We start from the raw sequence: 131,503 nt of genomic DNA on the forward strand, positions 1-131,503 counted from the left end.
TTATTGCTCCCACCTTGTGGAATGTCTTGCCCAAGGAGCTCAGGAAAGCTCCCGCTCGCCTCAATTTCTGCAAACTGCAAAACTGAACTCTTCAAGAGGGCTTTTCTACATAGATAAGAGGGTTGCGCTCGGGGCCAGATTAGGGCTAGCTGATAGCCTAACACAGTCCAATAGTGGTGCCCCTCAGCCTTTCCAGTGCTTAATTGACAAGTGCTGAAGGCGACATGAGAGGTCTGCACGACTGCCAAAGCCTGCCCATATTCTATTAGCCGTTTCCTATACTTTTACATGGCAAGAGAAATCCTGAGGGCCTCTCGTGGGTGTTTACCAGGTTATGAATATTGGGTGGAGCTGACTGCATCCATGTTGAACCATTCACTCCCTAGATCAGAGGCGGCCAAACTGTGGCTCTTTCACACATATTGTTTTGGGTTTTTTTTAAAAAACAATTTTATTAATAACATACGGTTACAATATTTAATTATATCCTTGCTATCTCTAACCCATATGATATTTTCAACCCCCCCTCCCTCCATTTCTAGACTTCTGCCGAGGTTATATACTTAAGTTCAATTATAAAGGTACCCCTAACCAATCAAAGATCAATGTCTTTCTTTTCTTCCATTCATATTAAAAAATTGTCCAATGTCTTTTTACATTCCACTCTTGCTCTATGTATTCTCTAAATTTCTTCCACTCCTTTTTAAACAGATCCAAATCATAGTCTCTTAAAGTTCTTGTTAGCTTGTCCATCTCACTCCACGATAAAACTTTCACAATCCAGTCCCATTTCTCTGGTATTTTTTCTTGCTTCCACAACTGCGCATACAATGTCCTAGAAGCTGAGAGCAAATACCAAATTAAAGTCCTGTCTTCTTTTGGAAATTTTTCTATTTGTAATCCTAGCAGAAAAGTCTCTGCAACTTTCTTAAAGTCATATCCCAAAATTTTAGAGATTTCTTGTTGTATCATCTGCCAAAACTTTTTCGCTTTTTCACATGTCCACCACGTATGAAAAAAAGAACCCTCGTGATTTTTACATTTCCAACATCTATCCAACTCTTTCACACATATTGTGTGGCTCTTGAAGCCCCACCCCTTGGCTGGCTTGAAGAGGGTATGTGTCTCTTTAAATCACTTTCCCATGCCAAGCCAGCTAGAGGCTTGGAGAATGCATTTAAAGTTGCTTTCTTTCCACTTCTCCCTGCCCTCCCTTCTATTTTTCTACCTGCCTGCCTTCCTGTCTTGCAGCTCTCAAGCGTATGACATTTATTCTATGTAGCTCTGACGTTAAGCAAGTTTGGCCACCCCTGCCCTAGAGCAAAATTTTGTGCTTGTAGGATTTGTGCAGATCTTATTTCTGGGTATCAAGATCTTAGTCTGGATAGGCCCGTGTCAGCCATGTCTTTGTGGATGGGCAACTTTTTGTTTTCAGTGATCTTTCCATATTCACACCTCCTTGCGCACCCTGGATAATGCTAGAGAGCTAGAACTTCTGGCAGCCAGACCATTGTTGGCTCTCCTGGCTACACTACATACCCCTGTGGCAGGGGTGCCAGACATGTGTCCCAGGGGCCGAATCAGGCCCTCGGAGGGCTCCTCTCAGGCCCCTGAGCAACTGGCTTTTGTCTGCTCCCTTCTCTCTCTCCCTTGCTTCCTTCTGCATCTCAGTGTGCTTTGCAAGGCTTGCTGAATTGCACAGGAGCTACAGAGCAAAACCACGATTTTCTCCATTGGTTGAGGCTCCTCCCCCTCTTGGTACTCTGGGGAGGGAGGGAAAGAGCCAGAGCTTCCTTTGCCCAGTTCCCTGGATCCCATGGCAGGTATACAAAGAAAGCACCTTTAAGACCAAGAGGTGCTAATGTTTTCAGCATGTTTTATTTTAAGTTTTTTTTTTAAAAAAATCTTTAGTAGTGTTTGTCTGTGTCCTTTAAAAAGTTTATATCTCTGGTACCTAACCTTAAGTAGGTACACACATGACCCGGCCCGACAAGGTCTCATTTATGTCAGATTCAGCCCTTGTAAGAAATGAGTTCCACACCTCTGATCTGTGCCTGCAGAAAATGCATTATGGGTTCAATGTTGCTGGTAATTCAGTGACAATCCATAGCCCAAGAGCCAGCTGTGATTCCCCAATGTGTTCCCTTTATTACATCAGATTTAATTTTGGTTTGGGTTGCGGATTGACTTCCTCCCCATCATTTTGCAAATCGACAAAACATACGTATACTCTCTCACATAATTCCTAGGCATAATAACCTGTTAAGACATTACAACGCTAGCTGCTAAGCTTCAAAAATGGCCATTGTGGCCGTTGCCTCATGGAACGGTTTGCCTGAGGAGGTGGAGAGAGCTCCCACTGCCTTGGCTTTTCACGATGCAAAACTCAACTGTTCTAGCGGGCTTTTCTGCACAGGTGAAAGGGCTGCTCTGTACAAAATGGCTTTATAAACTTGCTTAGATAAACGATTCAGGATTTTACTCTGTACTGCAGGGGTGTGGAACTCATGAGGGCCAGATCAGACATAAATGAGACCTTGTTGGGCCGTGCCATGCTGGGTTGGGCCGGGCAATGTGTTACCTATTTAAGATTAGGTCGCAGAGATATAAATTTTATAAAGAACACAGACAAACACAAATGCTTTCTTTATATTTCTCCTGTGGGTTCCAGGGAACTGGGTAAAGGAAGCTCTGGCTCTTTCCCGCCTTCCCCAGGGCACTAGGAGGGGGAGGAGCCTCAGCCAATAGAAGGAAGAGAGGCTCAGCTCAGTAGCTCGGCTGTGCAATTGAGAGAGCCTGGCAAAGCAAGCTATTCCTCCCCCCCCCCTTCCTCCCCAAGGGAGGAGCCTCAGCCAAAGAAGAAAACAGAGGTTTTGCTCTGTAGCTCCTGTGCAATTGAGCAAGCCTTGCAAAGCAAGCTGTGATGCAGAAGGAAGCAAGAGAGAGAGAGAAGGAAGCAGATGACAGCCAGTTGCTCAGGGGCCTGATAGGAGCCCTCCAGGGGTCTGATTCGGCCCCCGAATTGCATCTTCAACACTTCTGGTCTAATTCTTATTGGAAGCAGAATCCTATTTATGTAATTTCTGTACCGCTTAATGGGTCATCGTGTGAATATTTACACCATGCTTCATTTCTTTCTGGAGGTTCCAGGCTTCTGAAATCCTAATGCACCGATTATTGAACATCCTGTTTTGTGGATTCTACTGACTTATTATGGGTAATTTTCCTTGAGCGGGAAAGGCAGACCATAAAGAAAGTTAGTGAATTTAAAAAATAAAAATAAATCCGTTTGTTAATTGTATGAAACAATCTTTAGATGCAGGGAGAAAGCAGGGGGGATTTTTCCACAAACATTTTTTTGGCCCCACGTCTGAATCGGTTAAAGGTCTGTGCTCCTGAAAAGCAGTTCTGTGGATAGGTGTGCCTGAGAGAGAGCCTTTCCGCTGTAATTGAGCCAATGTCGTGCTGCCTGGCTGTCAAACACAATTTGGGGAAGAGGCAATAGAAACGGTCACCTTATCCATCAGGAGTGCTGGGCTGAAGAATGGGATTTGGACTCGGCTCTCTCACATTTTTACCGTGTCAGGTGTTGTTCCTGGGAGGGGGCAGCTTGCTGTTAATGTGGCAGATTGCAAGGGATGGAGAGGTGGGTTTAATGAAGCAGCCCTTGACACTGTCAGTTTGAAAATCCTTTAAATGACACATTCCACTGGGCAAGGGCCTTTGGCCGTTTTCCTGAAACATAAGGGCTGGTGCCAAATTGGGGAACAGCGCTCTGGAGATCCGCAGGTGGCCCCTGAGTTATTGATTGTCACTGAGTTAGCAGTAGTATTGAATAAACATTGAATAACGCATTTTCTGCAGGCACAGATGATCTTGGGATGGACAGGGAAACCTTTGCTAGTTTTCTACACCTCAGAAAAACGAACATTTATAGTAGTATATAAATGGTTTATATATATATAGCACACATATATATAGCGCATGAGCCCTGTGGCGCACAGCGGTAAAGCTGCAGTCGTAAGCTCTGCTCACGACCTGAGTTTGATCCCAGCGGAAGCTGGGTTCAGGTAGCTGGCTCCAGGTTGACTCATCCTTCCATCCTTCTGAGGTCGGTAAAATGAGTCCCCAGCTTGCTGGGGGGGAAGTGTAGATGACTGGGGAAGGCAACGGCAAACCACCCTGTAAAAAGTCTGCCGTGAAAACGTTGTGAAAGCAATATCACCCCAGAGTCGGAAATGACTGGTGCTTGCACCTTTACCTTTATATATAAAGCAGGGGCCCTTTGGTGCAGAGTGGTAAAGCTGCAGTACTGCAGTCCAAGCTGTGCTCATGACCTGAGTTCGATCCCAGTGGAAGCTGGGTTCAGGTAGCCAGCTAAAGATTCACTCAGCCTTCCATCCTTCCGAGGTCCGTAAAATGAGTACAAAGCTTGCTGGGGCTAAAGCGTAGGTGACTGTGGAAGACAATGGCAAACCACCCCGTAAAAAAGTCTGCCGTGAAAACGTTGTGATGCGACGTCACCCCAGAGTCAGAAACGACTAGTGCTTGCACAGGGAACTACCTTTACCTTTATAAATGGTAAATGAATTCATATAAATTAATCTTTTACCTTCCTAGTTGCAATCCTTAATTTAAAATTTTTTTTGGGGGGGGGCATCGGGTCACAGTTCACTTATGATGACTTTGTTGGGGTTTTCAAGGCAAGAGATGTTCAGAGGCGGTTTGCCATTGCCGGGCTCTGCGTAGCAACCCTGGTATTCCTGGGAGGTCTCCCATCCAAACACTGACTAGGGCCAACCCTGCTTAGCTTTTGAAATCTGATGAGATCAGGCCAGGGGTGGAATTCTAGCAGGAGCTCCTTTGCATATTAGGCCACACACCCCTGATGTAGCCAATCCTCCTGGAGCTTGCAGTAGGCCCTGTACTGAGAGCCCTGTAAGGAATTCTAGCAGGACCTCCTTTGCATATTAGGCCACACACCCCTGATGTAGCCATTTCTCCTAGAGCTTACAGCAGGCCCTGTACTGAGAGCCCTGTAAGGAATTCTAGCAGGACCTCCTTTGCCTATTAGGCCACACCCCCTGATGTAGCCAATCCTCCTGGAGCTCTCAGTAGGCCCTGTACAAAGAGCCCTGTAAGGAATTCTAGCAGGACCTCCTTTGCATATTAGGCCACACCCCCTGATGCAGCCAATCCTCTCGGAGCTTACAGCAGGCCCTGTACGAAGAGCCCTGTAAGGAATTCTAGCAGGGGCTCCTTTGCATATTAGGCCACACACCCCTGATGTAGCCAATCCTCCTGGAGCTCTCAGTAGGCCCTGTACTGAGAGCCCTGTAAGGAATTCTAGCAGGACCTCCTTTGCCTATTAGGCCACACACCCCTGATGTAGCCAATCCTCCTGGAGCTTACAAAAAAGAGCCTTGTAAGCTCTTGGAGGATTGGCTACATCGAGGTGTGTGGCCTAATATGCAAAGGAGTTCCTGCTAGAATTCCACCCTGGATTAGGCTACCCTTGGCCATCTAGGGCAGGAGTTGTAATCCTTGGGTAGCTGTGAAACACGTGGGTGGAGCAGAGAAAGTGCTCCGTCTACCAGTGTGGTGTAGTCATTAGAATGCTGGACTAGAACAGAGGTGGCCAAACTCTGGTTTGGGAGCCACATGTGCCCCTTTCGCACAGATTGTGTGGCTCTTGGAGGTTGAGGAAGAACTTCATGCAGTCAATGTGCTTAGCAGGGCCTCAGTCAGCCTCCGAGCACTGATCCATAGGTAGGCAACTATTTGCAAACTTTTCTCCTCCACCACAGAGGTTACCTGGAGACCTAGAGCAGGGAAAAAGAGCACAAGAGCCAAGGAAGTTAGTGTAAGGAGGGGCAGAATTAAAGAGGGCGGTGCAGGGTTCCCCCTTAGTTTCAGAGCTCTTGAGGGAGCTGTATTTATTAAACTTTACATCAAGGGAAAGAGAGAAGCATAATGATACAAATGGTTGTCAGTGAATTTATATGGTACATGTCTGTTTCCTTCTCCCACTGGGGCCAAAAATAATTCCCTAACCTTTCCCTATGCTGGTCTTATGGGGACTGTTATTCCCAGCTTTTGTTTTTAATAAAGTCTCCTTCTAGCATGGTCGTGTTGTAAAGGGCATACATATGTTTTTTTATCTTTTTATGCAAAAAAAAGTATGAAGAGTTTTAATAAAGGCGTGTGTAATATTTGTTCACGTCTTGCGGCTCTCAACCATCTGAAGTTTACTTTATGCGGTTGTTATGTTAAACAAGTTTGGCCTCTCCTGGACTAGAATCTGGCAAACCCAGGTGTGAATCCTCCCTCTGCCACTGAAGCTTAGTGGGTGACCATGGGCCAGCTCTTAGCCTCACCCACCTCGCAGGAAGAAATGGAGAAGGGGGGAATGTTGTAAGCCACTTTGGGTTCTCAGTGGGGAGAAAAGCAGGGTACAAATGTATTTCATTCATAAATAAATCTTCACTGAAAGAAGACAGGGATTCTGAAGCCCATGCCTGCTGAAAAAGTGTTACCTGTTCGTTAAACGCTAAATCTGTGAAGCTTGACTGGGACGCTTGCAGGTGTTGCACTGTCACGTTTTCTTTCTCTGCCTTCCAGGAAAGAAAAATGATGAAAGTGGTCAATCTCAAGCAGGCCATCCTCCAGGCATGGAAGGAGCGGTGGAGCGATTACCAGTGGGCCATAAACATCAAGAAATTCTTCCCCAAGGGGACTACGTGGGACATCCTGAATTTAGCAGGTCTGGTTCTTGGGTTGTGCTGCAGATAGGGGTTTGCTGGCATTTTTGTTCTCCAGCTGGTTAACCTGTTGAAACAGGGCATGCTGTTCTTGGCAGAATGGGTCTGTGAACCTGGGTCTGCGATCCTAGTCCAAAGCTCTTTTGCTACACTGCAGAATAAGTGGTCTATCTTTATTAGACATTTGTTCATAAGAATCCAGATAATAACGAATAGGAGACGGTACAATTGTACTGTAGTGCAGGGATTCCGAACCTGGTGCACATGGGCACCACAGCGCCTGCCAACATATTTGCTTGTGCCTTCCAAATATTTTTAGAAATCGGCTGGGGTTTTTGCTCATCGTGGCTTCTGATTGGCCGTTGGAGCTTTGATTGGCATTGCTGATTTTTTTTTTTAAAAATGTTACTTTGGCTCCACAGTAGAAGGATCTTCACAGCGTGACTGATGGTAAGCTGGGGCATTCAGTTTGTAGCTGGCTCCACCTCCTCCAGCAGCCATTTTTGGCAGCCATTTTGTCGCCACACCCACCGTTGCCGTGTCAAAATTCCAAAGGTGCTTCAATTGCAAAAGCCTGGGGACCCTACATTATGGCTTGATTATAGTCTGTGGTTTCCATCTCCTTAGGGATCCTCATTTAATCAAGCATAGCTTTTGCTGGGAGCTCCATCAGTTTTTGGAAGCATTTTATATAAGACAAAATGCAAATGACAGAAAGGAGGCAGAGTAAGTAATATTTCACCCCACCTCCCGAAAATCACTCTATATTTAGTATATTTTAAATTATATAATTAGTATATTTTAAGTCCTGCTTTTTGTGCAAGGAGGGAAGTTAGAAGAAGAAGATATTGGATTTATATCCTGCCCTCCACTCCGAAGAGTCTCAGAGCGGCTCACAATCTCCTTTCCCTTCCTCCCCCACAACAGACACCCTGTGAGGTAGATGAAGATATTGGATTTATATCCCGCCCTCCACTCCGAAGAGTCTCAGAGCGGCTCACAATCTCCTTCACCTTCCTCCCCCACAACAGACACCCTGTGAGGTAGATGAAGATATTGGATTTATATCCCGCCCTCCACTCCGAAAGTCTCAGAGCGGCTCACAATCTCCTTCACCTTCCTCCCCCACAACAGACACCCTGTGAGGTAGATGAAGATACTGGATTTATATCCCGCCCTCCACTCCGAAGAGTCTCAGAGCAGCTCACAATCTCCTTTACCTTCCCCCCCCACAGCAGACACCCTGTGAGGTAGATTAAGATATTGGATTTATATCCCGCCCTCCACTCCGAAGAGTCTCAGAGGGGCTCACAATCTCCTTTACCTTCCTCCCCCACAACAGACACCCTGTGAGGTAGATGAAGATATTGGGTCTATATCCCGCCCTCCACTCCGAAGAGTCTCAGAGCAGCTCACAATCTCCTTTACCTTCCCCCCCCCCACAACAGACACCCTGTGAGGTAGATGAAGATATTGGATTTATATGTAATGTAATGTAATGTAATGTAAAATTTTATTTATACCCCGCCCTCCCCCGCCAGAGCAGGCTCAGGGCGGCTTACAACATTTAAAATGAACAATACAATAATAAAACATTAAAAACACATTAAAACCAATCAGCGATTAAAACATTCCTAGACTAACAGTGGCGGTAATCATTATTAATTTAGCAGTAAACATTGGTACCATCATTAATGAACGCCTGTTTGAAGAGGGCGGTCTTGCAGGCCCTGCGGAACTGATCTAAGTTCCGCAGGGCCCGCACCTCCTCTGGGAGCTGGTTCCAGAGTTGTGGGGCTGCGGCGGAAAAGGCCCGAGTGCGGGTGCTTTGCAGTTTTACTTCTTTCGGCCCAGGGATATTCAGTTTATTTTTGCCTACTGACCTCAGTGCTCTCTGGGGCTCATATGGGGAGAGACGGTCCCTCAGGTAGGTCGGTCCTTGGCCATATAGGGCTTTAAAGGTTATGACCAGCACTTTGTACCGGATCCGGTATACAATCGGCAGCCAGTGCAGTCCGCGCAGCCCAGGCCGTATATGCCTCCATCTTGGAAGACCAAGTAGTAGCCTGGCTGCTGCATTCTGCACTAGCTGCAGTTCCCGGGTCCGGTATAGAGGCAGCCCCATGTAGAGAGCGTTACAGTAGTCCAGTCTTGAGGTGACCGTCGCATGGATCGCCATCGCTAGGTCCTGCCGCTCTAGGAAAGGGGCCAACTGCCTCGCCCGCCTCAGATGAAAGAATGCTGACTTGGCAGTGGCTGTTATCTGGGCCTCCATTGATAATGAAGGCTCCAGTAAAACACCCAGGCTCTTCACCCGTTGCGCCGTCTTCAGTGGCGCCCCGTCAAAGGCCGGGAGAGATATTTCCTTCCCCAGAGTGCCACGACCCACCTGGAGAACCTCTGTCTTCGCTGGGTTCAACTTCAGCCCGCTCAGTCTGAGCCACGTTGCAACAGCCTGCAAAGCCCGGTCCAGGTTCCCCGGGGCGGAGGCGGGCCGGCCGTCCATTAGCAGATAGAGCTGGGTGTCATCTGCATATTGATGGCAACCCAGCCCAAATCTCTGGGCAATCTGGGCGAGGGGGCGCATATAGATGTTGAATAACATCGGGGAGAGAACTGCTCCCTGGGGCACCCCACAATCTAGTGTGCGCCTCTGGGATCGCTCACCCCCAATTGCCACCCTCTGTCCCCGACCCATGAGGAAGGAGGAAAGCCATTGTAAGGCCAGCCCCTCTACCCCTATGTCGGCGAGGCGGTGAATCAGCAGCTGATGGTCGACTGTATCAAATGCAGCCGACAGGTCTAGTAACATCAGTATTGCCACACCGCCTCGATCCAGTTGCCGCTGGAGATCATCCACCAAGGCGACCAGGACCGTCTCCGTCCCATGGCCCGGCCGGAAGCCAGACTGGCATGGGTCTAAGACAGAAGCGTCATCTAGAAATCTCTGTAGCTGCAACGCCACTGCCCTCTCGATGATTTTACCTAAAAATGGTAAATTAGACACCGGTCGGTAGTTTGCCAATTCGGCCGGGTCTGCTGTAGATTTTTTCAAGAGGGGGCGGACCAAGGCCTCTTTCAGAGGCGTTGGAAAATGCCCCTCTAGGAGGGATCTATTTATGATGTCCCGTAAAGGGCATCTAAGCTCCCTCTGGCAAGATTTAATCAGCCAAGAGGGGCACGGGTCCAGATCACATGTTGTCGGGCGAGCAGCAGAGAGAATTCCATCAACTTCTTCCAGGCTGAGCGGGTCGAAGTGATCCAGTGTCAAATCTGAAGACAGGCGCGGAGCCTCAGATTCACTTACTGTATCTAATGTGATAGGCAGGTCCTGGCGGAGCGACGAGATTTTATCTGCAAAATATTTCGCAAATGCCTCACAGCCTATCTCTAATTCTCTAATATTTGGTTTGCCTTGTGGCAATGCTATAAGATCTCCAATTACCCTAAATAATTGTGCCGGGCGCGATTTTGCAGATGCAATCTTGGCTGCAAAGTATTCTTTCTTTGCAGCCTTGACTGCCATCTCATAAGACCTCATAAGCGTTCTATAGGATGTTCTCGTCGCTTCGTCTCGAGTATGCCTCCACCGTCTCTCTAGTCGTCTGAGCCCTTGTTTCAGCTGGCGTAACTCCATGGTATACCATGGAGCCAGCCTCTTACGAGGGCGCAGAGGGCGCCGAGGTGCAATTTCATCGATGGCCCTGGATAGCTGGCCCTGCCAGACTTCCACCAGGTCATCGAGGGAATTGCCAGTGGGCCAGGGATCCCTCAGGGCTGTTTGGAACCGTTCCGGGTCCATCAAGCCCCGGGGGCGAGCCAAAATAGGCTCTCCGCCCATACAGGGTTGGGGCAACGTCTCCATACGGGCCTTAAGGGCTAGGTGATCCGACCATGGAACCGCTTCAGCCGCGATATTGTTCACCAGAATCCCGGATGCAAAGATCAGGTCTAATGTGTGCCCGGCCTGATGCGTGGGAGTTGTGACAAATTGAGAGAGTCCCAGTGTCGCCATGGAAGACACTAGGTCCATCGCCTGAGTGGAGGCCGTGTCATCGGCATGGACATTGAAGTCACCCAGGACCATAAGCCCCGGGAACTCCAATGCCCAGCCCGCCACTGCCTCCAATAGTGATGGTAAGGCGCCGGCTGGTGCGTTGGGCGGACGGTACACCAGCCAGATCGCCAACCCCTCTCCAACATCCCACATCAGGCCGGCACATTCAATGCCATCGATCTTTGGTGCCGGGAGAGCCCGAAAGGTGTAACCCTCCCGTATGAACAACGCTACCCCTCCCCCCCGCCCGTTATTCCGTGACTGGTGAAAGACCGAGTAACCTGGGGGGGGGTCATCTGGGAGAGAGCTACTGTCTCTCCGTCCCGCACCCAGGTCTCGGTCACGCAAGCCAGGTCCGCATCCTGTTGGAGTAAGAACTCCTTAAGGGTCGAGGTCTTGTTGTTGATGGACCTGGCGTTGCATAACACCAGTGACGGAGACGAGCATTTCCTCTTAGTCCCACTACCTACCACTGTTGGGATGGGAAGTAGACTGGAAGGTGGCCGAGCACCATTTTGTCTCTGTCTCCTTCTCTTATATATCTGTCTATTCCCACCGTCATATCTTCCCCTCCCCAGGAGCACTGGAATCCCTTGGGCAGACATCCGCACTTGTCTGGATAGCTCTCAGTATAACCTCTCACAGTTGCCGCCCTCCACTCCGAAGAGTCTCAGAGCGGCTCACAATCTCCTTTCCCTTCCTCCCCAGCAACAGACACCCTGTGAGGTAGATGAAGATATTGGATTTATATCCCGCCCTCCACTCCAAAGAGTCTCAGAGCGGCTCACAATCTCCTTTCCCTTCCTCCCCAGCAACAGACACCCTGTGAGGTAGATGAAGATATTGGATTTATATCCTGCCCTCCACTCCGAAGAGTCTCAGAGCGGCTCACAATCTCCTTTCCCTTCCTCCCCAGCAACAGACACCCTGTGAGGTAGATGAAGATATTGGATTTATATCCTGCCCTCCACTCCGAAGAGTCTCAGAGCGGCTCACAATCTCCTTTACCTTCCTCCCCCACAACAGACACCCTGTGAGGTGGGTGGGGCTGGAGAGGGCTCTCACAGCAGCTGCCCTTTCAAGGACAACCTCTGCCAGAGCTATGGCTGACCCAAGGCCATTTCAGCAGGTGCAAGTGGAGGAGTGGGGAATCAAACCCGGTTCTCCCAGATAAGAGTCCGCACACTTAACCACTACACCAAACTGGCTAGGCTGAGGGATACCGGTTGGGTCTAGGATAAGTAGCTGTGGCTCAGTGGTAGAGCAGCTGCTTGGCATGGAGGAGCAAAATTCCAAAGGTGCTTCAGATGCAAAAAGGCTGGGGACCCTCCGTTACTGCGTGGCAGTGGTCTGTGGTCTCCATCTCCTTATCAAAAGAAGAGAGTGCTCTGGCAAACTGTTCCAGATCCACTTCTGGGTACATTTTTAGGAATGAAAGAAAACTGAAACAAAGCTCAGGGAGAAATTCCAAAATCATAATAGAATGCAACTGATGAAAAACAATTCACTCCTTTCTGATGCATCTCCTTTCCAAGGAAGCTACCGTTCTTCAATAGATGTGAATTCCCCCCTGTATAATTATTGTAGGCTTTGGCTGCTGGTGAGTGTTTGTGGTGATTTCCATATAAACACAGGTTCTTGCAAATAACACTGTAAGTTTCTTGGAGTTGGGTTTGGCCCCATTCCAAAAGTGATTATTAAGATTGTAAGCTCTATTGAGCCGGGTTTAGTGATAGCAACAAACAGGTCTATACGTTTTTTGGATTCAACTTATTCATCCTTGGACCTGAGGAAGATTTGAAATGGTGTACAGGAGGATTGACTCACTAGTCCATACAATATATTTGGGATTTGTATGTTGTATATTTGTAAACAAATGACTGACTGGCTATTACTAATTGTTGTACCTGGAGCAGTGCATTTTTGATTTGTAATCCCCAACTGGGGGCAGGCTAGGGTGGCCATAATGTCTGAAGGCCAGCCAGGGACACCTTTGGGGGGGGGAAGGTAGGGGTGCCCGCCGGAAACAGGAAGTGACGTCACTTCCGGCGACATCACTTCCGGTGACGTCATGCCACTGCCAGAAACAGGAAGTGACGTCACTTCCGGTGACGTCATTCCCCCCCCCCCCGCGCCACCTGCCGGAAACAGGAAGTGACATCACTTCCTGTGACATCATTTTCCCCGCGCCACCTGCCGGAAGCAGGAAGTGACACGCGCAGGGATGCTCCCTCCCTCACTCGCCGCCTTCCCCGCCCGCCCGCGCGGCCCACCGGCTCTCTGGCTGGCTAAACCGGGACCTCTAATGGTCCCGGTATAGCCAGCCCGGGAGGCGGGAATAGGGGGCCAGAACCGGGACTTTCCCGGGTGCCCGGGACGGTCTGGCCACCCTAGGGCAGGCAATCCCCTGGTTTGGAGCCCCCTCCCCCTTCAGGGTTATCAGAAAGCAGGAGGGGGGAGGGAAATGTCTGCTGGGCACTCCGTTATACCCTATGGAGATTGGTTCCCATAGGATATAATAGAAAATTGATTCATGAGTATCTGGGGTTTTGGAGGGGCTGTTTATTGAGGTAGAGGCACCAGATTTTCCGCATAGCATCTGGTGCCTCTCCTCAAACCTCCCCCCCAAGTTTCAAAAAGATTGGACCAGGGGGCCCAATGCTATGAGCTCCCAAAAGAAGTGCCCCTATCCTCCACTATTTCCAAATGGAGGGAAGGCATTTAAAAGGAGCGTGGTCCCTTTAAATGTGATGGCCAGAACCTCCGTTGGAGTTCAGCCATGCTTGTCACACCCTTGCTCCTGGCTCCACCCCCAACGTCTCCTGGCTCCACCCCTAAAGTCCCCAGATATTTCTTGATTTGTTCCTGGCAACCCTAGTTGGTAATACCACCTTGGGCTTTATGCTACAAAAGGGAATTAGCTGAAGTAGACTCTGCAGAGGAGTATCATGCAGTGGCATATCTGGGAAGCATGGAATTGTTTTTATAGTCTGTGTTCTGAACATTCTAAGTCGGGACGCTTTTCAGAAAGATGGATTGGGAATCTAGGAACGAATACTCTGCACCTGGGTTTCCCTTTTTGTGATATCTAGTCTAGATGCTGGTCATATTTCATTTGCATACCTGTGTTCTGAAAACGCGCGTAGGGAATTTGCTGGAAAAATGGCGAGAGAAGCACGTCTGTGTGATTTGCAGCTGATTGGCTGCAAGTGTGAAGTGGAGCGATGGTCGAAAAACTTCATGCAGCGTGTTAACCTAGCTTGCCTCTGACCAGTCACACACCTTGGAACGACAGTGCTTGCTGGCTTGGCCCTCCCTGTTTTCAGGCTGCAGGGAGAGATAGCTCAAGCAATGGAAACAGCCCTGCCATGATGGGTCATTAGGAAGGCTGTCAACAGGTTTAAAGAGCCCTGGGTGAAAAACATGCCTAGTCTGCTAATAGTTCCTGTTCAAAATCAGCCTGTCTTTTTAGAAGCACTTGCAAATTAACAAAAGCAATCACTTCAAAGGCATCTTTGTAATATTCTAGTTTCTTATAGGGCTGCCACAGCAGATCCAAAATGATTGAGAAAAAAGAAGATGCCCTTTTTGTTTTAGAGCTCCACTGGTTAGAACTGGCCCTTGCTGATTAAAATAGCTTTTCACTTAAAACCATAGTTTGCTTGCCCCCAGAGTGCAGATTGTAGGTTGGAAAATTCCTGGAGATTGTGGGTGGAGTTTAGGGAGAAGAGAATTCAGCCAGGGATGTGAAACTCTAGCTCAGGAGTGTCAAACATGCGGCCCGGGGGCTGCTCAGGCCCTCAGAGGGCTCCTATCAGGCCCCCAAGCAACCCCAATCTACTTCCTTCTCCCTCTCTCTTGCTTCCTTCTGCATCACAGCTTGCTTTGCCAGGTTTGCTCAGTTGCACAGGGGCTGCAGAGCAAAGCCTTTATTTTCTTTATTGGCTGAGGCTCCTCCCTCGGAGAGGAAGGGGGCAGGGAGAGCTTGCTTTGCCAGACTCTCAATTGTACAGCAGAGCTACTAAGCCAAGCCTCTCTTCCTTCTACTGGCTGAGGCTCCTCCCCTCCTGGCCCCCTGGAGAAGGAAGGAAAGAGTCAGAGCTTCCTTTGCCCAGTTCCCTGGATCCCCTGGGAGAGATACAAAGAAAGCACCTTTAAGACCAATGAGTTCTAATGTTTTAATCTTTGTGTTTGTCTGTGTCATCTATAATGTTTATATCTCTGCTGCCTAAATAGGTACACACACAGCATGGCCCGACAAGGTTTCATTTGCTCGGGGAGGGACGGTGGCTCAGTGGTAGAGCATCTGCTTGGGAAGCAAAAGGTCCCAGTTTCAATCCCTGGCATCTCCAAAAAAGGGTCCAAGAAAATAGGTGTGAAAAACCTCAGCTTGTGACCCTGGAGAGCCGCTGCCAGTTTGAGAAGACAATACTGACTTTGATGGACCAAAGGTCTGATTCAGTATAAGGCAGCTTCATATGTTCATTTACGTCCGTTCCGGCCCTCATAACAAATGAGTTCGACACCCCTGCCCTAGCTAGAGTCCACCCTACGAAGCTGCTGTTTTCTCCAGAGATCCTGGTCTGTGTAATCTGGAGACCAGTTGCAATTGCTGGAGAACTCCAGCCCCCACCTGGAGTTTGGCAACCCTCCATGAAACCCATAACATAGGACCTGAAGCATCGGTAGCGTCACGGTTTCAAAGCTGTGCGGTTGTTTCTGCCAGGGCGGTGAAATGATTAGAGGGTACCAGAGCTAGGAACTGGGGGTACTCAGCTAATGTTCCCTCTAATCCCCCTCCCACACACACACACTGAGCGGAGCAGTTCACATCCTGAGCAAAATATAACTGCCGTCATCTCAAAATGGACAATGGACAGTGCAGGACCCTGTGTGACTCCGGAGTCCTGCTGAGCGGGGCTTCCTGTGTTAATGTTGAAGCAGGCCTTCGGCCAGTATTGTTTATTCAGACTGGCAGTGCCTCTCGAGGGTCCCAGGCTGACGTCTTCCATATCACCTACTACCTCGTCCTTTCAACTGGAGATGATGGGGATTGAACCTGGGACCTTCTGCATGCCAAGCAGATGCTTTACCACCGAGCCATGGCCTCTCCCTTGTACCGTACTGTGGGGTAGCTGTGGGAGGTAACTGTGGGGGAGGGGTGGTGGCTCAGTGGTAGAGCATCTGCTTGGGAAGCAGAAGGTCCCAGGTTCAATCCCTGGCATCTCCAAAAAAGGGTCCAGGCAAATAGGTGTGAAAAACCTCAGCTTGAGACCCTGGAGAGCCACTGCCAGTCTGAGAAGACAATACTGACTTTGATGGACCAAAGGTCTGGTTCAGTATAAGGCAGTTTCATATGTTCATATGTTCGTACATGGGGCTGCCCTTGAAAGTATGCCCAGACGTTACGTTTGGTATACATAATACTGGCTGGAATGCTGGGACTGTATCACTCCAGTCTGTTCCATGTACAGTGGCTTCCAGTTTGCTTCTAGGCTCATCTCAGTGTGCCGGTATTAACTTTTAAAGCCGTATTCTATGACTTGGGTCCTGTATACCTTAAGAACCCCCTACCCCCCATATGAATTTATCTCATTGGCATAGTCATCTTAGAGGGCACTGTTATCTGTGGCAAGACAGATGGCAACCTGAGAAAGGGCCTTTTCTGCGCACTGTGTACAGTTCTGGTCACCGTAACTCAAAAAGGACGGAGCAGAGCAGGAAAAAATACAGAGGAGGGTGACCAGATAATTAGGGGGTTGGAGCACTTTCACTATAAGGAAAGGCTGAAGAATCTGGGACTTTTCAGTTGAGAAAAGAGACAACTAAGGGGGGGGGGAGATATGATAGAGGTTTATAAAATTATGCATGGGGTGGAGAGAGTTGACAAAGAGAACTTTTTTTCTCTCTTTTCCAAAATGCTAGAACTCAGGGGCATCCAATGGGCAATAGATTTAGGACAGACGAAAGGAAATACTTTTTTTAAACACAGGTAACTGAGGCAAACCTCAACATTCAAAGACACTGCCTGAATCCCAGAGCCAGGAGGCGACATCAGGGGGCCTTGGCCTCTATTCCTTGTTGGTCTTCGAGAGGAACTGCTCGGCCACTGTATGGATGCTTGACTAGATGGACACGGACCCCTGGTCTGATCCAGCAGTGCTCTTACGTCGTGTTGTGGCATCTTCGAAATATTGCCCTTCTGCCACAGCAGAACCGAAATGATTAAAAAAAAAAAAAGGATGCCCTTTTTGGAATTCTTTCCTTGAAGAGATTTCTCTGTCCTCCTCAGTAATTGTCTTCTGCCATTAGTGAAAACATTCATCCCCTTTGGCATTCCGTTATTGACCCTTCATGTTTACTTCAATAGTTGTTGTATATTTATAGTATTGTTTTAAAGTGGATTTTACTGAATGTTTTACTGTTTACAGCCTAGAAGGCTCTAATAGGAAGAACAGGTGGATAGTCTGTTTTCCCTGCATAAATAAGCCAATTGTGCGTTAAGACAGTCCTTCAGGTTGGACTTTCCTGCTATTTTGCTAGGTATGTTCTCTTTCTCTTTTACTAGGTAATCCTATTTTAGAAACAAAACAATGCTTTTCTGGTGATTTCAGTATCGTCTATTGCACAGTGCAAGCTGCGGAGCGTTAAGTTTCCTCTGCATTTTTCTTTTTTTTTTTTAAAGACTGTAAAGTTTTAAAGTCAGGATCTGCTCTGTTTAACTCTGTAACGCACTGCGTAGATTGCTGATGTCATATAAACTATCGTTATTAATATCCCTGCATGACTGTTGGAAAACGTTCCCTCCCCTCCCCCCGCTTTTGCAGCAGAGCTTCAGAGAGAAATCTTTGTTTTCATTTAGATGTGACAACTTTAGGCCTGTGCAGGTTTTGGAAATGATTGATCCGAAAGGATCATATGAAAGGATGCGGAGAGTGATTCTTTAGGTCCGTGTAGTACGGGGTGCCACAGAGTGCTTTTAAAGCGGTGGGGCTGAGTGGGGCTTTTGCTCAGCAAGGCTTTGGTTTGGCCACTGGAGATTTGATTGTGCAGATTTTGCTTTGGCACCAGCTGCCCCCACAGTAGAAGGATCTTCACTGCATAACCAAAGGTCAGCTGCGGTGGCCATTTTGTGGCTGGCTGTGCCTCTTGTGGGAACCATTCTAAGGGAGCCATCTTGTGGCTGGCTCCACCTCCTGGGGGAGCCGTTCTATGGCAGCCATTTTGTGGCAGCGCCCACCGTGCTGTGCCAGAATTCCAAAGGTGCCCATAGGCTCCAGAAACTTTGGGGACCCTTGGTGTAGTAGGTGATAGTTTTGGAGAGCCATCAAAGTTCTCACGGGCGTGAAGAGCCAGTGTGGGCAGAATGTTGGGCTAGGAGCTGGGAGACCTGGGTTCAGATCTGTGCTCTGCCATGGAAGCTTGCTGGGTAATCGTAGGCCAGTTAGTCTCACAGCCTAGCCTACCTCACAAGACTGTTGTGAGAACAATATAGATAAAGGGAGAACTATATGTTTTATAATGTAGTATTTATTGAATTATATGATTTTGATATTGATAATGGATTTATATCCCGCCCTCCACTCCGAAGAGTCTCAGAGCGGTTCACAATCTCCTTTACCTTCCTCCCCCACAACAGACACCCTGTGAGGTGGGTGGGGCTGGAGAGGGCTCTCACAGCAGCTGCCCTTTCAAAGACAACCTCTGCCAGAGCTATGGCTGACCCAAGGCCATGCTAGCAGGCGCAAGTGGAGGAGTGGGGAATCAAACCCGGTTCTCCCTGATAAGAGTCCACACACTTAACCACTACACCAAACTGGCTCTTTTATTGTAATGTATTGTATTGAACTAATATGTTGTGAGCCGCCCTGAGCCTGCTTCAGCGGGGAGGGCGGGAGATAAATAAAAAGTATTATATTATTATTATTATTATTATTATACATCCCCCCATTTACGAGGCAACATAGAGCTGTGGTTAGAATGTTGGGTTCAGATCTCCAGTCTTCCATGGAAGCTCACTAGGTGAGAAGGTTGCCATCCTTTAGGTGGTGACTGGAGATCTCCTGGGATTACAAATGGCCGCTTCGGAAGGCAGATTCTATGGATCGATACCCCACTGAGGTCCCTCCCCTCCCCAAACTCTGCTGTCCTCAGGCTCCACCGTCCAAATTGCAAGGTATTTCCCAACCTGGAGCTGGCAACCCGACTGGGTGACCTTGGGCCAGTCACTCTCTCAGTCTAACTTGCCACGTGGAGGGGTGGGGGTGAGGATCAAATGGAGGAGGAGAGAATGACTGGGGTAAGGTAATTTTGGCTCCCATTGGGGTATAGAGATTGAAAGGAATAAATGAACCGCTTTGCTCTGAGCAGCTCGGAGGACGGGCAGGAGAAAACTGTCCCACAAAAAACAAACCCGTTGGCGATTGGAGGGCAGCCCAGAGGCTGGAAGACATAAATAGCGGAGGTCCTTTGAGGAGGGTTGCTATGGCAATCCCAGGCAGAGGCACCTAGAAAAGTTGGGTTTGATGGATGGGCCTTAGCGGTTGCTTGGCTAGCCCGAAGAGTGTGTGATGGTCGCTGTTGCTAAGGGTAACCCCAGGGTGTAGCTGATAACTGCGAAACTCCTGTAAGGAATGGAATGAGAGGTGGATTGTTGAATGCTGGGGACAGCAGGACAGGGAGTCGGAAGAGAGAAGCCAATGGTTGCTGGCAAGGGCAGCCCCTCTGAATGGTCGCTAAAGCCTCCTCCCCCCCCCCCCCGAAGGAACTGTAAAGGTGTGCGATATTTTAGATTGTTGGCAGTTGTATAGGTGGCTGTAAGAGCCCCGTGGTGCAGAGTGGTAAAAGCTGCAGTACTGCAGTCCTAAGCTCTGCTCACGACCTGAGTTCGATCCCCGCGGAAGCTGGGTTCAGGTAGCCAGCTCAAGGTTGACTCAGCCTGCCATCCTTCCGAGGTTAATAAAATGAGTCCCCAGCTTGCTGTGGGGAAAGGGTAGATGACTGGGGAAGGCAATGGCAAACCACCCTGTAAAAAAAAAAAATGTCTGCTGTGAAAACGTTGTGAAAGCAACATCACCCCATGGTCAGAAACAACTGGTGCTTGCACAGGGGACTTTTTATAGGTGGTTGTAATGATTGTTAGAGCCCCTACAGTTGCTTTTCAGCTTTGGGATGAGGTGAAATAAACACACAGACTATTTCTGAAGTGTTTTATAAATAATGAGGGTGTGTACAATCTGTCTTTGGAAGAAGCGGCTATGGAGGTTTTCTCTCTCTCTCTCTTTTTGCTCTGTATACAAGAGGCGTACGCGTATATGAAAAAGGGAGGCATAATTCAGACGAATGCGATAAACCAAGAGGCTGTCTTGAAGAATTCCCCTAGTGTCAATTAAAAGCTTGGCTGTGCAGGAAGGGGAATGCGTTGCCCTCGCCAAATCTGGTGGAGTGGCAAGCTGCCACTGGGAAGTGCACGCCAGCGGCTGGCACGTCATGCCCTTTTGGAAGATCAGCGTAGTAGTTCTCCAACAGTCTGCCCTATTCTGGTTCTCCTCTTGCCTGAACATGAGGAAGGGAGTGAGCCCGTTGCTGCTCAGCGAAGAGGATGCTGAGCAGAGCATGTGTGCACGCCCTGTTCCATCAGAGGTGGCAGAGGTCATGCAAAGGTCATGTGCATCAATTGCCGCAGATTCAGCGGTTGGGGAGGGCGCTGCAGTGTCCATTTCCTACCCAGAATTCCTGGTGGAAGGACGAGCTAGCTCTCTCCTCCCCCATCTTGAATTATTTACGTCTCGTTATGATGTCAGGGAATGCAGAATTGGAAGACTTTGGCAATTCCTGGAGTGCCCCAGATTTTGTGCGCTTCCTTGCAGATCCTATGCTCGTCTTAATTCAGCCAGTATCATAATGCCCCTGTATAAATCGATGGTGCGGTCTCATTTGGAGTACTGTGTGCAGTTCTGGTCGCCGCACCTCAAAAAGGATATTATAGCATTGGAGAAAGTCCAGAAAAGGGCAACTAGAATGATTAAAGGGCTGGAACACTTTCCCTATGAAGAAAGGTTGAAACGCTTGGGACTCTTTAGCTTGGGGAAACGTCGACTGCGGGGTGACATGATAGAGGTTTACAAGATAATGCATGGGATGGAGAAAGTAGAGAAAGAAGTACTTTTCTCCCTTTCTCACAATACAAGAACTCGTGGGCATTCGATGAAATTGCTGAGCAGCCAGGTTAAAACGGATAAAAGGAAGTACTTCTTCACCCAAAGGGTGATTGGCATGTGGAATTCACTGCCACAGGAGGTGGTGGCGGCCACAAGCATAGCCGCCTTCAAGTGGGGTTTAGATAAAAATATGGAGCAGAGGTCCATCAGTGGCTATTAGCCAGAGTGTGTGTGTATATATAAATTTTTTTGCCACTGTGTGACACAGAGTGTTGGACTGGATGGGCCATTGGCCTGATCCAACATGGCTTCTCTTATGTTCTATGTTCTTAATTCTTCACAAGAGACGCTGCTTGTTTCTCAGGCTGAATTCCCTCCCACTCTCTCTCTCTTTTAATTACAGAAGCCCTTCTAGAACAAGCCATGATTGGCCCATCGCCGAATCCACTACTTCTGTCTTACTTGAAATATGCCATCAGTTCCCAGGTAACAATTCCATCGTAGGCCCTTTATCATTGGAGGGTGAACAGTTGCTGATGGATTAAGCGAGGCCTACCAGTTAGAGGATTCGTGTGTCTCCTTTACAAAACGATGACAGAATCAAGTGTCAGACATCAAAGTCTGAGTCCAGCAGCTTTAAGACCTTTAAGACCCAACAAAGTTTTATTCCCGGTATAAGCTTTCATGTTTAAGCACTTCTTTAGACAGAACTCAGGTGTGTGCATACGGAAGGTTATACCTTGGAATTTGAAGGCTACAATTTCACTATGTAACATTGGGCTTGCTTCTGGGTAGACCTGCTTAGATGGCTCCCAAACTCTGTGATTGTTCATTAGCTGTAATACTGTTAAGCAATCTGTGGCTATGAAAGAGAATCTTGGGGGTCTCATTTTTGCCGTCTGCCAACCAGGTGGCGAGGCTGGATTTTCTTTTCCGATGTTTCCCCCGAGCAAAGAGGCCAAGTGGCATTTTTGCCCCTTCGTCTTCCAGCACAGTGAGCAGAGCTGGGCCGTATTCGTGGGAGATTCTTGCAAGATCTTGCCATCGAGAGGAGCTTTTTTGGTTGCTTTTTAAAGCTTCCTTCCCCCGCCCCCCTCTCTGCAGTTGCTTACTATAAAAGCAGATATGCCCTCACCTCAAAATGTCTGTTTAAATTTGTGCCACACCATTGCCCCAGCAACAAGCTGTGTAGCTATGAAGTGACCTTGTCGCCCCCTTGGCAGTCGAAATGGCGGGGTTTGTGTTTCTCTCTGTGTGTGTATGATCCCCCCCCCTTGTCTAAATGTTAGCTCTTGCTTAGTAACTTTCTCTCTTGTGTTTTGGGTTTTTTTACAGATGGTGTCCTATTCGACTGTTCTGATGGCCATTAGCAAGGTAGCATTTGCATGTTTCTCTGTCTTCCTTACCTAAATCTTCCTCACCCTTCTCTCCCCTGCCCCCGAATCCCATGCATGGGATGGAGAAGGTAGAGAAAGGAGTACTTTTCTCCCTTTCTTACAATACGAGAACTCGTGGGCACTCAATGAAATCGCTGAGCAGTTGGGTTAGAACAGATAAAAGGAAGTACTTCTTCAAACAAAGGGTGATTAACACATGGGATTCACTGCCCGAGGAGGTGGCGGCAGCTACAGGCATAGCCAGCTTCAAGATAAACATATGGGACAGAGGTCTATCAGTGGGTATTAACCCCAAGGTATAGATGGAACTCTGTCTGGGGCATGTGATGCTCTTTATTCTTGTTGCTTGTGTGGGCAGCAGTGGGAGGGCTTCTAGTGTCCTGGCTCCACCGGTGGACCTCCTGAAGGCACCTGTTTTTTGTTTTGGCCACTGTGTGACAGAGCGTTGGACTGGATGGGCCACTGGCCTGATCCAATATAGCTTCTCTTATGTTCTAATGAAGAGCCAAGAGGGTGGGGATTTCACACTGTAGAACGTAGTATTTTGCTTTGGTTGTAGAACCTGACAGTTTATATGAATTTGGCCAAATCGCAGGTGTTTCTAAAACAACACTAAGTGTCTAGGTTTCTTGGCTAGGCAGAAGGTAGATAGATGTGCGTGGAGGAGAGGCGATTGGATCTTACCAGCTGTCCTGTTTGTGACAGGAGAGGCTTGTCTCGGCCACCAAAATGAAGGCTGGTATCAGGGATCATGGACAAAAGCCACACTGGACAGGAACTGTGGTATGTAGGGAAACCAAGCAAAGCCATGCTGACAAGGTGGGAGAATCCAACCCATTTAACTGTTTTTCTTGTTGACTGAATAGACAAGATTTTTGCTGAAGAAGAAAAGTTTGCCAGAAAATGGGGCATTCTCCCAATTCGTGTCAGCCTTGTTTTCACCAGCTTAATTGTTTCCAGGGTGTTTCTTCACTTCTTAATCTTTCAGGAAAAGAATACAGGCCATATTGTAAGTCTTGCTGCCTGCTGGAATTGGCTTCAACAGAGAATGCCTTGCAAAATATAACCACAAATCACCAACAGCAAATGCTGCTCCAATCGTATTTTAAAGCTCCCATATTCAAACCTACAAGGATCCAGCCATCCTCCAAGGGGCCTTCCTCTAATGGAAGGAAACGCCTTAGATTGAAGAAGGGCTTCAAACACAAGCCAAAAGGAGAGGTGGGGAATTAATATGTCATTCAATGAAAACACTTTGCACAGTGATGCGGTAGAACAGGTGTAGGATCCGCCCCACAGTGCAGAACAGCTGTAATGATTCCAACCAGGGCCTTTTTTTTGTAGCAGGAACTCCTTTGCATATTAAGCCACACAGGGCTCTTTTTCTAGCAGGAGCTCTTCTGCATATTAGGCCACGTCCCCCTGATGCAGCCAATCCTCCAAGAGCTTAGAGGATTCTTAGTACAGGGCCTACTCCAGGAGGATTGGCTACACCAGGGGGGCGTGGCCTAATATGCAGATGAGTTCCTGCTAGAAAAAGAGCCCTGAAGCCACACCCCATGATGTAGCCAATCCTTCAGGAGCTTATTATAGGACCTACTGTGAGCTCTTGGAGGATTGGCTAGATTACGGGTATGTGGCCTAATATGCAAAGGAGTTCCTGCTGCAAAAAAGAAGCCGATTCCAACAGTGCCGTCCGATGCAGTTACTCAACGGCCTTAGTCTGGAGTAACTGTAGAAGACTGCACTTCTAATTTCTTAACTGTGGTTAGGAGATGACGAGCACTTCTTTGGCTGATTTAAGAACGTGAAGGTATTTAAGCGCATCCTCTGCATGTTGTGTTGGCGTTGTTTGGGGACTTCTTGTTTTGGAGGCCAGCTGTTTTCCTTCTTTGTTTTTTGGTGTTTCCCGTGCTCAGTTTGATGACTTCTCCCGAGAACTCTGCATCCAGTCCTTGCTGGAAATCATGGATATGTTCTGTGACCGGTTAAGGTAAGGAATGGGTAGAACCTCTCACTTGATGTGTGTCCATTGCAGAATACAGGCCTGGAGAAAGAGGCATCCCTGACGGACAGCGGACTCCCTCCTGCTGACTGGTCTGCTTGGATTCGTGTAGATCAGGGGTGTCAAACTCATTTTGTTATGAGGGATGGATCTGACATACATGAGACTTTGTCGGGCTGGGCCATGTTGGGCCGGTCAGTGTGTGTTTCTATTTAAGATTAGAAAGCAGAGATATAAACTTTATAAAGGACACAGACAAACACAAAGATTTTTTTTTAAAAAAAAAACCCTTAAAACATGCTTAAAACCTTAGCACTTGTTGGTCTTAAAGATGCTTTTGTATCTCTCCCATTTCTCTCATTATATGTTAAGTTTACCAGTTGTTTTTTACACAGAGTATTTCCATAGAATGTGGGAACTGCTTCTTGAAATCTCCTGAACTGAGGAGGGGGAGTTTCCACACCACACAGGAAGAGGAAGTTTTGGAAAACCTGCCTCCCTGATTGGATGGTGGGAAACACCAAAGATGTCCTCCACCTCTGAGGGAGAACGACCCTTGGCACATACTGTGAAGTGTCCTCCTTCAGAGGAAAGGAGGTCATCTTGGAAAACACCTTGGAAAAAGACATCTTGGAAAATGTCTTCCTTTCCTCTGAAGGAGAAGGAACCCTCATTGTAAGAACCAAGGGTCGTTTTATTGCATCTCTCCCATGGGAGCTGGGAAACTGAACAAAGGGAGCTCTGGCTCTTTCCCTCCCTCCCTGGGGGACCAGGGGGAGGAGCCTCCGCCAATAGAAGGAAGAGGCTCAGTAGCTCTGCTGTGCAATTGAGAGAGCCTGGGAAAGCAAGCTCTGCCTCTCCCCTTCCTCCCCAAGGGAGGAGCCTCAGCCAGTGGAGAAAATAGAGGCTTTGCTCTGTAGCTCCTGTATGATTGAGCAAGCCTTGCAAAGCAAGTCGTGATGCAGAAGGAAGCAAGAGAGAGGGAGAAGGAAGCAGATGACAGCCAGTCGCTCAGGGGGCTGATAGGAGCCCTCCAGGGGCCTGATTCAGCCCCATGGCTGCATGTTTAACACCCCTGTAGATAATGCTAGTTTAAGTGGTCCTTATCCTGACCAGGCAAGATGATACTACTTGTATTCTTGTAAACAAAAAGTATGACTTGCTCCATGCTTCTCTTTACTGCGGACTTCTTCCTGGGTGGCTTTTGTCTAGGCAGGTCCTTTGATCCCCAGCATAGCCTTTCGGGTGGTGAAGGGGGGACCCCTGCTTCCGCCTTTTTCAACACTAAAGTTGGTCGAATCCCACCCCACGGCTGCCTGTCAGAGATCTTATGGATCCTTCGTTGAGATCGTGACCGGTTTCCGGCCTGGAGATAGAGTTGCCCGAGTTCTTCTGACTCTAAACCAGTAACCTGAGTTGGTTACTCAAGCGACCGGAAACCCTAGAAAAGCTGCTCGCTTGACTTCGATGATCGGCTCTGTTTCTGTTCTGTTCATGAGCTGCGTTAGCAATAGACACAAAGTGAATGTTCGTAAGTGTGTAAAGTGCCCTCAAGTCGCAGCTGTAGAGTGACCCTGTAGCGTTTTCATGATGAGAGCTGTTCAGAGGTACGTAGTTTGGCATTTGTGTAGACTTGCGTGATCTTGGCTTACGTGCAGTAATCTTAATGCCTCTGTCATTCATTGCCTTCACAACCATGAGAGCTAGAAACCCACTTTGTTTAACGTGCAAATCGAGCAGACTGGAATGATCACCCAGAGCCTTGCCAAACCTTAGATGGGATCTCAAGAGACAGACACTCTTGCACCTAACATCCACCTCTGGCTTTGTTGTTTTGGTTTTGAACCAGCGGAAGAGACCACAGACTGAACTGTTCTTTAAAAAGCAAATAAATTTTTAAAAACAGTGTCACGACTCAGGGGGTCTTACCAATTGCTGCCACCACTCTGGGTTCCCCTTGAGAAGGCCTGGAGTCCCCTCCCAAGTAGGGTTGCCATCCGTCCCGATATATCGGGACCGTCACCATTATGGACCTTCTTGTCCCGACATCCTGACAAGACCCAATTTTGTCCCGATTTGCACCGTGCAAAGCGCTTTGAACACTGACTGAAATGCTAAACTACAGCCCCCCAGCAGCCTTTTCGCACCGCTCTTGGGCTTCTCGACACAGCCCCGCCCCCTTCACCCCGTTCAGCGGCTTTTTTGGAGGAGCAGAAAGCCCGGCAACAGCAGCCGGCGAAATGCTTGCTTCTTCTACGCATGTGCCAAAGCCAGGAGGAGGGGGAGGATGAGGACAACTAAGGAGAGTTCGGCTCATTTTCTCCCCCCGCCCCTTCCACTTCGAAACCAGCATTTGAGGTAGCAGCAGTGGCGGCGGCGGGAGCTGCGGCTGCGGTGGCGGCAGCGGCGCGCGCTCTTCAGGCAGTTTGAGAGGAGGCGCGAGACCCCCTTTAGAAGGTCGCAGGGGACCAGCCGTGGCGCGCGCCTCAAGTACACAAATTAACGGTCACCCAACTGCCTTCCCGTTACTTTCTGGGCAACGCGGCGTGGAGTTGGGGTGGGGTGTCCCGACGAGGTCCCAGCTAGATATGGCAGCCCTACTCCCAAGCCCTTTAACTTAGGCCAAATAATAGGCGTGAGGATCAGGCAGAGTGAACAACAACAACAAAATGGTTTATTTAAATGACCAGTTCCGTTCTGTGCAATATAAACTAACAAGGTGCATTAAACAGTAGAAGGAGTGAAGGAAAAATAAACAGATGCCCTAACGCATCTGAATTTACTGTCCCTAAACTGTAGGGTTGCCAATCCCCAGGTGGGGGCAGGGGATCCCCCGATTTGGAGGCCCTCCCCCCGCTTCAGGGTCGTCAGAAAGCGGGGGGAGGGGGGGAAAATGTCTGCTGGGAACTCTGTTATTCCCTATGGAGATTTATTCCCAAAGAAAATAAAGGAGAATTGATCCGCGGGTATCTGGGGCTCTGGGGGGGGGGCTGTTTTTTGAGGTAGAGGCACCAAATTTTCAGTACTTCATCTAGTGCCTCTCCCCAAACTATCCCCTAAGTTTCAAAATGATTGGACCAGGAGGTCCAATTCTATGAGCCCCAAAAGAAGGTGCCCCTAGCCTTCATTATTTCCTATGGAAGGAAGCCATTGAAAAGGTGTGCCGTCCCTTTAAATGTGATGGCCGGAACTCCCTTTGGAGTTTAATTATGCTTGTCACAGCCTTGATCTTGGCTCCACCCCAATGTCTCCTGGCTCCACCCCCAAAGTCTCCTGGCTCCACCCCCAAAGTCCCCAGATATTTCTTAAATTGGACTTGGCAACCCTACTAAACTGTCTCAGTTAGACCTAGGCCTACTCACCCTTCCTCTAAGGGCAAGGGTCTCTTCCTTGCAGCAACTCTTCCTCAGCTCTGCCTCCTAGGAAAGACACCCCCTGCCTGGCCTTGGCCCTTTTATTTTCTCCTCCCAGGCCCTACCGCTCCCTGGGCCAGTTTCCCTCCAAAACCTTGCCACCCAGTCAGAGGGACAGGAGGGATCCTGGGAAATGTAGGCTTTTCAGTATAACTCCAAGGCAGGCTTCTCTGGAGCCTGTAGGCTGCACTAAGTGCAGGATCGTGACAAGCAAATGTTCTTAAAAGGTTTAGGCCAGAGCTGACAAGTGAGCGCGTGGGGGGGGGGGGCAAAAGGGAGCGAGTGAAGAAACTCTTACTTCCTGTAAGCAGAATAGTAACAATGAATATTAACCTCTCACCAGACTGCTGATAAACAGCTGTTCTCAACCAAACACTGCTTAATCCCCTCCCCGCTTAATTTGATCTTCTGGTTTTTAATGTGATCGAAACCCTTCAGGTCCGGGATTATTTGTGCCGGCCGCAGCAGCGCTCGACCCGTCAAAAGGGGTTTCTTTCTCAAGCCTTGATGGTTTTTCCGAGCTGGCCCACCGTGACCACTGGCTTGGATACTTGTTTCTTTTCCCTCCCTCTCTTTTATTAAATTTATTTTAAAAAGACAAGCACTGTGGCGATTGTGAAGGCTCCGCCGTGCATAAGTCGTGCCACGGGGCACGAGCCGCAGCTGCTTGGTCGTCTTCCGCTTGTGTCCTTTGGCGGGCAGGAGGGAATCTCTTGCAGGCTGATCCCTTCTTTGAGTTGGTTTGAAACTCTATGGAGAGATGGATGATTCCCAGCCTCTGGAGACTGGGGTGGTCAGGACTGGAGGGCTCCTCACCCATTGAGACTTCTCAGTTGGATAGCAACCAGGGCTTTCTTGTAGCAGGAACTCCTTTGCATATTAGGCCACACCTCCCTGATGCAGCCAATCCTCCTGCAGCTTATAGTAGGCCCTGTAAGAAGACCCCTGTAATCTCTTGGCAGATCGGCTGCATCAGAGGTGTGGGTGGCCTCCGGGTGGAATTCTAGCAAGAGCTCCTTTGCATATTAGGCCACATTCCCCTGATGTAGCCAATCCTCCAAGAGCTTACAAGGCTCTTTTTTGTAAGCTCTTGGAGAATTGGCTACATCAGGGGTGTGTGGTCTAATATGCAAAGGAGCTCCAGCTAGAATTCCACCCTTGGGTAGCCTAATATGCAAAAGAGTTCCTGCTAAAAAAAAAAAAAAGCCCTGGAAGCAACCTCTTGAGCAGTTCAGGACTGCTACAGCACTAATTCCCTTACAGTTATATCCACGCTGCTGTATCTCTTTTTTGCCTTATTTACAATCTGATATATGCCAATAAAGGTGTGTGTTTGTTTGTTTGTTTTATATCAACCCTGAACATTTCTGTCCTGCACATTCAGTAAAATGTTAGCTCTGTGTGTGCTTATTGCATTCCCAAGGATAGGCACAGCTATCTGTCGTTCCTTCCTTCCTTCCTTCCTTCCTTCCTTCCTTCCTTCCTTCCTTCCTTCCTTCCTTCCTTCCTTCCTTCCTTCCTTCCTTCCTTCCTTCCTTCCTTCCTTCCTTCCTTCCTTCCTTCCTTCCTTCCTTCCTTCCTTCCTTCCTCCCTCCCTCCCTCCCTCCCTCCCTCCCTCCCTCCGCTTTCACCTTAAACAGGAGTTAAAATAAGAAGGACCTTACTTAGTCTTATTTTCCTGGTATTTAATTATTACTCCAATAATTTTAGCCACTGAGAGAGTGACAAAAATCCCCATTTATTTGCAAAAGATGGCACATAAGTGAAAAATGCAGTTGGGCTATGCCATGGTTAGCAGAGGACTGACATGAGGCTCCCCGCCCCACCATACAAGCATAACCAGCTTCAGGAGGGGATTAGAGAAACATATGGAGGAGAGGTCCATCAGTGGCTATTAGCCACAGCGTATTGTTGGAACTCTCTGTCTGGGGCAGTGATGCTCCGTATTTTTGGTGCTTGGGGAGGCAACAGCTTCTAGAGTCCTGGCCCCAGTGGTGGAGTTCCAGAGGGCAGTTGGGGTCTTTTTGGCCACTGTGTGACACAGAGTGTTGGACTGGATGGGCCATTGGCCTGATCCAACAGGGCTTCTCTTATGATCTTAAGTGACACAGAGTGTTGGACTGGATGGGCCATTGGCCTGATCCAACATGGCTTCTCTTATGTTCTTATGTGACACAGAGTGTTGGACTGGATGGGCCATTGGCCTGATCCAACAGGGCTTCTCTTATGATCTTAAGTGACACAGAGTGTTGGACTGGATGGGCCATTGGCCTGATCCAACATGGCTTCTCTTATGTTCTTCTGTGACACAGAGTGTTGGACTGGATGGGCCATTGGCCTGATCCAACAGGGCTTCTCTTATGTTCTTCTGTGACACAGAGTGTTGGACTGGATGGGCCATTGGCCTGATGCAACATGACTTCTCTTATGTTCTTATGTTCAATACGCTACAGCTTGCTCAAGGACCCTAGCATGCAGGGAAATCCTCCAGCAGATCACTGCCCTTGTGATCTGAGTGAAGGAAGGAAGTCTCGTGATTGGAGATGTCTCATTTTGGCCCTCTCCTCTGTCTTTCTGCAGTTGCCGTGGGAAGGCCGAGGAGTGCATTGGCCTCTGCCGTGCTCTGATGAGCGCCCTCAATTGGATGCTGCGCTGCGCGGCCTTCTACGCAGAGAAGATGAAGGAGCCCCTGGAGCAGGAAGCGGCCGAGAGCCAGCTTGAGATGTGCCTGGAGCGGCTGATGAAAGTCCTGGGCAGCACCAAGAACCGGGCTCTGATTCATATAGCCAAGCTCGAAGAAACACGTATGTAGCCACCGCATACACATGACGGAGAGAGAAAGTGTGCATGTGTCTGGGTGGGGAAGGAAACTGCTTCCATTCTGCAAGTGTTTTGCTCCCTCTAGTGTTTGATTCGGTATTACGCTACTTTATGTCCAACATAAAAATCTGCCTGCTGTTTAAATCTGCAGGGAGATATTCCCAATATACAGCGATGTAATATTGAATTAAGAAGAGGGCTTTTATTTTAGCAGGAGCACAGTTCCGGCTGGCTTGCCATCAGGAGGCATGGTCTGATATGCAAATGCTAGGCTTTTTCTACAAAAAAGCCCTGTGTGAAACAGTGGTGATGTCAGGGGGTGTGGCTTAATATACAAATTAGTTCCTGCGGGGCTTTTTCTACAAAAAAAAGCCCTGATGAAGAAGAAGAAGACTGCAGATTTATATCCCGCCCTTCTCTCTGAATCAGAGACTCAGAACGGCTTACAATCTCCTGTATCTTCTCCCCCCACAACAGACACCTGCGAGGTGGGTGGGGCTGAGAGGGCTCTCACGGCAACTGCCCTTTCAAGAACAACTCCTGCAAGAGCTATGGCTGACCCAAGGCCATTCCAGCAGCTGCAAGTGGAGGAGTGGGAAATCAAACCCCGGTTCTCCCAGATAAGAAACTGCTCACTTAACCACTACACCAAACTGGCTCTCTATTAGAGCTATGGCTGAGCCAAGGCCATTCCAGCAGCTGCAAGTGAAGGAGTGGGAAATCAAACCCGGTTCTCCCAGATAAGAGTCTGCACACTTAACCACTACACTAAACTGGCTCTCTATTAGAGCTATGGCTGACCCAAGGCCATTCCAGCAGGTGCAAGTGGAGGAGTGGGGAATCAAACCCGGTTCTCCCAGATAAGAGTCTGCACACTTAACCACTACACCAAACTGGCTCTCTATTAGAGCTATGGCTGACCCAACGCATTCCAGCAGGTGCAAGTGGAGGAGGAGGGAATCAAACCTGGTTCTCCCAGATAAGAATCTGCACACTTAACCACTACACCAAACTGGCTCTCTAGAGGGAGCAAAATATGCAGAAGAGCCCCCCCCCCCCCCCGCAACAACAGGACCACATGAACCCGGCTGGCTAGTGCTCCTGATTCATCTGTCTGTCATGACTGGGAATTATTCCAGGAGACAATTCTGGACACAGCTTGCTCGTGTTGTGTTGTCGATTCTTATGTGCTCATGTTGTTTTGTGGCTGCTACCTTCAGCAAGAAAACATACTCTTTCCAGATTCTCTCCAAAATGATTCATTGTTACAAATACTTCTATTCCTTTTTTATTTTTTTTGAGGGGGGAAAGAAATACTTCATGGGCATAATTCACACTTAATTTATTGTTATGAGGTTTTTCACAGCTTTTCATAAAGTCCCATAGCAGCGGGCAGGAAAAAGAGTGATTCCACTTCTAAGCGAGGCTTTAGGTGTGATCATGCCTATAAATAAGTACGGTGTGAGCCCTGACAGATACATACAGATGTTGAGAAGGGCCGTGCTGCAGAATTTAATGTTTGTGCATTGTACACAGATAACATAAGAACATCAGAAGAGCCCTGCTGGATCAGACCAGTGATCTGTCTAGTCCAACATCCTGTCTCACGCAGGAGCCAGCCAGTTCCTCTGGAGGACCAGCAGCAGGGCAGAGAGACTGAGGCCTTCCTCTGATAAGAACATCAGAAAAACCCTGCTGGATCAGACCAGTGGTCTATCGTCCAGTGTCCTGTCTCACATAGTAGCCAACCAGTTCTTCTGAGCAGCCAACAACTGGGCAGAGAAGAAGAAGAATTGCAGATTTGTACTCTGCCCTTCTCTCTGAATCAGAGACTCAGAGCAGCTCACAATCTCCTTTATCTTCTTCCCCCACAACAGACACCCTGTGAGGTGGGTGGGGCTGAGCGATCTGTCCCAGAAGCTGCCCTTTCAAGGACAACTCTGCGAGAGCTATGGCTCACCCAAGGCCATTCCAGTGGCTGCAAGTGGAGGAGTGGGGAATCAAACCCGGTTCTCCCAGATAAGAGAGCTCTGGCTGACCCAAGGCCATTCCAGCAGGTGCAAGCGGAGAAGTGGGGAATCAAACCCGGTTCTCCCAGATAAGAGAGCTCTGGCTGACCCAAGGCCATTCCAGCGGCTGCAAGTGGAGGAGTGGGGAATCAAACCCAGTTCTCCCAGATAAGAGTCCACGCGCTTAACCACTACACCAAAATTAAGTGCACAACTGGATCATCCTGAAACCATTGCCCTCTCCTACCCGGTCCATGGAAAAATTGCCTTCCACAAAACCAGGTCCCTGGTGCCAAAAAGGTCGGGGACCACTGCTCTAGAGGTTTACTGACTGTGAGTATGGAGGTTCCATATTCTCAGTATGGCTAGTAGGCTCTGATGGGCCTAAGTCCACTGACAGTGAATTCCACACTGCAGTTACTCATTAGAAAATCCCCAACTGCCCTTTGCCCGATTTCTAAAAGCATTTGGTGGGTGCGAGGAAAGGCGACGGCATCTGCCACGGCGCTCACGAGCATACGTTCAGGGTCCCCTAAGTTAAAGGGTCTCTCTCGTAGCAGGACTGGGGAAGGCGTTTTGGGGAAGTCATATCCGGCATTTACACTAGAGGGCTCAACAGTATGAATGGGAATAAATCAGCTGCTTTGGAATCTCTTCAGATACAAATCAAGCCTGGGTACGTGTGTTGTGTGTGTGTGGTTTTTTTGGAGGGAGGAGCTTGTTCCTCCCGACTTCAGATCTGGCCAATTGCTGTCGGTGGGTCCAAACGAGAATGCCGCGCGGGTCACTGATCCTTGCTTCTCTCCTAGGGTTCGTTCTGTTTATGCCTCAAAAACCGTTTTCGCAATTTCGGTGTTTGCACGCGTTAATAGCTGAAGAGTAGCAGCATTCTGATAAACACGCATTGCTGCAATGTTGGCTGTCTCTAGCTTCTGTTTAGTTAGAATATTTTTAGCCTGCCTCTCAAAAACAAACAAACAACCACACACACAACCAACGAAACAAGTCACCGGAATCTGCTAGCAATGGTAAATTCATTGTAAACAATTAACAAATTCTCAGCAGTAAAACAGCCTACCCTTACCTCAAATATAATCAGAAGTATAGAAATCTACAGAGGGCAGGCCACAGAAAGCATGTTCAAGTACCAAAGGTGGGTGAAAAGGTACACTGGAAAACTGGATGACGAGAAATGTTTTTGCCTGGTGCCTAAAAGCCAGTAACGTTTTGAAGGGAGGGCCGTCTGCAGATTGGTAGCCACTACCAAAAAGGCCCCGTTCCTATTTGTCAGTGGCCTCCCTTTGGCCTGCAAGGGCCCTGTTAGCCAGGCTTGTTTGTTTGTTTCATTCATACCCTTCCTTTCCTCCCTAGCCAAAGTGGCTTAACATCATTCTCCTCTACTTCACTTTTATCCTCACATCAAATCTGTGAGGCAGGTTAGGCCAAGACTCGCACCATCAAGCTTCTGTGCCAGAAGCTTAGTCTGATGCTCTTCCCGCTACATCACATTGGCTCTCACTGGCTCTCAGCAATGCTTTCAATTTAGGGCCTGTCTTGAGAGCCAGTTTGGTGTAGTGGTTAAGTTCGCGGACTCTTATCTGGGAGAACCGGGTGTGATTCCCCACTCCTCCACCAGCAGCTGCTGGAATGGCCTTGGGCCAGCCATAGCTCTCATAGACCTTCTTCCCCTGTAGTGGTTAAGTGTGCAGACTCTTATCTGGGAGAACCAGGTTTGATTCCCCACTCCTCCACTTGCAGCTGCTGGAATGGCCTTGGGTCAGCCAGAGCTCTCTTATCTGGGAGAACCGGGTTGGATTCCCCACTCCTCCACTTGCAGCTGCTGGAATGGCCTTGGGTCAGCCAGAGCTCTCTTATCTGAGAGAACCGGGTTGGATTCCCCACTCCTCCACTTGCAGCTGCTGGAATGGCCTTGGGTCAGCCAGAGCTCTCTTATCTGGGAGAACCGGGTTTGATTCCCCACTCCTCCACTTGCAGCTGCTAGAATGGCCTTGGGTGAGCCATAGCTCTGGCAGAGTTGTCCTTGAAAGGGCAGCTGCTGTGGGTGCCCTCTCAGCCCCACCCACCTCACAGGGTGTCTGTTGTGGGGGAAGGAGATAAAGGAGATTGTGAGCTGCTCTGAGACTCTGAGTGGAGAAAGGGATATAAATCCAATATCATCATCTTCTTCTTGGTCTAAGTGGGGTCATTTTGTTGAAAAAGAGGTGCTAGAGCTCATTAACACAACTTGTTTGCATATGCCATACACCCCTGATATTACCAGCAGGTGTCGTAAATTATATCAGCTCAGCATCTACCTTAAAATCCTTCTTGAATTATAATCGTCATAATAAAACCTTACCCTCATCAGACTTCTTAAATTGCTTTCCCTTATGTGGCCATGAAGATTTCCATATGCCTGTTTGACATGTCTTGGTTATTTTCCCATTTTTTGGTGGGGGAAAATATTAGAAAGCGTGTTAAAGAGTTCAGGAAAATCATTAGGGTTTGTAGAATCTTTCGGGCTCAAGTGCCGTGTTCTACTGCAGAAAGTTTTTCTTCCAGACGTTTCATTCTCGGCTGCGGAGAACATCCTCAGTGGCGTTGCAGCCGGAGCAGGCGCTCTGACCTTCTTGGCTGCTCCGGCTGCAATGCCACTGAGGATGTTCTCCGCAGCCGAGAACGAAACGTCTGGAAGAAAAACTTTCTCCGGTAGAACACACGGCACTTGAGCCCGAAAGATTCTACAAACCCTAATGATTAGGGTTTGTAGAGTCTTTCGGGATCAAGTGCCGTGTTCTATTGGAGAAAGTTTTCCTTCCAGACGTTTCGTTCTCAGACGTTTCATTCCAGACGTTTCGTTCCAGACATTTCGTTTTCAGCTGCGGAGAACATCCTCAGTGGCGTTGCAGCTGGAGCAGGCGCTCTGACCTTCTTGGCTGCTGTGCATTGAGTGAGGCCAGGGCTGCTGGAGAGCTGCTATTTCTAGGCTGGAGGGGGTGTGGTGAGAGGGCAATTGGTTTGTGAATGTACCCATTGGGTACATTGCCCTCTCACCACACTAGAAATAGCAGCCCTCCAGCAGCCCTGGCCTCACTCAACGCACAGCAGCTAAGAAGGTCTGAGCGCCTGCTCCGGCTGCAACGCCACTGAGGATGTTCTCCGCAGCTGAGAACGAAACGTCTGGAAGGAAAACTTTCTCCAGTAGAACACGGCACTTGAGCCCGAAAGATTCTACAAACCCTAATGATGTTGCCAGCCGTGAAAACCTGAAATCTTTGAGTTCAGGAAAATTCTCACAGGGGGGTTTGAACAGTGGAGCCCAGAAGCAAGTCTTTGGGGCACGGAGGGGAGGGATAAGAAAGAGCGCCATAAAAATTAGAGGTTCCAGAGCTCCTCTCCTGTGAGCGCCTGCCCAAATACGGCCTGAAACTTGCATCTGTGCCTTTCCTTGCTAGCTTCCTGGGGCGCTGTTGAACAGTCGCTGGCCAAACTGGGAGACTGTCTGGGGCATGTCGGCAACAGCGTGTTACGGAGCCAGGCAGAGGAGAGCGTTGGCCTGGTCAAGAGGTGAGCGAATAGCAACGGCAGGGTGCTCAGTGTCCTCCCGCCAAGGAAGCCAACAGAACGAAGCTTTCTTTTGCCTTTTCTCCCTCCTTGCCCTGCACTCTCTCTGCAGCATCCCCACCATGCTTTCGGTGCATTCGGAGCAGCTGAACAAAACGGGCTTCCCGACGGTCCACGCCGTGGTCCTGCTGGAGGGAACGATGAACTTGACCGGGGAGCCGCAACCCCTGGTCGAGCAGCTGATGATGGTGAAAAGGATGCAGGTATGGCCGGAGCAGGGGAAAGGGTGCTGTGCCTCCCTGGCGGTTTTACTTCCCCGTTTTATTTATAGTCTGCCTTTCTCCATTGAAATTCAAGGAGGATTTACGGAATGTAAATGGATGCAGTTGGTAGGATGAGACCTCTAACGAGCAGCGTGCCAGGACTCGGATTACAGAAATCCCGAAACCAGCGTAGGATTTTAGACATGATGCAGAAAAATGGACTTACACCAGTAGAAAGAAGCGCAGTGACAGTGGTGTGGTAGCTAAGCAACCAGAGAACACATCCTATACTGTCCAAAATGGCGCCCGTGGCTGTAATGGTGCCCACTGAAAGCTTTCCTGGTGCCCACCAAGTGGGAAAGTGGGAGGAGCCAGCCGGGGCTCTTGTCCTAGCAGGGCTTCTGATTGGCCTTTGGAGATTTGATTGGCTGTGCAGGTTTTTTTTTTTACTATCTTTACTATATGATTGAAGGTAAGCTGTGGCAGCCATTTTGTGGCGGGCTCTACCTTTTGAGGCAGCCATTTTGTGGCCGTGCTGACCACGCTTTGTCAGCATTTCAAAGGTGTCTGCGAGCTGGAAAAAGTTGGGCTCTGCTATGTCTTCCTGTGTCTTTTCTTTAAAAAGAAAGATGTATAGCTGATGGAAAGACAGGGCTTTTAGACAGGGCCTTCATGGCATCCTAGACCAGGGGTACCCATCAAGTGTTTTTAGAAAGTGGGTGGGGTCAGGTGGAGCTTTTGGCCATCACAGCTTCTGATTGGCCCTTGGGGATTTGATAGGCTATGCAGATTTTTAAAGACACCGCTTTGGCAGCAGCTACCTCCTTAGCACAAGGATCTTCTCTGCAACTGAAATTAGGCTGCGGCAGCGTTTTGCGGCTAACTCCACCTCTTGCGGTAGCCATGTCGTGGCAGCCATTTTGTGTTGTGCCCACCACAGCGGGTCAGAATTCCAAAGATGTCCTCGGGCTCAAAAAGGTGGATGCCGCCATTGTGGACGTATGAACATATACATATGAACATATAAAGCTGCCTTATACTGAATCAGACCCTTGGTCCATCAAAGTCAGTATTGTCTTCTCAGACTGGCAGCGGCTCTCCAGGGTCTCAAGCTGAGGTTTTTCACACCTCTTTGCCTGGACCCTATTTTGGAGATGCCAGGGATTGAACCTGGGACCTTCTGCTTCCCAAGCAGATGCTCTACCACTGAGCCACCGTCCCTCCCCTGCTCTCCAGGGTCTCAAGCTGAGGTTTTTCACACCTATTTGCCTGGACGCTTTTTTGGAGATGCCGGGGATTGAACCCTGGGACCTTCTGCTTCCCAAGCAGGTGCTCTACCACTGAGCCACCATCCCTTCGCATAAACATATGAAGCTGCCTTATACTGAATCAGACCCTTGGTTCATCAAAGTCAGTATCGTCTTCTCAGACTGGCAGCGGCTCTCCAGGGTCTCAAGCTGAGGTTTTTCACACCTATTTGCCTGGACCCTTTTTTGGAGATGCCGGGGATTGAACCTGGGACCTTCTGCTTCCCAAGCAGATGCTCTACCACTGAGCCACCGTCCCTCCCCTCCACAGGCCAATGGCAGTGCGGCAAACAGGTTTTACCTGACCAGCTGTCAAGGCCGGAGCATTGAACTGTGTTCGAGATCCTGAGGACTTGTTTCTCTGCCCCTCTTCCCCCCACCCTCCCCTGTTAGCGGATACCGTCTCCTCTTTTCATCCTGGAGATCTGGAAGGCCTGCTTCGTGGGCTTGATCGAGTCTCCCGAAGGGACAGACGAGCTGAAGTGGACAGCCTTCACTTTCCTCAAGGTGAGAGGGAGTTCTCCATCGATCCTTCGTAGCCTCTACACTGGCTGGGCTGCAGGTGCCAAAGAGGATTATGGGAAGCTGTGAGGGTTGCAGGGCCTGCCCAGACAGCGGTTGTGGTGTTTCAGGATCCGCACCTCTGGAGATGAGAATCTGTTTGGACCAGGCTGAAGTAGTTTTGGCCTTAGAAGGGAAGGGGGCTCAGCGGCCCTAGAGCCAGAAATTTGTGGGTGGGTGGGAAATACAGGAATACAGAAGTGGGTGGGCCTTATGATTTCACAGCCATCTCCTTTCCTCCCTGTTCTCCAGTGTCAGTCTTCTGTCGCTCCTCAGGCCTGACAGAGTCTCCCCAAATTATTACGAAGGGAACTGAAAACAAATCAGCCAGTATCAACACCCCTGTATAAATCGATGGTGTGGTCTCATTTGGAATACAGTGCACAATTCTGGTCGCTGCATCTCAAAAAAGATATTATAGCATTGGAAAAAAATGCAGAAAAGGGCAACTAGAATAATTAAAGGGTTGGAACACTTTCCCTATGAAGAAAAGTTAAAATGCTTGGGGCTCTTTAGTTTGGAGAAACGTCGACTGCAGGATGACATGATAGAGGATTACAAGATTATGCATGGGATAGAGAAGGTAGAGAAAGAAGTACTTTTCTCCCTTCCTCACAATACGAGAACTCGTGGGCACTCAATGAAATTGCTGATCAGTCGGGTTAGAACGGATAAAAGGAAGTCCTTCTTCACCCAAAGGGTGATTAACACATGGCATTCACTGCCACATGGAGTGGTGGCAGCTACAAGCATAGACAGCTTCAAGAGGGGAATGGATAAACATATGGAGCAAAGGTCCATCAGTGGCTATTAGCCACAGCCTGCTGTTGGAACTCTCTGTCTGTGGCAGTGATGCTCTGTATTCTTGGTGCTTGGGGGAGCACAGAGGGAGGGCTTCTAGCTCCACTGGTGGACCTCCTGATGGCCCTTGGGGTTTTTTTTGCCATTGTGTGACACAGAGTGTTGGACTGGATGGGCCACTGGCCTGATCCAACATGGCTTCTTTTATGTTCTTCTGTGACACAGAGTGTTGGACTGGATGGGCCATTGGCCTGATCCAACATGGCTTCTCTTATGTTCTTCTGTGACACAGAGTGTTGGACTGGATGGGCCACTGGCCTGATCCAACATGGCTTCTTTTATGTTCTTCTGTGACACAGAGTGTTGGACTGGATGGGCCATTGGCCTGATCCAACATGGCTTCTCTTATGTTCTTCTGTGACACAGAGTGTTGGACTGGATGGGCCATTGGCCTGATCCAACATGGCTTCTCTTATGTTCTTCTGTGACACAGAGTGTTGGACTGGAGGGGCCACTGGCCTGATCCAACATGGCTTCTCTTATGTTCTTCTGTGACACAGAGTGTTGGACTGGATGGGCCATTGGCCTGATCCAACATGGCTTCTCTTATGTTCTTCTGTGACACAGAGTGTTGGACTGGAGGGGCCACTGGCCTGATCCAACATGGCTTCTCTTATGTTCTTATGTGACACAGAGTGTTGGACTGGATGGGCCATTGGCCTGATCCAACATGGCTTCTCTTATGTTCTTCTGTGACACAGAGTGTTGGACTGGATGGGCCATTGGCCTGATCCAACATGGCTTCTCTTATGTTCTTCTGTGACACAGAGTGTTGGACTGGAGGGGCCACTGGCCTGATCCAACATGGCTTCTCTTATGTTCTTCTGTGACACAGAGTGTTGGACTGGAGGGGCCACTGGCCTGATCCAACATGGCTTCTCTTATGTTCTTCTGTGACACAGAGTGTTGGACTGGATGGGCCATTGGCCTGATCCAACATGGCTTCTCTTATGTTCTTAAACAGCTTCAAGAGGGGATTGGATAAGCAGAGGTCAGTGGCTATTAGCTGCAGCGTATTGTTGGAACTCTGTCTGGGGCAGTGATGCTCTGTATTCTTGGTGCTTGGGGGGCACAGTGGGAGGGCTTATAGTGTCCCACTGATTTGTGTGCAGTGAGGCCTTGGAGCCTGTCAAAAGGGAACAGGAGGGATCCGGTCTTCCTGCTGTGTGAATATCAGGAGAGCATTTCCTGCAGTTGACTCCGTGTAGCTGCAATGTTGAGCAATTGCTTTAAAACATTTTTTTTTTAAATCAGTGAAACCCAGGGCTTTTTTTTTTTAGCAGGAACTTCTTTGCATATTAGGTCGCACGCCCCTGATGTAGCCAGTCCTCCTGGACCTTACAGTAGGCCCTGTAAGAAAAGCCCTGTAAGCTCTTGGAGGATTGGCTACATCAAGGGTGGGTGTAGCCTAATATACAAAGGAGTTCCTGCTACCAAAAAAGCCGTGGTTAAACCCATAATTCTGCAGAAACAGAGGCCTTTCCTGTGGGTTCCATGGAGCCTACCAATACCTTTCCTGGAGCTCCAGAAGTTATTTTAGAAAGTGGGTGGGACTCCTGTCCAGCAGAGCTTCTGATTGGCTGCTGGAGATTAAAATACCATTTTTGCAGCAGCAACCACTACAGCTGTGGCTCCCAAACTTTTGGGCACCTGGGATCGGTTTCGCGGAAGACAATTTTCCCACTGACTGATGCGGGGGTGGGGGGTGGGGAGCAGGTTGCTGAGGCTTTTGCTGCCCCAGGCTGTGAGAAAGGGAGAAAAATACTTCTTTCTCTACCTTCTCTATCCTGTGCATAATCTTGTAAACCTCTATCAAGTCACCCCTCAGTCGATGTTTCTCCAAGCTAAAGAGCCCCAAGCATTTTAACCTTTCTTCATAGGGAAAGGGTTCCAACCCTTTAATCATTCTAGTTGCCCTAGTTCAGGGCGGCTAACAACAGTTAAAATACATAATGTTACAATAGAATACAATGAAATTAAAATTCCCTAAAATACATATACGGTAATACAGTTACAGTTACAATCCTGAAATCCAAGATGGCATCAGTATTATTAGTTCATATTTAGCACTGCATAAAATAATGTTGTTAAATATGGTTAGGTGCTTCATGTTTATACTGAGGTGGGTTTAGATATCCATGCTGTGGTGTAGTCGTCGCTTCCCCGTTAGTTATTTTAAACAATTCTGTTTTACAGGCCCTGAGGGATGGTGGCAAGTCCCACAGGCCCCTGATATTTTGGGGGAGAGTGTTCCACAGGGAAGGGGCTGCTACCGAAAAGGCTCTAGCTCTGGTGGTAGCCAGCCGAGTGTTTTTTTCTCCCCTCCTCCATCCTCACTTCAGTCTACTGGCCCACAGGGGCTATTCCACACAGATATTATCACACACACACACACAGACATGGAACGATCATTTACCAGTAACTCCTCCAAGTCGGTGGCTTGGAGAAGGCATTTAAATTTAAAGTTGTTTTCTTTCCACCTCTCCCTCCCCCCATTTATTTGCCTGCTTGCCTTCCTTCCTGTCTGGTGGCTCTCCAACTTCTGATGTTCATATCTTGCGGCTCTCAAACATCTGAAATCCATATCTTGCGGCTCTCAAACATCTGACATTTATTCATTGTGGCTCTTACATTAAGCAAGTTTGGCCACCCCTGGTCTAGGGCCGTTTTTCCTGAGCTGAGACAAAAATGTGTGAACTGGAGGCTAAAAAATTGTGAGCTAGTTCACACTAGCTCAGCTTAGAGGGAGCATTAACCGGAATTATCATTTTCCAGGGATTGCAAAGGGCTGCAGGAATGAAGGGGATCTTGGGAAAATCTTGCACACGCAGGTGGTTGGGCACTGCCCACTGTGCAGTAAATACTTGGCTGTGCCAGTTCCTATCTTTCCTAATTGCAGCTCCACCCCCCACCCCTCCCATGCCCAGCTCTGCCCTGTGTCTGGGCTCCCTGATGCAGTGACCCAAAGCACATGCGAATCTTCCCAAGCTGCTCTTTCATTCTTTTCCTTTCCCTGCTAGTGTCCTTCAGACAGCCTGAAGGAGTCTCTGCATTTAGCTTTCTAATTTTTGTGTGCACGCAAATGTAAACATAGGCCAGATGGCTCTTCCTTTCTTCTCCCCGGTTTTCTCGGTAAACATGCTCTGGTGCGGCTGGATTCCCCAAAAGAGACTCAACAAATTGCAACTTAGCATTCCCTGCCCGCTCAGTCAATCTCCCTTCCTTCTCGAGTACATCGTGTAACCTGCCGTCCACACAGGGAGGAATACATTAAGACAAGAAGTGTGAGAGAGGCAAATGGACAGAGCCCCTCATGGTTTGTAATGCTGAAGAACAAATTTGAAAAATAGCAGTCAGTTTGCCTGGAGGACTCGCTGCCACATGATAATTTGAAGGACTTTTGCACTGTCATGTGGCAGGGAGTTCCAAAGGTTGAATCCTTTCTTTTTGTTTTTTTTTCCCTTTCATCTTTGTGCTGAAAAGTCATTAATCATATTCAGTCTTGAAAAGCAGCTATTTTGAAGATGAATAGAAACTTGAAGCTGGGTCTTTAACATTCACATGTAACACTTCATCCCTTCCACCCACCAACCCCCAAGTTGCCTTTTTGTGTTGAGGGGAACCTTCCATTCAAGGTTGCCATGAGGAGCAGAGCAGATTTACAATTTTGTTTTGTACATAAGAACATAAGAGAAACCATGTTGGATCAGGCCAAAGGCCCATCAAGTCCAACACTCTGTGTCACACAGTGGCAAAAAATTTTATATACACACATACACTGTGGCTAATAGCCACTGATGGACAATAGTGTGAGTATCCCGTTCTGTCGCACCACATCTATGAGCCTTTCCTAAGCTATTTAAATAAAAACCGCTGAGACACCATAAACTTTAAACAACAAAACAGTGTAATATAGAGGTCAGTGGTGTTCTGACAAAGCTTGCCCATGGAACTTCAAATAGACAAGAGCGTGTAGCAAAAAGACATTCACAGAAGACAGTTCAAAAGCAGTCTTTCCAATCATAAAGGAGTAACAATATCCCAGTATCTAGTTCATAGAACTAAAAGAAGCCCTTCCAAAGATGTCTGTTCTAGGTATCAAGATGTTTCATCCGTCTTTCTTCAGTTTGGGCTTATTTATCACTGGAACCCAATCTTTACAATACATTCACAGAAGACCAACAAGCTTCAGAACATGTCTGTTAGATTTCCAGGTTCCTAAGCTATTGGCTGAGTTAGTTTGATATCCTGGAATGCTCATAAATATTCTTTCAGGATGAACAGCGCTTGTGAGGAAAGTGCACCTCAGTGGGCATGGGGAAGACCTTAATTGATGTATAAGGAGAGGACTACAAGCAGCGTTCCCTCTAAGCTGTGCACGTGAGCAGCTGCTCCTTAACCCGGGAAGCCCCGCTCTGGAACTGCACAGGGTCTCGCACTGCCTGTCTGAAGAGGACAGTGGTTATTGTCTGCTCATGATGTGAATTGCTCCAGTCAGGAGAGGGAAATATGAGAGGGAACACCGAAGTGGTTCTGTCAATGGGGAAGAGAGGCGAGGAGACTTAGCAGGGAAAAGGCTTTGGAGGCCGAGTTAAGCAGAGTGGGTACAGTAGATGGTGGCAGCAAGGCTATGAACCTAAGAGAAGCCATGTTGGATCAGGCCAATGAACCATCCAGTCCAACACTCTGTGTCACATAAGAACATAAGAGAAGCCATGTTAGATCAGGCCAGTGGCCCATCCAGTCCAACACTCTGTGTCACATAAGAATATAAGAGGAGCCATGTTGGATCATGCCAATGGCCCATGCAGTCCAATACTCTGTGTCACATAAGAACATAAGAGAAGCCATGTTGGATCAGGCCAATGGTCCATCCAGTCCAACACTCTGTGTCACAGAAGAACATAAGAGAAGCCATGTTGGATCACGCCAATGGCCCATCCAGTCCAACACTCTGTGTCACAAAAGAACATAAGAGAAGCCATGTTGGATCACGCCAATGGCCCATCCAGTCCAACACTCTGTGTCACAAAAGAACATAAGAGAAGCCCTGTTGGATCAGGCCGATGGCCCATCCAGTCCAACACTCTGTGTCACATAAGAACATAAGAGAAGCCATGTTGGATCAGGCCAATGGCCCATCCAGTCCAACACTCTGTGTCACATAAGAACATAAGAGAAGCCATGTTGGATCAGGCCAATGGTCCATCCAGTCCAACACTCTGTGTCACAGAAGAACATAAGAGAAGCCATGTTGGATCAGGCCAGTGGCCCCTCCAGTCCAACACTCTGTGTCACATAAGAACATAAGAGAAGCCATGTTGGATCAGGCCAATGGCCCATCCAGTCCAACACTCTGTGTCACATAAGAACATAAGAGAAGCCATGTTGGATCAGGCCAATGGCCCATCCAGTCCAACACTCTGTGTCACAGAAGAACATAAGAGAAGCCATGTTGGATCACGCCAATGGCCCATCCAGTCCAACACTCTGTGTCACAAAAGAACATAAGAGAAGCCCTGTTGGATCAGGCCGATGGCCCATCCAGTCCAACACTCTGTGTCACAGAAGAACATAAGAGAAGCCATGTTGGATCAGGCCGATGGCCCATCCAGTCCAACACTCTGTGTCACAGAAGAACATAAGAGAAGCCATGTTGGATCAGGCCAATGGCTCATCCAGTCCAACACTTTGTGTCACAGAAGAACATAAGAGAAGCCATGTTGGATCACGCCAATGGCCCATCCAGTCCAACTCTCTGTGTCACAGAAGAACATAAGAGAAGCCATGTTGGATCAGGCCAATGAACCATCCAGTCCAACACTCTATGTCACACAGTGGCCAAAAAACCCCAGGAGTCATCAGGAGGTCCATCAGTGGGGCCAGGACACTAGAAACCCTCCCACTGTTGCCCCCCCACAACGCACCAATAATATAGAGCATCACTTGCCCCAGACAGAGAGTTCCAACAATACACTGTGACTAATAGCCACTGATGGATCTCTGCTCCATATGCTTATCCAGTCTCCTCTTGAAACTGTCTATGCTTGCAGCCACCACCTCCTGTGGCAGTGAATTCCACATGTTAATCACCCTTTGGGTGAAGAAGGATTTCCTTTTATCCGTTCTAATCCGACTGCTCAGCAATTTCATGGAATGCCCACGCGTTCTCGTATTGCGAGAAAGGGAGAAAAGTACTTCTTTCCCTACCTTCTCTATCCCACGCATCATGTTGTAAACCTCTTGTGCAGTGCAGCCAGTGCGGGCTGAGAAGCAGGACCTGATGGGTGGACAGGTGGAGGAGGCAGGAATCTCAGGAGAGGCCAGGGTGAAATCTCACCCACCTGTAGGAAGAACGGGGGCTGCTTGGGGTGGTGGGAAGTGCCATCGAGTCACAGCTGGCTCCTTAGGGTTTCGAGGGGAAGAGGCATTCAGAGGTGGTCTGCCGTTGCCTGCCTCAGCATAGCGACCCTGGGCTTCCTCCATGGTCTCCCCTCCACGTACTAACCAGCTTAGCTTCTGCGATCTTTTAAGGAGAGCAGCGGTTGGAGTTAGCAGAATTTTTAGCCGAGCAGCAGTTGAAGAGTTTCAACGTAATCCTTGAATACATAAAAATATAAGAAGTATAGTTTTAAGAGGCTGGCTCTTTCCTTTCCCATCAGACCTCTTCCACCCCTGGCGTATGCGACCTATGTACAGGAGGCCCTTAAAGAGATGCTGTTTGGATTTACGATTTGATGCTTCTTCTTTTCGTCCTTTCAGATCCCGCAAGTACTGGTAAAACTGAAGAAATATACACAAGGAGAAAAGGTGAGAATGTGCCTGAGATATGTTTATGTATTTAAAAAAAAAAAGATATGAATTTTAAACGGTTGCAAAGAAAGAAGAAAAGCCAGAAGTCGTTCGTTATCATGAAGTGCCGAGATAAAGGGTTATCACCACGGGATCAGACCAATTCAGTTGCTCCCAGCCATGATGGTGAAAAAATAGGACCTCCGTATCTGGAGGCAGGATACCTCTCATTACTAGGCGCCGAGAACAAACAACAGGAGATGACTACCTGCACCTCACCGGAAGAGGTGAGGGCCCTGCGGGACCTTGGCCAGTTCCGCAGGGCCTGTAAGACAGCCCTCTTCCGGCTGGCTTATAACTAACTGGCATTGGCAACTGACCAAATAGACCACTGTTATAGGTTTTATTTTACTGTTTTAACTGTGTAAGATGTTTTAAATTCAATAATTTCATGTTAGATTTTATGTGCTGTGAGCTGCCCTGAGCCACTTCGGTGGGAAGGGCGGGATATAAATCGAAATAAACTTGAAACTTGAAATACTCCACCTGTGATCTTTCCAGGGAGATCTGACTGCCTTCTCTTGGAGATGCTGAGCTAAAGATGCAGAGGAGTGTAGGGCTTAGACTGTCAAACTCACCCCAGAGCTGGGTTCAAATCCCCACTGCCGTGGAAGCTTGCTCGGTGTCCTTGGGCGGTCACTGCCTCTCAGCCTAGCCTGCCTCATAGAATTGCCATGCTGAACCCCTTGGAAGAAAGATGGGATAGAAACGTGCCTAAACAATTCTTACATCATGACAAAGGCCACCCAGTGAATGTGTTGACTATTAATATTCAAATGCTGGTTTCTCTTGAAATCATTTGTGAGCTGCGTAGAGTTAGGAAGGAATTAATTGGGTCCAGTGTTCCCTCCGAGTTAATTGGGCTCAGTGTTTCCATCTTCTTTGCATGTAGAAGGCCCCAGATTCAATCCCTGGCATCCCCATTTAGAAAGGACCACGTAGGAGGTGATGGGAAAGACCTCTGCCTGAGACCCTGGAAAGCGGCTGCCGGGCAGAGTGGTCAATATTGACTCTGAGGGTCCAAGGATCTGATTCAGTGTAAGGTAGCTTCATGTGTTCATGTACATGCATTCACCGAGATGTGTGAACTGGAGAACTGGGGTGATAGGTGAAGGGAAAGGGAGCTTCCGCTGTAGAATGCATATGTTCTTTCGGTCTAGCAGTAGAAACATTCCCCCCCCCCCCCTCTGTTTCAACGGCAGGATTTTACGGAAGACGTGAATTGCGCTTTCGAGTTCCTTCTGAAGCTGACGCCGCTGCTGGACAAGGCCGATCAACGCTGCAAGTAGGTCACCTTTCCCAAACCCAGAACCTCCCTAGCAGGCGGGGATAACATTTAGCACAGCAACCAATGGAGTGAGGGATACAAAAGCAATAGGCAGGGCCGGCTCACCCACTAGGCAAATTAGGCATTTGCTTAGGGCGCCGGGAGGGGGGCACGCCAAATTAGGCTCCCCCCCCCTCCCGGTACCCCAGACAAATGCCTAATTCTCTCCCCGCCCCCGCTTGTCCGCCGGCTGTCCTCGGCAGCAGCAGGCAGGCCACCTTCCGCTCCGCCCCCCCGTCCCGGCAGCCCAAAGATGCACTCAGAGGAGCGATGCCAGCCTCCTCCTTACCTGCTGTGATGCGGCCATCGCAGTACAGCATTCTCTCTTAAGAGAGCACACAATGAGACTTTGCTCCCCCCTCCCTTCCGGAACTGGAAAAATGACAGAAGAGGAGAGGGGAAGGGAGGGGGGGGCGTGCAGACAGAGAAGAGAGGAGGGGCAGTGGGGCACGGGGCAGCAAGTCTGCCTGGGACGCTGCGCACTCTAGGGCTGCCCCTGGAAATAGCTAAAATGCAAATCTTCTGTCCTTCTCTCTGAACTCTGGCTAAAGTCCTAAGCAAGCCAAGGGAAAAAACCACCAACCCCCTCCCCCCCACGCTTATGTCACTGTGATAGAACAAAGCGTTCGAGAGCTGGGCACAAGAAAATTGGACCGGACTGATTCAAACGCTGTCTTATGCCAGAGCAACGTCGACTGCCGCATGCATTGGGGAGCTTCATTATGCGGAACAAACAGTTCCACTTGCGACGTCAGCCGCAAACCAGACCGCGACAGGCTCTGCTGGCAAGGCTTCCTGTTCTTCCCAGCCCCCTCCTGATGGGCGTAGCGGGTCTGCGATATCCCAGACCAACAGGAAAAAGAAATGTATCGAGAATCCTCGGCAAATCCCTGTTTGAGGACCAAAGGTGCTACCATCTGATTTTGCTAGCGAGAGCCAGTTTGGCGAATTGGTTAAGTGTGTGAACTCTTCTCTGGGAGAACCGTGCTTGATTCCCCACTCCTCCACTTGCAGCTGCTGGAATGACCTTGGGTCAGCCATGGCTCTTGCAAGAGTTGTCCTCGAAAGGGAGGCTGCTGTGAGAGCCCTCTCCAGCCCCACCCACCTCACAGGGTGTCTGTTGTGGGGGAGGACGGTAAACGAGATTGTGAGCCGCTCTGAGCTCTTCGAAGTGGAGGGCGGGATATAAATCCAATATCTTCATCTACCTCACAGGGTGTCTGTTGTGGGGGAGGAAGGTTAAGGAGATTGTGAGCTGCTCTGAGATTCTTCGGAGTGGAGGGCGGGATATAAACCCAATATCTTCATCTACCTCACAGGGTGTCTGTTGTGGGGGAGGAAGGTAAAGGAGACTGTGAGCCGCTCTGAGACTCTTCGGAGTGGAGGGCGGGATATAAATCCAATATCTCCATCTACCTCACAGGGTGTCTGTTGTGGGGGAGGAAGGTAAAGGAGACTGTGAGCCGCTCTGAGACTCTTCGGATTGGAGGGCGGGATATAAATCCAATATCTTCATCTACCTCACAGGGTGTCTGTTGTGGGAGAGGAAGGGAAAGGAGATTGTGAGCCGCTCTGAGACTCTTCGGAGTGGAGGGCGGGATATAAATCCAATATCTTCATCTACCTCACAGGGTGTCTGTTGTGGGGGAGGAAGGGAAAGGAGATTGTGAGCCGCTCTGAGACTCTTCGGAGTGGAGGGCGGGATATAAATCCAATATCTTCATCTACCTCACAGGGTGTCTGTTGTGGGGGAGGAAGGTAGAGGAGATTGTGAGCCGCTCTGAGACTCTTCGGAGTGGAGGGAGGGATCTAAATCCAATATCTTCATCTACCTCACAGGGTGTCTGTTGTGGGGGAGGAAGGGAAAGGAGATTGTGAGCCGCTCTGAGACTCTTCGGAGTGGAGGGCGGGATATAAATCCAATATCTTCATCTACCTCACAGGGTGTCTGTTGTGGGGGAGGAAGGTAGAGGAGATTGTGAGCCGCTCTGAGACTCTTCGGAGTGGAGGGCGGGATATAAATCCAATATCTTCATCTACCTCACAGGGTGTCTGTTGTGGGGGAGGAAGGTAGAGGAGATTGTGAGCCGCTCTGAGACTCTTCGGAGTGGAGGGAGGGATCTAAATCCAATATCTTCATCTACCTCACAGGGTGTCTGTTGTGGGGGAGGAAGGGAAAGGAGATTGTGAGCCGCTCTGAGACTCTTCGGAGTGGAGGGCGGGATATAAATCCAATATCTTCATCTACCTCACAGGGTGTCTGTTGTGGGGGAGGAAGGGAAAGGAGATTGTGAGCCACTCTGAGACTCAATAAATCTAATATCATCATCATCTTCTTCCTCCAACATGGGGTGATAATATGGAGATTTTGTAACCAGGAGATCCAACTTCAAATCCCTGCTCAGTCAGTAAAAGCTCAGCAAGTGCCTCCCCCTTCCCAAACTATGGACACCTCATTGCATTTCACAAATCTAAACGCCTCCACCCCACACAGTAAGATGTGCCAAGAGGTCCTTTCTTTAAGAAATGCATTATCAGGTTGGTAGGAGGCGCAGCAGGGCCATTTTTGTAGTGGCTCTTAGCTAGGGTTACCAGATGTCCTACTTTTAGAGGACACAGTTTGGAGTTGTGGTTAAGTGTGCGGACTCTTCTCTGGGAGAACCGGGTTTGCTTCCCCCCTCCTCCACTTGCAGCTGCTGGAATGGCCTTGGGTCAGCCATAGATCTAATAGAGAGCCAGTTTGGTGTAGTGGTTAAGTGTGCAGACTCTTATCTGGGAGAATCAGGTTTGATTCCCCACTCCTCCACTTGCAGCCGCTGGAATGGCCTTGGGTCAGCCAGAGCTCTTATCTGGGAGAACCGGGTTTGATTCCCCATCCCTCCACTTGCAGCTGCTGGAATGGCCTTGGGTCAGCCAGAGCTCTTATCTGGGAGAACCGGGTTTGATTCCCCACCCCTCCACTTGCAGCTGCTGGAATGGCCTTGGGTCAGCCATCGCTCTAATAGAGATCCAGTTTGGTGTAGTGGTTAAGTGTGCGGACTCTTATCTGGGAGAACCTGGTTTGATTACCCCTCCTCCACTTGCAGCTGCTGGAATGGCCTTGGGTCAGCCATAGATCTAATAGAGAGCCAGTTTGGTGTAGTGGTTAAGTGTGCAGACTCTTATCTGGGAGAATCAGGTTTGCTTCCCCCCTCCTCCACTTGCAGCTGCTGGAATGGCCTTGGGTCAGCCATAGATCTAATAGAGAGCCAGTTTGGTGTAGTGGTTAAGTGTGCAGACTCTTATTGGGAGAATCAGGTTTGATTCCCCACTCCTCCACTTGCAGCTGCTGGAATGGCCTTGGGTCAGCCAGAGCTCTTATCTGGGAGAACCGGGTTTGATTCCCCACCCCTCCACTTGCAGCTGCTGGAATGGCCTTGGGTCAGCCATCGCTCTAATAGAGATCCAGTTTGGTGTAGTGGTTAAGTGTGCGGACTCTTATCTGGGAGAACCTGGTTTGATTACCCCTCCTCCACTTGCAGCTGCTGGGATGGCTTTGGGACAACCATAGCTCTAATAGAGAGCTAGTTTGGTGTAGTGGTTAAGTGTGCGGACTCTTATCTGGGAGAACTGGGTTTGATTCCCCACTCCTCCACTTGCACCTGCTGGGGTGGCCTTGGGTCAGCCATCGCTCTAATAGAGATCCAGTTTGGTGTAGTGGTTAAGTGTGCGGACTCTTATCTGGGAGAACCTGGTTTGATTACCCCTCCTCCACTTGCAGCTGCTGGGATGGCTTTGGGACAACCATAGCTCTAATAGAGAGCTAGTTTGGTGTAGTGGTTAAGTGTGCGGACTCTTATCTGGGAGAACTGGGTTTGATTCCCCACTCCTCCACTTGCACCTGCTGGGGTGGCCTTGGGTCAGCCATCGCTCTAATAGAGATCTAGTTTGGTGTAGTGGTTAAGTGTGCGGACTCTTATCTGGGAGAACCTGGTTTGATTACCCCTCCTCCACTTGCAGCTGCTGGGATGGCTTTGGGACAACCGTAGTTCTAATAGAGAGCTAGTTTGGTGTAGTGGTTAAGTGTGCGGACTCTTATCTGGGAGAACCGGGTTTGATTCCCCACTCCTCCACTTGCACCTGCTGGGATGGCCTTGGGTCAGCCATAGCTCTAATAGAGAGCTAGTTTGGTGTAGTGGTTAAGTGTGCGGACTCTTATCTGGAAGAACCGGGGTTGATTCCCCTCTCCTCCACTTGCACCTGCTGGAAATGCCTGTAGACGCCCAGCCTAAAACTCCAGTTGCAGTAGGAAGGGTGAGGAAGCATATGCAAACTGGAGGGCAGAGGGTGGAAGGAGATGTGAACTAATGGAAATACAGAAAATGCATTGTGAACCTAAACACTAGAACATCTTAGAATTTTATAGAAGACTGTGCAATGCAGAATAAGTTGGCTTTTGAAAGAAGAGAGTGAAGTGGAAAGACGGTTGCTAAAAGACAGGGAGCTCCAAGCACAGAAACCCGCTATGCTGGAAGTTAGTGTTTTCTCTGTTTTTCGGGGAGCACGTGGCATGCATCCACAAGACCTTGATTGTCTTCAAGCCAGCCACTGGTGCTCTTTTGTGCATTTCTGCACAAATCTGCCTTGATCTCTGACATAAACAGTGGCTCAGAATGTGCATTGGAGCATACTGCATCTCTCCGAGGCGTAGTGCGGAAATCGCAGCCCGCTTGCCCAGACTCAAGGTGACTTCCAACAGAGAGAACTGTGGGTGAGATCCCATTGGGCGCTGTCCTCCAGCAGAAGGAGCCCCCCCAATTCACAATCCTTTGTGCAGGTGAAGGCTTTTTCAACTGGAAGAAATTACCACCATGAGAACAAAGTAGGAGTCCAGAGTTCTTTCGAACCACCACGAGTGAAATGGATCTCAGGGATCCAACCCAATGGCATCCAGTTTAAAAACATTGTCCTAAGGAATCTGAAGCAGGAACAGGGCTTCCAAGAACCTACTGAAAGAAGTCTTTCTTAAAGATGTCTCCTTTACACAGTTTGGTGTAGTGGTTAAGTGCGCGGACTCTTATCTTGGAGAACTGGGTTTGATCCCCCACTCCTCCACTTGCACCTGCTGGAATGGTCTTGGGTTAGCCACAGCTCTCGTAGGAGTTGTCCTTGAAAGGGCAGCTGCTGTGAGAGCCCTCTCAGCCCCACCCACCTCACAGGGTGTCTGCTATGGGGGAAGGAGATAAAGGAGATTGTAAGCCGCTCTGAGACTCTGATTCAGAGAGAAGAGCGGGGTATAAATCTGTGGTCTTCTTCCTCCTCCTCTTCTTCCTCCTCTTTCTCCTCCTTTTCCTCTTCTTCTTCCTCTTCTTCCTCCACCTCTTCTTCTCCTCTTCTTCCTCCTGCTTTCTCCACGTTTTCTGTCTGTACTTCCTACCCTGATTCCCCATCATCCCTTTCTCAACCTGCTACATATCATTCAGGGTTCCTTCTAGCACTCTTCTCTCTCCCGGTCCTTAACCTCATTCCTCCGGCTCTTTGTACTTATCTCCCCCCCCACCCTTTTGTTTTTGTCCCAGCTGTGACTGCACCAGCCTCCTTCTCCAGGAATGCAGCAAGCAAGGTCTGCTCTCGGAAGCCAACATGAACAACCTTGTAGAGAAGCGGTAGGCTTTGCCTTGAAGGACATGGGGAGGTTGGGGCAGGAGAAAAGCAAACACACCCAGGTGGTTTGCAATAAGCAGCGTTTGAGCCGCTGTCTTCAGGCACTGCCGAGCCCTGGCTACACGCACTGTGGCAAAAGTGGCGTTGAATTGGCCAACGCATAATTTTATTTATTTTAAAGCATTTATAGTCCCCCTTTCTCACTTGGACTCAAGGCGGATTATAGTGGGCGAGTCAAGGCAATCCACAAGAGGAGATATCAGTAACCAGCGAAATAGGATTTGGGCTGTAGGACCAACCAAAAGTCTATAAGGCAGAACTGGATCAAAGCATATGTGCTAGAACGTCACATTAAATTTTGCAAAATTACACAAGGGGAGCCCACCCATAGCACAATATACGCAGTAGTACAGACCGCAGTCCCCAGTAATTTAGCCAAGTGCCTTTGTGAAACCTTCTGTAACAGTGTCACCCTACCCTTTTGGGTAAGTCAGGTGGGGAGCCCTGTTGGTCTGAAGCAATAGAACAAAATTTTAATCCAGTGGCACGTCTGGGTCCATTGGATAATTCAGTTTTGCCTACTATGGTGAAAGTCAACACTCTCCTTATCTCCTCCTTGTAACTGTCTTTGCTCCCCAGTTTCTTAACATATTGTGAGAACAAGAAATCAGATTTCTCTCCTTGAAATTCTATGGAGGACAAAAAAATACGTGGCCCAGATTTCCAAAAGGCAGAACTGGGCCCAATATGAAGAGTCCAGATTTCACCAGAGGGGTGTGTGCGTTCTGTTAGTTGTTGTAGATTTTCCAGGCTGTATGGCCGTGGTCTTGGTGTTGTAGAACTTGATGTTTCACCAGCAGTTGTGACTGGCATCCTCAGAGGTATAACACAGAAGGCTAGAGTTCTCTCTGTGTTGAAGTGAGAAGAAGATGGTAGGCAGGTAATTTATATCTACTCAGGAAGGTGGTGTAAGGCTGAGTCATTATCTTGTAGGAGTTTCCCAAGGAGTTTTCACTGCCACAGGAGGTGGTGGCGGCTACAAGCATAGCCAGCTTTAAGAGGGGATTGGATAAAAATATGGAGCAGAGGTCCATCAGTGGCTATTAGCCACAGTATATATAGGGGTGTGTGTGTGTATATATGTGTGTGTATATGTGTGTGTGTGTATGTACACACACACATATATTGGCCACTGTGTGACACACAGTGTTGGACTGGATGGGCCATTGGCCTGATCCAACATGGCTTCTCTTATGTTCTTAAGCTGTGACATGCTAATGGAGGAGCTTTCCTTAGGAGGTTCTTTTGCATATGGATTGGCTATTGCAAAAGAACCTCCTCAGGAAAACTCCTCCATTAGCATGTCATAGCCTGGGAAACTCCTACAAGATAATGACTCAGCCCTACACCACCTCCCTGAGTAGATATAAATTACCTACCTACCATCTTCTTCTCACTTTGACACAGAGAGAACTATAACCTTCTGTGTTATATCTCTGAGGATGCCAGTCACAGCTGCTGGTGAAACATCAGGTTCCACAGTGCCAGGACCACGGCCATACAACCTGGAAAATCTACAACAGCTAATGAACTCTGGCTGTCAAAGTCTTCGACAACAGAGTGTTCTGTGTTTGTTGATGAATTATCTATTCTTTTGCTAACCGTGGCTGTTTTTCTTCCCGCTCCACCCAGGACCGCTGACAGAGAACATGCGCCCCGCTTAAAGTCTGCCGAGAATGCCAACATTCAGCCCAACCCAGGCCTCATCCTCCGAGCAGAGCCCACAGTGACCAACATCCTCAAAGTAGGTCCTCTCCCTCTGATGTTACCTTCAAGAACCTCGGCATGGCATTTCAGTCTTTGTGTGGCTCTAACAGGGGTGTCAAACTCATTTGTTATGAGGGCCGGATCTGACATAAATGAGACCTTGAGGGGCCAGGCCATGTCGGGTTGGGTCAAGCCATGTCGGGCCAGGCCATGTGTGTATCTGTTTAAGATTAACTAACAGAGATATAAATGTTATAAAGAACACAGACAAACACAAATGTATATATTTTTTAAAAACTTAAAACATGCTTAAAACTTTAGCACTCATTGGTCTTCAAGGTGCTTTGTATTTCTCCCGTGGGATCCAGGGAACTGGGCAAAAGAAGCTCTGGCACTTTCTTTCCTTTCCCAGGGGACCAGGAGGGGGGAGGAGCCTCAGCCAATAGAGGGGCTTGGCAGCTCTGCTGTGTGATTAAGTGAGCCCAGCAAAGCAAGCTATTGCTCCTCCCTTCCTCCCCAAGGGAAGAGCCTCAGCCAAAGGAAAAAAAAATAGAGGTTTTGCTCTGTAGCTCCTGTGCAATTGAGCAAGCCTTGCAAAGCAAGGTGTTATGCAGAAGGAAGCAAAAGAGAGGGAAGAAGGGAAGGACGGTGGCTCAGTGGTAGAGCATCTGCTTGGGAAGCAGAAGGTCCCAGGTTCAATCCCTGGCATCTCCAAAAAATGGGCCAGGCAAATAGGTGTGAAAAACCTCAGCTTGAGACCCTGGAGAGCCACTGCTGGTCAGGGAAGGGACGGTGGCTCAGTGGTAGAGCATCTGCTTGGGAAGCAGGAGGTCCCAGGTTCAATCCCCGGCATCTCCAAAAAAAAGGGTCCAGGCAAATAGGTGTGAAAAACCTCAGCTGGAAACCTTGGAGAGCCGCTGCCAGTCTGAGAAGACAATACTGACTTTGATGGACCAAGGGTCTGATTCAGTATAAGGCAGCTTCATATGTTCATGTTCAAGCAGATAACAGCCAGTTGCTCAGGGGCCTGATAGGAACCCTCCAGAGGCCTGATACAGCCCCCAAACTGCATGTTCGACACCCCTGCTCTAAAGCATTGTTTGGTGGCCTTTTCTCTGGGGATGATGCTTTGACCTCACACGTGCAGCGGGTTAAGTGGAAAGGCAGCGACTTTGGGCAGTCCTTGAGCTTTGCGGCTGTAGGTTTAAAATAATAAAATCCCACGTGCAAGCCCTGGTGAGCCTCTGCATGACTCCCTGTGTTTCCTCAGGGTGCAACTGCAATGAAAAAGACAAATGCTGCGCTGGGGATTATTAGGAAGGGGACTGAAAACAAATCAGCCAGTATTATAATGCCCGTATAGAAATCTGTGGTGCAGCCTCGTTTGGAAAACGATACAGTTCTGGTCACCGCACCTAAAAAAAAAAATATTATAGCATTGGAAAAGATGATTAAGGGCATGGAACACCTTTTCTATGAAGAAAGGTTAAAGAGGTTAGGGCTCTTTAGCTTGGAGAAGCAATAATGGAGGGGTGACATGATAAGAGGCTTACAGAAGTATGTGTGTGATTGAGAAAGTGGAGAAAGAACTCCTTTCTCCCTTTCTCACAATAACAAGAACTTGTGGTCATTCAGTGAAATGAATGAGCAATAGGCTTAGAACAGTTTCACCCAAAGAGTAATGAATATGTGGAATTCTCCGCCACAGGAAGTGGTGGCAGCCAGTGTTCCCTCTAAGCTGAGTTAAGTGGGACCTGGCTCATAGTCTTTTAGCCTCTGGCTCACACATTTTCGTCTTAGCTCAGAAAACATGGCCTCAGAGCAAGCTAATTCACACAGTAGTTCACAACTTTAATGCCAGTCGCTCACAAAGTAGAATTTTTGCTCACAAGACTCCACAGCTTGGAGTATTGGTGGGCAGCTACAGGCTTAGCCGGCTTCAAAAGGGGATTGGATGAACATCTGGAGCAGAGGCTCATCAGTGGCTATTAGCCACAAGGTATAGAACACTGGGTCAGTGGTGCTCTGTATTCTCGGTGCTTGGGGGTGGGGGGCAGTGGGAGGGCTTCTGGAGTTCTGCCCCCACTGGTGGCACCTGTTTTGTGGCCACTGTGTGACAGAGTGTTGGACTGGATGAGCCATTGGCCTGATCCAACATGGCTTCTCTTATGTTCTTAAGTGACACAGAGTGTTGGACTGGATGAGCCATTGGCCTGATCCAACAGGGCTTCTCTTATGTTCTTAAGTGACACAGAGTGTTGGACTGGATGAGCCATTGGCCTGATCCAACATGGCTTCTCTTATGTTCTTCTGTGACACAGAGTGTTGGACTGGAGGGGCCATTGGCCTGATCCAACATGGCTTCTCTTATGTTCTTCTGTGACACAGAGTGTTGGACTGGATGGGCCATTGGCCTGATCCAACATGGCTTCTCTTATGTTCTTCTGTGACACAGAGTGTTGGACTGGAGGGGCCATTGGCCTGATCCAACATGGCTTCTCTTATGTTCTTAAGTGACACAGAGTGTTGGACTGGATGGGCCATTGGCCTGATCCAACGGGGCTTCTCTTATGTTCTTAAGTGACACAGAGTGTTGGACTGGATGAGCCATTGGCCTAATTCAACAGGGCTTCTCTTACGCTCTTATGTTCCTTTGCACTGTCAGTTTATCCGCTCACCTTCCTGATGAGACAAGGGTAATTGGTAGGAGAACATTGTGTTGGATTGCTTTTAAACAATCACACAAAGAGAAGAGCACCGCTGCCGAGCAATTATGGACCAGCTACAAACGAGTTATGCAAATCCTAGTGTGTGTTCTCATATATAAACCTTCCAAAGGTCTGTGTTCAGTGTACTGACAAAAACGTTTACGATAACCTCAGCTCTTTTCAGACATTGACCACACTATGGGCTCGATCTGGTGAGACGCAAGCCAAAAGAAAGCATATTTAGCGCATTCCCTCTCTTGCAAAGCTGGGCTGCAGTGATAGGTATCACTTTTACCCAGGGCTTTTTTCGTAGCAGGAACTCCTTTGCATATTAGGCTGCACCCCGCTGATGTAGTCAATCCTCCAAGAGCTTACAGTAGGCCCTTTACGAAGAGCCCTGTAAACTCTTGGAGGATTGACTACATCAGGGGAGTGTAGCCTAACACGCAAAGGCGTTCCTGTTTACAAAAAAAGGCCCTGCTTTTATCAGAACAACAGTGAGGGCATGAGGCTGCAGCAGGAACAACAGGCTACTTGTGTGGTTTTGTTGAGTTTGCTTTTGAAACTGCATCAGGGGGGAAATACCTTGCTGCTATGTTTTGCGATAGTGGAAGCTTTTGTTTTCACTAAGTGTGAGCCCTTCCTCTTGCGCAAGGACTGTTGTGCGCGCTCCGATCTTCTGTGGAATCCAACCCTGCAGTTTGCAAGCCCTGATTTGGAGTCATCCTTCGGATGCTGTACTCCAGAATCGTTCTGGAGGAGAAAAGGAAAGAGGATGCGCTTTATGGACACAAAGGCCTCGCTTCCTGAGCGGCCACACGCATCACCAGGGAGCTGGGGACTCTCTTCCGCTTCTCCAAATCCCAGCGGCTTCTGCCCCTGCGGTATTCGGTGCGGCATCGCTGGCAGCCAATCCGAACTCATCTCTTCCCCCCCCCCCTCTGTTTTTACACTCCTTCTCCATCCCTCCCCGCTTTCAGACGATGGATTCGGACCACTCAAAATCACCCGAAGGGCTGCTGGGTGTTCTGGGACACATGCTGTCTGGGAAGAGCTTGGATTTATTGCTGGCGGCGGCAGCGGCTACAGGAAAGCTGAAATCCTTCGCTCAGAAGTTTATTAAGTGAGTCTGTGTGTGTTTGCGTGGACTGCGCCCCCGCTAAACTCAGGGAGGTGGAGTTCCCCCCAAGAGTAGAGAGCGAAGGACTTCCAAAGCGACAGAGGCGTGGATGTGTGTGGCTTATCACAGAGAGAAGCTGGAAGGACCAGTTTCCCGGGGCCAGGTGTGACAGAGCGAGGGTGGGCTGCTTCCTTCTGTTTCTAAATCCCCAAAGCATGATGCATGTGTGTATAAAAACAGGGTTGCTAACCTCCAGGCGGACAAAAAAAATCAAAGGTACATAACCCACCGTGCTTAACCGCGGCACCAAATTGGCTCTGTGTAGTCTGGAGATCAGTTGTGATAGCAGGAGATCTTCAGGCTCCACCTGGAGGTTATTCGACACACAGAGAGTAACACGGCAAAAGGACCAAAAAAATCAAAGGTACAAAACCCACCGTGAAAACCAGCTTCTGTTATTAAATTATACAAAGTCAACAAAATTAAACACGCTCATATACAAATCCCACCGTCATAAATTACAAAACAACCATAACTTTCAGTCCTTAATGAAAAAGGGAGCATTAGCACCAAGAGTCCTTCCTTTCATCTTGTGGTAAAACTTTCCAACTCATTCCATGAAATCCTGGCGTAGTACTCCAGACGATTAATGTCTCTCAAAAGATGCAGCCAATGATCCAAGTTTCCAAGGACAAGGTCGTACTGAACCCTCGTTTCGCGTGAGCTTCTTCAAGCTGCAGCAATCCTCTTGGCAATTTTTCTTAAGTGTCAGGCCACAGAGCCGGCTTGTTTAAACAAACACCTGCAAGGATTATTGCAGCTTGAATAAGCTCACGGGAAACGAGGGTTCGGTACGACCTTGTCCTTGGAAACTTGGATCATTGGCTGCGTCTTGTTCCTGCTACAAAAAAAGCCCCGGGCTTCTCCCTGCCATGGACCAGCTGGCCGGCCGGGGAAACCCTGCTCCTAAATAGGGAGGCAACATGCCCAGTGCGACGACATCACCCGGAAGTGACATCATCGCATCAGGGATGCTCTGTTTTTTGGGCAAAGCTCTACGGTTCAAGCCCAGTTTTACCATAGAGTTTGCCCAGAAACTAGAACATCTCCTGTGCGACATCCCTGACAAGATGACATCACTTCCTGGAGATGTCACCATGTTGGAGATGTCGCATGAGGTCCCTGCCTACCCCTGGGATGTGAGGGGACCTGGCAAACCAAAGGAGATGTGGGTCAGTTCCTTCTTGGGCTAGCTGGCTGGGCTTTCTGGGCAAGGGTGGAATTCTAGCAGGAGCTCCTTTGTATATTTGGCCGCACACCCCAATGTAGCCAATCCTCCAAGAGCTTACGGGGCTCTTTTTGTAAGCTCTCGGAGGATTGGCTACATCAGGGGTGTGTGGCCTAATATGCAAAGGAGCTCCTGCTAGAATTCCACCCATTTCTCGGGATTGCACGGTTCCAGTGCCGGAGGGCTGCAGGCGCCAAAGAAATGGCAACAGCAGCTGATTCTCTCGTTCCAGCCTGGGAGGAGAGACAGCAAACCATGCAGTCTTCTTTCTGTCCCAGGTGATGAAGGGGGGGGGGGGTTGATGTACTGTCTGTCTTCCCCCCCTCCCCTGCTAATTCCTCCTCTGTCTCCTTTAAACCCATTTGTGCCCGCGCTTCACTGAAAGGGCTATTAAGAGAGCCACTTAGGGGGCTCTTTAGCCTCTCACAAGTGGCCAGCTACAGGCCTCTCCAGCAGCCTCATTGTTCTCGAGCCCGTTAAGTAAGACACGGACTTTCCTCCACACACTCTTCAATGCAAATCTTTCTCCTCCGAGAAGGAGGCGGATCTTTGCTATTTTGAAAAAGGGCATTGCACCTAGGAGAGGGACCTGAAGAGTGCCGGAATAACTTTTCAAGCCACGTTGCTGGTATATTTCTGTCCAGGGCTTTTTTTCTCTCGCAGAAAAAGCCCAGCAGGAACTCATTTGCATATTAGGCCACACCCCTCTGACATCACCATTGTTTCACCCAGGACTGTTTTGTGGAAGAAGCCCAGCAGGAACTCATTTGCGTATTAGGCCACACCCCTGACACCACCACTGTTTCACGTTGGGCTTTTTTGTAGAAAAAGTCCAGCATGAGCTCATTTGCATATTAGACCACACCCCCGATGCCAAGCCAGCTGGAATAGCGTTTCTGTGCGTTCCTGCTCAAAAAAAGCCCCGTTTCTGTCTGTCGAAACCAGGGGTTCCCCAATTTGGCGCTCGTGGGTGGCCAAGTGCTCGCTGACAACTTTTCTGGCGCCTGCCAAGTTCTTTTAGAAAGTGGGCGGTGGGGCTTTTCTAAGCAAGGGTCCTGATTGGCCTCTGGAGATCTGATTGGCTTTCTAAAATTTTGCTTTGGTGCCATAGCACAAGGGTCTTCACTGCGTGACTGGATGGGAGGCTATGGCAGCCATTTTGTGGCTGGCTCCGCCTCCCGTGGCAGCCATTTTGTGGCTGGGCCGAACGTTCCAGTGGTGCACACAGGCTCAAAAAAGGTTGGCGTCCCCGATCCTGCTCTCACGTAAGGACTTCTGAGCCTACAGGACTTAGTCCTGTAATATAATTAGGGCTATTTGCATTCAGTGCAAAATGCCATCCAAGTACGGTCATACCATCATCAGTGCCAGGAAGAAAAACCCCATGTTATTAATATAGCATTGCTATTTCATCATTAGTCGGACTGTTTGTTACTGATAGGGGCCAGTGGGTTATGTAACGTCATAAAATATGGTATGTAAAGTGCTGATTAGATTCTGCGCTCAGTGCTGTAACTGATTTTATTAGGGTTTTAGCTGGTTTCGATTGTTTTATTTTATTTATTTATGATTTGTGTCCCGCCCTTCCCACAAGTGGCTCCGGGCGGCTCCCGACAATTAGTCAACGTAAAATTAAACAATATTCAAATATATAAACAGTTAAACATTCAAAACAGTTAAAACCTTAAAAACCAGTAAACATTCCAAAAATATATATATAAAACAGGAGTCTGGCGAGCTACATTGAGTTTCTCGTCTCAGCTAGGTGTAGGCTAGCCGGAAGAGGGTCGTCTTACAGGCCCTGCGGAACTGAACCAGGTCCCGCAGGGCCCTCGCCTCCTCCGGCAGCTGATTCCACCATGTAGGGGCCATAACGGAGAAAGCCCTATCTCTAGTGGATTTTAAACGGGCTTCTTTTTGGCCCAGGGATAGTGAGAAGATTTTGGGTTCCCGACCTCAGTACTCTCTGGGGAACATGTGGGGAGAGACGGTCCTTCAGGTAGGCAGGTCCCAGGCCATATAGGGCTTTAAAGGTAATAACCAGCACCTTGTACCGAACTCGGTATATCACTGGAAGCCAGTGCAGGGTTCGAAGACCCAGCCGAATGTGACCCGGCCGAATGTTTATTATTGTATATTTGATGTACTCCACTCTGAGCCCCCACGGGGGAATGGGTGGAATATAAAATAATAATAATACAGTGCAGAGTGCATGATTCCCTTTCCTGAGCTTGCATTTTTAAAAAAGCAAGCTTCTAGTCCTTAGCAAGGCTGAAAGTTTGAGGGCAACAGGTGGTGAATTCTCCGAAATTCACCACCAGAGAAGGTTCTACATTAGCAAAGATTTCAGGTTTTCACGGCTGGCATCATCATTAGAGTTTGTAGAATCTTTCGGGCTCAAGTGCCGTGTTCTACTGGAGAAAGCTTTTCTTCCAGACGTTTTGTTCTCAGCTGCGGAGAACATCCTCAGTGGCGTTGCAGCCGGAGCAGGCGCTCTGACCTTCTTGGCTGCTGTGCATTGAGTGGGTGGTGGTGCTTTTCTAAGCAAGGGTCCTGATTGGCCTCTGGAGATCTGATTGACTTTCTAAAATTTTGCTTTGGTGCCATAGCACAGCAGCCTTTGGTGCTTTGGTGCTCAATGCACAGCAGCCAAGAAGGTCAGAACGCCTGCTCCGGCTGCAACGCCACTGAGGATGTTCTCCGCAGCTGAGAACGAAACGTCTGGAAGAAAAACTTTCTCCAGTAGAGCACGGCACTTGAGCCCGAAAGGTTCTACAAACCCTAATGTTCTACATTAGGTTTTCAATATGGTGGGGCTTCAGTGCTTCCATAGCTCCTTTCCGTTCTCCAGAACATCAGACATGCACATTTTTAATTTCTGTGAACTGCTTTGGGGCATTTGGCATGAACCGCAAAGAGAGCGCAGCGAAACGTGCTTTACTGAAACCGCGTTCAGAGTTCTGCCCTCCTTGGGACTGAACCTGGCCTTCCTTGATGCTCTTGGCCTCCCTTCAGCTTAATTCCCATCTCCCCTAGCTGAGGGCGAGGTCCTGCATTCTGCTCTTTGCTGGCGCCACGGGCGAAGCAAAAGAGAATCACGGCAGAGAGTGACAGGAGAAAACCCAAAAGGTTCCGTGGCAACCAGCCTCAAAAGAAAAGAACTCTTAAAACAAAGAATGAAAAATATTTATGATAATTATAGACACTCTCATATACAAAATATACTCACTAAACATGCCCTGATGCACAAAACACCCATACTAAGTGCACCAGAAGGACATAAATCATTTAAAGAAACTGTCTTAACGTATATCCGATAGTCCTTCAGCTTCAGATGAATCCTCGGTCCTGCAGCTCCTGAGGAGACCACATAGTAATTCAAGTTCCAGTAGATCCAACACGTCTTGTACACTGCAGTCTTGAAACACAGTGACGAGGTAGTACTTTAGATTCCCTCGTTTCGCTGGAAGCTTTGACCAGCTTTCCAAGAGTATATCAGAACGCGACAAGATTCCAACATTTTCGCACATGATCCATTTACAATCTCCAAGGTCTTTGCTGGCACCGTGGCAGGCACGCATGGGACGAAAAGCCTTGCCCCACCTCCCCTGCGCGTGGTGCTTGGTGCGTCCACGCACAGAACTCCCCCACATTATTCACAGGGCTTTCTTTGAACAGGAACGCAGTTCTGGTTGGCTTGGTTGCCCTAATATGCAAATGAGTTCCTGTTGGGCTTTTTCTACCCGAAAGCCCAGTGCAAAACAGTGGTGACACTGGGGGTGTGGCCTAATATGTAAAATGAGTTCCGGGTGGGCGTTTTCTACCCCCCAAAAAGCCCTGATTATTCATACTGCATTCTGGAAAGTTCAGAGCAATCATAATCTCCCATCGCAGGTAGGCCAAGGCTGAGATTTGAAGTGCAGGATCTCTCTGACTCGCACTCTGTACTGGACCTGGGCGTGGCTTAGATTATGTTCAGGTCTGCTAGTTGAAGATTTGGGGGATATTGTCGCTTGGCTTGTTAGATCCCATGCTGGAAGTCCTTAAACTTGTGAGGGGAGTGAGTCACAGCTGGGTGGAAAAGGTTTTGTGGAAGGGCCTGAATTGGGGAAAAGACAGTGGAAGAACGTAGGCAGAGGTTCGGCTGCGGCGATCTGTACAAATAACAGCAGATCACGAGTTCCGGAGCAGCAACTGAGGTCCAGCGTCAGTCAAAACACTGGGTTTTGGCCTTAGTTTTTCTTCAAAATCCTCTGTAAAATGGGTATGATTAAAGCCTACCTGATGTTGCCTGTTGCCTGTTAAAAGTCCTACAGCAGTTCTTTGCGGGGAGGGGGAGACATACTTAGGAAGCGGTTCAGGATATCTAGTTTCCTTTCTTGTGTCAAAAGTAACCGCCGTTCTTTTCCTTTTCCTCCTTGTTTCAGGCTCAACGAATTTACCAAGCAGATAAACGTCGAGGGCTGTAAGTCCTTTTGGTCTTTTTTATAATAATAAGTTTTTTAAAAAATTCATAATTTATATAATAATTTTTTAAATTTATATCCCGCCCTCCCCGCCGAAGCAGGCTCAGGGCGGCTTTTTCTTTTCCTGCAGTCAAGTGGTGCTGCTGATTCCCCCTGGGACTCCAGGGGTTAACTAGCAAAACATGTGGGGCAGGGTTAGTGTATATGTGGGGGGCGGGGGGAGCACAGTTGAAAGTAAACCTCTGTGCCTGGCAGTGTAGGCGGTGCCAGCCGGGCATTCCCAAGGCAACAAGGGGGATATTGAAGTCACCACTGGGGTCTCTTTGTTTTCTTTTTTTTTGCACTGCCCATTCTCCTCCGATTAATACTTAATTTGTACTGTTGGGGCGGGGGAATTTTCAGCCCCAGGAGGGAAAGGGTTTACTAGCAGCTGTGGACTTTTCTCAGCGGTTTCCCAGCGCCCAGATCGAGCTGGCGTCCCGTGGATGGAGTGATGTTGGAATCCTCACGTCTCTCTTTTCCCCCCAAGATAAGGATTCTGAATGCATTTGCAAATGATTAGACAAAGGCCTTCTGACCTTCCACTGGACAACTGGGAGAGGGGGCTCCCAGCCAGCTGAATTTGTGTGTGTGTGTGTGTGTGTGTGTGTGTGTGTGTGGTGTCATCAGATTTTCTAGATGCATGGGGAGGGACGCTGGCTCAGTGGTAGAGCATCTGCTTGGTAAGCAGAAAGTCCCAGGTTCGATCCCCGGCATCTCCAACTAAAAAAGGTCCAGGCAAATAGGCGTGAAAAATCTCAGCTTGAGACCCTGGGGAGCCGCTGCCAGTCTGAGTAGACAAGACTGACTTTGATAGACCCAGGGTCTGATTCAGTGGAAGGCAGCTTCATATGTTCATATGTCTAAGGGGAGGGACACTGGCTCAGTGGTAGAGCATCTGCATGGTAAGCAGGAGGTCCCAGGTTCAATCCCCGGCATCTCCAACTAAAAAGGGCCCAGGCAAGTAGGTGTGAAAAACCTCAGCTTGAGACCCTGGAGAGCCGCTGCCAGTCTGAGTCGACAGTACTGACTTTGATGGACCCAGGGTCTGATTCAGTATAAGGCAGCTTCATACTTGCATATGTAAGGTTTATATCTCTGGTACCTTGTCTTACATTTAAGGGGACTGGATGGTGGCTCAGTGGTAGAGCACCTGCTTGGTAAGCAGAAGGTTCCAGGTTCAATCCCTGGCATCTCTAACTGAAAAAAAGGGTCCAGGCAAATAGGAGTGAAAAACCTCAGCTGGAGAGCCGCTGCCAGTCTGAGTTGACAAGACCGACCTCGATGGACTTCAGTAGAAGACAGCTTCATATGTTCATATGTCTAAGGGGAGGGATGGTGGCTCAGTGGTTAGAGCATCTGCTTGGTAAGCAGAAGGTCCCAGGTTCAATCCCTGGCATCTCCGCCTGAAAAGGGACCAGGCAAATAGATATGAAAAACCTCAGCTTGAGACCCTGAAGAGCCGCTGCCAGTCTGAGTCGACAAGACAGACTCTGATGGACTGAGGGTCTGATTCAGTAGAAGGCAGCTTCATATATACCTTAAAATGGTTCTCATTCATCCCTACAATCGCCACATCAGATTTCAAAAATGTAAGAATATAAGAGAAGCCACGTTGGATCAGACCAATGGCCCATCCAGTCCTACACTTTGTGTCACACAGTGGCCAACAAACCCAGGTGCCACCAGGAGGTCCATCAATGGGGCCAGGACACTAGAAGACCTCCCACTGTTGCCTTCCCCCCTAGGGCAGTTCCGCAGGGCCTGTAAGACAGCCCTCTTCCGGCAGGCCTATAATACTGACTGACAAGGAAATCTTTTGGATGGAACAAAATGCATCTGTAGACCGCCGGTTTTTATCTATCTTGCTTTTATTAATTTATGGTTTTAATTTTACTTGTAAGTGTTTTAAATTGTAGTATTTGAATTATCATGTTGTAAGCCGCCCTGAGACACTTCGGTGCGAAGGGCGGGGTATAAATCCCAATATAAATAAATAAATAAATAAATAAATAAGCACCAAGAATACAGAGCATCACTACCCCAGACAGAGAGTTCCATCTACACCCTGTGGCTAATAGCCATTGATGAACCTCTGCTCCGTATGTTTATCCAATCCCTCTTGAAGCTGTCTATGCTTGTAGCAACCCCTCCCCGGCAGTGAATTCCATGTGTTAATCACCCTTTGGGTGAAGAACCTAGTAAGTGGGGGCTGAACATCATCTCCAGCAGGTTCTTCCTGGTTTTCGGAATAGCTCTTGCCTTGTCCTTACCAATAAGTGGGGCATAGGAAGTCCAATGGGTACAGATTTGATGTATAATTTATACTAACTGGAGGTAGCAAGACCACACCAACTCTGGTATATGAACTAACTGGTTTTTCTATTCTTTTTCGGTCTGGGTTTCTGCTCCTACCCTCTAGCAAAAGCTGCTTCCGTCAGAGCCCTTCTCTTTGATATCTCCTTCCTCATGTTGTGTCACGTTGCCCAGACCTACGGCTCTGAGGTAGGATTTCTGGGGAACCTCAGCATGGTAGGGACAGATTGGAATCCAGGGAGCTGTCTCCCGTTCTTTGACCTTATGTGCTTTCTTGGCTACTGTATGGATCATGTGTCCAAGCAAACCCCTTGAAGTGAGGTTCAGTGCTGTATCAATGTAATTCTAAGCGTAACTACTAAAGGCTGTTAAGAACTTTGCAATAATAGCCTTTTGGTGTAGGGGTTAAGAGAGCCAGTTTGGTGTAGTGGTTAAGTGCGTGGACTCTTATCTGGGAGAACTGGGTTTGATTCTCCACTCCTCCACTTGCAGCTGCTGGAATGGCCTTGGGTCAGCCATAGGTCTCATAGACCTTCTTCCCCTGTAGTGGTTAAGTGTACGGACTCTTATCTGGGAGAACCAGGTTTGATTCCCCACTCCTCCACTTGCAGCTGCTGGAATGGCCTTGGGTCAGCCAGAGCTCTCTTATCTGGGAGAACCGGGTTTGATTCCCCACTCCTCCACTTGCAGCTGCTGGAATGGCCTTGGGTCAGCCAGAGCTCTCTTATCTGGGAGAACTGCGTTTGATTCTCCACTCCTCCACTTGCACCTGCTTGCATGGCCTTGGGTCAGCCAGAGCTCTCTTATCTGGGAGAACTGCATTTGATTCTCCACTCCTCCACTTGCAGCTGCTGGAATGGCCTTGGGTCAGCCAGAGCTCTCGCAAGAGCTGTCCTTGAAAGGGCAGCTTCTGTGAGAGCCCTCTCAGCCTCACCTGCCTCACAGGGTGTCTGTTGTGGGGGAAGAAGATAAAGGAGATTTTAAGCTGCTCTGAGACTTTGATTCAGAGAGAAGGGCAGGGTAAAAATCTACGGTTGTCTTCTTCTTTCAGACGAAGATACTAGCAGATAGTGTAATTATCAGATTTGTTGCACCTAAAATGTGTAAGAATATAAGAGAAGCCATGTTGGATCAGGCCAATGGCCCATCCAGTCCAACACTCTGTGTCACACAGTGGCCAAAAAAACCCAGGTGCCATCAGGAGGTCCATCAGTGGGGCCAGGACACTAGAAGCCCTCCCACTGTTGCCCCCCCCCCCAGCACCAAGAATACAGAGCGTCACTGCCCCACATAGAGAGTTCCAACAATACGCTGTGGCTAATAGCCACTGATGGACCTCTGCTCCATATACTTATCCAATCCCCTCTTGAAGCTGTGGTGCAGCCTTGGGCTGCTAGCCTCCCTCCCGAGATCTGGCTAATTATTTTCCTGTCTCGCTAGCTTTTGCCTTTGGAAAATTAAAGGAATGTCTATTTAACTACTAATGTCTCGTTCAGCAAGATTTCCTGGATTACCCAGCTGCTCCCCAAACTTCTCACTAGAGGGCACTGTTTCCTTATCTTGAGGTTGGTTGGAGAAAAGCTGGAGTCCAGTAGCGCCTCTCGGTCTTTCAGGTGATCGTTTGGGAAGCGGGTCCCCCCGGAGAGGTCCCTTTCTTCGAGACTTGGATGCAGACCTGCATGCCGGAAGAAGGCAAGATCCTCAACCCCGACCATCCTTGCTTCCGGCCCGATTCCACCAAGGTGGAGTCGCTCGTCGCTTTGCTCAACAACTCCTCCGAAATGAAGTTAGTGTAAGTCAGGGGTGTCGAACTCATTGGTTACGAGGGCTGGATCTGATATGAATGAGACCTTCGAAAGCTCCGGCTCTTTCCCTCCCTCCCTCGCCAGGGGACCGGGAGGGGGAGGAGCCTCAACCAATGGGAGAAAATTGAGGTTTTGCTCTGTTAGCTCCTGTGCAATTGAGCAAGCCTTGCAAATTAAGCTGAGATGAAGAAGGAAGCAAGAGAGAGGGAGAAGGAAGCAGGCAAGAGCCAGTTGCTCAGGGGCCTGACAGGAGCCCTCCAAGGGCCTGATTTGGCCCCTGGGCCGCATTTTTGACACCCCTGGTGTAAGTGGCTGCTTTGGTCCTCTTGTTTTGAGCAGGAAATGGGTGTCTTCAAAGGATCCAGGCTGATGGTTGACTGCTTAAGGCTGACAAGTGAAAGACGCAAATACTTGTTTGCAGGTCTTTTTTAGTAGCAGGAACTCCTTTGCATATTAGGCCACACACCCCTGATGTAGCCAATCCTTCAAGAGCTTACAGGGCTCTTCATACAGGGCCTACTGTAAGCTCCAGATGGATTGGCTACATCAGGGGTGTGTGGCCTAATAGGCAAAGGAGGTCCTGCTAGAATTCCTTACAGGGCTCTCAGTACAGGGCCTACTGCAAGCGCCAGGAGGATTGGCTACATCAGGGGTGTGTGGCCTAATATGCAAAGGAGCCCCTGCTAGAATTCCTTACAGGGCTCTTCGTACAGGGCCTGCTGTAAGCTCCAGGAGGATTGGCTACATCAGAGGGGTGTGGCTTAATAGGCAAAGGAGGTCCTGCTAGAATTCCTTACAGGGCTCTTCGTACAGGGCCTGCTGTAAGCTCCAGGAGGATTGGCTACATCAGGGGGTGTGGCCTAATAGGCAAAGGAGGTCCTACTAGAATTCCTTACAGGGCTCTTAGTACAGGGCCTGCTGTAAGCTCCAGGAGGATTGGCTACATCAGGGGTGTGTGGCCTAATAGGCAAAGGAGGTCCTGCTAGAATTCCTTACAGGGCTCTCAGTACAGGGCCTACTGTAAACTCCAGGAGGAGTGGCTACATCAGGGGTGTGTGGCCTAATATGCAAAGGAGTTCCTGCTGCAAAAAAAGCCCTGCTCCTTTACTTGCAAGACATGGAGCTATTCATTGTTTTCTTTTTCGCCTTTTCATAGAAGCTGGGTTCCTAGTCTGTTGGATTTCAGGTTTTCTGTTTATCCACCTCATACTGCTTCTCAACTTATTGGTTTTAAGCAGATGACTAAGATATAAGAAAAGCTGGACCCAGCATTTGAACAGCTGTGAAGATCTATCGCAGATGCATGAAATTTTGCAGCTAAAAGAGTGATGCGTGTGCTGTTACCTTCTAATTAAAAAGGCAGTAAGAACATAAGCCATGTTGGATCAGGCCAGTGGCCCATCCAGTTCACAACTCTGCCACACAGTGGCCAAAGAAAACTCCCAAACCAGGTGCCATCAGGAGGTCCGCTAGTGGGGCCAGGACACTAGAAGCCCTCCCACTGTTGCCCCCCCCCCCAAGCACTAAGAATACAGAGCATTACTGCCCAAGACAGGGTTCCATCTGTATCCTGTGGCCAATATTCCCTCTAAGCTGCAGGGTCTTGTGAACAAAAATTCTACTTTGTGAGCTACCGATATTAAAGTTGTAAGTTATTGGCGTTAAAGTTGTGAGCTCCTGCATAAATCAGTTTGCTCTGGGGTCCTCCTTCCTGAGCTAAGACAAAAAACGTGTGAGCCGGAGGTTAAAAATCTGTGAGCTAGCTCACGCTAACTCAGCTTAGAGGGAACACTGCCTGTGGCTAACGGCTGCTGGTGGACCTCTGCTCCATACGTCGATCCAGTCCCCTCTAGAAGCTGTCTATGCGTGTAGCTGCCACCGCCTCCAGTGGTAGATGATTTATATTTTGGAGAATTTAAAGGTTTCTAGGCTCAGAAAAGTAATTACGTTCAAAGGTCGTTTGATACAGGGTGTCTGCGCTGCCGGTTTTTGAAAGCAGGCTTCTAGTTCTCGCGACTGGGAACACAGCAGGTGGTGTCTGCGAGGATTGCCACCGTTTGAAGCAACCTTTTTGAGTCTGGGGCCACACTGGGAATTCTGACACTGCTTGGTGGACTCAGCGACGAAACGGCTGCCGCAGAAGACGGAACCAGCTGAGAAACGATTGCCACCGCTTAACTTTAGCAACGCAGCGTAGATCGTTGTGTCGTGGCGGCAGCTGCTGCCGAAGCAACATTTTTTAAAGATCTGCGCAGCCAGTCAAAGGCCTTACTGGGCAAAAATCCCTCTCTGGCCCCACTGACTTCCTAAGATCACTAGATGGGTGCCAAAAAAGGTTTCGGAGGCATCATGGCACCCACGGGCACCACGTTGGGGACCCCTGGTTTAAAGTGTGGAGGTTTAGTGTGCTCTGAAACTCTCCAGTTTGGTGTAGCGGTTAAGTGCACGGACTCTTATCTGACAGAACCAGGTTTGATTCCTCACTCCTCCACTTGCAGCTGCTGGAATGGCCTTGCAGAGCTGTCCTTGAAAGGGCAGCTTCTGGGAGAGCTCTCTCAGCCCCACCCACCAATCCAATTGTTTCTTCTTCTTTTTCTTCTCCTCCTTCTTTTCTTTCTCCTTCTTCTCCTCCTCCTTTTCTTTCTCCTCCTCCTCCTCCATGGCCTCTTCCATGCTTTGCAGCTTTCTCTCCCCCCCCGTCCCCTCCACTGACTATCCTTGTTTCCGGCCCGATTCCACCAAGGTGGAGTCGCTCGTCGCTTTGCTCAACAACTCCTCCGAAATGAAGTTAGTGTAAGTCAGGGGTGTTGAACTCATTGGTTACGAGGGCTGGATCTGATATAAATGAGACCTTCAAAAGCTCTGGCTCTTTCCCTCCCTCGCCAGGGGACTAGGAGGGGGAGGAGCCTCAACCAATGGGGAAAATTGAGGTACATGCAAGGCAGTATTACTGTGAATGGAGTTCTGTGGCTAGAATCTACATGCATTATGCATCACTGTGCATTTTATCCTCTTGGTTATTATCAGCTTCTGGGGGAAGGCCAAGAACCTGCCTCCTGGTCACTGGACATCTTGCTGAGACGTTTTTGAGGACATGAAGCTATACATTTGATAGGAAATGAAACGCAAGAGTCTGAGGATGCTAAAATTGGCATCTGGCGCTGAGCTTTGTTTCTGCCAAATACATACAGACGTGCTCATCGCTCTGTTCCTGCATATTGTTGATTGCCCCTGGCTTGGGTGGATGAAACTGCTATAACGCTTTCCTATATTTCTGACTCCCCCCCCCCCCTTCCCTCCTTTTTGTTGGTTTGCCTGCCCACATCAACCTACAGACAGATGAAATGGCAAGAAGCCTGCCTGAGCATCTCGGCCGCCATCTTGGAGATCCTGAATGCCTGGGAGAACGGTGTTCTCACCTTCGAATCCGTCCAGGTACGGCCGCGGAGTGTTTTTGTCTTGTAAATAATGACGATGTGCCACCACTTAATCGAGGGACCCCCCCCCGACCTTTTTGGTGCCTGTGGGCGTCTTTGGAATTCTGACAAAAAGGTGGGGGCGCAATCACAAAGTGGCCACCGCAGGAGGTGGGCCAATCACAAAATGGCTGCCGCAGGAGGTGGAGCCAATCACAAAATGGCTGCCACAGGAGGTGGCATCAACCCCGAAATGTCATTAATTAACTCCTAATAGTAACTCTTTTATGGTTCAGGCAGAAGCTCGGTTTAACAGGATGCCTTTTAATTTGTATAGCAAATCAGAAGCCCTGCTGGGGAAAAGCCCCACCTAGCCCTGCCCACTTTCTAAAAGACCTTGATGGGCTTTTAGGCCCTTAGCTATGGGGGGAGGGTTCTTATAGAGAAGGCCTCCCCGCAACTCAGGACCTCCAAGCCAGCCCTACGTCTAGGGTTGCCAATCCCCAGGTGGGGGCAGGGGATCCCCTGGCTTGGAGGCTCGTCCCCCACTTCAGGGTCGTCAGAAAGCGGGGGGAGGGGAGGGAAATGTCTGCTGGGAACTCTATTATTCCCTATGGAGATTTATTCCCATAGAAAATAATGGAGAATTGATCCATGGGTATCTGGGGGGGCTGTTTTTTGAGGTAGAGGCACCAAATTTTCAGTACAGCATCTAATGCCCCTCCCCAAAATATCCCCCAAGTTTCAAAATGATTGGACCAGGGGGTCCAATTCTATGAACCCCAAAAGAAGGTGCCCCTATCCTTCATTATTTCCTATGGAAGGAAGGCATTGAAAAGGTGTGCTGTCCCTTTAAATGTGATGGCCAGAACTCCCTTTGGAATTCAGTTATGCTTGTCACAGCCTTGATTTGGCTTCACCCCTAATGTCTCCTGGCTCCACCCCCAAAGTCTCCTGGCTCCACCCCCAAAGTCCCCAGATATTTCTTAAATTGGACTTGGTAACCCTACCTGCCTCTCTCCCTCTCCTTGCTTGGTTGAGCAGGACAGGAGAGTGAGAGGTGGCAGGTCTCCATGCTTCTCAGGGCTTTTTTTTTGTAGCAGGAGCTCCTTTGCATATTAGGCCACACACCCCTGATGTAGCCAATCCTCCAAGAGCTTACAGGGCTCGCAGTACAGGGCCTACCGTAAGCTCCAAGAGGATTGGCTACATCAGGACAGAGTGGCCTAATATGCAAAGCGGGTCCTACTACAAAAAAAGCCCTGGCCAGCAGGAAAACCAGACTTGCTGGCCCTATCTCTCTTTCCCCTCCTGCTCAGGAGTAGGAGGGGAGAGAGAGGTGGCTGCGGTCTCCCTGCTTCTTGCAGCTGGCCCTGCCTTTTTAGGTTGGGTGGGGGGCTTTTTTCAGGTGTTCCCTGAATTTTTAAAAAGCCCTCCCAACCTAAAAAATCCTGGCTACGCTCCTGGTCAGCAAGGCCCATGACACCCTCAGGGACCACACTGGGGGCCTGCAGGGTTTTTTGGTAGAAAAAGCCCAGCGGGAATTCATTTGCCTATTAGACCACACCCCCTGACACCAAGCCAGCCGGAACTGTGTTCCTCTGCATTCCTGCTCAAAAAAAAGGCCTGGAGGCCTGTAACCTAATCATGTGGTGCAGTTGATGTGGGACTTAACTGTTGCTGTGGGGACTTAAGGGGCGGAGTTTCATGTCTGACTCGTTCCCCCCCTCCCAACAAGCAGGCTTTTCCTCCGTGAAAAATGGTTGATAACCTGGGCCCTAATTTGTTCCAGTGGATGACTGTTGACCACTGAGGAACACGCACAGACTCAGTTGCTTGACTAAAATAAATGGAAATCATTGATCAGGCCCAACGCAGCGAAAGAAAAGTGATATGAGATGAGAACGCCAGCCAATACATAATTCATCGGGCGGTGGAGCAGCACACAGGCTGCTAATGCATTTCAGACAAAGCAACCAGGATGCAGTCGCTGAGCAAACGAGCGCTTGGAGTAAATCATAACACGGGAAGATGGATGTGGCCCACGGACAGTGAAAAGAAATAAGAGAAGCAGATAGCAAAATGATTCTGTAACGCTACAACGCAGGGGTGGCCAAACGGTGGCTCAGGAGCCACATGGGGCTCTTTCACACATACCGTGTGGCTCTTCCCGAGTTTTGCACCATTGTGTTGGGTATTAAGTTGCCGTCTTCTTTCTCGCACCCCAAGAAAATCACCGACAACATCAAGGGGAAGGTGTGCAGCATGGCCGTGTGTGCTGTGGCCTGGTTGGTGGCCCACGTCCGCATGCTGGGCCTGGACGAGCGGGAGAAGTCTCTGCAGATGATCCGCCAGCTGGCCACGCCCATCTTCGGGGAGAACACCCTGCAGTTCTACAGCGAGCGGTGAGTGGGAGACAGGGCGGTCCTTCTGGGTTGTTTGAAAGGATTTAGAGAAGGAGCCTGGCTTCCCTTTTGGGGTGGTGGTTGGGGAACCACTCAGAGTTTGGGACTGTTAGCGTGAGCCATGAGAAGCGGTTGAGACCAGTAATGCAGACCCCACGTTGCAGCGTATCCCGGTTCTGTGCTACTTCATGGTTGTCTGTGTGCATAATGCTCGTTGAGATAAATCAGGATCGGTAGCCATGCTAGCCTGCCTGTAGCGGTAGAAAAGAGTCAGAATCCAGGAGCACCTCCGAGACTAACAAAATTTGTGGCAGGAGAGGAGCTTTCCTGAGTCACCGCTCGCTTCTTCAGATACAGCTGGAAACGTGAGTCCATCTGTCTCTATGTCTTTGAGAGCAGAGTGATTTCAGATGCTGAATGACAATAGCAGGCAAATGATAATAGGTGAATAACAATAGCAGGCGTGATTGGATTCGATGTAATATGCAGAGGGGTCGTAGGCATAGAGAAGTCAGCGTTGGTAACGAGATAGGAAACCACTGTCTTGATTCAGTCCAGGAGGATGCATTGCCTTGAGCTTCATTATCAGGTGCAATTCACCAGTCTCTTTTTCTAACCTCCCTTTGAAGTTCCTTTGTAAGAGAACTGCTGCTCTTAGGTCAGCAGCTGAATGTCCTGGAAGGTTAAAATCTTCTTTCACAGATGGACTCACATGTATCTGAAGAAGTGAGCAGTGGCTCATGAAAGCTCAAACCCTGCCACAGATCCCAGCTGGTGCGGGGAAGTCAGAGGGGTGGACGGCTGCCTGGTGTTCCCCTTGCCCACGTCTCCGAAGAGCGTAGTCCGGGGGGAAAGTGGCGGCGCAGCAGCACTCTTGTGCATCACCTGTCGCTCTCTTAGCCTTCACTCACTGCCCTGCATGATGACGTCACTTCTGGTGATGTCGTCATGTCGCACGTGTGCAATGAGCTCCATAAAGGCAGCTTGCGGGAGGGCACGGCGCAGGGGTCTGCCTCGAACAGCAGAACCCTTAGCGCCGGGCCTGCGCAGGTTTCGTTTGTTTAAACAATTTTATTGATAGCATATGGTAACATTGTCTGTTTATATCATTACTATCCCTAACCCATATGGTATTTTCCAATCCCCCCTCCCTCCGTTACTAGACTCCCGCCGAAGTTGTATACTTGAGTTCACTTATAAAGGTACCCTTAACCAATCAAAGTTCAATTTCTCCCTTTTCTCATACGCATTATTAAAAAATTGTCCAATGTCTTTTTACATTCCACTCTTTCTCTATATATCTTCTAAATTTCTTCCACTCCCTTTTGAACACTTCCAAATCATAGTCTCTTAAAGTTCTTGTTAATTTGTCCATCTCACTCCGCGATAAAACTTTCACAATCCAATCCCATTTCTCTGGTATTTTTTCTTTCTTCCACAACTGCGCATACAATGTCCTAGCAGCTGAGAGCAAGTACCAAATAGGTTTCGTTAGTCTTTAAAGACTGTTGGTCTGTCCATTGGTGTGGCAGGCATGCCAATGCGCAGTCTTTACAAAAAAAAAATGGAAATTTCTGGACTCTACAGCCCCCACAATTTTTGAAAGTTCATGACACGATGCAACCAGGGCACAGCTGAGCAAGAGTTCATCAGTTATCCTGCAAATTATTTTTAGAAAATAAAACCTCTGCCTTCATCAATTGCATCTAGATATGAGTCTCTGTTGGAGCGACTTTGATCACAGCTCATCCCAGGAGTCTCTTTGGAGTCTCCCAGGAGAGCCAGTTTGATGTGGTTAAGTGCAGGGACTCTTTTCTGTGAGACCCAGGTTTGATTCCCCACTCCTCCACTTGCAGCTGCTGGAATGGCCTTGGGTCAGTAAATAGCTTTTGCAGAGTTGTCCTTGAAAGGGCGGCTTCTGTCAGAGCTCTCTCAGCCCCGTCTACCTCACAGGGTGTCTTTTGTGGGGGGCAGGGAAGGTAAAAGAGATTGTGACCGCTCTGAGACTCTGATTCAGAGAGAAGGGTGGGGTATAAATCTGCAGTCGTCTTCTTCTTTTTCTTCTTCCTGCGACCTTTGCGGGGGCCTCTGGGAGTTTGGGGCCAATAGCATCTCGGCAGTAGTCAAACCAGCCTTGAGAAGTAGGCAGGCCTGGTGACATCCTTGTTTGTGTCCATCTTCCACCTCCCCCTTCCAGAGTGGTGATCATGAGCTCCATCCTTGAACACATGTGCGCAGATGTGTTGCAGCAGACAGCGGCTCAGGTTAAGTTCCCTTCTACTGGGGTGGACACCATGCCTTACTGGAACCTTCTCCCTGCCAAGAAACCCATAAAGGAAGTGCTCACGGGCGTCTTCTCCAAGGTCCTGGAGAAAGGCTGGGTGGACAGCCGGTCCATCCACATTTTCGACACCCTTCTGCACATGGGTGGCGTCTACTGGTTCTGCAACAACCTTGTCAAGGTACGGGGAAGTCCGGGGCGGGGCTGGGAGAGGAGTATCGTGCCTTTTGGGGCAGACCCGCTCAATCTCCACCCGTTTGAAACACGTGGCATAGAAAGTCGAAGGTGGATTTCATCTCCTGGAAGTGTGAAAAACAAACAAATGAAATAGTGTCCCTGAATTATGGGAGAGCAAATAGGGCACATGCGGTATACACACGTGCATGCGTTGCTTTGTTTGGTGTTCTTCCCTTGAGATCATGGAAGTCCACGGTCATGACACAGAGGCAGGGAGTGGCAAACCAGCCCTGAACATCTCTTGCCTTAAAAACCCTGCAGAGTTGCCATAAATCATTAAAACTAAACCAAGAACATGCAGAGTAATCAGAAACGCACATCTCGGTTTTAATGACTGCAAATTGTGTATGAATGATTTTTTCTTGTGTATTTTGTTTTTAATGTTTTGTGTGGCTTCATTTGTTGTTAGCCACCCTGAGCCCATCAGGGAAGGACGGGATGTAAATTTGATAAATAAAAAATAAAATTAAAATAAGCCAGCTATGATTTCAACCTGTACACACACACACACCTCATGTAGCCGATAGATAGATAGACAGACAGACACCCCTCATGTAGCAGGCAGATAGATAGATAGATAGATAGATAGATAGATAGATAGATAGATAGATAGATAGATAGATAGATAGATGATGGATGGATGGATGGATGGATGGATGGATGGATGGATGATGGATGGAGGATGGATGATGATGGAGGATGGATGGATGGATGGATGGATGGATGGATGGATGGATGGATGATGGATGGATGCATGCATGCATGCATGCATGCCTTGGATTCAGCGGGAGCTCACAGGAGCAGAGCTCCTGAACTTTTCTGAGAATCCCACCTCCTCCCCACCTTGTGCATTGAATAGTAGGTGCAGCTGCATAACAATCCCTGGATGAGCTCCACCACCTATTTTTCTACAAAACCACCCCTGGATGGATGGATAGCTTTTTTGTAGCAGCAGCTCCTTTGCATATTAGGCCACACCCCTCTTTTGTAGCCAATCCTCCAAGAGCTTACAGGGCTCTTCTTACAGGGCCTACTGTCAGCTTCAGGAGGATCGGCTGCATCATAGGGGTATGGCCTAATATGCAAAGGAGTTCCAGCTACAAAAAAAAGCCTGCGTGTGTGTGTGTATGTACACACATGCATACATACACAATCCACTGCTCCCTTGTAGTTTCTGTTGTCCTCCTTTCTTGTGTGTGTGTTAAGTACCGTCAAGTCGCCTGCGACTCGTGCCCCTGCAAATTAATGTCCTCCAAACACCCTGCTGTTAATAACCTCGCTCAGCTTTTGCAAAGTGAGGGCGGTGGCTTCTTTTCTCGACTCCATCCATCTCACCTTGGGTCTTCCTCCTTTCCGGCTGCCTTCCCTGTTTCCTAGCGTTATTGTCGTTTCCAGTACATCATAGAGTCAAAGAGTTAGAAGGGACCTCCAGGGTCGTCTAGTCCAACCCCCCTGCACAATGCAGGAAATTCACAGATGCCCGCCCGCCCGCAACCCCAGTGACTCCCATTCCATGCCCAGAAGGTGGCAGAAAACCTCCAGGATCCCATCCTGGCCTGGAGAAAAATCGCTGGCTGACGCCGAAGTAGCAATCAGTATTTCCCTCTGCGTGTAAGAAAGGGGGCCACAAGAACGAAGCCCTGATGCAATCTTTCCTGCCCTCCCTCTCATGAACTGCCTAAGTCCACAGGATCCTCATTGCTGTCAGACGGCCGTCTAGCCTCTGTTTGCAAACCTCCAAAAGAAGGAGAGCCCGCCACCTCCCGAGGAGGAAGCCCGTTCCGCTGAGGAACCGCCCTAATTGTCAGGAAGTTCTTCTTATTGTTTAGCCGGAAACCCTTTTTGATTTAATTTCAACCCGTTCTGGTCTGATCCTCTGGGGCAACAGAAAACAAATCCACACCATCCTCGGAGGTGACTCTCGTTTTCTCGTAATGTGACCAAAGCGTCTGTTTAGTCATCTTAGCTTCTAGGGAGAGGTCAGCCTTGATTTCATTGACAACCCGCTGATTTTTGTGTTTTGGGGTGGGGGGCTCCTTTCTCTCATAGGAGCTGCTAAAGGAGACGCGGAAAGAGCATGCCACCCGGGCCGTGGAGCTGCTGTACTCTATCTTCTGCCTGGACCTGCAGCAGCTGACGCTTACCCTCCTGGGACACATCCTGCCCAACCTGCTCACAGACTCCTCCAAGTGGCACATACTCATGGACCCACCGGGCAAGGCCCTCGCCAAGTAAGGGAGAGCTGCGGAAGCCCAACATTCTCTGCCTCAGAAGCTGAATTCTGGCACTGTCCCCACCTCCCCCACCCCGCTCCCTTTATCTTTGCACTGGGCATTTTTTTGTAGAAAAAGCCCAGCAGGGGCTTATTTGCATATTAGGCCACACCCCCTGATGTCACCAATGTTTCACAGGGCTTTTTTGTAGAAAAAGCCCAGCAGGAGGCTTATTTGCATATTAGGCCACACCCCCTGATGTCACCAATGTTTCACAGGGCTTTTTTGTAGAAAAAGCCCAGCAGGGGCTTATTTGCATATTAGGCCACACCCCCTGATGTCACCAATGTTTCACATAGGGCTTTTTTTGTAGAAAAAGCCCAGCAGGGGCTTATTTGCATATTAGGCCACACCCCCTGATGTCACCAATGTTTCACACAGGGCTTTTTTGGTAGAAAAAGCCCAGTAGGAACTCATTTGCATATTGGGCCACACAACCCTGACGCCAAGCCAGCTGGAACTGCGTTCCTGCTCCCAAAAAAGTCTGTTTTTTTCTGTATTTTTCCCTTTGGAGGGAAGGGGGGAATTGAGTGGGTTCAGAGCCCTCATGCCCTGTCCCCTCCTTCCCACTGGAAATCATGCTGTGCCTCCTTCTTTCGCCAGGCAATTTGCTGTCAAGTCATGAGAGCTAGAAGAAGAGGTTAGATTTATATCCTGCCCTTCACTCGAAGTCTCAGAACAGTTCACAATCTCCTTTCCCTTCCCCTCCCCATAACAGACATCCTGTGAGGCAGGTGGAGCTGAGAGAGCTCTGTCTGAGAACTGCTCTTGAGAGAACAGCTCTGAAAGGTCTGTGACTGGCCCAAGGTGGGGAGTGAAACCCAGTTCTCCAGATTAGAATTCACCTCTCTTAACCATTACACCAAACTGGCTATTGCAGAAATCTTCCTTTTGTTTGAACAAGAAGAGTTCCCTTGAGGGCTGAAGAGCGACTGCTGAAAGAAGGAGGAGGGGGGGGGGGAGAATGAAACAAGATGTAGGAGTGTGAAAGGTGTCCGGGAATCACCAGTTTGGTTAGTGGCAGCATTTGGGGATACAACCCAAGTGCTCTTTGTGTCTTCCAGCGCCCGCAACTGCCACATCCTACTAGAGCTGGCATCCCTGAGTGGTCAGTTGCCCCCTTTCCAGCATTGTGCAGTGGTGGAGAGTGAGAGGCTCTAATCTGGAAAGCTGGGTTTGATTCCCCACTCTTTCTTCCCATGCGGCCTGCTGGGTGACCTTGGGCCAGTTATGGATCTTCTTCGTGGTCTCTGTGCAGTCACACACATGGGTTTTCCCGCTGGGACGAACCCGACCTCGGAGAATTCAAAGCTAGCCTTAAGCGTTATTTTTGGCGCGCACTTCCTCCCGCCCTGGGGAGCAGGCATCCACTGCGCATGCCTGGAGCGAGGGGAAGGCGCTCCACCCACCAGTTTCTTTCCGACCGCCGCCCGGGATAGTCCTTCCTCGCTGCGTCTCTCTTCATCCTAGCCTCTTCAGCCGCTTTTTCCACTTGCCGCAAGTTTGGTTTTTTCTTCCTTTCTCATCTTTTCTTCACCGTTTCGCTGTCAGCTAAAAAAAAAAAAAAAAAAAAAAAAGATTATTTTCTTCCCGTTTTATTCCCTCTCTTTCCTTCCCTACCCCCCCCCTTTCCCCCCGGGCGTATGGAAGGAAAAGAAGTTAAGGTCACTTTTAAAAAGTGTACCCGTTGCGGGACTAAGATCCCCACTTCAGACGGCCACTCTTTGTGTTTGATTTGTCTGGGTGAAACTCACAGAACGGACTCTTGTACTCATTGTGCCCAGTTCGGCAAACAAGCTAGAAAAAATAGGGCCGCCAGACTAAATAGCCACCTACTGACGAGATCTCTGCGACCGACTATGTCTCAGACTCCGGACTCACAGGAATCTGCACCTTCCCTCACACCACAGAGGACTGCCCCTACGGTACAGACAACCTCTGTGGCTCTGGCTCCCAGGAAGCTTAAGCCCTCAAAACACCCGAAAAAACACCATGATTCCAAGAAAAAACATGGTGAATCGGCGGAAAGGGGTGAGTCGACGCGAAAAGAGCAATCTTCTTCACCCCATCAAAGAGCTTCGGACGCGAAAGCCGCCTTAGCGGTCTCTTCCCTCCGAGTGCTCACGGCTCCAGCGGCGCCTCCAATCCTAACGCCGGCTGATACCATAGAATCTGAGGTTATCCGCGTTCATTCTCGATCACCATCGATAACAGAATTCCTGCCAGAAGACCTTCTTGCAAAGGAACCTACTCAACCACCCACCCAGCTACTGCAACAGCAGTTACAACCGGACTCCTTTCGGGACGTAACTGCGCCTCGTACCTACAAGGACGCTATGGTGTCTCCACCCCGCTTCGATTCTCCGCGCCACCGCGACCATGTACAGGATAACCGCCGGGGAAGATCACCCTCCAGAGACAGACACCTTGCGTCCCCTTTCAACAGAGACAGGCTGCGTCGGCGGTTCCCGCCACCCCCAGACAGAGAGGACAGAGAGGACGTCATACGGTACCATGATCGCTCTTTTAGCAGGGATGCACGGAGCCGGTACCGTAGCAGATCGCGTTCTCCATCCCTATACTCCTACCAGCCCTACTCACCTTCAAGATCTCCTTCTATTGAATCTTACCATGGCCGCAGAGCCCGAGACTCGCGGTACCGGAAACGGGACCGGTACCAGGATCTAGAACACCGGGATCGGTACCATCACCGGTATCAACAGCGTGACTTATCCAGGCAGCAGCAGCAGGACCTAGCACGGTACCAACACCGTAAGAACCTTGACCGCTACCAACCACAGGACTCGACACGGTACCAACCCCAGCAAAGCCCACCACGGTACCAACGCCACGAACACGCGGTATCACCTCACCGTCGCGTTTCAACCTCACCTGCTCCGTCAACATCTAAACAACCAGACAAGCACGAACTGCCTTTGCAAACGGAACCTCTCACGGAAACTTTCACACCTAACCCTCAGGATCCAAGAGATGACGACGACTCGGACGTTGAAGGTTCAGACTCTTCACGGTCCTTGTCACAACCAGCTTCTCCAGCTTCTGACATTGTCAAACCTGCGGATCTTTCCCCCTCAGAGGGAGCCAAGCCCTACTTGGACCTCATAACGGACATGGCCACGGCATTGAACATAAAGTTGACAACCGACCTTCCCAAGGTCACTGACGTCGTACATGACCTCATTAACGCAGATCTACCTGCCACCTCTTCACTGCCCATGCTACCGGTCCACCTAGAGGCACTGAAGGAGGCTTGGGATAAGCCAGCCTCCATACCACCAACGTCGAAACGTGTTGAGTCGCTATACAAGATCCATGCCCCTGAGTCAAAATTTTTATTTAATCACCCAGCGCCTAACTCCATGATTGTCCATTCGTCGTCAAGGACCAAACAAACACGTCACCCTGTTCCACCGGAGAAGGAGGGGCGGAAACTGGATACCCTAGGGAGAAAACTCTATTCTATCTCCACGGCATCAGCGAAAATCAACAATTACATGGCCCACTTCGCAGCATATGCACATAACATTGCAGCACAACTCACCAATCTAGTGCCGTCACTACCTGAAACGTCTCAACGGCAGGCCACCAAGTTACTAAGAGAACTTAATCGCCTAAGCAAGCAGCAGATTAACACTGTTCGTCATTCTGTGGGCTGCACATCCAGGTCAATGGCGACCGCAATAGCCCTTAGAAGACACGCATGGTTACGCTCGTCCACCTTGCAACAGGATATCAAATACAAAATAGAGGATCTCCCATTTGATGGCCAAGGCCTCTTTAATGCCACTACGGATGATATCCTCACCACCGTGGATGACAGTAGAAAGCGGGCCAAACGATTGGGAGTAACCCAACAACAACAACCTCAAGGGAACAAGCAAAGGCCTTGGAGAACCCCCTTTTACAAACGTAACAGATCTCCAAAGCAATCCGATTACTGGAGACGACGGGCACCCCCGGCAAAGCAGCCCTTCCAGCAACGCCAGAGACCGCAACCTTCCAAAAAGGCCACTCCAACGAGCAAGCAGTCTCTTTGACTCCACTCCTTCCGATCCCAGACTCCTCCCTTTCCTAACGACGTGGCAGTCCATAACAACGGACTCGTGGGTACTTCAAATCATAAGACAGGGTTATTTCATAGAGTTCACCTCTCAACCAAGGAACTCTCGCTTCACCACCACTCCTCCCTCACAGGCTCTTCAAAACGAAATCGACATTCTTCTGGCCAAACAGGCCATAGAGCCAATCCCCCCCCAATACCATCGCACGGGGTTTTACTCCAGGTATTTCCTGGTACCAAAGAGGGACGGGGGCCAGCGCCCAATCCTAGACTTACGCAGACTGAACAAGTACATACGTCACACAAAATTTCGCATGCTTACCCTACAGTCCACACTGCCACTCATTCCGAAAGACGCGTGGATGGCGCTTATAGATCTTCAGGATGCGTACTTCCATATAACCATCAACGGCTGCCACAGGAGATTCCTCCGTTTCGCCATGGGGAACGCCCACTACCAATTTCGGGCGCTTCCTTTCGGACTCTCAACTGCCCCGAGGGTCTTCACAAAATGTATGGCGGTCATAGCAGCGTTCCTCCGCCAACAGGGCATAGCCCTTTACCCCTATATAGACGATTGGCTGATGGTGGGGAGTTCCGAGAATCAACTCAAAGATCACATCCAAATAACTCTTCATCTACTTACTACTCTAGGACTGCAGGTCAATCATCAAAAATCTCAACTCTCCCCCTCGCAGTCAATACAGTTCATAGGGGCATTCCTATCCACCAGAGATCACAAGGCCTACCTACCCATGGACAGGGTTACAAATATCCAATCCCTAGCCAACGAAATAATTGCCCATCCAACACAAACTGCCTTCATATTTCAACGCATGTTAGGCCTCATGGCTGCAACGACTGCGGTTCTCTTACACGCGCGGCTGCGCATGCGACCACTACAACTGTGGTTTGTCAGGACTTTTCACCCACAGAGTCAGTCTCAACAGACATTACTTTCAGTTCCCAGCCACATTCTACCATCCCTAGAATGGTGGACAAATCGGCAAAACCTCCTGCAGGGAATGCCTTTCCTGACTCAATCACCTTCAACTGTTGTCACCACGGACGCATCGAGATGGGGTTGGGGAGCCCACCTCGACTCGTTGATGGCACAGGGACAGTGGACGGCGAACGAAAAGCTCCTGCATATCAATTGTCTCGAGCTCCTTGCCGTTCACAGAGCACTGAAATCCTTCCTGCCATCTCTGCACGGTCGTCACATACAGATAACATCGGACAATGTGGCGACCGTGTTCTATATCAATCGACAAGGCGGGACTGCATCCTCCCGCCTCTGCAAGATGGCCCTGCGTTTGTGGCTTTGGAGCATTGCTCACAAGATTCATCTGACCGCAGTGCACCTCCCAGGGGTACAGAATACTCAGGCAGATACCCTGAGCAGGATGTCAGTAAACGATCACGAATGGTCAATCAAAAGGAAGTACCTCCTCCCTGTCTTCACTATGTTCGGTACGCCGACCATAGATGTTTTTGCGTCCCCGGACAACGCTCAATGCGACATTTTTTACATGAGGGGCCCTCCCTCCCCCCTGTCACTAGGGGATGCCTTCATACAAACGTGGAACGGTCCACTTCATTTCCTCTTTCCACCAATCCCTCTTATAACGAGGACAATTCAGAAACTGCAGCTGGACCGTACGAACTGCATCTTGGTCACGCCTTGGTGGCCACGCCAGGCGTGGTTCACCACCCTGCTTCTCCTCTCAAACAACACTTACCACTACTTCCCACAGGTGCAGGACCTTCTGTCACAGCAGGGGGGCAGAGTCCTACACCACGACCCATCAGTCCTCAAGTTAACAGCTTGGAGGATCAGTTCTTAGGGTTTCCTGACGACGTCAGAAACATCCTTCTAAACGCTAGAAAACCCTCTACTAGAAAATCCTACACAGCTAAATGGAAGCGTTTCACACAATATGCTATGCGTAATAACTTTCACCCTGCGTCTTCCACCATCTCGCAGATCCTTACGTATACTGTCTCCCTATCAGAATCCGGTCTTACATACTCCTCACTGAGAGTACATCTAGCAGCCATTTCCGCTTTCCACCACAGTATAGACGGCCGTACGGTGTTTGCACACCCCATTACAAAATCTTTCTTGAGGGGAATCCTCCATCTAAAACCTCCGACACGGCAACTTTACCCTACATGGAGCTTATCTGTAGTGCTTAGCCAATTGATGAAACCACCTTTCGAACCGATGGCGTCTATTCCGTTACACCTTTTATCTTGGAAGACAGCCCTGTTAGTGGCACTTACCTCAGCTAAAAGAGCCAGTGACATCTGTGCCTTTCGTTCTGATCCGCCATACACTGTCTTCCATCACAATAGAGTGGTTTTGAGACCGGACCCCACCTTCCTGCCCAAGGTGGTGTCTCCATTCCACCTTCAAAGTGTAACAACTTTGCCATCTTTCTTCCAACATCCCTCCGATTCGGGACAGAGGTCTCTCCATAACCTCGACGTGCGTCGGGCCCTTGCGTTCTATTTGGACAGGACTGCTGCATTTCGCAAGGATCCAGCATTGTTTGTTTCCTACGGGACCCACAAGAAGGGACAAAAAATCTCTGTACAGAGACTATCTAAATGGCTGGTTGAAGCTATATCACTCTGTTACAAATTAGCTAAACAACCAGTGCCAGAACCCATAAGGGGACACTCTACTAGAGCACTAGCCACATCCTCTGCTTTCGCGAGGGGCATACCCATTGAAGACATCTGTGCAGCAGCCGTATGGTCTTCATCATCCACCTTCGCCACGCATTATGCCCTGGACATTCATGCGAGGCGAGACTCCTCTTTTGGGCAAGCCGTACTCCGCTCCATCTTCAACTGAGCTGTCATGCTCTCTTATGGTAAGTGGAGTACCTAATTGTTCTGATATGTATGATTTAACCTCTGAATTTCTCTTTCAGAAACAGCACCCTCCTCCATACAGGTTAGCTCATCAGTCACCCATGTGTGGGACTGCACAGAGACCACGAAGAAGATAAACAGGTTGCTTACCTGTAACTTATGATCTTCGAGTGGTCATCTGTGCAGTCACACACGCCCACCCATCCGTCCCCGCTGCTGTTTCTTTTGCGATGTGACATCTCTTAGACTCCATTACACGTAACAGCGGCTGGAAAGAAACTGGTGGGTGGAGCGCCTTCCCCTCGCTCCAGGCATGCGCAGTGGATGCCTGCTCCCCAGGGCGGGAGGAAGTGCGCGCCAAAAATAACGCTTAAGGCTAGCTTTGAATTCTCCGAGGTCGGGTTCGTCCCAGCGGGAAAACCCATGTGTGTGACTGCACAGATGACCACTCGAAGATCATAAGTTACAGGTAAGCAACCTGTTTTTCTCTCTCAGAGCTCTCTCAGCCCCACCTGTCTCACAAGGTGCTTGTTGCGGGGAGAGGAAAGGAAGGCGATTGTAAGGTGCTTTGAGACTCCTTTGGGTAGAGAAAGGTAAAGGCAGTCCCCTGTGCAAGCACCAGTCGTTTCCAACTCTGGGGTGACGTCACATCACGACGTTTTCACGGCAGACTTTTTTACAGGTTTGCCATTGCCTTCCCCAGTCATCTACCCTTGACCCCCAGCAAGCTGGGTACTCATTTTACCAACCTCGGGAGGATGGAAGGCTGAGTCAACCTTGAGCCGGCTATCTGAACTCACCTTCCGAACGGTCGTGAACAGAGCTTAGGGCTGCAGTACTGCAGCTTTACCACTCTGCGCCAGGGGGTTTCTGATAGTATCTGATGTCAATTTGTCGCTCTCTGCAGCGCATCTAGACTCAGAAATCCGTCTTTCTCTCTGTGGCTTTCGGGGAAGAACAGGAAGGTGCTCCTGCCTACAGTCTGAACCGAGAGAGCCCATTTTGCCATCTCAGTCTGCTGCGTACGCAGACCAGGCCAGAGTCTTTTGGGGTTGGGGCAAAAGGTATTGTGAGTGAATCAGGACAAGGAAGTCCAGCCTGGACTGTCTTTTGTCCCCCGTCCCTTGAGTCTGACGCCCCTTCCTTGCCCCTTCAGGCTGTCTGTGTGGTGCGCCTCCAGCTCCTATTCCTCCCACAACAAAGGACAGGCATCCGCCTGGCAACGGAAGAGGCGCAGAGAAGACATCGAGGTAAGCGGTTGTTCCGCATCGAAGCGCTCCCCGGACATGTCGTTGGCCAGTTTGTGTCGCTTGCACCCAGGAAGCTGCTTTATCCTGAACCGCAACCTAGAGAGAATCACAGAAAAGGTTGAGATCAGGAGATCAAACCGTGAAAAATAAGTAGAATCAGGGCTGGTTCGCTGACTAGGCAAACGAAGTGGTTGCCTAGGGTGTCAAGAGGGGGGGTTGCTGAATTGGGCTCTCCCCTCCTGGTGCCCAAAACAAATGCCTCAATTTGCCTCTCCCTCTTTATGTTTTTGATTGAATTTTTTAAAAAATATACCAGTTAATATCAATATTAATATCCATATACAATTAATTAAACTTATGGAATCAGGTTGTAAACAAGCATAAATACTTACATGCATACAATAAAATATTGAATAAGGATTTTAAGTTGTAAAGATGTATCTAGATATGTAGACCATTTTCTATCCAAGGAGAGAGATCAAGATGAAAACAAAATTAAGATGAAGACAATAAGAACATAAGAGAAGCCATGTTGGATCAGGCCAATGGCCCCTCCAGTCCAACACTCTGTGTCACAGAAGAACATAAGAGAAGCCATGTTGGATCAGGCCAGTGGCCCCTCCAGTCCAACACTCTGTGTCACATAAGGACATCAGAGAAGCCATGTTGGATCAGGCCAGTGGCCCCTCCAGTCCAACACTCTGTGTCACATAAGAACATAAGAGAAGCCATGTTGGATCAGGCCAATGGCCCCTCCAGTCCAACACTCTGTGTCACAGAAGAACATAAGAGAAGCCATGTTGGATCAGGCCAGTGGCCCATCCAGTCCAACACTCTGTGTCACAGAAGAACATAAGAGAAGCCATGTTGGATCAGGCCAATGGCCCCTCCAATCCAACACTCTGTGTCACACAGTGGCCAAAATTTTTGTGTATATATATACACATATACACACACACTGTGGCTAATAGCCACTGATGGACCTCTGCTCCATATTTTTATCCAACCCCCTCTTGAAGCTGGCTATGCTTGTAGCTGCTACCATCTCCTGTGGCAGTGAATTCCACATGTTAATCACCCTATGGGTGAAGAAGTACCTCCTTTTATGGCCTGAGCCCATCTCGGAGGAGCAGTTACGGTGAAGCGGAGAAGAGGCGGCAGCTGCACAGCGGCGTCGCCCACTCCGCTCCGCCTCTGAGGTGAAATCAGAGAAGGGGAGGGCGGAGGGAAGGAAGACATTTAAAAAGGTGTGCCGTCCCTTGAAATGCGATGGCCAAAACTCCCGTTGGGGTTCAGTGATGCTTGTCACACCCTTGCTCCTAGCTCCACCCCAGTGTCTCCTGGCTCCACCCCCAAAGTCTCCTGGCTCCACCCCCAAAGTCCCCAGAGATTTCTTGAATTGGACTTGGCAACCCTATCTACCACTGAGCCACAGCCTCTAGCTAGACTGGGAGCGGCTCTCCAGGGTCTCAAGCTGAGGTTTTTCACGCCTACTTGCCTGGACCCTTTTTAGATGGAGATGCCGGGGATTGAACCTGGGACCTTCTGCTTACCAAGCAGATGCTCTACCTCTGAGCCACCATCCCTCCCACATACGAAGCTGCTTTATACTGAATCAGATCCTCAGTCCCTCAAAGTCAGTATTGTCTACTCAGACCGGCAGCAGCTCTCCAGGATCTCAAGTTGAGGTTTTTCATGCTTTCTTGCCTGGACCCTTTTGAGTTGGAGATGCTGGGGATTGAACCTGGGACCTTCTGCTTACCAAGCAGATGCTCTACCACTGAGCCACAGCCTCATTCATGGCTCTCTAGGGTCTCCAGCTGAGGTTTTTCATGCCTATTTGCCTGGAACATTTTAGTTGGAGATGCCGGGGATTGAACCTGGGACCTTCTGCTTACCAAGCGGATACTCTACCACTGAGCCACCGTCCCTCCCCTATTCTGTCCAGGCTGGTCATGGTTCTTCAGGGTTCCAGGCAGAGCTGACTCGTATCAGCTGCTGCTGCCTGATCCTTTTTGCTGGAGCCGCTGCAGACCGAACCTGGGACCCGCGTGCAAAGCCGATGCTCTGCCGCTGAGCCGCAGATGTCATGCCTTTGTCCTGAGTTCAGCTCCATAGCCTGTCGAGATCGGTCTTGCCTATTCTGTCTGGCAGCAGCCCTCCAGGATCTCAGGCGGAGGTCTTTGGGGTCTCCTGCTGTCGGGCTGTTAACTGGAGGTGCTAGGGATGGAACTGTTAGGATGCTGGGTTAATATAGCAGAGTTTTGCCCAGTCGTGGTAGTGCTGAGTGCAGTGAATAAATCTTACAAGGAGTGCATTGCAAAAAAGTAAAACTTAACGTTTATTCGAGTAGATTCAAGTTGCACTTTTAAGACCAACTGTGTTTTATTCAGAAGGTCAGCTTTCGTGTGCTAGAAGCACCCTTCATCAGACAATAGGATGGAATGGCCAAAAGTCCTAAATATAGAGAAAGCGGGCAGTGAGTTAGTATGCAGAATTGTGGAAATGTTTTTTAGCATACTAGCTCTGCATACTGACTCGCTGCCCACTTGCTCTATATTTAGGACTGCTCGTCATTCCATCCTGTTGTCTGACGAAGCGTGCTTCTCGCACACGAAAGCTGACCTTCTGAATAAAACTTGGTCGGTCTTAAAGGTGCCACTGGGCTCTTGCTTTGTTCTACTGCTTCAGACTAACGCGGCTGCCCCCCTGGATCGATCAAGTAGATTCAGGTTGCGTTCAGGTTGCAGTTGAAAGGAAAGAGAAGCCTTGTCTAAAGAGTAGTTGTTTCCCTGTCGCAAGTGGCCAGCTAATCCGGCATTGTGTGTATGGAAGCATGAGGGCATTGTTTCCACAAGGGAGACCTGCAGAGAAGCGTGACTCCATGTGGCCCCGTGCAGAGGATGGGGGAGACCAGAGTGCGCTTGCATTACATAGTGCTTTTTGCAGGGCTTTTTTTGCAGAAGGAACTCCTTTGCATATTAGGCCGCACCCCCCCCCCCCCCCCGATGCAGCCAATCCTGGAGTTTACAGTAGGCCCTGCACAAAGAGCCCTGTAAGCTCTCGGAGGATTGGCTACATCAGGGGTGTGTGGCCTATTATGCAAAGAAGTTCCTGCTACAAAAAAAGCCCTGGCTTTTTGGATTTTTAAGCGTTCTACATATATTGGTAATCTACAAAACACTGGGCTTTTCCACGTTTTTTTCCCTGTCGGTTCTGACCCCATACTGCTTTGGTACATTGTGTCAGAACTTGTAACTTTCCTATGTGCTGTTAGCCTGACTGACTCCATGTTGTAGTAAGTACTAACCAGATGCACCCGGCACTAGGCCAGTAACTAACATTCTTGTGCATTTCAAACAAACTGTGATCACTGAAGGGTGACAGATAGCCTCTGGTCAACATCTGCAGGTGCCCCTTTGAAGCTGGGCCGAGCAGGCCTTCTCAGCGGGACTCCATCCTCCCTCGCTGATAACGGGCCCTGGGAAACAGACAACTGTCTCTGGCCGTGTGAAGGATCGTTTTATTGTTGTTACCATAACCGCATAAAATGCAACCAATGCTAGTTTTAGTTATCAGTGTTATCCTGTACCTTCAGCCTTGTAGTTCTCAATAAATGCCTATACTTTGTAACAAAGTCTTGGGCCTCGATTGAAGTTCTTCCAGTTCTGACACATTGTTCCCTCCAAACGCTCTCAGCCCCGCTACCTGACCAAGTGCCTGTTGTGGGGAGAGGAAGGGAAGACAATTGTAAGCTGCTTTGAGACTCCTTAGGGTAGGAGAAAGCCGGGTATAAAAACATACTCTTCTTCTGTTGCATTCATTTCGGTCTTTCCTCCAGGATTACATCAGCCTCTTCCCCTTGGATGATACCCAGCCCTCCAAACTCATGCGCTTGCTCAGCTCCAACGAGGAAGACACCAGCATCCTGTCCAGCCCCAGTAAGTGGAATCATGGTGAGGAACCTTTCCTGGAATTAAGACGGGCCCCAACAAGTTCCCTGGAAGAGTCTGGCTAATCTGTTTTTTCTTTGGGGGGAGGGGAGGAGTTGTTTCCTGAGATCTAATCCTGGTAAAGTTCCCTTTAGGTTGAAGACTGTCCCACATGACTAAACCATGGACTGTAGATAAGTTAAATCGTGAATCGGCAAGCGGTGAGGCTAATTGAAGGTTATTTTTGCCTTCTTCAATTAGCGGAATGCATATTGAAGAAGGCAAAAATAACTTTTGCTGTCTTATGAGAAAACTAATATTGAAATGTGTACGTATTAAAGCTCAATACTTCGGAAATGTTAGTAAAAATAAGGTTACTGCGCATGGTCCACGGAGCCTCATAGATTCATGATTTAACTTATGCACAGTCCATGGTTTAGTCATGTGAGACAGCCTGTTTTCATCCCTACCATTGTGTAGTCCCTACTGTGTGAAACATAGGTGTTTTGCTACCAGTATTCATGGATTTTGCCTCCCAGTATTCATGGTATTTGCTACTGGTATTCATGGATTTTGCCTCCCAGTATTCATGGTATTTGCTACCGGTATTCATGGATTTTGCTGGTTTTACTACCAGTATTCATGGATTTTGCCTCCCGGTATTCATGGTATTTGCTACCAGTATTAATGGATTTTGCCTCCCGGTATTCATGGTATTTGCTACCAGTATTCATGGATTTTGCCTCCCAGTATTCATGGTATTTGCTACCGATATTCATGGATTTTGCTGGTTTTACTACCAGTATTCATGGATTTTGCCTCCCGGTATTCATGGTATTTGCTACCAGTATTCATGGATTTTGCTGGTTTTACTACCGGTATTCATGGATTTTGCCTCCCGGTATTCATGGTATTTGCTGCTAGTATTCATGGATTTTGCCTCCTGGTATTCATGGATTTTGTCATTTATGGTGGTCCCAGGGAATGGATCCCCCACAAATGGCAAGGATCTACTAAAGGGGTAGCCAGACTTGCTTAATGTGTTGTATGAGCCACGTAGAATAAATGTCAGATGTTTGAAAGACATGAAAATCAGTTGTTTGAGAGCTGGAGAGAGGGAAGGAAGGGAGGAAGGAAGGAAGGAAGGAAGGAAGGAAGGAAGGAAGGAAGGAAGGAAGGAAGGAAGGAAGGAAGGAAGGAAGGAAGGAAGGAAGGAAGGAAGGAAGGAAGGAAGGAAGGAAGGAAGGAAGGAAGGAAGGAAAACAAATAGAGGGGGAGGGGAAAGAAAGCAACTTTAACTTTAAATGCATTCTCCAAGGTGCTAGCTGGCATGGCTTGGAGAAGTGATTTAAAGAGAGAAATGCCTTCTCCAAGTTGGCCAACCAACTTCAAGAGCCACACATTATATGCGAAAGAGCCACATGTGGCTCCTGAGCCATAGTTTGGCCACCCCTAATCTAATCTAATAATAAACTGGGAATGAATGAAGGGGGGTGAGTGTTTATCTGGCTTTCCCTGGCTCTTTAAGGAGCAGCTAGAATGAATTCTTTGCCAGCACCGTGGACTTGGCTTTAAAGCCTGCATGTTGGATACTCACTAGCAAATCAGATCACTAGCTGTCAGCTTTTGCTGTATCTCCAGTTCTTTGGGAAGACTGTTTCCCTCCATCTTGGAAAAAAAGACAGATGTACATTTATTTCTTTATACACTCTTCACCTTTTTTAAAAAATACCCAAATATAAGTGTAACTGCTTTCAGGATTTAGGGTTGAGGTAGGTGATGTTACAGGCACAAGCCAGTCGGTACCTTCCATGAGTGATTTCCCCCCCTCCCCATGGTTCAAGTGCGAACAGTCCTGCAGATTTCAGAAGTAGGGTGTGTTTTCCCCCCTCTGGGGCTTGCCCTGGAAGAGGAAAATGAGCATTCACGCTGAATATGGTTACTCCCTGGTGTGAAAAAGTTACATGTGTCTTAACCTCATTTGCATATTAGGCCACACACCCCTGATGCCAAGCCAGCCAGAACTGCGTTGCTGTGAGTTCCCGCTCAAAAAAAAAGCCCTGGTGAGAGGAGCAGCAGTTTATGGGAATGGGTAATGGGGAACACCACTGTCTGTCACCTTGGATTCACGCCCAGTGATTCAGAGAAATCCTGTCCTGGCTTCATTCCGTTGGCATGTTTTCCCCCATTGTTTAAAGACTTGCTTTCCCCGTATTTCACTATTCCTTTGTTTGTAGTTTTGCTTCTCTCCTCTCTCCTCTGCTAGCGCTGAAATTTGGGACTTTTTCTTCCACCCTTTAATCGGGTGAGTCGGCAGGGACCATTTCCTCTTCCGCTGCCCAGGGATGAGTTACGACAGCCCCCAAACCCTGACATCTTCTGCCTTGATTGAGCTGACTCAGTCAGGAGCGCTGGCCCTGAGGCTTGGGCCTCAGCTTCCGCAAGCAGAGTCATGCTACAACGGGGTGGCCAAACTGCGGCTTGGGAGCCACAGGCTCTTCCACACGTACTGTGTGGCTCTCAAAGCCCTCACTGCCCTGTCAGCCCGCTTCGATACGGCAGGGGTGGCCAACGGTAGCTCTCCGGATGTTTTTTCCCTACAATTCCCATCAGCCCCAGCCATCAGCCATGCTGGCTGGGGCTGATGGGAGTTGTAGGCAAAAAAAACATCCGGAGAGCTACCGTTGGCCACTCCTGGGATACGAGATTTGCCTCTTTAAACCACTTAGAATCATAGAGTTGGAAGGGACCTCCAGGGTCATCTAGTCCAACTCCCTGCGCAATGCAGGAAACTCACAAATGAGGAAAAGATAGTCCCCTGTGCAAGCAACAGTCATTTCCGACTCTGGGGTGACATTGCTTTCACAGCGTTTTCACGGCAGACTTTTTATGGGGTGGTTTGCCATTGCCTTCCCCAGTCATCTACACTTTCCCCCCAGCAAGCTGGGTACTCATTTTACCGACCTCAGAAAGAATGAAGGCTGAGTCAACCTCAAGCCAGCTACCTGAACCCAGCTTCTGCCAGGATTGAACTCAGGTCGTGAGCAGAGCTTAGGACTGCAGTACTGCAGCTTTACCACTGTGTGCCACGGGGCTCTTAACTCACAAATACCTCCCCCTAAATTCACAGGATCTTCATTGCTGTCAGATGGCCATCTAGCCTCTGTTTAAAAGCTTCCAAGGAAAGAGAGCCCACCACCTCCCGAGGAAGCCTGTTCCACTGAGGAAACGCTCTGTCAGGAAGTTCTTTCTAATGTTAAGCTGGAAACTCTTCTGATTTAATTTCAACCCATTGGTTCTGGTCCTACCTTCTGGGGCCACAGAAAGCAATTTCACACCATCCTCTAGATGACAGCCCTTCAAGTACTTGAAGGTGGTGATCATATCACCTCTTAGCCACCTCCTCTCCAGGCTAAACATGCCCAGCTGCTTCAACCTTTCTTCATAGGACTTGGTCTCCAAACCCCTTACCGTCTTTGTCACCTTCCTTCTCCAAGCCAAGTTAGTCAACAGCTTGGAGAATGCATTTCCAGTTAAAGTTGCTTTCTTTCCACCTGTTAATCCCCCCAACTATTGCCTTCCTCCCTCCCTCCTCCGGCTCTCAAACAACTGATTTTCATGTCTTGCGGCTCTCAAACATCTGATGTTTATTCTGTGCGGCTCTTACATTTAAACAAGTTTGGCCGCCCCCGTGATAGAAGGAAGGCCCATTCTTATGCCTTTGCCCTTCTCACTGCAGTCTTCTGCAAACCTCTCCCGAAATTGTCTCCCGTGGATCAGTGGATGGCCCCCAGGAACAGTGTGGGGAGGGGGAGCAGCGAGCCTGTAATACAGGAGGGGGATGAGCAGAAATCGTCCTCTTCTGCTCTGCTATCAACAGAGTTGCTCTTAGGCCGACGCAATAGCAATTTAACATCCAAGGCCTAATTCCTGAAGTCATTCATCGCTTCTCGTTCTCCCAGAGAACTGGAAAGAGGCAGCAAGCCAGTCCTTTTTTATTTCTTCGCATTTTTTTGATAGTCTGCCTTTCTTACTGAGGCTCAAGGCAGGATTTTAGGGTTGCCAGTCCCCCAGATGGCGTTATACAGAAAGAGACGGCTATACAGAAAAGTGATGTTGTAACAAAAGGGGGGGGGGAACTGTATAAAAGTAACAACCATTGATACCTCGGTATTTTGCTTGCTACTCTATATTTTGAAAGAAACAACTTATCGATATTATTGACAAAAACGCTGCACACGAGATGCCAGATTTTAACAACATTGGCAAAATTGCAATAGAAGGTTGATGTTACAGCAACAGCAATGGGTTGCCTAGGATCCATTTCATTTGCCTTCTTCAGGCTGCAGTACACTAGGTAAAGCCTTGAGCTCGATGATTGAATACCCAGCGTTTCCTTCAAATTTATACTTATACACTCTCCAGCTTTTACAATTGTCGTATAGACAGTCGCAGTTGGAGCCTCGGAGATCCACAGCCTTCCATTAGGGGTTACCCTTTGTCAGATTCAAAATGTCTCTGTGCTAAGCTCTGAGTGCACGTTCCTTGAGAAGGGCTGGCTACATTAGGGGCATGCGGCCTAATATGCAAAGGAAAAAAAAAGAAAAAGCCCTGGATGTGCTACAAAAACGCTAAATGTAGTTGTTAACGTTTTTACACTGTTAGTGAAGAATAATATCCAGTTTTCCAGGTGGCAGGCCACAGTCGTCGGTCCAGCCGTTCCCCTCGGGTCCCTCAAAGAATTTCATTGAGCTCCTCGTCGATTTAATTGTCTCTCAAACTTGGATGCTTTCTCTTTCCTGAGCAGACCGAACCATGAGCAGTTCGCTCTCCGCCTCACAGCTCCACACGGTCAGCATGAGAGACCCCCTCAACAGAGTGTTAGGTAAGCCGTTTGCTTCCAGTCAGGCTGTGGAGAAAGTTCCAGAACAAGGCCCGAGGCTCGCCTGACAGGATTTCTAAGGCTCGGCCGGACCACGTTGACTTTCTTGTTTGATTTCAAGGCCAGAGTGTGTTTGAAATAGCTTCCCGCAGTGGGGGGTGGGGGCAGAGCTTTGCTTACATTCTTTCTTTTTCTGCCCCTCAGCCAACCTCTTCCTGCTCATCTCCTCCATCTTGGGCGCCAAGACGGCCGGAACACACACCCAGTTTGTCCAGTGGTTCATGGAGGAGTGCGTGGAGTGCTTGGAGCAGGGTAGCCGCAGCAGCATCTTGCAGTTCATGCCTTTCACCATGGTTCGTTAACTCTCCTGCTTGTGTAGTTCCTTCTGGCGTTTCCCGAGTCTCCCTCCAGGGGCTGTGGCTCAGCGGTAGAGCGTCTGCTTGGCATGCAGGAGGTCCCAGGTTCAATCCCCAGCATCTCCAGTTGAAAGGATCAGGTTGGAGGTGATGTGAAAGGCTTCTGCCTAAGAAACCCTGGAGAGTTGCTGAATGCCTAAGCAGACAATACTGTGATTCTGATGGTCTGATTCAGTAGAAGGCAGCTTCCCGTGTCTTCATGGAACGGCCTTGGGTCAGCCATAGCTCTCGCAGAGTTGTCCTTGAAAGGCCAGCTTCTGTGAGAGCTCTCTCAGCCCCACCCACCTCACAGGGTGTCTGTTGTGGGGGGAGAAGATATAGGAGATTGTGAGCCGCTCTGAGTCTTAAAACTCTTGCAATATTTTGTTTAAAATGGAAAGGTGGGGGAATAGTGGGTTTTTTGCAATGCAATTTTAAAAATAAAACCAAGAAAAAGTACAAGGGTCACAGCAGAAAACTGAAAATATAAAATGCTCTCAGCCTAGGAAAACATGAAATGGCAAGGCATTGCAAGGTTCCCCCCTCCCCAGGTCTACTCAGATTCACAATGGCTCTCCAGTGTAACATCCCTCTTTGGCAATGTTCCCTCTGAGATGCAGAGTCTTGTGAGCAAAAATTCTACTTTGTGAGCTACTGACATTAAAATTGTGAGACACTGGCTTTAAAGTTGTGAGCTACAGCATAAAATAGTTTGCTGTGGGGCCATTTTTCCCGAGCAAAGACACAAATGTGTGAGCTGGAGATTAAAAATCTGTGAGCTAGCTCACACTAACTCAGCGTAGAGGGGACACTGGTTGCCAGGTCCATGGTGGGAAATACCTGGAGACATTTGAGGGTGGAGCTTGGAGAGAAGAAGAAGACTGGAGATTTATACTCCGCCCTTCTCTCTGAATCAGAGACCCAGAGCGGCTCACAATCTCCTATATCTTCTCCCCCCACAACAGACACCCTGTGAGGTGGGTGGGGCTGAGAGAGCTCTCACAGAAGCTGGCCTTTCAAGGACAGCTCTGCGAGAGCTATGGCTGACCCAAGGCCGTTCCAGCAGCTGCAAGTGGAGGAGTGGGGAATCAAACCTGGTTCTCCCAGATAAGAGAGCTCTGGCTGACCCAAGGCCATTCCAGCAGCTGCAAGTGGAGGAGTGGGGAATCAAACCCGGTTCTCCCAGATAAGAGAGCTCTGGCTGACCCAAGGCCATTCCAGCAGCTGCAAGTGGAGGAGTGGGGAATCAAACCTGGTTCTCCCAGATAAGAGAGCTCTGGCTGACCCAAGGCCATTCCAGCAGCTGCAAGTGGAGGAGTGGGGAATCAAACCTGGTTCTCCCAGATAAGAGAGCTCTGGCTGACCCAAGGCCATTCCAGCAGCTGCAAGTGGAGGAGTGGGGAATCAAACCTGGTTCTCCCAGATAAGAGAGCTCTGGCTGACCCAAGGCCATTCCAGCAGCTGCAAGTGGAGGAGTGGGGAATCAAACCTGGTTCTCCCAGATAAGAGAGCTCTGGCTGACCCAAGGCCGTTCCAGCAGCTGCAAGTGGAGGAGTGGGGAATCAAACCCGGTTCTCCCAGATAAGAGAGCTCTGGCTGACCCAAGGCCATTCCAGCAGCTGCAAGTGGAGGAGTGGGGAATCAAACCTGGTTCTCCCAGATAAGAGAGCTCTGGCTGACCCAAGGCCATTCCAGCAGCTGCAAGTGGAGGAGTGGGGAATCAAACCTGGTTCTCCCAGATAAGAGAGCTCTGGCTGACCCAAGGCCATTCCAGCAGCTGCAAGTGGAGGAGTGGGGAATCAAACCCGGTTCTTCCAGATAAGAGTCGGTGCACTTGACCACTACACCAAACTGGCGGGGTTTGGGGAGGGGAGGCACCTCAGCAGGGTACAATGCTGTCGAGGCCACCCTTCCAAGCAGCCATTTTTCTCCAAGGGAGCTGATCTCTGCCAGCTGGAGATCAGTTGTAAAAGCGGGAGATCTCCAGGCCCTACCTGGAGACTGGCAACACTAATTCATGGATCTGGCTTCCTCTTATTGATCCTTGCAGCGTGGCCAGAGCAGATTTTTTGATCTGCATCCTTGGGGTCCTTTTTGTTATTTTTTGGGCCAAATCCCCCTCCCTCCTCGCTCACTTGACAACGGCAGTTGCAGCGTGGCCAGTGTTCCTCCCGTTTGGATTGGCTGCATTTCCCCACCTTTCATCCAGCAGGGTATCCACATTAGTTGATTGCAGCAATATCAAAGGAGTCCAGCGGTGTCCTAAAGAGTAACAAAATTCATTGAGCCACTTGGATCAGATGAATGAAATCTACATCCATAGGAGATAAGTTTATACTCAGAGTTACAAGGAACAGAAAGGTTGCTCTTCCCAAGTTACTTCTACCCAGGGGTGGAATTTTAGCAGGAGCTCCTTTGCATATTAGGCCACACACCCCTAATGTAGCCAATCCTCCAAGAGGTTACAAGGTTCTTTTGTGTAAGCTCTTAGAGGACTGGCTACATCTGGGGAGTGTGGCCTAATATGCAAAGGAGCTCCTGCTAGAATTCCACCCCTGCTTTATACCTGCTTGAATTGCAATCCCAAGGGCTGATTTTTAAAAACAATTGTGGAAGGAAATGCTCTTTGCTTCTCAGACCTTTGAGCTTCTCGCCACTAGGGGGAGTCCACTGGCAGGATATGGAAGTGCCAGAGAACATGGCAGAGGTCTAAGTTACTGAAATACATCTTTCCCCCAGAGACAAGAGAAACTGTGATGGGTGGGGAGGGGTGTATTGCCCCTCACGTTTAGGCTTCAGAGCAAATATGAACATATACCCCAAATAGGAAGTCTCTCTGGATGATCTCTTAGCCATGGAGGTAAATGGGCTGAGAGCCAGTTTGATGTAGTGGTTAAGTGCGCGGACTCTTATCTGAGCGAACCGGGTTTGATTCCCCCCTCTCCTCCACTTGCAGCTGCTGGAATGGCCTTGGGTCAGTCACAGCTCTGACAAGAGTTGTCCTTGAAAGGACAGCTTCTGTAAGAGCTCTCTCAGCCCCACCCACCTCACAGGGTGTCTGTTGTGGGGGAGGAAGATAAAGGAGATTGTGAGCCGCTCTGAGATTTGGAGTGGAAAGTGGGATATAAATCCAGTATCTTCTTCTTCTGATTAGGTGCTATATTTCTTTTGAAAAGACTATTGCCAAACAGTGCTACGCATTAGATTTCAAAGTTTGCCATGGTTTAGTCTCACAAAAATTAGTAACTGAAAGATAACAACAGTGAATGCTGACGTTCTCTTAGGTGTGAAATGTATGCCTGCATATAAATATATTCAGCGATTCACAACATTGTGTTGCAGATGGACGACAGCGTTCATTAGATGTTGAACCTTCACCGTAATAGACACCTTTCATTTCCAGATAGCCCCCCCTCCCACAGAGCTTTTCAGCTACCATCAGCATGAGGAAGGATGGTGGCTCAGTGGTAGAGCATCTGCTTGGTAAGCAGAAGGTCCCAGGTTCAACCCCCGGCATCTCCAACTGAAAAGGGTCCAGGCAAGTAGGTGTGAAAAACCTCAGCTTGAGACCCTGGAGAGCCATGAATGAGGCTGTGGCTCAGTGCTAGAGCATCTGCTTGGTAAGCAGAAGGTCCCAGGTTCAATCCCCGGCATCTCCAACTAAAAAGGGTCCAGGCAAGTAGGTGTGAAAAACCTCAGCTTGAGACCCTGGAGAGCTGCTGCCAGTCTGAGTAGACAAGACTGACTTTGATGGACCCAGGGTCTGATTCAGTAGAAGGCAGTTTCGTTAGCGGAGGGATGGTGACTCAGTGGTAGAGCATCTGCTTGGTAAGCAGAGGGTCCCAGGTTCAATCCCTGGCATCTCCAACTAAAAGGGGTCCAGGCAAGTAGGTGTGAAAAACCTCAGCTTGAGACCCTGGAGAGCCACTACCAGTCTGAGTAAACAATACTGATTTTGGTGGGCCGAGGGTCTGATTGAGTATAAAACAGCTTCATGTGTTCATGTGATGTCCCCTTGACCTCTGTCTCTGTTTTTTCCATTTTCTGGGCAGGTCTCAGAGTTGGTGAAAGCATCCACCATGTCCAGCCCCAAAATTGTACTGGCCATCACGGACCTCAGCTTGCCCCTTGGCCGTCGAGTAGCCGCCAAAGCCATCGCTGCCTTGTGAGCATCAAAAAGGGCCCCACGCTGCAGCCGTGGGCAAATCCCCGGGGTGAACAGAGAACATGGATCTCCGAAAGGCGCTGCAGGACTTCTTGGAGACGCACAGGAGTGCCGCGGAAGCAGCCCAGAGTGCAGCGGTGGGCGGAGATTGCCGAGTTGGTCTTGAACGCGTCTCGAGAGCGTCTCTGGCAGCTGCTCGAATGCCACCAGGGCTTCCACGCTGAAGCATTACCGAGGATCGTGGGTGATTTTCCTTCATCCAGCAGCATGACCATTTCTCAGCGCCATTGGCTATCATCTTCTCCGGATTTTGTAGATGCTCTTCGTTCAGTTTGTCTTGGATTTTTAAAAGAAAAATCTGGGTTCTCTGCACTCGGGGGGGGGGGGGGGGGGAGAGCTGCGTTGCTAAGCATACAGGGCGTGCAACAAATTTTGAGATAAAATTTTCTGTTGTCTTTTCCAAAAAGTTGCAGAAACCTTCAGAGAAGAAAGCAGTGAAAGAAAGCACTCCCCCCCCCCCCGGCAAAAAGTGTTCCTTAACAGAAGCTAATTTTCCCAATGACCTGAATTTCACAAAGGAAGCACGATCAGTCAAATTCCGACACTCTGCTTTTCTATCCTCACCTTCCTGTGTACAGATTTTGCATTACTTTCCTTGGATTTTGTGAATATACCTTTTTTAAAAATGAATAAATACTGAAAAAGAAGTACATGGAGAGTTAATTGAGGTTAAACGCAGGTACATCCCATAATTCTGCAGTCACACCACCTGGGGCACCACATTGGGTGTCGGGCACAACATTCAACATCCCGAGAATGTGATTAAGTTACTATGGGTAGGTGTTAAAAGTAGGCAGTTTGGGGGTCTGAGCAGGTATTGTGGATAGCTCTGTTTTGGCTTTAGCAAGGCTGGCTTTTGGAGGCTCAGGTGCACATAAGCAACGGAGCGAACATGTGTTTGCTCATGGGGCTGAAAATAGTCGAGGAGAAGATGCAGGCTGTGAAAATTTACTTTGACATATCTGACTGTCTTCTACTCTGCATTCCTGCCCAGAGCTTGCTTGTAAGCCTTAAACTCACTCCCTCCCCTCCCTTCTCTCTCACACAGTTTGGTGTAGTGGTTAGGTGAGCGGACTCTTATCTGGAAGAACCAGGTTTGATTCCCCCCCCTCCTCCACTTGCACCTGCCGGAATGGCCTTGGGTCAGCCATAGCTCTTATAGGAGTTGTCCTTGAAAGGGCAGCTGCTGTTAAGCCAGTGAGCCAGTTTGGTGCAGTGGTTAAGTGCGTAGACTCTTATCTGGAAGAACCAGGTTTGATTCCCCACTCCTCCGCTTGCAGCTGCTGGAATGACCTTGGGTCAGTCATCGGTGTTGTCCTTGAAAGGGCAGCTGCTGTGAGAGCTCTCTCAGCCCCACCCACCTCACAGGGTGTCTGTTGTGGGAGGGGAGAGGTAGAGGAGATTGTGGCTGCTCTGAGATGCAGAGTATAGGGCAGGATATAAATCCAGTTGTTTCTTCTTCTCTCTTATCCGTATTGTGTCTCTATCAATTGCATTTGTGAGCAAGGGTTAAATGTTGAGTCTCTTTCACAGCACGCGTGAGTAGTCGGCATTCTCTAATCCCTCTATTGATGTTAGGAAGAAGATGTATATGTGTGTGTATATATATATATATATATATATATATATATATATATATATATATATAAATTCCTATTAAAATCACTTGCTGGAATTTGTAATTAGAGCCTGATTTGAGTGCCAAGACGTGGAGGTCTGTGCCAGATAGATAAAGAGGGCATGTCGGGCTCTTTCTGCTATGGGGTGAAGCAGGACTTGGCTGAGTAGCAGGAAGCATTTGCAAATTGGGGACTGGAAGTCTGGCAAGCACATACAGAAGGCCGCAGCCCAGCAGTTTGTTTTGCATCGTGCTTTCCAGGCAAAGTTTGCTGGGAAATCAGGCAGGGCTGTGCTCTGACTCCGCCTACATCCAAGTACATATGAACATATGAAGCTGCCTTCTACTGAATCAGACCCTTGGTCCATCAAAGTCAGTATTGTCTTCTCAGACTGGCAGCGGCTCTCCAGGGTCTCAAGCTGAGGTTTTTCACACCTATTTGCCTGGACTTTTTTTGCAGATGCCAGGGACTGAACCTGGGACCTTCTGCTTCCCAAGCAGATGCTCTACCACTGAGCCACCGTCCCTCCCCTACGAGACCCCAGAACAGGAAGTGTTCGAAGCCGGTGTGGTGTCGTGGTTAAGAGTGACAAGACTTTAATCTGGAGAACTGAGTTTGATTCCCCACTCCTCCACGTGCAGCCAGCTTGGTAACCTTGGGCCAGCCACCATTCTCTCAAAGCTCTCTAAGCCCCACCTGCCTCGCAGAGTGTCTGTTGTAGGGAGAGGAAGGAGACTGTGAGCTGCTCCGAGACTGTGAGTGAAGGGAGTCACTCCTCCTCCCGCTCCAAAGCAGATTAGCAAATATGAAAAGAAATTCAGTCGGACAGCAAAGATCTGTAATAAGCAATGCATTACAGACCTTCCTGAGACTGAGCAGGAAAAATATCTTGGGGTTGTAGTGAAAAGTGTTAACCCAGTGTGCTGCAGTGGTGAAAAAGGAAAACCTATGTTAGGGATTATTAAGAAAGGGATTAAAATAAAACAAACCAATATTGCAATGCCCCCTTACTAGATCTCCCGTGCAGTGTCGTTTGAAATGCTCTATACAGTTCTGGTCACTATATCTCAAAAAGGACACTGCAGAGCTGGAAAAAGTAGTAGAAGAAGAAGATATTGAATCTTCTTCGGGGAGGGACGGTGGCTCAGTGGTAGAGCACCTGCTTGGGAAGCAGAAGGTCCCAGGTTCAATCCCCGGCATCTCCAAAAAAGGGTCCAGGCAAATAGGTGTGAAAAACCTCCGCTTGAGACCCTGGAGAGCAGGGGAGGGATGGTGGCTCAGTGGTAGAGCATCTGCTTGGGAAGCAGAAGGTCCCAGGTTCAATCCCCGGCATCTCCCAACTAAAAGGGTCTAGGCAAGTAGGCGTGAAAAACCTCAGCTTGAGACCCTGGAGAGCAGGGGAGGGACGCTGCGTGGCTCAGTGGTAGAGCACCTGCTTGGGAAGCAGAAGGTCCCAGGTTCGATCCCTGGCATCTCCAACTAAAAAGGGTCCAGGCAAATAGGTGTGAAAAACCTCAGCTTGAGAGACCCTGGAGAGCCGCTGCCAGTCTGGGAAGACAATACTGACTTTGATGGACCGAGGGTCTGATTCAGTAGAAGGCAGCTTCATATGTTCATGTCCCTGTGCAGTCGCACACTTGGGTTCTGAGCCCTGCTCAAAATCCAGCCTTAGAGACTCGCATAGCAGCATCAGGGGTTGTTTTTTGGCGGGCTTTTCTCCCAGTTCTGGGGAGCAGGCAGCTACTGAGCATGCCTAGAACTGAGAGAAAAGCTCCGCCCCCGCTCAGTTTCTTCTTTACTGCCACCCTGCCTGGACCTCATTGCGTTTCCTTACTTACCTCAGCATTTCTTTGACGTTCTCCTCTTAAGTTCTTCAAAATTCCTTCAACTTTCTTCTCCTTCATCATCCCTCTGGAAAAAAAACCCCACCTACCTGGAGGAGTCTCAGAGCGGCTCACAATCTCCTTTCCCTTCCCCTCCTTGCAATAAACACCCTGTGAGGTAGGTGGGGCTGAGAGAGCTCTGACAGAAACCGCCCTTGAGAAAACAGCTCTGAGAGAACTTGTGGCTGACCCAAGGTCACATCAGCAGGTGCAAGTGGAGGAGTGGGGAATCCAACCTAGTTGTCCCAGATAAGAGTCTGCACACTTAACTACACCAGACTGGTACAGAGAAGGGCAACCGAGATGATGAGGGGGTTGGAGCACCTCCCCTAAGAGGAAAGGCTGAAGAGTCTGGGATTTTTCAGTTTAGAAAAGAAACAACCAAGGGAGGGACATGATAGAAGTTGATGAAATCATGCATGGAGGTGGAGAGAGTTTACAAAGAGAACTTTTTTCCCCTCCTACAATACTAGAACATCCAATAAAGCTGACGGGCAGTAGGTGTAGGACAGACAAAAGGAAATACCTCTTTACACAAGAAAGAAAAGGAAAGGTCCCCTGTGCAAGCACCAGTCGTTTCCGACTCTGAGATGACATTGCTTTCACAACATTTTCACGGCAGACTTTTTACGGGGTGGTTTGCCATTGCCTTCCCCAGTCCTCTACACTTTCCCCCCTGCAAGCTGGGGACTCATTTTACCGACCTCGGAAGGATGGAAGGCTGAGTCAACCTTGGGCCGGCTACCTGAACCAGCTTTCACTGGGATCGAACTCAGGTTGTGAGCAGAGAGTTCAGATTACAGTACTGCAGTACTGCTGCTTTACCACTCTGCACCACGGGGCACTTTATACAGAGAGTGATTTAAATATGGGATTCGCTGCCAGATGATGTCGCGATGCCCACAGGAATAAGCAGCTTTAAAAGGAGAATAGATAGATTCATGGAGGAGGAAATCTACCAGTTGTTGCTGGGGGGAACCTCCACATCCAGAGGCACTAATCCTCAGAATTCCAGAGCCTGGAGGCCACATCAGGGGAAGTCTCGGCTTCTCTGCCCTGTTGTTGGCTGTCCAGAGGAACTGGCTGGTCTGATCCAGCAGCCCTCTTCTTATGTTCTTATCAGGGGAAGGCCTCGGCCTCCGTGCCCTGTTGTTGGCCCTCCAGAGGAACTGCTTGCGGCCCCTGTGTGAGACAGAATGCTGAACTAGATAGACCACTGAACTAATCCAGCAGGGCGCTTCTGATGTTCTTATCAGGGGAACGCCTTGGACTCTATGCCCTGTTGTTGGCTGTCTAGAGGAACTGGTTGGCCACTGTGTGAGAGAGGATGCTGGGCCATTGATCTTATCACCAGGGCTCTCCTTATGTTCTTATCAGGGGAAGGCCTCAGCCTCTCTGCCCTGTTGTTGATCCTCCACTGGTTGGCCACTGTAAGAAAGGATGATGCTTGATAGACCATTGGTCTAATCCAGTAGGACTCTCTTTATATTCTTGTTAAGGCCTTGGCCTCTCTGCCCTGCTGCTGGCCCTCTAGAGGAACTGGTTGAGGCCACTGTGTGAGACAGGATGCTGGACTAGATGGACCACTGGTCTGATCCAGCAGGGCTCTTCTTAAGTTCTTATGAAGGCCTCGGCCTCTATGCCCTGTTGTTGGCCCTCTAGAGTAACTGGTTGAGGCCACTGTGTGAGACAGGATGCTGGACTAGATGGACCACTGGTCTGATCCAGCAGGGCTCTTCTTAAGTTCTTATGAAGGCCTCGGCCTCTATGCCCTGTTGTTGGCCCTCTAGAGGAACTGGTTGAGGCCACTGTGTGAGACAGGATGCTGGACTAGATGGACCACTGGTCTGATCCAGCAGGGCTCTTCTTAAGTTCTTATGAAGGCCTCGGCCTCTATGCCCTGTTGTTGGCCCTCTAGAGGAACTGGTTGAGGCCACTGTGTGAGACAGGATGCTGGACTAGATGGACCACTGGTCTGATCCAGCAGGGCTCTTCTTAAGTTCTTATGAAGGCCTCGGCCTCTATGCCCTGTTGTTGGCCCTCTAGAGGAACTGGTTGAGGCCACTGTGTGAGACAGGATGCTGGACTAGATGGACCACTGGTCTGATCCAGCAGGGCTCTTCTTAAGTTCTTATGAAGGCCTCGGACTCTATGCCCTGTTGTTGGCCCTCTAGAGGAACTGGTTGAGGCCACTGTGTGAGACAGGATGCTGGACTAGATGGACCACTGGTCTGATCCAGCAGGGCTCTTCTTAAGTTCTTATGAAGGCCTCGGCCTCTATGCCCTGTTGTTGGCCCTCTAGAGGAACTGGTTGAGGCCACTGTGTGAGACAGGATGCTGGACTAGATGGACCACTGGTCTGATCCAGCAGGGCTCTTCTGATGTTCTTATGAAGGCCTCAGCCTCTCTGCCCTGCTGCTGGCCCTCTAGAGGAACTGGTTGGCCACTGTGTGAGACAGGATGCTGGACTAGATGGGTCACTGGTCTGATGCAGCAGGACTCTTTTTATGTTCGTAACTGGAGAACAATGCAAACGAAAACAGACAAACAGGAAAAAGAACCTGTCTTGAAACATACCATGCAGTAATGAAGAAAGGGGATTACAAGAGTGGAGCGCTTGCTTGCTGGATTTATTCTAACAGAGTTCTCTCTTTTTGAAGTTAGAAAGCCTTTTCTCCAGTGAGAAAAGGAGGCCAGCTCTTTCACTGGGGACATGGAGGTTGTACAGTAGCCGGCAAAGGATTGACTGTGGATGGGTTTTGCTCACAGTCTTGGAGCGTTGCCGTCTAATTGCCATTGTTGGGTTGAAGGCATCTTTATAGGGATCAGGTTGGCTGAAGTCATGAAGGGAAGAGAGAGGGTTTTGCCTGCTGTTGAGACTGCTTCCCTCAATGCGGGCTCAGCTGTTTCCTGCGCAGACGTTTCCTTCTGCGAGGGGCCTTTTTGCACACGAGCCTAATACCAACTAGGTCGCTCAGATGGGACACGGGTTGGTCCTGCCATACACAGATGGATCAGAGAAGCAGGAACTCAGCTGAGCGGTGGAAAATCTCTTTTGGTTTCCAAACCAATTCTTGGTGGTGGCTTAAGGAAGAAATCCTTTGTGGCTTCCCTTTTTTAAAATAAAAGTCATTTGGTTTGTCACCTTTCCAAAAACAACAAGTCTGAACAAATCTTTTAAGGCAGGCCTGTTTCCATCTTGACCTTTTAAATACACACACGTGTGCTTTGGCGGTTGCTTGCTGGATTTATTCTAACAGAGTTCTCTCTTTTTGAAGTTTAGAAAGCCTGAATGATCACCTTCCCCTAGCAAAAGGATGTTTTCAGTTAGTTCTTTGGTCACTGAGAGCCATTCCTTCTGGTACTGATTTTGTGGTTACTTCCATAACTGTCGCTTTTGCGTCTCTTAAAAGAGAGAGGGAGCATGGCTTGTAGTGTAGCGGTAAAGAACTGGGACCCCATAAACACCCCGCCTGCTCAGATCTCCCCTCTGCCATGAACTCATGACGTAGATGAAGCAGAGGTCCATCAGTGGCTATTAGCCACAACATATCTTTGGAACTCTCCGTTTGGGGCAGTGATGCTCTGTATTCTTGGTGCTTGGGAGGGGGGGCACAATGGGAGGGCTTCTGGTGTCCTGGCCCCACTGATGGACCTCCTGATGGTCCCTGGGTTTTTTTGCCACTGTGTGACACAGAATGTTGGACTGGATGGGCCATTGGCCTGATCCAACATGGCTTCTCTTATGTTCTTCTGTGACACAGAGTGTTGGACTGGATGGGCCATTGGCCTGATCCAACATGGCTTCTCTTATGTTCTTCTGTGACACAGAGTGTTGGACTGGATGGGCCATTGGCCTGATCCAACATGGCTTCTCTTATGTTCTTCTGTGACACAGAGTGTTGGACTGGATGGGCCATTGGCCTGATCCAACATGGCTTCTCTTATGTTCTTCTGTGACACAGAGTGTTGGACTGGATGGGCCATTGGCCTGATCCAACAGGGCTTCTCTTATGTTCTTATGTGACACAGAGTGTTGGACTGGATGGGCCATTGGCCTGATCCAACATGGCTTCTCTTATGTTCTTACGTGACACAGAGTGTTGGACTGGATGGGCCATTGGCCTGATCCAACATGGCTTCTCTTATGTTCTTACGTGACACAGAGTGTTGGACTGGATGGGCCATTGGCCTGATCCAACATGGCTTCTCTTATGTTCTTACGTGACACAGAATGTTGGACTGGATGGGCCATTGGCCTGATCCAACATGGCTTCTCTTATGTTCTTATGTGGGCTTAGGAAACCCTCTTGTGCTTTTGAATGGAATGTACACATAATCAACATGCGCCTTTTCCCTGTATGAAGGGTGTGAGCCGGCAGTCCATCTTGAGGTGGTTCGTGTTGGTTTGTGGCTAAGAAGCTGAGTCATTGCTTTGGCCTTTATCAGACCTCATTCTCTGGTTGTTAGGTTTTCTTTTCTCATGGTCCTTCCCGGGGCCATCTGAAGTCACCTTGAAATATACTTGAGACCACATCTGCTTTTCCATTAATAATCTTATTAATTTTAGAATTTTAATTAAATTGTTAAATTAGTTATTGTTTCGAATATTATTGTACTTGATGTATTGATTTAATGCTGTTAGCCGCTCTGAGCCTGCTTCGGCAGGGAGGGCGGGATACAAATAAAATGATGATGATGATCCCGTCCGTAGCTGTGGGTGTCCCTGAGTCCCCAAAGGGAAGAGGGGAATTTCCTATGATCATATATGGAGTACATTAATCCCCAAACTGGCCACTGAGTGTTGCACTACTAATGTCTGAGTGTCACTTTTTAAGGTAACACCCTAATACAGTTCTGTTCAGAACATCCTGCGGTTTCCCTTGGTTATTGGATTCAAACACTTTTTCAATAATGAATCATAGCCCTCTGCCCATCATCTTGAGCCTTGAGCTGTATGGATTTAGGTCATGACAAAACCTTCTGACGGCAGGCAAGGGGTAGGGAAACCACCTCCGCTCTCCCAAGGGGTAGGGAAATGGGGAACTTGGCTGGATTTTGAACCAGATTCTAGCTGGACTGTTTGTTTGGCCATGTGTAGCAACAGCCCCAAGTCTCCTAGAAGCAGCTGGCTGGTGAATGTCTGATCCCGGAAAGATCAACCAATCCCTGCAAACGGGGACTCCGCAAACTCCACTTCCAGGGCAGGGAGTTGGCGAGAATTCTCGTACGAGCTTGATGGGATAACTTTTTGCCTAGTTGGGCTTCAGCGAAAGTGTTTAAGGTCCCCTTAGTTGACCTTAGCCCACCGACCTCGCAGCTTGACTCGTTTCCTTCCTACTTGGCTGCCAGGCAGAGAAGATGTGGCCAGCCCCAAACCAAACTGGGGGAAATAACACGGTTGGCAGTTTTTGCACTTCCAGAGTACCTACAGCTCCCTCGATCAAGGCAGTTGAATTTAAAAAACATTTGCTTTTGCTCTTCTCCCTCCTCCCCCTTTTCCTGTTGTGCAAATAGATAAAAAAAGCAAAAAAAAAAAGATTGGCAATGGTAATCTGCTTTATGTAACTTCACCTCCTTGGACTGGCTCTCAAAAACGGGTTGGGGGGGTCATAAATCATGCAAGATTGCAGCCAGGAGCTGGTCAGAGATAGTTGGCTAACGCAATTGTGGATTGATATCTTTAGGGAACTGGGAGCTAGACGTCAGAGCTGTAAAACTGAGGTGGGAGATGATGGAGGTCTTTGGCATGTGGAAAGTACCTCTGCAGAGCTCAGGATCCAGGGTGACAGGGCCTGGGAAGAATGTCCAAGAAACTTCCCAAAAGTGACACCCTCAGATTGCTTGTTTCTCATCCTTCCCATGAGGGGATGCGATACAATGGAACCACCCTTCGTGCCAACTGGACAGCAGACCCCTCCCCCCTCCGTCTTGCAGGACACTGCCTGACGATAATTACAAATCAGTGAATCAGATTTGTCGGACTGTGTCTGTACATGCGATGCTTAAATTAGGATCGTCTGTTATTTATATAGCAACAGACATGGAATTTCACAGATTAATAAGCACGACTAGAAAAAGATAGGTTCCCTGCCTCAAGGAAACTACAATCCAGATTTCAGCAATGGAGGGGGAAAGGGACACGAAATGGCTAAAAGCAGAGAAGGCAACAGAATGTGAGAGGATGGGGTGAGGGACTGAAGCCTGGGATGAGGATTGAAGGTTTTAAACAGGGCTTTTTTTTGCAATAGGAACTCCTTTGCATATTGGGCCACATACCCCTGATGTAGCTAGTCCTCTTAAGAGCTTACAGTAGGCCCTGTACTAAGAGCCCTGTAAGCTCTTGCAGGACTGGCTACATCAGGAGAGTGTGGCCTAATATGCAAAGGAGTTCCTGCTACAAAAAAAAGCCCTGGTTCTTAAAAAGGCCAAGGTGTTCCTTGGAGAGGTATGTTTTGCCCAGGGATTAGAAAGTGATAGAGCATCAGGGGCAATTCCATGGTCTCTCCATGTGCTTCTGCCTCCTAAGAAAAACTTGGCTGGAAATCTGGCCCGGTTGGTATGTAATGATGTTACCCCAGGCAATATTTATAGTTATTGATGTCACCTCTGACTGCATAGGATTGTGGCTGCAGTCTGCAAGATCACACAAATGATTCAGGATGTTGGGGAGAACACAGTGTATCATAGTAATGAAGGTTAAGCATCAGATACAGCCGTTAACAGAACAGCTTTGCTACCTAACTAGATGGATTACTTAAACTGTATTTCTGAAGATGTTTTTTGTGACAGACAGGCTAGGTTCCGCCTCTCCCTAAGAGCAGCCAGTGTGAGCTGGAGAAATGTTACTGAGAAGGATAGTTGAAAAACAGCCATTGAGGAATTAGTTTGGAGAGTTGAGAGGGCATCTGAACATAAGAACATAAGAGAAGCCATGTTGGATCAGGCCAATGGTCCATCCAGTCCAACACTCTGTGTCACAGAAGAACATAAGAGAAGCCATGTTGGATCAGGCCAGTGGCCCATCCAGTCCAACACTCTGTGTCACAGAAGAACATAAGAGAAGCCCTGTTGGATCAGGCCAATGGCCCATCCAGTCCAACACTTTGTGTCACATAAGAACATAAGAGAAGCCATGTTGGATCAGGCCAATGGCCCATCCAGTCCAACACTCCATGCCACATAAGAACATAAGAGAAGCCATGTTGGATCAGGCCAATGGCCCATCCAGTCCAACACTCCATGCCACATAAGAACATAAGAGAAGCCATGTTGGATCAGGCCGATGGCCCATCCAGTCCAACACTCTGTGTCACACAGTGGCCAAAAATTTATATATACATATATATACACACTGTGGCTAATAGCCACTAATGGACCTCTGCTCCATATTTCTATCTAATCCCCTCTTGAAGCTGGCTATTCTTATAGCCGCCACCACCTCCTGTGGCAGTGAAGTCCACATGTTAATCACCCCTTGGGTGAAGAAGTATTTCCTTTTATCCGTTCTAACCTGACTGTTCAGCAATTTCATTGAATGCCCACGAGTTCTTGTATTGTGAGAAAGGGAGAAAAGGACCTCTTTCTCTACCTTCTCCATCCCATGCATAATCTTGTAAACCTCTATCATGTCACCCAGCAGTCGACGTTTCTCCAAGCTAAAGAGCCCCAAGCTGAATGAAGCTGTGGTGAAGCACAGTTTTAAGCTGACTGGGGAAAAAAACCTACTGGTAACAGAGATCCCAAATGCTGGAATAGGGAAGCATTAGATGCCTACTCATATTCCAAAAAGCATTATGGAGCATGTGGGCCAACAAAACCAACCTGTGGTAGCTCATTTTAAACTCATCACTGACTTCGTTCCTGTTGCTACCTTCTCTCAAAGTGAAATTTGGGGATGTGTTTGAATGGACAGCTGAGGGGACGCTCCTTTCTTGCTCACACAAAGTGCCTACCACTTTCCAGAGCTTCTCCCACATGTCCAGGATTACAGGTAGGTCAAGGCATCGTATATCTACCCAGCTCCCTTTAATCATTTCTGACACTCAGAGACTATTGAAGTTGGTGACTCAAAAGTGTTTCGTTCACCTGCTGCCGTAATTTATTCGTATCTTAAAAGTATATACAGACTGAGAGCTTTGCTTATGTCTGTGTGCTGCCCAGTCCTTCGAGGTGGAGTGTGTACTTAAGTGACTCAGAGGAAGTGCATCATGCATTAGTTGCCAGTCTGCATGGTCACCCAAACCGAATGCACTAGCACTTCTTGAAGAATGAGCAACTAAAATACACAATGTGAAGAGTCGGGGACTGCATCTTCTCATAAACTGCCTGCTGTCTTCCTAGAGGCAAATCTAGTCGAAAGCTTCGCCCTCGCTGACTTTGGAATTACAACACTGCTGAGCGATGCTCGAATAAATCAAATGACTAAACCTCTCTGAATATGGAAACTGCAGAGGCAAGGCAGCATGGTATACCTTAGTCTTGTCCGATGGTGGAAGCTAAGCAGGCAGAGCCGGCGCGTCCATTAGGCAACATTTGGCAGTTGCCTCGGGCGCTGGCTCTTGGGGGGCGTGCGTTGTTTCTGGGCACTCGGTCGGAGAACTCTTCCGGCCCCTCAGCACCCGGAAACAACGTGCCGCTTTCAGGCTTGGGTGCTCTCCGAACTTGGAGAGTGCTCAGTACTGAAAGCGCCGTTGTTTCTGGGAGCTGAGAGATCGGGAGAATTCTCCCGGCCCCTCAGCACCCAGAAACAACGCAGTGCGGAATGATGATGTCACATGGTGATGTCATCATGCGCCATTGTTTCTGGGCACTGAGAGGCCGGAGGAGTTCTTCCAATCCCTCAGCACCCAGAAACAACGGTGCTTTCAGTCCTGGACGCTCAAGAACACCCAGGACTGAAAGTGCTGCGTTGTTTCTGGGCGCTGAGGGGCCAGACCAGTTCCCCCGACCTCTCAGCACCCAGAAACAATGTGGCACTTTCAGCCACATTGTTTCTGGGCGCTGAGGGGTCGGAAGAACTCTCACGGCTCCTCAACGCCCAGAAACCACGGCGCATGATGATGGCACCGTGTGATGTCATCATGCCGCGTACAAAAAGTATTTGGAGGTGGGGGTTGGGAATGCGTCAGGGTTCTGCCTCGGGTGACAGAACTCCACATGCCAGCCCTGTAAGCAGGATCGGTACTTGGTGACCTCCAAGGAAGACGCTGCAGAGGAAAGTGACAGCAAACCACCTCGGCTTCTAACTTGTCTTGCGATCCCCTTGCTGGGGTTGCCATAAATTGGCTGAGATTATGGCACTTTACACACGCACAGTATTGCGGTTGGAAGGTGGGGTGAAGTGACACAGTTGATCAGAATGCAAATGGCTCCAGGTGTGTTCTGTTTCCAAGCCTTTTCGTTTACAGATTTATCTATGAGTGACTGCCAATAGTCATGGTATCTCTTGGCTATATTCATGTCCTGTCTACTCCTTGGCATGAATCAGGCCTCCGACATAGTTTCTTCTTTGGCGCCAGGTCCCTGTGATGCCAAGCGCTCTCAATAAATCATCCTTCTCAATAAATCAGCTCTAAAAGTCCCACTCACGCCCAACGTTCCTTCGAAGCTGTGACGTCTTGTGAGCAAAAATTCTACTTTGTGGTATTAAAGTTGTGAGCTACTGCATCGATTAACTTGTCGTAGGGCCATTTTTCCTGAGCTGAGACAAAAACGTGTGAGCCAGAGGCTAAAAAATTGTGAGTTACCTCACACTAACTCAGCCTAGAGGGAACACTGCTCATATCTCACACTTCAATTGAAAACTTTGTGGCATCCTTATAATCAGGGCTTTTTTTTTTTTTGTAGAAAAAGCCCAGCAAGAACTCATTAGGCCGTATTAGGCCATACCACTGACATTACCATTGTTTCACACAGTTTTTTTTTTAGAAAAAGCCCAGCAGGAACTTACTGCATATTAGGCCACACCCCCTGATGCCAAGCTAGGCGGAAGTGCATTCCTGCTCAAAAAAGCCCTGCTCATAAAGTCCGTGCATGTCTGTTGTGGCTGCCACCTTGTGGAACGGCTTGCCTGAGGAAGGCCCTCACTTGGCAAACGGCAAAACTCTGGCTTTCTGCAAAACTGAATTATTCAAGGGGGCTTTTCTACTCAGGCAATAGCCCTGTGCTTTACTAAGTGAGTCACTAACTTACTTGGAAAAATCGTTAGGGACTGTGGCCTATACTACTGTGCATAGCTTGTTGAAACTAGGACCCTGCTGTGGAATTTTGCATAATTTAATGCGTCATGTTAGCATTTGTGCTTTTCTTCAGTTCTGTTTTTAGACTTCTGGTTGGTTCTAAGAACATAAGAGCCCTGCTGGATCAGACCAATAGTCCATCTAGTCCAGCATCCTGTCTCACAGTGGCCAACTGGTTAAGAACATCAGAGAAGCCATGTTGGATCAGGCCAATGGCCCATGCAGTCCAACCAGGGTTGCCAAGTCCAATTCAAGAAATATCTGGGGACTTTGGGAGTGGAGCCAGGAGACTTTGGGGGTGGAGCCAGGAACAAGGGGGTGACAAGCATCATTGAACTCCAAGAGAATTCTGCCCATCACATTTAAAGGGACGGCACACCTTTTTAAATGCCTTCCTTCCATAGGAAATAATGAAGGATAGGGGCACCTTCGTTTGGTGCTCATAGAATTGGACTTCCTGGTCCAATCTTTTTGAAACTTGGGAGGTATTTTGGGGAGAGGCACTAGATGCTATACTGAAAATGTGGTGCCTCTATCTCAAAAAACAGGCCCCCCCAGAGCCCCCGATACCCGCGGATCAATTCCCCATCATTCCCTATGGGAATCGTTCATGGAGGTGCATGATAGCTGTGGGGGCGGGGCTTCCCCCGCCGGCCAGCTGGCTGTGGGGGGGAAGCCTGTAAAACCGGGAGATCCCCCACTGAGACCTGGGGATTGGGAAGCCTAAGTCCAACACTCTGTACATACAGTGGCCAAAAAAAACCCAGGTGCCATCAGGAGGTCCATCAGTAGGTCCAGGTTCCTCTGGATGGTCAACAACAGGGCATAGAGGCCGAGGCATTCTTATCACAGGATTGCTACTGTGGTTGAACTTACGAGAAAGGCATTCCGTTAAATGCTGTTGGATCCACTGTCCTTTTCATGATTATGTTGTATTCGAAACAGAAATGCCTCTTGATTTTTACTGGTCCCCGCAATATCCAGTTTAAGAGTCTGCAGTTAATTTTTTACTACTAGATTTTTTACTGTCAAATTCCAGAGTCTTTTATTTTAATTCCAGTCCTCCTGTTTTCCTTTTTTTCTGCCAATTGGCCTCTCAAAACATTTAAAATCCATTTCAAGAGGGAACTACACACATGGGATTATTGCTGAACTGTTTTTGAACTTTATGGCTTCTGTTTCCTGCAACTGCTGCGTTAAGTAGAAGCCTCAATTTAAGTTCTTCCCTTTCTTTTCAGTCTGAGATTCAGGTATGTTCCTACCTAATAGTTTTACTCTTCCAGTTCTCTGATCATTACCTGCTGCCTCAAACAGCCTCACCTTTTCTGCTTGGAACTGCCTTTTGACGTGGTCTACCCGCAAGCTAAATGGTCCAGAGCAGGGGTGTCAAACATGCAGTTCGGGGGCCGAATCAAGCCCCCTGAGGATTCATTATCAGGCCCCCGAGCAACTGGCTGTTTTCTGCTTCCTTCTCCCTCTCTCTTGCTTTTTTCTGCATAACAGCTTACTTTGCAAGGCTTGCTCAATTGCACAGGAGCTACAGAGCAAAACCTCTGTTTTCTCCATTGGCTGAGGCTCCTCCCTTGGGGAGGAGTGGGGAGGGAGAGCTTACTTTGCCAGGCTCTCTCAATCGCACAGCAGAGCTACTGAACCAAGCCTCTCTGCTACCTTATCTTAAATAGGTACATGTGTGGCCCGGCCCGACATGGCTTGGCCCAACGCACCATGACCCAGCCCAACAAGGTCTCATTTATGTCAGATTCAGCCCTCACAACAAATGAGTCCTGGTCCAGAGAGTTGGCACGAGGCCTTTCAATCAGTTGAGTGGGAGATGGAGCCTGGGAAGGAGTTTCCCAACCAGGACCCAGCAACCCCATCACCCATCAGTGCCCGGAGGGGTGGGTAGGGGCTGGCAACCCTAGCTGCCAATCAGTATTGGAAAAATCTCCTAACTTCCCCTCATCAGTTATATAAAAAAAAGCCTAACCGTGGTGGCAATTCTGAGGGTTTTCATTCGTTAGATGTGTCTTGCACAGGATTGGCTCACACAGTCTCTGCCATGCCATTGGCCGATTCTGCTCTCCCCACCCACCGCCAGCCCCATCGGGCAATAACTCCAGCATAAGCCCACTGACCTTCGAGGGAGACAGTTCTCTGCTGACGGGGGGCTTAATGATCAGTTCTGCCTCTCCCCAGGGCCTGTTGTAGGAAGTTTGAGAGCAGGCAAGGAGATGCGAGGGTGTAAAACAGGGGAAAGATTTGTGGTGCCTGACCCCCCCAGCCCCCTCCCCCCCACAACTACAGGGCTGTGCTCATGAGAAAACAGTTGGGCTCCTTCTCCTCCACTGAGGCAAAAGGAATGTTCATTCACAGCAGGGACGGGCCCTTTCCAGCTGCCAATACTCTTCACTCTTTCTATTCCAATTAGGCTACCGTGGGCTCATATGACAGAATGGACTCCGAGGGAGAGGCCTTTCCTCCTGGGGAACCAATGTTGCCAATCTCCAGGTGAGGACTGGAGAGCACTCAAAGTTACAACTGCTCTCCAGATGGCAGAGATCAGCTCCCCTTGGGGGGGGGGGGAGTGAATGCCTTCACTTGGGTGGCTGGGAAGACACAAGGCTGGGGGGAGCAGTTGCACAGAGGCCTTTGGTGCTACCTTTCCACGTTGGTCAGAAATTCCTAAGTCCTCTGAGGGAGGCCTTTCCTCCTGGGGAACCACTGTTGCCAATCTCCAGGTGAGGGCTGTAGAAGCTGATTGGGTGATTTCGAACCAGCCTAACCTGCCTCACGTGTCAAGAGTCACTCCATTTTGTTTCTCTTGTCATATGTATTCAATTATACAATGCTATGCTTGTGCTTGCTGTGACTGTTACTTGCTGCTTATCTGGAGGGAGGATGGCATGTCTGGGAACTGGCTAGTTGCTATGCAATCAAGGTCAAAGAGCTGGAGGAGATGCAAACCAAGAACGGATAGTAGGCACCTGGGGTGATGAGAGCTTAGTGGAAAACCCATGCAAAACCCCCGCTTCTGCTTGGCGCGCTGTGGCTTGGATTATAATGGTCAGGGTACAGGTTTATAAGTCGGAGGAACTGACAGAGAGGTCAGTTCCGACAACACATGTGTATGCCCATGAAGCTGGAATAAAGGAACTCTACTGGTCTTTTCCTTGACTCTGGGTCTGGGGTTGTTGTTGTTCAGATCAAAGGAGGGAGAGGAGAGGAGAATGCTGTAAGCTGATGTAATGGCTGATGACTCCTCCCTATTAAACATTCTGTCAGAGATAGACTGTTGGTCTGAAAGGTCTCACTACAGGCCTCTGAGGCAGAACTCATTGGGACCAGTGCTGACTACGGCCACCAGTTCCAGGTTGGTGAGAAATTCCAGGAGATTCTGTGGTGGACTTTGAGGACGGCATAGGAGTTAGGGCTTCAGAGTGGGATCTGCTGGACCCAGGTCCTTGCTGTAAAAGCTGACTGATTTCAGACCAGTCACAGTCTTCCAGTCTAACCTGCCTCACAGAGTTGTTCAGATCACATGGGGGCAGAAGAGAATTATGTAAGCTGCTTTGGTTCCCCACCCCCCACTGTGGAGAAAGGCAGCCTATGTTGAAGCTGCAGGGACGGGGAAGGAGATGGAAATCTGAAGTAAATAAAGGGAAGGAGATAGGTTGCCAACTCCAGGTTAAGGAATTCCTGGATATTTAAGGGGTGGGGTTTGAGGAGGGGTGGAACAGGTACAATGCCATTTTCTCCTACGGAACCACTGGAGATCACTCAGATTTACAACTGCTCTCTAGATAGCAGAGATAAACTCCCCTTGAAGTGGGGGAAGGTTAATGCCTTCACTTGGGTGGGTGGGAAGACAGCAAGGGTGGCAGGCATTTGCCCAGAGCCTTCTTCTAGAGCCTGTTGTATTTTTTCCCCCACAATGGGCCTTACTCCTAGTACATTTCATAACTTTATAAACTAAGGTCTTTTGGTTGCTCATAAAGTAGTTGTCACCGAGGCTTTTTTTTTTGTAGCAGGAATTCCTTTGCATATTAGACCATGCACCCCTGATGCAGACAATCTTCCAAGAGCTTACAGGGCCTAGGAGGATTAGTTACACCGGGTGGGGTGGTGGTGGTCTAATATTCAAATGAGTTCCTGCTACAAAAAAAGCTCTGGTTGCCACAGAATCAAGACTTTGCCTGCACTGACGTTTTGATTCCATGATCCTTGGGAAGGAGACTCATTCGCGTTGTCTCCTGTAAAGCACATGGCTGGTTCTAAACAAAGAACCACCAGACTTTTCCCCACCTTTTCCCTCACAATCTATTGTTTATTTATTTAAAACATTAGTTAGCCACTTTTCTAATTCATAAGGACTCAAGATGGCTTACAATGTACACAAGAACACAATACATTAAAACCACTCATTAAAACCAGCAATTTAAAACTGTCGGTAGATAGAAGAACTAATCCGGTGCCATCATGAACAAAACTGTCTTCATATGACTCTTAAAGATTGAGAGTGAGGGGATCACGCACACATCCTTGGGGAGGTTGTTCCATAACTAGGGTTAGCAAGTCCCCTGCGTTCTCCAGTGGGGGACTTTCACGCATGCGCGATGCAATGATGTGTCATTAGCCTATTGTGCCATAGAGTTTTCCCTCCCAAATAGCTAGAGTGTCTGGGAAAACCATAGAGTTTTCCCGGAAGTGCCTCGAGTGGCCGCCACATGACGTTGCCGGCGCGATGACGTCGCTTCCGAATGACGTCATTGCACTGCTGACGTAGGGGGAGGTTCCCCCTGCCGGTCCAATGTGAGCCGGCAGATTGGGAACCTCCCGGGCGGGGGAACCCCCACCCGGACCGGGGGCTTGGCAGCCCTATCCATAACTGTGGGACTACCACTGAAAAGGCCCTTTTTCATATATCCACCAGACAATCTTCTGTGATTGACGGAATAGTTAAGAGGACTTCTGCCTCTGATCTTAGTTCCCAGGCAGGAATGTATGGGAGAAGATAGCCCTTCAGATAGTCCAGTCCCAAGCTATAAACAAGACACATTATAGGGCTTTTCTGCATGTGTTATTTCCTTGCTTGTGTACCTGTATTGCGTTGAGTTTTTGTTTTGTTTTTCCTGCATGTGTTTGCTCCCTCTAGTGTCACTTCAATATTTCATCATTTCTGAAAAAGAGAGAATCAGGTTGTGCTTTTTAAAAAATGTTTGGTTGAAGAAGGAGGAGGAGGAGGTGGTGGTGGTGATGGTGATATTGGATTTATATTCCGCCCTCCACTCAGAGTCTCAGACTGGCTCACAATCTCCTTTATCTTCCTCCCCATGAGCACCTTAAAGTCAGCTCCCTGAACCCAATTTTCCAATGAGAGAACTAAAATAAGATAAATACAAAGATAGGAGAGGGGAAGGTATAATCTTAATTTCATTTCCCTCAAATATCAGTTTAAAAATCTACTAAGGCAAGTCTGTATTTGCGAATTGAAGATTCCTGTCTGGTTTGGATGTATTCAGTGCTGGGTTAATCACCAGTTGGAACCTTCACTAAACGTTTCTAACAGCTTAAAAACATTATCAAGAAGTAAGTGGTGGTTAATATTTGGCATGTGCAATAAGCAAACAGGACGGAATGTCTGAATGAGCTCTCAACATCTCTTTTTGGATCTGCTTCTGAGGGGGAAAAGGCCAAAAGTAAAACTTGTAGAATGGCATCTCTTCTCATCTTCAAGCATCTAGCAGCTATGTGGTGGTTAGGAAACCATGTATGTTTGAAGACAAGGGCATGATTTCATGTCTGAAAAAGGGTAGTATCAGGTCATTTTTTCTTAAAGCATTACTATTCCTGATAGGATAATTCAAGTCTGCTGTTCAGAATGAAAATGTTGTCCCTTTATCTCACTGGTAAATCGAAAGCATAGCAAATTAAATTGTCTTGTAGTGGGCAGTGATGCTCTGTATTCTTGGTGCTTTGTGGGGGGGGGGGCAACAGTGGGAGGGCTTCTGGTGTCCTGGCCTCACAGATGGACCTCCTGATGGCACCTGGGTTTGGGGTTTTTTGGCTACTGTGTGACAGAGAGTGTTGGACTGGATGGGTCATTAGCCTGATCCAACATGGCTTCTCTTATGTTCTTATGTGACACAGAGTGTTGGACTGGATAGGTCATTGGCCTGATCCAACATGGCTTCTCTTATGTTCTTATGTGACACAGAGTGTTGGACTGGATGGGCCATTGGCCTGATCCAACATGGTTTCTCTTATGTGACACAGAGTGTTGGACTGGATGGGCCATTGGCCTGATTCAACATGGCTTCTCTTTTGTTCTTATGTGACACAGAGTGTTGGACTGGATGGGTCATTGGCCTGATTCAACAGGGCTTCTCTTATGTTCTTCTGTGACACAGAGTGTTGGACTGGATGGGCCACTGGCCTGATCCAACATGGCTTCTCTTATGTTCTTCTGTGACACAGAGTGTTGGACTGGATGGGTCATTGGCCTGATCCAAGATGGCTTCTCTTATGTTTTTATGTTCTTAGTGGTATTTTGATTATATCACAAGTTTTCTTGCTGATTGATCCAGGTGGGTAGCCGCGTTGGTCCGAAGCGATAGAATAATGTTATAGTCTAATGGCACCTTTAAGACCAACAAAGTTTTATTCAGGATGTGAGCTTTTGTGTGCACACATGCTTCTTCAAATACAACGAAATGGAAGAAAGCCATTCACACTTATAGCCAGGGCTGAAAAGCAAATTAGAATATAACACGAGCCCTAAGAGAGAGAGCTTACTGGAGACTTTGGGTCCCTGTGTATCTTGACTGAGAATTATAATGTTTATTACTATGAATTCTGTGGAATATCCCTTGTTTGTAAAGATTCAGAAACAGGTGTAGCAGAAGTCGATGACCGGTCCACAGGGAATTCTGACGATTTTTCATTCCATGTGTGAGAACTGAATGCTTTGGCATCTACCGGAATGCTGCATTTTGTTTCTTCTTCAGGAACTGATACTTCTTTGACTGAATTTTACTGAAGACCTGTGCTCTCTTCATTGTATATGGTTCTTTTGTGTATGATATAATATATTGCTCTGTAATTTGTCAATATATTAGTCAATTGTCACTATAACCTTTTAGTTGTGTTTCTGTATACCCAACTGGAGATTGGCAACCCTAGCCCTGGCTAGGCCCCCCCCCACCCCGCCCCGCACAGTTACCTCAGAGATGGAAACCAGTCAAAGGGTCAAAATGCAGTAATGAAAACAAACCTCAAATTGCATTCTTAAAAACAAGGAAATACTGATGTTACTGTCCATTTAAAAAAACAAAACCCTGACAAATTAATGACCAAGATGAAAAAAATGATTTTTACTGATTTCACTGACCATTTCCCACCCCTGGATTCAGTATAAGGCATAAGAACATAAGAGAAGCCATGTTGGATCAGGCCAATGGCCCATCCAGTCCAACACTCTGTGTCACAGAAGAACATAAGAGAAGCCATGTTGGATCAGGCCAGTGGCCCCTCCAGTCCAACACTCTGTGTCACATAAGAACATAAGAGAAGCCATGTTGGATCAGGCCAGTGGCCCCTCCAGTCCAACACTCTGTGTCACATAAGAACATAAGAGAAGCCATGTTGGATCAGGCCAGTGGCCCATCCAGTCCAACACTCTGTGTCACACAGTGGCCAAAATTTTTATATATATACACACACACACTGTGGCTAATAGCCACTGATGGACCTCTGCTCCATATTTTTATCTAACCCCCTCTTGAAGGTGGCCATGCTTGTGGCTGCCACCACCTCCTGTGGCAGTGAATTCCACATGTTAATCACCCTTTGGGTGAAGAAGTACTTCCTTTTATCCGTTTTAACCTGTCTGCTCAGCAATTTCATCGAATGGCCACGAGTTCTTGTATTGTGAGAAAGGGAGAAAAGGACCTCTTTCTCTACTTTCTCCATCCCATGCATTATCTTGTAAACTTCTATCATGTCACCCCGCAGTCGACGTTTCTCCAAGCTAAAGAGTCCCAAGCGTTTCAACCTTTCTTCATAGGGAAAGTGTTCCAGGCAGCTTTATGTGTATCACAGCACTCTGACCCCTGCACCATACTGGCTTCTTAGGATCTGCTGCTATAAATGTGTACTTTGGCTGTCAGAAAGCAGCAACTTGGAGAGTGCTGGTGATTTCCCGTTAAACTCTGAAAGAGACTTTTTTTGCAATGAATCCTATCCATAAGAACGTTAGAGAACCCATGCTGGCCCATCTAGTCCAGGGGTGTCAAATTCATTTGTTATGAGGACCAGATCTGACATACATGAGACTTTGTTGGGCCGGGCCATGCGTGTCATAAAATTAACCGTTTCTGATAACTGGCACCTCTTGCTCTGAATTATTGCATCAAAATCTGGAGACAATGTCTGTGCTGTAGCAATCTCGAGTAGGCTGTCCAAGGGTTGTTCAAGTGTGTACCTGTTAAGTTGCAAGCCTACTTTTGATTTATTGACATTCATGACAGAAATCTCATGGTCAATGCTTTGAGCCTAAGACCCAGGGGAAAACATGAAATGACTGGGCATTGCGAGCTTTTGGACATAAGTTGTTTAATGTGCTGGTCAACCAATGGAGAAAATAGAGGTTTGGGGCCGTAGCTCCTGTGTAACTGAGCAAGCCTGGCAAAGCAAGCTATGATGCAGAAGGAAGAGAGAGAGAAGGAGGCAGATGACGATGAGTTGCTTGTGAGCCTGATAGGACCCCTCTGGGGGCCTGATCCGGCCCTTGGGCTGCATGTTTGACACCCCTGCTCTAGTCCAACATTCTTTGTTACACAGTGGCGAAAATCCAGGAGCCATCAGGAGGCCAGTCGAAGCCAGCTTAGATGGCGATAGAGGGAAGGTGGTACGGTATGGCCCCATCTTGTCAGAACTTGGAAGCCAAGCAGGGATGGCCCTTGGGAGGCCACCAAGGAAGACTCTGCAGAGGAAGGCCATGGCCAACCACCTCTGCTTCTCCTTTGCCTCGAAAGCCCCTTTCTGAGGTTGCCACACATCCGTTGCGAACTTGATGGCACTTCCATACGTAGATAAATGGAAGTAATTCTTCATCCGATTGCACTGCCAAAGGTAATGGGTTCCACCCCACCAGCTTCCAGTTTCTTCCTCCTCCTCATCTTACTTAGTCTTGCTGATTTTTCTCAGCGGAGATGTATGTCAAATGATTGCCACGATTGCCATTCTTACACAACTGGCCAGTTGCAGAGGATCGAAAAGCAGTCAGGATTTTTCAAAACAGGTCATGCTCTTGCACCAGTAACATCGAAGAAATCCCACCCACTCGTTTTTCCGTTCCAAAACCAGCGTCATACTCTTAGCCTAATGTTCTGCAAAGCCCAAACTGAAAGCAAAAACAGCGTTGCAGAAAAGTTCTTCTGCAGGGACGGGAGACGCGGCCCTTCCTGTGGGGGACTGCCTTCCTTCCCTTCTTGTTGCAGTTTGGACTTTCCTCCTCCGTCTCGCCTGTCGCCGCCCGTCAAGGGATGGCTCATCACACACCCAACCCACCCCGTGGAAAATAGAATCAGGGAAACGCAGCTTCTGCGGGGGGCATTTGAGGAAGCCAAAAGAGGAAGGAAGCTTTCGCTGCTTTCTAGGAATCTGCTGTGTTTCAGCAGGACGAGAATGTGGAAACCCACAGACGTCAGCCAGCCGGCCAGTCTCGGGGCTAGGCAAAGTGGCGCGCTCTTTACAGCTCCAGGATAATTTTGTGATGCAAAGTGCTTCCTCTTGGACAGGAAGAATCAAGGAGGGTCTGTGTTGCCCGAGCCTGCATAGCCCAGGCAAGCCCAGTCTCATCAGATCTTGGAAGCTAAGCGGGGACGACTTGAATGGGAGTCTTCCTTGGAATACCAGCAGTCGGGAGGGCAGGGCAGGCTTTATTTAGCCACCTCTCTGAATATCCTGCATGCCCCCAGTAGGGGTCAGTCACCAGAGGTTACCATGACTTCCACCCACCCACATAAAAACACAAAAATACAAAAAAAGGTTGGCCTGTATTTGAATTTCTCCCAACACTATAGTTAAGACCAGGGCTTTTTTTGCAGCAAGAGTGCCTTTGCGTATTAAGCCACACAGCCCTGATGTAGCCAATCCTCCAAGAGCTTACAGGGCTCTTCTTACAGGGCGATCTTCCAGAAAGCCAGTTTGGTGTAGTGGTTAAGTGCACGGACTCTTATCTGGGAGAACCGGGTGTGATTCTCCACTCCTCCACTTGTGGCTGCTGGAGTGGCCTTGGGTCAGCCATGGCTCTGGTAGGAGTTGTCCTTGAAACGGCAGCTTCTGGGAGCGCTTTCTCAGCCTTCCCACCTCTCAGGGTGTCTGTTGTGGGGGAAGGAGATAAAGGAAATTGTAAGCTGCTCTGAGACTCTGATGCAGAGAGAAGGGCGGGGTATAAATCTGTGGTCGTCGTCGTCGTCTTCTTCTTCTTCTTCTTCTTCTTCTTCTTCTTCTTCTTCTTCTTCTTCTTCTTCTTCTTCTTCTTCTTCTTCTTCTTCTTCCCCTGTCAAATAGGCAGCTTGTCAAATAGGAAGCAAACCTATTCACTGGTCAGGCAGTGATTATGAACAAACAGCATTTATTTATTTACCTTTTAGCATTTGTCTAAGCCCTTGTTTTTCACACGTGCATATTTTCATACAGCTGTATGGGAGTCATAGCCTCTCCCCCCTCTGCAAACCCCAGGCAGAAAGAAATGAAACTCCTCTATCACCACAGCTACTGGGCAGCCGGACAGCTGTTCAACAACTGCCCAAATAGAAGGGCAGCAAGTTGTGCACTCAGCTCGCACACAGGGGTGGAATTCCAGCAGGAGCTCCTTTGCAAATTAGGCCACACACCCCTGATGTAGCCAATCCTCCAAGAGCTTACAAAAAAGAGCCTTGTAAGCTCCTGGAGGATTGGCTACATCAGGGCTGTGTGGCCCAATATGCAAAGGAGCTCCTGCTAGAATTCCACCCCTGCTCGCACATGATTGTGGCAGTTCACTGTGAAGTTTGCGGCACCTCTGGTTAGCATATTCTACATTTCTAGATTTTTATCATCAGTGCAGATGCACCGAGGGATTTCTCAATTTACACACAATGCAGTAAGATCTTGTTACTTTAAGGGGCCACAAGTCTCCTTTTTTAATTTCAACACGTGATACTTTATTGGCAGCCCCTGAAGGCAAGAAACTTTTATCACTGAGATTATCCACATGAAAACTTGGCTGTGGCCCTGTCCTGAATAGCCCAGGCAAGCCTGATCTTGTCAGATCTCGGAAGCTAAGTAGGGCTGACTCTGGCAAGTACTTAGATGGGTCCTTGTAATACCAGAACCTGGAGGCAGAGGCAGGCTTCAGGCCACCTCTCTGAATATCCTTCAGCTCCCCCCAAATAGGGGTCAGTCACCAGGGGTTGCCATGACTACCAGTTCACACACACACACACACTGTTATGTATGTGGACTCTAGTGAAGACTTGGATATTCCCGTTGGCTCATTTGAGCCAGGCAGACTGAGCTTGGGGATGCGGGAACAAAGGGCTGCAGGATCCAAATCCCTGCAGCCCTAGACCAATCACAAGCCCCCACCAGTTTGAATGACCCAATGATGTGCTAGTGCGGGATCCTAGAGATGTATATAAGTTGGGCCTGTAGGCGCCATCCTCAGTCTGGTATTGTAACCTTTACTATGTGATTCCTAATAAAGAAAGAGCTTGTTATCACTATGCTGAGACTCTTCTTGCCTAGAACCCACTATATTATACACACGCTCACACATGCGCATATACACACCCACACACACATGAAGAAGAAGAAGAGGTTGGATTTATACCCTACCCTTCATTTGGAATCTCAGGCCAGCTTACAATCTCCTTTCCTTTCTCCTCCTCACAACAGACACCCTGTGAGGTAGGTGGGGCTGAGAGAGCTCTCCCAGAAGCTGCCCTTTCAAGGACAGAGTCTCAGAGCCGCTCACAATCTCCTTTATCTTCCTCCCCCACAACAGACACCCTGTGAGGTAGGTGGGGCTGAGAGAGCTCTTTCCAGAACTGCTCTTGAGACAACAGCTCTGAGAGAACTTGCGACTGACCAAAGGTCACCCAGCATGTGGAGGAGGAATGGAGAATCAAACCTGGTTCTCCCAGGTTAGAGCCAGTTTGGTGAAGTGGTTAAGTGTGCGGACTCTTATCTGGGAGAACCGGGTTTGATTCCCCACTCCTTCACTTGCACCTGCTGGAATGGCCTTGGGTCAGCCATAGCTCTGGCAGAGGTTGTCCTTGAAAGGGCAGCTGCTGGGAGAGCCCTCTCCAGCCCCACCCACCTCACAGGGTGTCTGTTGTGGGGGAGGAAGGGAAAAAAGATTGTGAGCCACTCTGAGGCTCTTCGGAGTGGAGGGCGGGATATAAATCCAATATCTTCTTCTTCTTCTTAACCACTACACCAACTGGCTGTCCAATACATGCACATATAAATACAAAAATATGGGGTGGAGGGGTGGGGAAAGAAATTTGCCTGAGCATTCTGGAAGCATCCAGATGTAGATGATTTGGTCATGAGGTCTGGGAGCTTTCTGGTTGCTGGGATGGTTCCAATCTGTTTTTTTGTTTCCCTGCTCTCCCCAGCACTGTGTTGTGATGTATGAACTCTTTAACAAAATGCATTCTTCTGACTGTGCAGCAGGAATTTTTCAGTGGCAAGCCCAGACAGTTTTCCAAAATTGCCAAATTCCGTAGTAGCACTTCCTTCTCGGGCATCCTGTAGGAAAGCAGGGCTTGTAGGGGGCGGGGAGAAAAGGTGTTGCAAGACAGAGATAAGATCTGGAAAGCAACTTGGCAAACAAAAAGCGAGTGCCAGGAAGCCAAGAACTGGGGAAAAGGGGCAGGAAGAAAGAAAAGACTGAAATAACAAAGTAAGGTGGTGAGGGGTGGGGGGAATGACATATCATAAAAAATAGACGCAGATCTACAATTGTTCAGCAATTTGAACATGCCGATTATGTTATCCAGGCAGGCCCTGACTAAGATATTTCGGTGCATGGGGTGGAAACTCCAAACTTCAGTTACTTCCTTTCCGCTCATTGAAGTGGACACAATCAGCAGGAATTTCTCCTGCTTCATTTAAAACACAAACAAGATGTGCAAAAGCCCCCCCCCCCCCACACACACATAGAATCATAGCATCATTGAGTTGGAAGGGATCTCCAGGGCCATCTAGTCCAACCACCCCCTGCACAATGCAGGAAACTCACAAATACCTCTCCCTAAATTCACAGGATCTTCATTGCTGTCAGATGGCCATCTAGCCTCTCTTTAAAAACCTCCAAGGAAGGAGAGCCCACCACCTCCTGAGGAAACCTGTTCCACTGAGGAACCGCTCTAATGGTGTTGTGTCCTAGGCTTAAATGGGAGAACTGTTACTTTTGGAGGGAACTGTTACTTTTGGAGGGAAGCTGAACAAGCCAAGCTTGTACTCCACACCAGGGTTCCAGAGAAGGCCTAAGCGTGCCCAATCAGGGGAAGGATTGAAACATAAGTAGCCAATCAACATCTAGGCTCATACTGTACCCTGATAGGCCCTTAGGGCCCTGTAAATAGCCAATCCATGTAGATAGTTAAGGACCAATCAGAAGGGGGCAAGAATTGTATAAAAGAGCGGGAAGTTTGAATAGAGCTCAGTCTGTGTGTGTGTTCCTGAAGTAAAGCTTGCTGAAATCACTCTCTGACTCTGGTCTCTTACTGCGCCAACCCCAGTACTTTACAAATGGTCAGAAATTACTTCCTAATGTTGAGCCGGAAACTCTTTTGATTTAATTTCCACTTATTGGTTCTGGTCCTACGGGGCCACAGAAAACAATTCCACACCATCCTCTAGATGACAGCCCATCTCCATATGTTCCCCAGAGAGCACTACGATCCAGTTCACAAAACCTGCTGCAAGTACCTGGGCCTAAAGAGGCCAAACTAAAAACAACTAGAGGACAGGCCTTTTCTATAAAAGCACCCCAATGGTGGAACCAGCTGTCGGAAGAGGTGCGGGCCCTGCGGGATCTTGGCCAATTCCGTAGGGCCTGCAAAACCGCCCTCTTCCGGCTAGCCTTCTAAGATGGAGCTTGGAATAAACATCACGCCATCATTAACATTAACATAATTGAGATAGTAGCACTATTAGATTATATTTTTAGACTGTTTTTAGATTATTTAAATATTTAATTGTTAACTGTATTGAATTATATAATCTTGTTTTATTGTTTTAATATCGCTTTTGCCATTTTCTGTAAGCCGCCCTGAGCCTGCCTTGGTGGGGAGGGCGGGGTATAAATATTATTATTATTATTATTATTAATTATTATTATTATTATTATTATTATTATTATTATTATCATCATCATCATCAAGTACTTGAAGATGGTGATTATATCACCTCTCAGCCGCCTCCTCTCCAGGCTAAACATCCTCAGCTCCTTCAACCTTTCCTCATAGGACTTGGTCTCCAGACCCCTCACCATCTTCATCGCCCTCCTTTGGACCCATTCCAGCTTGTCTATATCCTTCTTAAAATTTGATGCCCCAAACTGAACATATCTGCTCCCCCCCTTTCCTGCTTGATCCATTTCAACACCCCCCCCCCCCCCCAATAAACACATCTATTCTTCTTTACTGGTTACTGGCACCATTGTTTCAGTGTTGGGTGAAAAGCTATTTTTTAGCTTTTGCTGTGATCCTTGTGCTTTTTTTGTCATGCTTTATTTGTAAAAATTGCATTTTCAAACCCCACCTTTCAGTTTTAAACAAAACATCACAAGAGTTTTAAGCATGTTTCTATTTTAAGTTAAATATAATATATTTAATTGTGTTTATCTATCCTTTTAAAAAAATCTGTATCTGTTATCAAGTTTATATCTCTACTACTTGGCATTACGTTTTATGACATGCCTGGCTCGCCCCCACAAAGTACTGTTGGCGTCAAATCCGGCCCTTGTACCAAATGAGTTTGACACTCCGGCTTGTAGAAGAAGACTTGGTTTTTATACTCTGCTTTTCTCTACCCTAAAGGGTCTCAAAGTGGCTTACATTTACCTTCCCTTCCTCTCATGAGAGAACTGTGACTGACCCGAGGTCAACCCAGCAGGCTTCATATGGAGCAATGAGGAATCGGACCAGATTAGAGTCCACTGCTTTTAACCACTACCCCACCCTGGCTCTCATTCTCTTCAACAGACTCTGCTCTGATGGGCTCACTGCCGCTTGTTTTTGCATTGCATATTGTTAATCAGCAGGGTTTTTGTTGTAGGAAATGCCCAGCAGGAACTCATGTGCGTATGAGGCCACACCCCTTGATGTCACCATTGTCTCACATAGGGCTTTTTTGTAGAAAAAGCTCAGCAGGAACTCATTTGCATGCTAGACCACACCTCCTGACACCAAGCCGCCCGGAACTGTGTTCCTGTGCGTTCCTGCTCAAAAAAAGCCCTGCTAATCAGTGTGTGAGAGTGTGTCTGTCTTCTTTGGATTACCTTGGATTGTGCCTGCTCTGTAAGTGATAATTTGAATAATGGGGACCGTTTCCCTTCCCTAGCATGTGGCAGGAAGGATCCTTCAGATGAGGAATACAACCCTGGAGAACTTAATCCAATTAGATGGAGAAATGCACAATGGGATTTTCCACACTTTCCACCCTCCCACCCCCATTCTTGCCCTGTACTGCTTTGGTTTATCTCCTGATCTCCACAGATTTTCTTCTGCCCTTAGTTTCTGCTTCCTTCCCCTCTCCCCCTAGTTTTATTCGGGTTTGCCTCTTCCAAACGCTCATCTTATTCCCGGTTTTCTTAGCCGTTGATCCACAAGCCTCAGACTCAGTTGGGGCCTGTTGTGTCCTAGGTTCAAATGGAGAACTGTTACTTTTGGAGGGAAGCTGAACAAGCCAAGCTTGTACTCCACACCAGGGTTCCAGAGAAGGCCTAAGCGTGCCCAATCAGGGGAAGGATTGAAACATAAGTAGCCAATCAACATCTAGGCTCATACTGTACCCTGATAGGCCCTTAGGCCTCTGTAAATAGCCAATCCATGTACATAGTTAAGGTCCAATCAGAAGGGGGCAAGAATTGTATAAAGGAGCGGGAGGTTTGAATAGAGCTCAGTCTGTGTGTGTGTTCCTGAAGTAAAGCTTGCTGAAATCACTCTCCGACTCTGGTCTCTTACTGCGCCGACCCCAGTACATTACAGGGCCTGAGTGTTCTGCATTTTCCCAGTTGTGGAGTCAGTTTACTTCCTTCCAGATGCACCTTAAATAATCAGGATTCTGGAATGAGGATGCTGTTATCATCTGTGCAGTGACTCCTGGTATTACAGCATCAACCCTCCTTTTATTGCATGTGCACTATATCGATGTATTGTTACACCACTAAAAAAGAAAAGATAGCCCCCTGTGCAAGCACCAGTCGTTTCTGACTCTGGGGTGATGCTGCTTTCACGGCAGACTTTTTACGGGGTGGTTTGCCATTGCCTTCCCCAGTCGTCTACACTTCCCCCCCCCCCCCAGCAAGCTGGGTCCTCATTTTACCGACCTCGGAAGGATGGAAGGCTGAGTCAACCTGGAGCTGGCTACCTGAACCCAGCTTCCGCTGGGATTGAATTCAGGTCGTGAGCAGAGTTCAGATCACAGTACTGCAGTACTGCTGCTTTACCACTCTGCACCACGGGGCTCTTCTGTTACACCACCAGAAGGGGACTATTCCGGGCCTTACCCCATGCCCTCTTCATTCCTTGTAGTTTGTCGATTGCAGTGTCTACCTACAATGTTGACTTTGAATTTGCTGAACAAGCCCATCAGCCAGGATGGCTTTTGACAAAATGTTTCATCTTCAGCATGATTCTTTGCATTGTCCATTTCATTTCAAGACCAGCCCTCGACTACTGTCTGATGATAACTGAGAATTGATACGCTGAACA

At 48.7% G+C, this 131,503-nt stretch overlaps 1 protein-coding gene across 4 annotated transcripts; it reads left to right on the plus strand.

The window, feature by feature from the left end:
- The first annotated feature begins 6,626 nt into the window (after positions 1 to 6,626).
- MED24 (mediator complex subunit 24) lies at positions 6,627 to 101,413 on the plus strand. Of its 4 annotated transcripts, none has more exons than XM_060256775.1 (25): positions 6,627 to 6,763; positions 21,382 to 21,464; positions 22,314 to 22,352; positions 24,295 to 24,368; positions 30,374 to 30,597; positions 36,078 to 36,189; positions 36,299 to 36,449; positions 38,150 to 38,263; positions 45,941 to 45,988; positions 47,233 to 47,315; positions 52,916 to 53,002; positions 54,693 to 54,804; positions 58,456 to 58,598; positions 64,311 to 64,348; positions 66,811 to 66,893; positions 68,318 to 68,496; positions 71,845 to 71,944; positions 74,155 to 74,330; positions 76,528 to 76,792; positions 78,898 to 79,079; positions 87,242 to 87,335; positions 91,177 to 91,291; positions 96,072 to 96,152; positions 96,354 to 96,502; positions 100,597 to 101,413. In XM_060256775.1, the coding sequence occupies exons 1-25, from the start codon at positions 6,631 to 6,633 to the stop codon at positions 100,711 to 100,713; spliced, it is 2,982 nt and encodes a 993-aa protein (XP_060112758.1). In that variant the 5' UTR covers positions 6,627 to 6,630; the 3' UTR covers positions 100,714 to 101,413. The 4 variants fall into 4 exon arrangements, with proteins under 4 accessions (XP_060112758.1, XP_060112759.1, XP_060112760.1 ...); XM_060256776.1 differs by having other exon boundaries at positions 96,075 to 96,152; XM_060256777.1 differs by having other exon boundaries at positions 91,177 to 91,276.
- The last annotated feature ends 30,090 nt before the right edge of the window (positions 101,414 to 131,503 follow it).

This window comes from Heteronotia binoei, chromosome 15 (assembly GCF_032191835.1).
Source record: "Heteronotia binoei isolate CCM8104 ecotype False Entrance Well chromosome 15, APGP_CSIRO_Hbin_v1, whole genome shotgun sequence".
Classification (NCBI taxonomy): Eukaryota; Metazoa; Chordata; class Lepidosauria; order Squamata; family Gekkonidae; genus Heteronotia; species Heteronotia binoei.

What these genes read in the sequence shown, in the direction of transcription:
- MED24 (XM_060256775.1), top strand. Translation starts at nt 6,631, where the DNA reads ATGATGAAAGTGGTCAATCTCAAGCAGGCCATCCTCCAGGCATGGAAG. An exon ending in TTCGCTCAGAAGTTTATTAA is followed by an intron (nt 58,599 to 64,310) that starts GTGAGTCTGTGT and finishes TCCTTGTTTCAG; the next exon opens with GCTCAACGAATTTACCAAGC. An exon ending in CCGGGCAAGGCCCTCGCCAA is followed by an intron (nt 79,080 to 87,241) that starts GTAAGGGAGAGC and finishes TTGCCCCTTCAG; the next exon opens with GCTGTCTGTGTGGTGCGCCT.